We start from the raw sequence: 143219 nt of genomic DNA, 5'->3' as shown, positions 1-143219 counted from the left end.
ACAGATATTTTCATGTATTCTTAGCAAAAAGAAAAGTACAAGGTTTAGCTGTTCTTTTTCTTGTTACCTTCATGTTTATTGACTTTGCATAATCAGTGGGAACCAAACATCTTAGACAGTGTCCAATCCCACTGAAAACGAGCTATGCTTTGTAAATGATACCAGCTGACACCACAAAAGACATCATCAGATATCACTATGAAACAACCATACTGCCTGTGTTTTACTGTGACACTACAAGGCTCCTCCATCCTTTTTTTAATCTCACTTTTTTGAGCAACAAATGTTTTGTACACAGTTAGTTGAGCATCTTAAGTCTAGAAACAGTTCCAGACAGAAATCTCCTATCTAACTATTCCCAGACTGGAATCATCTCAGGTTCAGGAAACATTTTTCAAGGCTCCTTAAATTACTAGACAGCTGGGCAACAATCCTAGAAACTGTTTTTTGCAAATGTAGTGTGAGATGATGATTACTAACACAGAGGTCAGCATTCATCATGCCAATCAACATTCAGGAAAAATACACAAAATGGGTTAACATCGAGGAGGCATTGCTACAAACCTTAGCACATGCCTATGCAAGCCTTGATTTCTTCAGCAGCATTTTTAGGAAAGGATCTCAGGCGAAAGAATCACTTGACAAGTAGAATGCTTTCCAATGAACAGTTTTCCTTTGCAGTGAAAAGCAAAACATTTCAATTTGAAACCAAAGGAGCTGATCTTGAAACCATGACTCACCAGAAGCACAGCCTTATGTCTCTTGATCCTGCTATCTCCAGGCCAGATTCCCTAATGCCTCATATCACCCATAACAGGCTGTGACCTCGCTGCAAGAAATCTGGAAGGTCTTAGCTTAGTAGATCAGGGCAGCTGGCTTACTGAAACACAGAGGTATGACGTTATCTGATTTTTTACGCCAAATCAAAATATTTTGAGGGCTAGTCAGTACTTTTTTCTCCTAACTTTGTTGAAAAATCAGTGTTTTCTCTGGAGAAAACTGTTCTGATGGAACACTTTCCATAAACCTCTTTTGAGAATAAAATTTCTTTTAAGACATCTAATTCTAAATTCCAACTAAAAAAAACCTAATGCCCCAGCTGAAGAACATAGTTTGCAGGACTCAAAAATCCTGCATAGCCCTAACAAGGTTCAGAAAAACTTTCCTGTCTCCTTCACACCGAGAAAATACAAAACTACTGAAAACAGCAAGCCACAGGCACACAGCAATCTTGACCCCATCTTAGTGGATATTGTGCAAACAAATGTCAAGGAAAAACAAGTCTCCCAGGCAGGAATAACACTGCTGAAGGAACACATCTTCTAGGCACTAGAAAGCAGTGGTTTCCAAGAATTTCAGATTTTGCAATTGTGCTTTTTCTCTTCTAGCACACATTCACCTGCTTGAGGGTCCTTCCCCTTCCTCCTAAATAGACACATTATTTGAAAATAGGTATTTTTTATAAATTTGGGGGGCTTAAATTTGATTTATTCAGGCTTTTCTAGTAATGCCCTTGTAAAAGACCCAGATCACCTTGGTTTGCAGAAAGTCCACAAGGAACCACATTCTCATCCTTCCATCATCTTCATTCCCAGAGGAAGATGGACAGGTCAGAGCATTGGCTTCAGGGCTTTCACTTCACAGTAATATCCTTCAGGCTCTATAATCGCATGGAGAGATGCAAACCCATTTCCCAATTAAGTCAGCTAGGTATGCCTGACATTAAAACACTAAGGAATAAAACACAGGGTAAAGAGCAGTAAGTTTTTAGAAAGCTGAAAAAAAAACATCAGAGCATCCTGGTTGACAGATCACTGGGTTTATTAGACCATAAAAATATGCAATATGTGACACAGCAATTAATTAAATAGTGTGTTCAAGCTTTATTGAACTCTCCACACCTGTACTAGGTGTCCTTCTTCCAGGAAACCAGCCTCATCTGAGGGCTTAATAAAGTATTGTGCTAAAATGAATCCAGCTGTGTCATATTAAGAATGAACCAACACTGTAAAAGAAAAATCAAATGCTTAATATTCCAAATTTGTGCACTATACACAACCTAGCTGTAACAGAAGTACAACAGAGCTAAGGCTATGACCTGGCTGTATGTGACTACTTGGCTTGTACAGATCATTTTTCCCTGGGCAGGATGTACAACCAAGGTACATCAATATGCTCAAATGAACGGATAAGATTTTCTGTTACAAAAAGCACTTGCTAATTACTGCCAAAATTTTGCCACCCAGCTTTATAAACTTGTCCTTCTGCCTCGCTGTCTGCAAGGTGCAGCACAGCCTGCTTGCACAGGAAGGACATACAGCTCTTGAAAACCCTCTGCCAGATTTGATGGGTAGAAAGTTTTGCCCTGAACAAGGGCACTCTAAATCAAGGATGCCTGGGTTTCTGATGCAGTGAAGGCAGGTGAGCATCCGGATCATTTTTGGCTAAGGAATTTGAGTAAGGCAGCAGGCACCTCATGTGTCTAAAAAAATTACATGTTTTGGACCCCACTTTGCCTGTTAAACCTTAGAAATAAAAAGCTGGCTGGCAAGGCTGAGTGTGCAAGCACATGCTGCCTCTGGGTCTGTGGTGGTCACTTATTTTTTCAGGTGTATAAGCTAAGACAGGAAGATGTGCTTCCTGTAGACCAGACTTTTAAGCACCCTTAATAACCAGTCAAAAAAATGCAACTGTTTGAAGCAACATTTCAGTTTTACACTGTGAAAGGGCTAGCTGGAAATAAATAACTAAACAAACAAACAAATAAATAAAATCTTTACAAGATGACCAGCTTTTTCACCATGTTTAGCTCACCAACTGTATACATGTTAGTCACCTTAGAAATGACAGGACAGGGCCGAACCTGCAGAACATCCCCAGAGATGGTTCATAGAAGTTGATTAGTTAAAGGAAGACTTTCAGCTGCTGTTCTAATCTTGCCCTTTCTTTCTAGCACATATTAAACCCCAGTGCCTAATGAATTACTTGGAGAAAAAGCAAGAGAGAAAGATGAGGAGGAAACCCCAGATAATTATATTTTCTTCAAAGACACCATGGTCCCTGCGTGGGGGAGTAGAAGTCCCCCGGGGCAGGTCTCAGATATTCCTCTGCCCTCCAGACCCAGGTCCTTCAGCTATGGCAGGTAGGACTAACACTGGTGATCTTTCTTCAGAGATTTTAGATGAAAAATAAGCCTACCAGAAGTCTTTCAAAGACGTATGTTACACTAAAAAGAGGAGCATAAAGACAAGTGGTTTTAACCCTTTCACTCACAAGCCACTTTTGGAAGACAAAATTCTGATTTGTACCTGGAAAAAAGAAATTTTGGCAGACCAGCCTTCCAGATCTGGTCTGCTCTGGGAGAAAGCTGCACAGTTTAAGGCACTGGCACAGGCAACAGATAATGTCTCCAGAAGCTGCCCAAGGTCTCCCAAAGTGAAAGAATACAGTGTTCCTTTGGTCACCCTCCCTGAGCTGGCAGGTTTCAACACTGAGATAAGGAGGCTTCACCACTCACACGCATATGCCCTGGGGCTGAGGACTCCTCAGCTTGCCTTTAAGAAGAGCCACCCTCAGTCCTGCTGCAACCCCACAAAGAAACCAGGGTTTCTCTCAGGCTCTGGAACTATCAGTACCACTCCACTGGCTATCCTTCTCCCGGCATGGTCACGCATAAAATAAATACACAATCTTTCAAAAGATTCAGCATAAGTGTTTATATTTGTGTTCTGCTAAGAAGCATAAAGGACACAATAAATCAACAAAAAAAATCTTGGTAATATAGAACAAACTCTTCTGTGCAGCCAGCAATTTGTACTTTATTTTTTTTAATTTTTACTTCTATTTTTATTTACTTTTAAGCTTTTCTTGATGGCTGACAACACTACTTTTGTTATCAAAAATGTAATAACATTTATTATGTTGTTTGTTATGTTTCTGTATTTATAAAGCTATAATCTCACAGGATGCCTCTCAGGCTCTGGAACTATCAGTACCACTCCACTGGCTATCCTTCTCCCGGCATGGTCACGCATAAAATAAATACACAATCTTTCAAAAGATTCAGCATAAGTGTTTATATTTGTGTTCTGCTAAGAAGCATAAAGGACACAATAAATCAACAAAAAAAATAAGCTAAAACCTTCTAGATTAGGCTACAGAGCCATCTCAGTTTGTCGGGCTCCCCCCTCCCATTCTGGGTGGATGGGAAGAGGGCACAGACTCTCATGGCTCTGCTTTTACAGTCCACGTTTACTGTATTGTCGATCCTCTTCCCAACATCTCCCTGTCTCTGCTCCTCCTATGGGGATGAGTCACCTGCAGCTACTGAAGTCATGCAAATTACAGCCTACCCTAAAAACAATTAACACATTAGTCTGAAAACTACAGCAGCTCAGGGGCTGCTCTCTGCTGCTGAATGCTGAAATGTTTTTGAAGCAAAATAAACGGTATTACATTTTTAAAACTATTCTTGACAACACCCTAAATTTCTAGTTTAAAAGGATCTTAACAACATCAAGAGGTTCATTTTGAAGTCTGTGGCATCCCTCAGGGCTGGTGACTTAGGAAAAATTCTGACTCAAGGATTAAAAAATATAAAAAAAACAAAAATACAAAGCTGCTAAACCAACTCCCCAGCAACCGAGTGGGAGCCACTTAAGTTACCTTAAAGGAAGGTGCCCCCACCTGTGAGTGTCGGGGGGGGGGGAAGTGAAAAAAGTATTTGTGTTTTTCAGTATAAAGCAAAAAGAAAAATAATACAGCTTTATTTGGTTTCTTGTCTTAATACAGGGAATTATGAAGGCAGCAACGTCACTGCACGGTGATCCATGCAAGTTGGCACAAGACAAATGATCACACGACAACAAAGCAACAACTGGATGAATATTAAACATGAACCAAACATATGACCTTTCAATTAGCCAGATGAAATTGTGCTAATTGAAGTCCTATGCACTGTAATGCCTTCCCATTTACTTCTACCGCACAAACTGTCCCTAATCCTTTATTTAGAATGTCCTGTAAGGTTCTGGTAATCCACTGACGTTAGTGGGGAATTCCACCTCCATCACCGCATCGATGGTGCCACAGACAGGTAAGCAGGCTGAGTGCTGCTTGTTAATCCTTGATCCTGGCTGCTGTAAATTCTCAGGCTGGTATTTGGCAGTGATCAAACAGCATCTATCTGCTATATTTTTTCAGCTGGCAAGCCAGCACAGAGAACTGTCACTGGTTCAAGATGAGTCCCACATTCCACTTGACACAATCAGCAGGAAGCCTGGCTTTGGTCTTCATGGTGCGTTGTTCTGCTGGACAATGGGATACAGCCTAACAGCACAATTTGTCTGAAAAATCAAAATTCTCCTTGAATACCTTACTTTGTATTTGGAAAGTAAACATGAATTCTCCTAGCAACTTCTGCCAGTTTCAGCAATGCTGTGAAAAAATAAAATGGGGTGTAAATTAATATAATTTACATATAAACAGGTTAGTTCATTTGCATAGAGTATGTAGAATAGCAACTTTTTTTTTTCTCTTTCTGATTGCTATTTCTTTCTCTTCTCAGATGCACATCATTATTGACAATTACTGCTTTCATTCCATCACTTTTCCCCAGAGCTGCTCCTCTACCCTCACAAACAAGACCGTGGAAGGATGGAGTGGGATGCGTTCTTCCAATGCAAAATGAAAAGTCTTGCAACTCTTAAAAGCTTTCAAAAGAGATGTAAAGAATGGCAGCACCAGGCAGAGCTCTCTGTGAGTCTTTGCTTTGCTCTGCCTCATCCTGTTTGCTCTCCCCAGCCCGGGGGGAGCGGGACCACTGTGGCCATGCCTACCCCCCGTTTTCAACATGAAGGATCGTTTTTGGAGAAGCAGCCCTGACACTCTTCCCTGTGCTGCAGGCATCCAGCTCACACACAGCCCAGTCACAAATCACTGCTTAGGTGTGTAAAGGTCCTGGCAAAAGCTAACATAATACAAACATCCTTCCAGCAAACCCATCACCATTTTTCCTGCTGAAAGGAATAAAGATACAAATAATATTGCTTAATCTTATATTTAGCAATTATTTTTTCCAGTGTGCTGCTGTCCAGTTTTTCACCAGACTGCAGTACAGCTGCTACTTTTTTCCTGTGCATGTTGTGACACAAACTGAATGAGGATTTCTGAAGCTGCTACACATACTGCAAGCCAAACCCTCATGAGCAGCTGGAATAAATTCCTTTACACAGAATGTTTTTAAAAGATGATGTGTGAAACGGTTTAAAGCAACAGGAGCCTTTAAAAAGCTAATCAAAACTTTAACATAGCAAGGTGGCTACCTAAATTAATATTTTACGCTTCTTCCAAATGAACCGTAAATCATATCTACCATCAGGGACCATACCAGCACAATGCCAATACTTGAAAAAGCCACAGTACATCATTAAAAGCATAACCAGCAGAGAAGTCAGTTTTTTCTTTATTCTTTTTTCCTTTTTTCTTTCTTTTTTTCAATAAGAGGCTGAAATTCCCTCCTTAGCTCTGTGTCTCTAATTGCTGCAGCATGAAGTACGTGGTATGTGAGATGTCCTGCTGTTTGGAGACTACTGAAATCTCCAGCCCAAACAAAATGAGTTAATTTTAACTCTGGCTCCTTTACTGTTCTAGATTAAGCCAATGAAGTTGTTTAGCAAATTTTTTGCATACATTTTCTTTGTTATTTTTCAATTTTTGTTTTAAAAATCCATTCTAAACAGATATAGCTGATAGATGAGATCTAATGTGCTCTGTTTAGCTCTGACATACAGTTTTCATGTATCTGTAACTCTTCTATACCCCAAAATATGTCAGTTAAACTTTTACTCGTTTCCCATGCTACCTGCTCTTCCACATACTGCATCTACTCTTAGCTGGCTAGTTTGTCCTGCATGTGCTGATACAGACCCCACTCCTTGCACAGCTCACAGTTTGTGATGTGCAAAGGAATTGCAGCTGGTACACACAGCTTAGAAACCGACTTGTCAATCAGTGAAGTTATGGGACTTGACGTGTGTATGTACTTATGTACGGTACACCCAGCCACTTGCCTTGGTATTTCAAGCAAATGGGAGGGAATGGCGGTGGAAAAACATGGAGGTTTTTACCAAAGTTATGAGCATGTGAGGAGGCACGTGCCCAACGAGGGCAGGGGAGCAGCAGGGAGTTGGGGATGTTCTACCCTGCATCCCACCCACTTGCCAGGAGCAGTGGTCCACAGCACATCCCCATGCCCACTCCAGGGTTGCTCCTGCTGACAGTCACCTGCCTGGGCTGCTGGGCATCCACCAGCCACTCTTCCACTGCCTTTCCTTGCCAAGACAGATGCTTCTCTGATACCTACCCTGCACCATGAACCAGGGAGGGCCATGTGGACAGCCCTGTGCCCATCCCCCCGCAGCCCTCCTGTGCCTCCAAGTGCCCCAAAGCTGCAGCACTGGGGCTGGGGAGATGTCCACACCAACGGCATCCTCCCCATCTGCAAAAAGCCCTTCACTCTTGGATGGGGGATTTTTCGCCATAGGCACAATCTAACTGCAGAGTGGCAAGTATCCCAGAATGAGGGACAGCAACAGACACTCTGGCAATGTGCAGATTGTCAACATGGAAATGTTTCCAAGATTAATAAAGAGTAATAATACAGTATCAGTATAATAGTAACCCTTGGGAGACAGACAGGGTGCTTAGAATTTATTCCTATATGGTTATGCTGCTGGGTAATTTAAAAAGTAACTACTTTTTCTGTTATAAACAACAGATTTGCTTACTTGATATCCGTAACAGTTTTGAATCGCCAGTTAGCTGGCGAGGCGTCACCTTTACACATGACCGAAACAACCCTCAGTCACACTGATCTCTGTCATTCAGCACAGAAAGAAAGAGATGTGTGTACGGAGTGAAGTTACACCCCTGGACTGGGTCCCATGATGTCATCCTGCATGAGAAATCTGGGGAGGGCTGCGGGGAGCTGGCTGGGGAGCAGCCCATGGCTGGGTAAAGAGGTGAAGAACTTACTATTTTCTAACCAGAGCTTACTTCATGGGAGAGGTAGCAGCATGTCTGCAAAATAATCCACCATCCCTCCCATTAAAAAACCAATATTAATATTAATAATATTTTATAATATTATTTATTTATAATTATTATATTATAATTATTTATAATATAATAATATTAATATTAATATTAATAATAATAATAATAATAATAATAATAATAATAATAATAACTCCTCATTGTGTCTTGTGTTTAGAGCACAAAAACCATGGGCTATGGTCCATTACCTGTTCGCACAGTGCTAGTTCAATAATCCCTCAGCACAGAGCTGCTAATACAATAGCCCTCAGCAATCCCCAGTGGCAAGCCATAAAAATTCTCCCATACCTCAAACCAAGCCGTAATAATGTGACACATTACTGGACCAGCTGCTGGGAAAACGGCCTTTATCTGGCAGCTCCGCCACAGATATTTGGGCAACTTCCCTCTGGAAGCCCTTTGCCTCCAGCACCAGAGCCCGTCCCTGATGGCAATGCAGATTGAAGCACTGTTGTCTTTTCATCTGGCAATCCAGCCGATTGAAACAACAGCAGCAAATTGTGTGGATTGCTCCCATACGTGGGATCTCAGCTCTGAAGTCTAATCATGACAGCTTAATTGGCAATAACGTTAACTGTTTCACAGCTCAACTCTGTTCCAGAACCAGTGTGCATTTGTTAGGGCTGGAGACACCTAAATCAGTTGTGGTGGTCCTTTCATTTGAAAAGGTACCAATATGTGGATTTTAGTACAGGTCACAGGGAAAACAAAGATGAAAGGTCATAAACTGAGGTATATGCTACTCACCCCTGCACAGAGATTGGAGGATTCAGGATTCAAGACATGTGGGCATCGTGGGAGGTGGTGGGCTTGTGCACATGTGGGTTAGCAGGGCAGGGGAGGTTCCTCTTCTCCTGCTCAGAGCAAATGAGCAGAGGAGCTGTGCTCTAACTCATGTAAGGAGATATGACACTCCCTAAGACGTGCATTTTTTCAGAGGTGTCTCACTTGTCAACTTGTTGCACTGTCCAATTCCACCTCTGTTACCTGATGTGTTATTCAAGTTTATTTGAAACATCAAGAAATTGATGCCTTAACTTTCAGCCTACTAACTGGAACATCATTAACTGGTTTATAATTTGCTGTCAAAGTGACCTGTAATCTCGAGGCCAAAATTAGAAGACAGATTTGGTCTAACACTCAAGATGTTTTCATACTCGGCCAAAGGCTCAGCCTACAAACTGTCATGCAGGAATTTGATTGCAATAAAGCTATTGTAAGTTCCACTGAGGAGCATCCACAAAGGAACATGGAACCTAGTGCAGATTTCCAAGCAACAGCTATTTTGACATCACTCAGCTATGGTTATGCACCAGATCCCAAAATGAGGACATTATAGCTGAAAGGTTTATAATCATGTATTTTCTGTACTTGCAAACAATGGCCATCTTTTTAAACTGATATTTATTATTATCATGCAATCACAATGTGTAGAATGCTCTCTATAGCTAATGGAAGGAAGGCTTCCTAACACAAAAAGGACTTGGTTGTTAAAAATGCTAATACCTAGCTGGCAGTTGTGAGTGTCTGAGCACCCAGGTGACTGAATTTTCTAGAGAAAGAACACTGTCCTTATTAAAAATATTGCCAAGTTTTGCTGAATTACTCTGACACATCAGCCCTCTCCTGACAGAATTTCACTGCAATTAATCTTACAAAGCCTAAGCCAAAAGACAGACATCGCCTACAGCTGCAAACACCTGAAACTATTGCAATTAATCAAATGGTGGTGGACTAGCAAGAGTCTGACTTCATTGTCACCATAACTGCATTCAGGTTGGTATTCTCTGGAAAAAGTGCAGAGGAGTTTGTCTAGGAACTTAGATGCTGACCTAGAGACTTTATATAATATATACATAAAAATATACAGTTTGGTGCACTGGCAGGTTTCTGAGCTTTATGGAGCTCATTAGTAGTTCAGATGGTGTCATGGCACGAGATCACTGGGGACTCTTGGATACAGCACACCCCAGCTCGGGGAGGAAGCTCCTTTCAGCATCAACAGCTTACCCAGGAGCACAGCCAGCACAGTCCCTTCCCACCATGGAGTAGGAACCAATTTTGTCTCCTTCTGAGCTGTTCCCAAAGTGGCTCTTATGCACCTTGTGGTCTCAACCCTATGCAAAGACCCTAGGAAACCCTTAAGGATGCCATTCCAAAGCAATGGTCACTCTGACTACAGCAAGCCACCTGCCAGAGTATCTCATACAACCTCCAAAACTGGTTGCACCAGATGTTTTACAGGGGGTCTTGCACAAGTAATCAGCTGAAAAGATAACAAGTGTCTTACCAGCTCTCTGCCAAATACATATTTCTGGGCAGCAATAGTAATTTTTGAGGTGTTCTCTTAACCTAGTCCCTATTGATGCAATTGCCAGTGATTAGCTAGATGCAAGCTTGCCAGAGCATCAGAAAAAACTTTGGCTTACAAACCACTCTGGTTTGGCAAGCGTATTGCACCCAGACTTGGCACTCACTACAAGCAATGTAGGACTTACACTTTATCTCTACCAATTCTCTTGCCGTGACTCCCCAAAAATTTGTGTGTCTACTCACACCACTCTATAACTTAGACTTATTATTCTCCCACAGACATTCACCTTAGTTCTTTCATATAAAAAGATCCAGAGGGCTCTGCAAAAGCTCTTTTGTAAGTCTGGAAGCTCATTTTTTGTATAGAGTAGCAACACAAGGAAAAGAAAGTGAAGTGACATCATGGGAGAAAGTACAAAAGCTCAATCTCATTTACTTGAGACCTACTTTCATGTTAAGTGTTGTAGTTATCATTTCTACCTGCTTCTTCTTGTGGCTGAGGTTTGTCCACTACCTCAACCTAAACCAAATAAGGACTTTTAGAAAAGGTCTGGATGCGTTTTTCTGCTCAGTCTCCAGCTGTAAATTGCAGCTCTTTTGCCTGGTATTGCATTAGCAATCATTTACTGTCACAGTGACACAGCTCAGCTTCCTGACTGAGGTGGAAACTAGAACTTTTGGAAAGGCAAGTTTTCAGTGGGGTTGGTGAACTGATCTGGATAATCACGCAGTCACACACACCATTACTGAGGCACAAGCAATGTGCTGTTCAAAGGAGTGGAGGAGGATCAATGTGTCTAAACCAACCCTGAGAACATGTGTTTGCATTTCCCTTGGAGGCACCAGATGTAAGTGGCTAGAGAACAGCTGGTGACTAGTAATTCATGTTTCCTCCACGTTTTTCAGGTAAAAGTTAATTAGGTGTCTGTATATGTGTGTGTGTGTATATATCTATATATCTATATCTATATCTGTTCTTGTCATATACAGCATCACTAACATGAGGTTGTACTTTGCAGCTTCACATACTCCATCGCTCTGGCTGGGCAGGTGGCAGAGCCAATGCTAGCAACCATCAGAGTCAGGACAGGAAAAATGCATCTCTCCTGAGAGAATACATGAACGTTGGCTCACACCGCCATGCTCTGCAACACCCAGACTCACATGGAAAGTCACAACAGTGTTTGTGCATCTGCTGTGCACCCAGCAGAAATGCACGGCTAGGCATGGATCATTGCAAGCATGCCTGTGCCATTGCAGCAGCTGTTGTTGCATCCTACCACCATGCAAAAATCAAATCTCAGGTGCTGGCAAGAGGTCATAGCATTCAGTCAACAACAGGTGACTTTTCTCTGACAATGTGGGCATCACCAAACTGTTTCATAACAGTCCAGGTCAGGACAAATCCTGGCAGCTGCACATCCTAGCAGGGCTGGCCCCATGGCAGCCTTTCTAGGAGTAGCTGAACAGTATCCAGAAAGAAAACTTTTATTATAAGAAGGTTATAGAATCATTTAGGTTGGTAAAGACTTGTAAGTCCAACCGTTAACCCAGCACTCCCAAGTCCATCACTAAACCCTGTCCCTAAGCACATCTATGCATTTTTTTTAAACTCCCCCATGGATGGTGACTCCATCACCACCCCAGGCAGCCTGTGCTGAAGCCTGACCACCCTTTCCATGAAGAATTTTTTCCTAATACCCAACCTAAACCTCCCCTGGAGCAACTTGAGGCCATTTCCTCTTGTCCTGTTGCTTGTTACTTGGGAGAAGAGACCAACCCCCAGCTGCCTACAGCTCCTGTGAGGTAGTCAAAGAGAATGAGAAGGTGCCCCCTGAGCCTTATGTAGTGCTAGGAGCAATAAAATGCTGCTCAGAAAGAAAAAGAAAATGTCACCAAACCACCCCAAACTTTAAAAAAGGAACCCTTTCTGGCGTTTGAACCCCTGCTTCCTCTGAGGAATGAGCTGGGAGATTTGTTGCATGCCTGCTCACATGGGTGGGATGGCTGAGCGACCCTTAAAGGGACTGGAGACTCTGCTCCACACAGAAAAGCTTCAGACTGAGAAATCAGGCCATGTGTGCCTGGAACAGGCATTGAGAGCGATGGGAGGATCCCGCTAGGAATTGGGGCTCCCTGCAAGGATCCCTTCAGAACAGTGCCTGGCAGCATTTGCATCCCCCGCATGCCAGGTGCCCTTGAAAGGTGAGGACATTAATTTTATCTTGTCAGTGAAGTCTTTGGTCCAGAGAAAGAGCTACACAGCCCTTCTGGTTAACACCAAGGAGCTAATTAGATTTGCTCCTAACTTAATGAAATCCTGAGCAAAGTCATTAAGGGTTTTGATGACAGTAAGTGACTCAGAAAGATGCTAATGAGATGCCACAGGGACCTACTATGCAACCAAAGCTGTGAGATTTATTTCTGGGTTGTCCAGGAAATAGACAGCATATATGTGTGCATGTGTGCGTGCGTGTGTGTGTTGGCTTTTAAATGAGAGCCTGCACGCTTGATATTTCTATACATAGATATATCCAAGGAAGCGGTCCAACAGACTTCTGGGGACTGTATCAGTCTAATAGTCTGATGGAGAATTTGCCTCAGGATACTAAAGAAGCGCTAGCTGACAGGATGACTTAGTGGCAGCCGCTTATTAATTTTTCTACTCTATTCATTTTGGAAGCTCCCCAAGAAGCTGCTTTTTAGTTCCTGCAGCGCTGTAGCAATGACATCCAGCAGTGTAAGCTGCGGAGTGGCCTAAAAGGGATGTCTTATAACAGGAAAGGGCTTGTGCATTTTTCTTTCTTGGAATTATTTGCAAAATAAAACCTCAGGCCACTTGTGAACATTTCAGTCTTCCCTGGTGAAACAGCCCTCCTTCTGCCCCAGCATACACACCACCTGGGCAACACGCATCACTCATGAACAATATCATTGCGAGAAATTCCCCTTCTGAGGACTGGTCGTTTCTTCATGATCATCTCACACTGTCTGGAGAAATAATTACTAATTAATCCCAGTGCGGTCTTCAATTTGGTGGCTTTCCAGCAAGAAAACTACTCCCAGAAAAGATAAATCATGTGTGAAAAAGTTTTCAGGATTAAGGCTAAATTAATTATTGCCAGGCACAAGAATACTGTTAATCCTAACTTCTTGTTCTCCAGTTTTGCTTCATAGTAAGAGAGACATTGTATAGTAGTTGCATTTTTGCATTTACAGAGTAACTTCCATTATAGGAATTCAAGACACTGCAAAGGTAGCTAAATCAGTATTACGCGCCAAAAAATTATGTTTCTTTCAAGTTACTGCCAGGAGCAGGAACAAAGCCCCGATCTTTTTGCTATTATATACTTGTATTATTGTAGCATCTACCAGCTCCTAGTCATAAGCCAGTTTTCCCTCACACTGAACATCACTGAACCCCTAGTCCCAAATTTGGCATTTTGTTTCTTTTTGCCATGAAACTGAATTGCCTTTGCCTCTGCTTCAGTCTGAGCCAAAAAGCATTTTTTTCAGTGGGTCAGGGGGTGGCAGGAAAAAAGATCACAGTGAAATGAGCTGGTTTTGTTTTCTTTTGCAATGTCCTTAGGGTCCCTAGGGTGATATCTGTTCCTATGCAGTCAACAGCAGCTTTCACAACAGTTTAAGTGGAATCATTAATTCCAGCCAACAGCAAATAATAGCGATACTGGTATATGGCACTTTTCCCCTTCCTTTCTTGTTTTTGAGTGTGGACATTAATTTATTTTTTATTTATACAGTATAGTGTAATCCACTGTCTAATGCAGTGGATCACATGGAGTACCTGATTTCTCCACCAAAACTCATGTCTTCATTTCAAATGCATGACAGAAATTTAAAGACTGGAAACTAATGTGGAAGGCAAACATTCCAAGTCATACTTAACTGTTCTGAATGAATGAATAAGCTTTACAGAGCAAATGTAAAACAAAACTAACTGAACATAAATAAGCTGCTTCCAGCAGTTCCAGCCTACATCTAAATTTAAACTTCTCTTCAATGAAGTAGAAAAAACTCCAAGCTTGCAATTAAAAGACAAAAAAAAAACCCAAACCAAACCAAACAAAAAAGGGGGGGGGGGGGGGGGGGGGGGGAGGGGGGCCAAGTTTAAAATACAAGAAAGGAAAAAAACATTTTAAACTGTGCAATGTAAAATTGGAAGGGGTGACTAGCTAACAATTACTTGATAGTATAAACAATAGCAAAGTGGGATGCACAACGCTAATTGTCAAAATTACAGTAACTGTGGTATTTTGACAGAGCTGAAGGTGTCTGAATGGTGACTGTGACTATTTCTAGCAAATAGGGTAAACAAATCTTATTACTACAGCATTTAACAGTGCTATTTGTAAAGAAAGCCAGTGCTGCATGCATGTACCTATTCCAAGAGCTGTATCTAAACATCCGGGACAATTATGCTTTTAAGAATGGTGCAGTGATAAAGAAGGTAAAAAAAACCCCTAAACATCTTGCTACATACTATGTTACATATAAATTTATGGTTGCAAGTCTCAAAGAAATTATAGTCAGCAAAAACATGGCTCTAATTGGTTTAATGATTCTCTGTCATAACAGAGGCATATAAGACATGTATTATATTGGAAAGAGGCTGTATTTCTATTTATAGAATAAAATTACAATAAGGGCTAAAACTACAATAAGGGCTCAATCATATGCTTTAATAAGGAGTTTAGCAGCTGAACTCTTCCATAAGAAAGCACATCAAGGCTGGTGTCTGTCAAACTATGCAAAAGTAGTGCAGAGTAAAAAATCCTTCACATTCATAATTCTCTATATTTTACTCAAGCAATGAAACAAAAGATACCTGATATGAAGTATGATAAAAAATGACATAAAAAGAAATGTCATGAAATCTGAAAGCTTTTAATCGTTTTATAACCTCAAAATAAAGAGGAAAATTTGGAAAGCAGGTGTCGTTCTCATGAGTAACAAAGTTTTACTTCTTACAGTTTGCTTTCTCAGTCCTGTTTTCCCCATTTTGGGAAAAGTACACAATTACAGTCTCTTTTCATCTCTAAAGACAAAAGCAAGTAGAGAAAGCAAAAGTTGTGTTTATTTTCTTCTAAGAACATTTGCCTTGTACTTAGCTATTTACAGAAAGTATAATCACCAAGAGTTCATTCATGAGAGAAACCAAGCATATTACGGATTATTACTCACACTTTTAAAGGGAATGGAAACCAAAGTTTAGGTCCATTCTTTCTACTGCTTTTCATGAATCAACAAGACAGCTTCTGATTTAATTTTATGCTTACTTTTAAGTCTGGAAATACTAGACAGGATCCAGGGATGCTGGGAAGATGATCAGAGCTGTTTGAAGGACTGAGGATGTGAAGAGACTCTTAGGGTGAGCTCTCTTCCACTCAGTGGGAAAATCTGCAGCAGGTAGCATGGCCCGTGCTTCTGCACTCCCATGTAGTCACACTGGTGCATTCGTGGACAAGCTGACCCTTTAAACTTGGTCTGGGTTAAGCAGAAGTATAGCCAAGAAAACACAAAAAGGAATGTTTGTAGTAGTCTCACTGCTCAGCCTGGAGCAATGCTGTCCCAGCGCTATCCCTTCTATCTAATATTAAGCAATAACTTAGTTAAAAATCACTAGGTAATTTCAGAGCACAGGCCAGCTTGTATTCAGCAGTTTGTATTGTTCACTTTTCCTCCCCATGCAAGTGCCAGGGTGCTGGCACCACCATACGGACACACAGCCAGCAGACACCGCGCTGTGCTGGCACTGGCTCTGCGCTGGCTGCTGGACTCCCCAGCTGGCTGTCCTACAGAAAGAAAACACCTCTTTCCTACATTGTTTCCAGATTTTATTTCCCTCAAATCATCACAGTGATTTAATGTTTGGGTTTAGTGTATTTCACCAGGGAGGCAAAGTGGTTTTGGTCCAGTGGATGTAGTATTGCGCAGAGCCATGGAGTAATTCAGCTGAACTGCTGTAAACCTCTAGGACTGGGACACGCTTGTTTTAATTATATTTATTTCGACAGCAATTAATGTACCAAATGAGATGAATTTTCATTGCAAATGCACAAGGTTTCTAAACCACAGAGTGTGGCACATGAGCTCTTCTTCCTATTGCAGCTGCACAGAGGGAGAGCCACCTCCTAGATGGCTGGCTGCTCTGAAGTGATGCTCCTCCAACAGCACCGCGCCTGGAAAGCAGGGAGGGACACCCAACCTCCTTCTCTTTGAGAAACAGGAAAATGACCTCAGTCCAGGCAGGACCATTAAAAAAACTTAATTTTGGGCAAACACATCAATAACTGTCCCTACTGCCAGATTTTGTTCAAAGAAGGAAAGAGGGAAGGGAGCAGGAAAGAGACAGGTAGCCAGACAAACCCCACAATGTTGGAGGGACTTTAGATGGTGCTTTTTGTTTTTGCATTTTAACCCTTTGCAACAGTGAGTGAGGCAGGCAGAGTTCAGGTGTGGGAAAACCACCTGTTATCAGCTTCAGTTTCAGGTGCTGATGTGGCGCGCAGAGCCCCTCATGTCACAGGCAGGTCCCCCCACAATGCCTGCCCGCTTCAGGACTGGGAGCTGAGGCTGGGGCTCCCACGTGGGCCCTGCACAGGGACGAGACACTCAGACAACAGCCTGAAGAGCAGAGGACCCCTCTGATGGCACCCAAAGCATCTGCCATCCAAAGCATTTGCCATTCAAAGCATCCACCATGGCTCTGGACCATTTTGTTGACTATGAAAAAAGCCCGTGCATCATTTTACCCAGTAAAAACACCTTAACCAGCCAGGGAAACAGATTTCATGCCTTGATGACTGACCAAGAAAATGAATGAGATTTGGAAACAGCATGTTAAAATTACCAACGCCGGACTAATTAAACTAAGTTTTCACAGCAGAGAGCAAGCACTTGATAGTGATTCTGCTTTAGACATACATGACTTTGGTTTACCTTTCATCCCACAAACCCTTACATGCATATTGAACTATCAGCAGAAATGGTCTTTTGGAGTCATGGACTAAAACACACAAACATATATAAAACAGAGCAGCAACAACAACAAAAAATCTTACAGACCTTTCTGTGTACTACTCTGTCACTCTATTCACCTCCTTCAAACATTAATCATAAAGTCAACAAAGTTGCAAAGTCAATTTTTTTAATATTGATATTAAGTCAAATCATAGTTTCTTCCTATCTTGGCTGTATACAGAATAATTATGCTAGCGTCATCCCTTCTATCTCATAATAAGCAGTAATTTGGTTTAAAATCACTAGAAAATTTCAGAGAAGCATACACATTCATCCTTTTGCATCTGAAGCTATGCCTTAACAGAAGTACAGCATTTGCTTCAGAAATGTCAGACTGTCATGACATGATTACATTTCTGTATAATTGATTACAGAAGTGGATAATGTCCTTCAGCCAAATAAATTACTAACTAGTTCTCCTACATCTTCATCCAAATCTCAGTTACCTTAGCAACTTCATGTTATCCAGGGGAATTTAAAACACATCACAGCCATGCAACTTCTGATAAAACAAAGGCAGCATGCTGTGCTGTATGCGGTGGGTGCTTCCATGCCTGCATGGCATGTTGCCAATACATGGACAGTGTCTATCCAACTAGTTCTTTGCCTACAATATGTTTTTTTCTTTAAGCAGGATAAAGAAAGGATTGTGTTTACAGGCAGGGAAGACTGCAGGAGTCAAGAATAACTACAGCATACATTGTGCAGGTATATCTCTGTTTCACAATTCTGCTGAATTTCAGGGGGAAAAGTAACAGTGATGATTAGTAGATTTAAGTTATCACAAAACATTTTTACATGCTTCTATATTTTCAACAGCATTTTGAAAACAGAAATCTTGCCTATGCTTTGATACATATGCCACAGAAATAAATACCATATATATATTTACATGCATATATAAAATAAAGACCATACATGTGTGTGTATGTATATGTGTGTGTGTATATATATATATTTAATACTTTTTTTTTTTTTTTTTTTTTTTTACTGTGAGGGCGGCAAGGCGCTGGCCCAGGCTGCCCAGAGCAGCTGTGGGTGCCCCATCCCTGGCAGGGCTCAAGGCCAGGCTGGACGGGGCTGGGAGTGACCTGAGGTAGTGGAAAGTGTCCCTGCCCATAGCAAGGGGGTGGGACTGGGTGGTCTTTAAGGTTGTTTTCAACCCAAACCATTCTATGATTATACATACATACATACACATATACATACATACATATATATGCGCACACATACACACAGGCAAAAGCATAGCTTTAGGACCAACAGAAAACAGCCATTAGCTCAAGACTGCATAGAGGTTACACAAAATAATTCTACTTTCTAAACACTTCCTGATCTTTCCTGTGCCTCACATAGACCAATAATATACCTAAATAATTTGTTTGGGCAATTTGAAAATGGTACACCTCTCAGTCTCACACAGGCAGTGAGTAATAGTAAAAAATAAAAATTTGCCAACTCAACCTTGGCACTAGGCAGATGCAGAAGGCTGCTGTACAAAGGACTAGGATTGCACAGGAATTATGCACTGGACCCTATATGATACCTGTTGTGGGGTTCATGAGAAGGGATGAGGTTTCACTTTTTGACACAGTGATCCTGTGTAGAACAGGGGTAAGGGATACAGCTATAAAAACATGCATGTTTTTATACACACATACATATATAACGTGTAATTTGACATAGCCTGTATGACAGACAGTATTTCACTAATTGACACTAATGTTTTATGAATGTAGGGAAAGAACCACTTAAGTGGTTAAGCAGATTAATAACTCAACACTGCACTGAATCTGAAAGCAACCTTTTGACGTTCTTGTAACTAATTTACTGTTGAAGACTACTGAAAATTAACTACAACCATTTCTCAGGTACACTTAAAGATTTTGTTCCCACTATCTCTGGAAGTATATTTTTAGCCTTCATAATGAGGAAATGGTGATTTTTCTTGGCAGACCACAAAATGGGCCTAAAACATTCACCTCTCTTCCAGCAGCATCAAGTGCCACTGTAGCCTCCATTGCCCCATAAACTACAAAGAGCTCACTACGCATTAAAGAAAGAACAAATAACGTGAACGGCTGCTTCGCAGCAGTAATTGGATGTTTTTCCCCAAATGCTGGCTACTTTATGTGTTTTTAAGTACAATTGTTAGAGGAAGTGCTAGATGTTAAGACCTTGAGGAGTCCTGTTTATCCAAGTGAGCCACGTGTTTCAGTAGGTTCAATTTTACAGCAGGAGTGTGCAGGACTGAAGCCATCTAAACTCTGGTTATAGTAACATCAGTTACCAAGCATAAACAAAGAAAACCCCCAAAACCCACAAGCTGGGTCATGGCAACCACCTGGGAGACCCAGTCTTACTGAACAGGAGCATGGGGATGTCCTACCAGTGACATTAGCAAGAGGAAGTTCATGTCAAAAACTTGTAGTTGTGAAAGTCCTTTGCAGTTAGTTGCCTTCCTCAGGCTCCAAGCAGCCTGCCCTGCCTAGTGCTCCACAGTGGCACTTCAGGTGTGCTGAGCCACCGTCTGCTCATCCGCACAGGGGTCCGGAGGAACCCTTGTCAGAAATGGAAGGGTTTCCAAAGCATCGCTATCTCCTTCCTCCCTTCCTGAACAGAGAGCAAAGCACTGCTGATTTTCAGCAACAGCATCACAGGAGCAACAGCCCAATTCCTACTACTGGTCAGCTAAACCATGTGTCACAGTAGCGTGCAAGCTAACGCACCATATACCTTAATAACATTGGTAATGAGTGTTCTCCAATTTTGTGCATGTGTGCATGCATGTAACTGCACTACAGCACTAAGAAACCGCAAAGCATTTGTGCTCATTTCAGTATGGAATGAAATGTAGGCAAAGCAGTAGAAGGAAAGAAAATGGTCTGCTTTTATGTCACTTCCCTTTGGTTGTTGTGTTTTCTATAAGCATAATGGTGCACCTCTGAATCACATCAGTTTTTTTCCATATGCAACCCTGACTCCTTTCGGCACATAGGCTGCTCTGTCACACCTCACTAGGCAAGGGATGAATAACACTGTTGCCCAGCTACCAAGCTTCTTATTTTACAGCTCCTTTCTCCAAGCAGCTCTTCTACGGCAGACTATGGAAGAGGAAACAGCATACAAAACTACCAGTATAGTCAGCTCCTCTCCTTCACACACTCTCCAGTTCAAACAGTAACAAAAATACCTCCCAAACTTCACATACATGTACTAGCCTCTGCCTATAGAAAGCCGCTGTCAGGAAGAAGCAATAGTTTCAGCATTTTAAGATGAAATTATATTTCTCACCTTGACAATTGCAGAATCTGTATGAAAAAAAATCTAATCATCAGAAGATCTAGAAACTGCACAAATGTTAAAGCTCATCCATGCATGGAATTTGCATTTAAAACAAGGAAGAGAAAGAAAAAAAGCCTTCTTCCATATCTACCTGCGCTGGTGGAAGAAATTATATCACTTGTTACTTGCCACCAAAGCAGGTTGTGTCAACATTTCTTAATTCACTTCTGCAAGATAAGCTTAAAACGATTTACTGTGAAAGAAGCCTCTCTCATTAGCCCAAAGGTGTCCACTTACAAAGCTGCACTGGTTTAAGTAGCTCAGCATGCAATCACACCTTTAATTAAAAAGGTTCAACTCCATACATTGGCAAGACCACAGGTTCTTCCCTACACAGGCAAGCCCTAAAGAGCAAAAAATACTGCAGTGTGGGGAATGCAAGGCTTCTGACTCCTGTGGAATGCACGCAGGGTTTTCTTCTGGGGGCTGTTTTCAGGAGCAGGGCCTGTGAACTCATTTTGTGAAACCAAGGAGTGAGCTGCGGCACCATTATCAACCTGGTAAGCTGTCCATTATTTTTTTGCGAGTCTCGTATTGTATCCTTGTTCACTTCGATCCTGATAACAGGAGCTGGACTAGATCCTAAATTAACTGAATAACCAGAAATGTTTCATTTCCTACCAAAGATTATTTACATTCTCCATATTGTAACACATGAAAACTAACAGCAGAAAGAAAATCTGCAAGCAGGCAAAATGAGCATAAATTAAGCTTTGTTTCTGCAGTTGCTGAAAGGTGTTTATTTTTTCCACTGTAAAGCTTTGGCTTGCTTTACTAAAGCTCCTGGCTGTGTGTCTTACAGCTGAGGTTCTCTCTGCTTTTCCTGGGGCTGTTGGCAGGGCGAAGAAGATCTGCTGCCTTCTTCCTGCAGTGATGTTTGGGAGCTTAATGTAGGGGAAATGGATGGGAAAGTCTCAAAGTCAGGAGCTGAAGCAGACAGTTCTATTCTCAGTTTTTAATTCACCTGGTATCTAGAAATACAGAGAAAATTATTATACACCTCACACACACACCCCAAACAAAAAAAAACCCAACCAACCAAACAGAAGGAAAGCAAAAAGCAGAAAACTCTCTAAAGGGCTGAGCAATGGCAGAACATATTACAGGAACTGCAAGCTCAGAGGAGGATGAGAATGAAGGTACTGCCTCACTAATACCATGAGCTCTCTTCAAGGTGCTCACACAAACATTTTGCCTTCTACTTTGTTTTTGTACAGACTCTGTGTTACGACTTTGCTGTACATATTATGACCTGGTGAGAACTTCAGGACATTTTGAAGAAATCACTGATGTCTACTCTCCATACCCTATTGGTCCCTGAGATGTTATTATTTATATAATAAAGTAGTTGTGTTAAGAAAGATTCACATTCCAGAGAACCAGTCTTGCAAAGAAACTTATACAGGCAACCTTGATTGCAACAGAACACTGCATAGACACACCTATTACAGTTATAGGACTTAATTAAGCCTTCCCTAAACACGAAATGATACAATATAGATAGAATTATGCATTATATGGTCAAGAGATTACCATTTAGTTCTCTTATTATTACGCATTTTGTTTACTTAGTTTGGCCAGGAAATAACAACCATAAAAAGGTGAAGCCAAACAGGTAAGAAATGACCTGAAGAAAGGGGTTTCTATGAGGGTATGTGTGTGTATATCTATTTGTATATGCATGTATATATGTGTGTATATATACATATACATGCATATAGGGGTGTGTGTGTATATATATATGTGTATATACATATATCAGAAAGTTGTTTTGGTCCAGGGCAGTACAGAACAAAGAGCAACTACTAGTGGAAGAAAAGAACAATATTGGTGGAGAAGAAAACCAAAACAGCAAATTACAATCTCAGCATGGCAGTCAGAAGACCAGATCAGGGCAGATACGGACATGCTCTTGAAGGTAAAGACAAGATTTTAATTTGTGACGTTAAGAATGTGCTTTGGAAGATAACAGTCAATGCATTTTAACTAGTTTGCTTTTAAACCTTCACTCTGTAAAGAATGGACAAGGTTTTGGGTCACGGGGGTTTTTTGTGTGCTGGCTGACTGAGATGAATTGTGGAGCCAGGAGTAAGATTGGGTATGGGGAAAATGAAAGCACAACGATTTTAAGCTGCCTATAAAGTATTTCGCACGCATGTAAGTAACTTAAATGGCAACCTGCAGTCAGCAGAACTATCAGCCTGTAATTTTGGCCAGCGCAAAACTGATCACCCTTGCACGTCAGCGCGGAGCACACGGGAGCCCCTGGATGCTGTCGGCTCGCCTCTTTTTAGGGAGCCGTGGGGTGCCGGAAGGCCCGGGGGCTCCTCGGACAGTTCCCGCACAGCCGCGGCCCCGCAGCACCCTTGCGGGCTGAGCGCCCGGCGCCGGGCCAGCCGTGCCAGGGGCAGCGCGCCGCGGCCGCGCCCGGCGTTGCAGCTGCTCCGCCACCGGTGAGGCAGCGAAGGCGGGCAGCTGTCTGCGGCAGCACCCGGTGAGCCCTGGTTCGCGCTGCACCGCTGCTTCCGCAGCTCCAACGGCCAGCGCCCTCCTTTTTTGTTTTTTAAAAAAACACTACTTAGCGGTGGCGGTGCGGCAGGTGAACCGGCCAACCGGCCTGCGGGACCAGCACCGCCCGGGGCACGGTGACGCGTGCGGAGCGCGCAGGGCACCGCGCCTCCCGGTGTCCGCACCTGCGCCGCCTCACTTTCCCCGCCCGAGGCCGGCTCCTCCCGGCACAGGGCGCGGCGGCGCTCCCCGTGCTCCCCCTCAGGCCCGGCGGGAGGCGCAGCCTCGGCGGGACGCGGCCAGCCGGGCCCTCACCCCGCTCTCTGCGCTAAGACGACGGCCCGGCGCGGCCCGGCCCAACGGCCGTTTACCGAGACTGGCGCCCAGCGCGCGCCGGCCCCGCGGCCCCGCCCCGCCCCTCAGCGGGGGGCTCCGCCCGGCCCGGCCAATGGGCGCGGCGCGGCTGCGCGGGCATGGCTGTAGCGCGCGAGTGGCCGGAGCGGCCGGCGGCGGCGGCAGTTGAGGGGCGTGTAAGATGGCGGGACTGAGGGACGGGGCGAGGCACGGCGTGTCCTGCGGGACGGGGAGACCGAATGTCAAGGTGCCGCACGTCAAGCTGACCGAGACGGCCCAGCGAGCGCTGGAGAGCTGCCCGGGTGGCAAGGTGAGCGCGGCGGCTGCCGAGCCCCGCGGGTTCGCGTCGTTACACCGCCCGTGCTCGGTGCGCATCCCGGCGCTCCTGCCTCCCGCCGGCGGTGGCGGCGGGCAGGTGCCGTGGGGACCGATCCCCGCGCGTCGTGCTCCGTGGGCGCCCCGGGACGCAGCCGCCGCCGGCGGGGAACGGGTGCGGAGCGCCCGGTGGAAGTTGGAGGTCGTCGCACCTTCTCCGCGCTGCGTGACACTTGGTAAACTTTCCGCAGCCCTTTGGCGTGCCGCCCGGCGAGCATCAGCTGCTTTGTCGTTATACCTGACGGACCCGAGCCCGCGTCCCCGCGCCGCGGGGCTGTCCCGGCGGGTGCAGCATCCCCACGGCGGGGACGGGTGCCCGTTGGGCTGCCCCGCCTTGGAGCCGCGTGCGCCAGGTGCCGTCCTTTGGAAGTGACTCGGGCGATTTGGCGTTTGCTCGTGGTGCCGGCGTCCGCGCAGAGAGCCTGGAAGTCACTAGGACAGGCGAGCTCCGTGCTCCCGGGAGGGGATGCTCTCCCGCCGGCAGCGGGGTGCAGGTGCGACCGGCGCGCCCGGGACCGGAGCGCATCCCTCGCGCTCCGCCGGTGGCAGCGGAGAGCAGGTGCCACACGCGAGGCTGCGGTTTGACGTCCCAACACTTCTGCGCCTTTCAGCACTTGACGAGTTGGAAATTGTGCTACCTGTAGTAAAAGTATTTTCTTTACTTGCAGGTATATGTGTCTCGGAAGAGGTTTAATTATTTCTGATTTATGAAACAACTTAATTATTGCCCTGTGTTTTTCTCTTTCCAAACCAGGATAAATTTCCAAGTTAATGTAATTTTGCATGAAAAATGAGCAATACATGCCTAATCATCAGGATATTGCAAACTAAATAAAGAGCTATTGGTGGTCATTATGATAAAAGAAAACAACTAAAATTCTTTTCCCTATTTGACTATTTCTTCATCTCCCTGACGGTCAATGACGCTGTGATTCTTCCTGCAGGTCTGCTTTCCGTAATCTCGCCCTGCTGGAGTTTGAATGTGCCATTTGAGCAGCGACAAGTGGAAGAATAATGGGACATAAAAACTTCGAGCTTTCTTACTCTAGCTTCTGGAATTTCTGGGTTTAGAAAGGGTCGTCTTTTAAACTCTTCAACCAAATCACACATTGCTAACTTTTGCACTGACAGAAAAACCTCCCGCAGAACTATTCAGGATGTGATCCTCAGTCACCTCATTGCAGATGCTTTTTTGGTTTGTTTTATTAATAGTTGACGAGAACGTTGGCATCAGGGGGAGGAAGGAGAAGAAATTGTCTCTTTCTGTTGTCTCCATTTTAGGTAGGTCTGGGTGTGATCTGCTAGCTCACCGTGTTTGTGCGGTGCCAGATGCCGGAGGAGGACAGGATTGATGGTCCGTATCTGGTGATACCTTCCCTCTCACTACCTTAATGTTCAGCTACCTTGCAGACCCATTTCAGTTCTGATGGTGCAACTGAAAAATTTGCAATGAAGACTTAAAATCAGCAATTAGTGATAATGGTGGACGCAGTGAAGGGAATGCAAGGAAGGTAACATACAGCTCCACTGCTGCCTCTGTTCTGTGCTGGGTGATCTTATCTGTGTAACACAAGTAATATCGCAAAAAGTGTGTGTCAGGATAACCCTCTGATGACCTGCTTACCCCATAACCTGTAGAACCTAGGGAGCATGTAATCAGGGTCTGTATACTTAATCACTTAAGGCTCAAATTTAAACAGTCTGCATAAAAAACTAAGTGCTTGCTTCTTGTTGTTAACTCTGCTAAGAATTTTCTTGGCTTGTGTGTCAGTTAAAACTTGAGAGGCAATTAAATTCTTACATTGAAAACATCTAACTTCACCTCCACCTTCAGAAACACAGGATAGAAATTTTATCTCTTTGGCAGACCTGATCTCTGCAGCTTAGTGTAGGTGAGAACAAACCCTGATCTCCTGCTCATTTTATGTGCTCCATCATCTTGGTCTGGGGTTGACCACATTCAGGTGACAGGACATTCTTGACTAGATTTCCTTCAACCATAGTGACCAGCATGCTTCAAGATCCCAGAGCATCATCTGTGGCACTATTAATTTTGATTAAGGTATACAAGTATGGGCTTTGGCACCTGTGGTGGGGTGATTGATGATGGGCAGCTGGGAAGTTCATGATGTGAGACTTGGCTGGAGAAGATGGGAAGATAAGCCCTAGGGAAACAGAAGAGCAGACTGGAGTTAACTGGGAGTGATGGAGAAGACTGGGAGAGAGAATGAGTGAGCAGTCAACTGCATTACCTTCCTGCGGAATTCCAACCTCCTCTAGGGCACAGGACTGCCCTGGACAAGTCAGAGGTCTGGTATGAAGTGACTAAGATGTGTATCCTGTTTCAGATGTCAGGGGGTCATGGCTAACAAGACACCAGACTGCAGGAAAAACTTAGGGCAGCTAAATTCTGTCATAGCAAATATGATGGCCTGATCATAGTGCTTCACCTGCACCCTGCACAGGTGATCAGCAGAGACACAACTGAGCTGTGAAAGTCCAGAGTGGGATTTTGAGATGGCTTGGACAGGTTTGAGGTTTCCTGACTCCTGAAAGGGGAAAGTCCTATTCCACTTCTTTCCACTGGAGCAAAATACCCATTTAACTATTTTTTGGGGAACATCATCTTCTAGGTTAGCAAGCTGAATGAGGGTCCGGAAGAGACACACAAGTGCTGGAGGAAATGGGTAGAGAAAGGAGCTTGACCTTGCTTTTTCAGACACGTGAGCTGTTTAGCAGCTGGTGGCCATGTGACAAGAGTACAACTTTGTTATCCAATACAGCTAAGTAAATCTATTTGTCAGCTTCCCTACGAGAGGCAATCCTGCCTTCGGAGCCAGCATCTCCAAGCAATTTCCCTCTCCCAAAGCTGCACCTGTTGAGCCCCAGGGCTGCAACATCAGAGCTGTGGCTCCAGGAGATGGGGTGAACTGATGAGGTGCGCCAGGGAGTCACGTTCCCGTCTGCCTCTGCACGCTGCTTCTGGTCACCTGGTGCTGCTGCTGGTGCTGGCAGTCTGATTTTGGCACCAGGCGATCGAGTGCTCCCTTTGGCAGCATCCCTCATGCAAACTGCTGCTGCTGCGCACTGGTTGTGGGTAAAGTGGAGGGAACCAGGAGCTACAGGTGAGAATATCAAGTGCCAGTGAGTCTCAGTGAAGATCAGAACTTTTGACTTTTCGCAGTTGACCCCCAAAACTGGCAGGTACCACAGATCATAATCCTGTCTCTCTTTTACTGCTTGTTAGATGGTCGTAATGCCTGCTTATGGTGAATAGAGGATAAATGCACTGGTATTTGTGAAGCACTCTCTGTGTAATGATGAGCGCTGTGTCTCTAGGGTTTATACAATAACCAAGTTGCACAGCCGTGTGCTAAGTTTTTTACAGTGTTTTGGGTTTTCCTGCTCACTTAATACTGTCTAGATTGTATGAAGACATGGTGTATTAAAAAAAACCCCAAAAACCTACACAACAAAAAACCACACCAACAAAACAAAACTTCAAAACTAATTGGGAGGATTAGGAGCCACCTAAGGAGATGAATCAAAACTAATCAAGAGCCACCAAAGCAGGCTAAATTCCCATTACATATCCATATCCATGTATCAGAATGACTGTGCCACCCCACAGCATGGTTGTTTCAATATACTATGCATTTGGAGGTCAGAGCTGGTGATCTGAACTTCATTAAGTGCAGCCTTGCTGGCTGCTTTGGCTCCTTGGTCCTTGCAGCTGTTGGCAGGCCTGATGTGACCGATGTGCTCGCTGCAGTGTTTACGTAAGGAGGGATCCTCTGTGGCAGTGATAACACTGTCTGTAGTAATTCAGTGGACTTTTCAGTGCAGGTAGTCTTTCTTCCCTATTTTTTCTTCTGCTTGTGAGGAGTTCCTCAGCTTAAGTTGCGCTCGTTGACACAACAGTGCTCCAAACTGACAGATAACTTTTTTGGGCTCAGAGGGTGGCTGTAAACGCCGAGGCTGAAAAGAGGAGGAGGGGAGCAGGAAAATCCTTAGGATGGCATTGCCAGGGAGCACCAGTACCTTGTTCTCGCCTCCTCCTATGTAATACATAGCTCTTTAAAAATTATCGAAGCATATGAAAAGTTTTATTATACATCACAGTGTCTAATGTGCTGATATGAAGGCATCTTCTGCTCACTCGGAGTCAGCATGCCTGAAAAGCAGTATATAGTTAGCTTTATATGCAAGAGTGATGCCTTACAAATATTGAAGTTATTTGCCGTGTGCGGTGTGTGCGTGCAGATCTTGAGTCTTGTGAGCAGATGCAGTCCCTGCCCAAAGACTATTAAGCAAAATAGTGGATTTGGATAAGAAAGCTGGCTAGGTCTTGAGTTCTTGCCCTCCACAATTTGAGATTCAAGACCTGACTGTCGCAGCTCCTCTTGTAATGTGGTTTTTTTTTTTAACCAGTCTTGTGTAGGAGAACATTTGTTATCTTAAATAAAATCTTCAGAGGCAAATAAAGAGTAGTTACTTAAGTGAAGTGTGCCTGGAGCTGTTTGTAACTTGGTTTTCAGCTGAGTTGATACCTGATTATTGCTACTCCTTAGCCCTCCAATGTGGATGTTGCTCCAGCTGTTAAGGGGGCGAACAGTTTTTTCCATGATCACTTCCTTGGGCTAACTGGGTGGGACTCTGGAGTTTATGCCCCAGGTGTGGGATCACAGGGTTTTCAAGTTCGCAGTGTTTCAGAAGTGTTGGGCTCACCTGGCCAAACTGGTGAGAGTGGATTGGGAAAAGGTGTCAGCTGACATGTTAGGTGAGAGGAATGATGTGCAGAAAGGGGTCTGGCTTAGCAGTGGTGGAAGTGAGCCCACCTCTGATTTCCCCGGTTGAGTCAGTTCTGGAGCCAGTTTCACCTAAAGTTTCAGGTGTGGCTTGGAGAAGGTACTGAGATGTCACAGCTTGGAGGTGATACTTGGATTTTTCAGGTGATCAGAAAGTGATACTGAGGAGCTCCAGAAAGACCTTGCCAATCTGGATCAGTGGCAAAAAAGGTGGCATATGGTTTTCACCTTAGGTAAAGTAACATGCAGGGGGAAAATAAGCTCTGTATAACATGAAACTTGGAATGGGCAGTTGCAATTACAGGCTGAGAGATCCTGGAGTTGCTGTTTCCAGTCCTTGGAACTTGTTTGTTCGGTGTGCATCACTAGCCAGAAAAGCTAGCAGAGAGCCAGGCACCATCTGGGAGGGTGCTGAGTGATGGAGAGGGTCGCTTTGGTGCTGTGTAAAGCTCTTGGGCCCCCACGTTTTGAGTCCCCTGTACAGTCCTGGTTTGTGAGGGATGCAAGGGAAGAGAGCTGTTTTCTGCTTACCTGCCAGCGGGTAGGTGAGACCTTTCTGCCTGATGCCCTGCTAAATTGAGATTATTTTTTTAAAAGGCATTTTCTCACACTGAAGCAGGGGAGACAGCTGGTTACACCAGCACAGTTTCTCCAGGTCAAAAACCAGCTTGTGTCAAATTCTGTGAGCTGCTGTAAGAAGGTGATGGCTGCTGTGTGGTCCTATGCAACCGCTGCATCACCTGTCTGCCTCAGTGTTTTGTGAAGTGCCTTCATATGTTCATTTCTGTGTGGAACATTAAACTTTGTTCTGGAAAACCTCAGACAATGTTTAGGACTTGTAACTGTGTGCCAGACTTTGCACGTGTAACCCATGGCATTTGTAAAGGGAGTTTACTTGTATGTGCTAGTTAAGCAGACAGGTCAAATTCTGCTCACTTCTAAAACTTCCTGGCTTTAAGTCAGGAGGTATTGCGGAGCAGACAAATTTGCAGCAAGCCGTTTCAGGGCTTAAGGTTGTCTGTGTTATCAGCTGCTGCATAGCTTGAGATAGCGTGTAAGCCTCCAATCACTGCAAGTCATGCATAGGGATTTTTGAAGACCCCACTGCCAACTCGTGTGGGGACTGCAGCTCTCCAGTGGTATTATTTCTGCCTGAGCCCCGCTCTGGGGTTTTGCAGCATTGGGTGATGCTCGCAGGTGACATGGAGCACCGGTGAGGCTCCACTTCGTTGTGCGCTCCTGCTGCCCCCTCTCTGCAGGCTCCAGCGCTTGCTGGCACCCGTGTGAGCGCCATCAACTTGTCGCGCAGCCCAGCGGGGGCAGTTTTCTGCTGGACGAGTGAGAGGTATTACTGCAAAAGGGCGAGGCAAGTGCAAGTCAAGGAGGAGGAACCTGTGGCTGGAGGGAGGGGACAACAGGGGCTGGATCTAGCTCACCTTTCCAGTGATGCTGAGTCCTGAATAGCACCTAAATGTTAATCCATAAGCACTTCTTTTGCTGGAATAAAGTCTGTATTCATTAGGATTTAATCTTTTGGTGCAGCTTGTTTAGTGTAAGTGTTTGCAGAGGGTTGGCAAACTCCCTGTAACACTCTGTGGACAAAGCCGCGCAAATTGAGCTAGTCAGCATAGCTGCCCTACGTTTTTGTGTCCAGCAGCATAATTTCAGGATTCAGTAAAGCTGAGCAAAGTCAGCATTGCTGCTAAAATGGGATATTCTTATCAGTGAGCTCCTGCTGGCACTGGTGGTGTTGCTGTTTGGGCTGTGCCAAGGAGCAGATGTGACCAGGAGCCAGCTTGTGAGAGAGAAAAGTAGTTTCCAACTGGCAAGCTCCTTGATTTTTACTTTTTATGTCTTCATGGGCTGTGGTGTCAGCACAGCAGCAGTGCAGGTCACTTCCAGCCTTGCAGGTCAGGAACAGGCTGCACTTGGTGCTGTGCAATTATAGAGACAGGGTGCAGGTGGCTTTCATTATTTTCAGCCATGCTTCCCATGGCAGGTAAGTAGCTGAAGAGGTGAGGATTGTTTGGGTGAGATCTGAAGTTTTTTAGGGCCAGTTTGATTGTACTGAATCTCTTTTTCACCAGTAAGACACTTAGTAGCTGAGGTTAATTAGCTTAAGAGTGTAGAAGAAGAAGAGAGGTGTTATCCCCTGCCTTCCTGAGGTCAGCAGGGCTGTCGGCGCTGCGGGGAGCACACACTGGTGCCGTGGTGGGAAGCCTGGTTTCCACTGGCAGGACTGGTGCGTGCATGGGGGGCCAGGCAGAGAGCAGTCATCTGAGAGAGTGGGAAGCGATGGAGGCCTGAGCATTGTCCTAATGAGGAAAGCCGTTGTTACCAAGACCTTTCAAGTAGGCTGGTTGCCTGTGTTAATCACTTAATTCGTTCCTGAGTTGTGTCTCCAGAAACAAAGCCAACCCCAATCCGTAACTGAGACAAGGGGGCAGGTGGGGAAGCACACTGCTTGGGACTCCCATGTTTCAGTGATACTTTGGGCAGAGAAGGGGTTGTTTTTCCTTTCAGTGCCAGCAGATACTGTGCACTCTGTGGCATTTTCTCAGACTCCCATGGTCCCCCAGTGTCCTTGCTGGCCAGGATAAAACACAGGCTCTTGGGCTTCTCACCTAGAAGAGAAGAAATCGCAGGTGCTGCGAGGAGCCCTGACCTGATGGGTCTGCACCATGGTACAACTGGGAGGAGCCCTCCGACTTGCTGTGGGCACATCACCTTCTCTTTCTGCAGCCAAAAAACTTCTGCACAAGTGTGGAGGTTTGTCATTTTACTTATACTTATTTTCCTTCTTTTGTAGGACCGTACTTCTTCTCAACCTTCAGTTTGTTTCCAAGGATCTCAAGGAGTGAGTATTTTGTAGTCTTATATAGGAAAATAAATGCAGTGTAGATTAACCACTTCTTTAAAAAAAAAAATCCTATTAAAAAAAATCCTACAGATGTTCTTAAGATCTGCTTAATGCTGGATATGTTTTGGTCTATATTTACTTAAGAGCTGTAGCTGAAAGTTGAAGAGAGTCATGCTTTAGGTATGCTTTGTTATCTTTTGTCATCATTTAGCTTAAATGTGAAAGCTGTGGGAATAACTTGTAAGTCATCAACTGAGCGGTGCAGATTTAATATTTTAAAATGGACTTCAGGTGGTTGGTTTCGAGGTATGAGGTAGGACTGCAGTTCTGGTGGGGCAGGGTTTTGTATACCACAGACTACTGATGGTTCTTGACCCTTTTCTGAAACTCTAATAAAACAGAATATTTCAAGCCTATTGAAGGAAGATACAAGGAAATGTGGCTTCCTAAAGGCCACAGGTCCTGTTAAGCAATCAGGAGTGCAGACTGCAGAACTAAAGCTGAAGGTAAAATTTGATACAGGCTGTGGGGTCTCTATAAATCAAATGATTTTGGGTTTAATATTTGGATTTTAAAAGATGGCTAAAGACTCATTTTTAAACGCTAAGGTATGGATTGTGCCTTTTGTGCTTAATTCAGATCCATTAACTGATCCAGTTTTCCATGCAGCTGCATGGTGATTGTGTAGAGATGGCCAGGAACGGATGAGAGAAGGATAGGTAAATCTGTGAGGAGGTACTCCTGCCCACAGGTGTGAAACTACAGCCCTGGTCCAGCATCCAGTTTGGCTGAAGGGTGCTCAGATGCTGGGAGAGTCATATCTATAACAAAGCTACGTGTGTAGACAAAAGTCTCTTTAACACTGCACTTGTTAGAAAAACCTTTCTCCTTATAGCTTATTCATAGTTTAAACTATACTGGCAAATATTTCAACTATAGGGGCAAAAGGATTTCCTTGCTAGAATGAATAACCATCTTAGCTAAGAGAGTCAGCCAAAATAGCTGTACGAGAAAAGAGTGGCTGGGAGCACAGATAAGTTTGAATCCCTGCTGCCATCAAGAGGGAAGTCATACTTGCCAATTTGTCTGGGAAGTGGTCCAGTAAAATGGCCTGTGCAGCCCTTCTGGCCAGCTTCCTGACCCACCAGCCATGGGAGCAGGTGTGCGAGCACTGCAAGGGATGGATCCGGAGCCCACTCCAAAATAAGCTCTGGGAGTATAAGTAATTAACCTAGCTGTTAATGTGAAGTTCTGCAAGTAGTATGCTGTGAAAGAATAATTACCAGCATACTTTATCTACTCTGAACCCTCTCTCTGCAAAAATTCATGTGCTGCTTTCCCCCGTGTCTCTAGTAGCAGCTTTAAAGCAGTGGTGTATGAGGCTTGAGGTGTTACTAGGCTGGGAGAGACCTTCTTTTTCTGATTTAAAAAGTCGGGATTTTATCAAAAGGTGTCACAATCTGGGGGGCACAAGACTGCTGAAGAGCCAAATGTTAACTCACAATGGTGTCGCCCTTGTTTTTGTTAAACAGTTAATTCAGGTCTGTGCTTTTTCACGATGAAACTCAACAGTAAAATCTGTTCCCATGCTCTATAAGATGGAAACATCTGCAGGGACTTTGCTGCTTGCTGCAGAAGCAATAACCTCTTACGGTACTTTTCCAGTCTGTCCATAATTAAGGAAATGCAAACCAAGGAATTTATTGCAGGAGGTTCCTATATCCCAAGTCTCTGCAATAGGGAGAAGAATTTAAGGTCATTAACATAGATGTTAAATTAAAACAGGGCACGTACTACTGTACATAGAGCAGGAGGGAAATGGTTAACTTGTTATTTCTGTATATTGTGCACCATGTTCTGAGTATTCCCATAGTACACAAACTGCATGGTGGAGGACTGACCTGGCCCTTTGAAAGGCCTTCCTTCCTCTTCTGGACTGGTTTCCATTTGGTGCTTTCCAGAGTGAAGAGCTTTCAAGGTGTGTTTGTCAGTGCCAAGGCTTTGCAGGTTACCTCTGACTGCAAGACATTTCCTTAAATGCTGCTGAAAATAAATAGTGATTTTATTTGTCTCTTGAGAGTACTTCCTCTGCAATTCAGGCAGCTATCTAACTCCCAGGTGAGGATAAAACAGTAGCGGGGGGGGGGGGAAGGCTGCTTTTTTTTTGTTGTTTTTTTTTTTTTTTAAAAAAAGATATTCCATCTCTACACATTCTAGTCGCAGTCGTCTGTGGATGTTGGGAAGAGCTGGAGTGGAGAAATAGAGGTAGCTTTCCAGTTTTCTGGCTTGGAGTGGTCTAGAGTTTTGCGTTAGATGTGGGAATTGAGAAAAGAGCCTTACACTAGCAGAGGCAAGGGAGGAGCTTTTATTTCATGTGTGTGTTTTAACAAGAAGCCGAGATTGGTGTCAAAGGGGCTCAACAGTCACTTTGCACAAAAAAAAAAAAAAAAAAAAAAAAAAAAAAAGGCAAGCCAAATTTATTTCTGTTGTACAGTAATGCTGTTCTGAAGAGATCTAAAAGTGTTGGAAGTATATAGATGGTCTCAGGAGGGCACAATAGCAAATCGAATGTGGTGGTAAGATGGTTTGCATTTGGTATGATAATAAATTATCTCTGCGTGCTGCATAGTTATCCTTTAGATGGTCTTCAGTACAAGAACCACTGAAACCGTGCTGGAACAGTTTGCACAAAACATGGCTAAGAACTCCGTGATTTGTGTATTTATAAAATATCAGTGATTGTTGAAAAAAACATTTGCACCAGAGCACAAGTCAGACCCTGAGAAGGAGAACTTTTCCTCCTGGAACATCTTACTGTATGCACAGTAATGTCTGCAGATAGCCAGGATAGCTGGAGGATACCGAGGGACTGCAAGAAACGGACCGTTACGGTGATACAGATTAATTTTTAAGAAATACCTTGAAATTAAACATTTTGGAGTACATCTAGGCATCCTGCAGAACATAGCAGCTGTGTTGCTAGATACAATAGCCCTGAGGAACCTGAATATTAGCAATTGAATTGTCATGCAGTAGGCATATACGTACAGAAAAGAAAAAGAAAAAAAAAGGCTACTTATACTCCAGTGTACTTCTGCAGTGATACTTCAAACAACTGCACTTTCCCTGCTATGGCTTGTGACCTGTATTTTTAACGTTGCCATGTCCTGCAGATTGCAAATACATTTCTGATATAGAGACAAGCTTTGTGAAGCATGTACCATACTCACAGCTGGTAACATCCTCGATCTGCTCCTGCGATGTACAGGTATCCAGGCTGCTGTGGGGCAGCCGCCGCAATCTCTCCTTCCAACAGTGAGTGTACAAAACCGGTCGCCCAGTTAGGGAAATTCAGCAGCCTGCTGAATCCTCCAGCTCCAGTTTAGGGACAGTTGTTGCAAACCTTTGGTCCCTGCCCTGGAGGAGGGTGCAGCAGCATGGGTGTCAGCGATAGCTGTTGCAGCCCCCGCTTTTCTGCAGCAGGGTGGTGACAGATTCCTGCTGGTTGGCAATGAAACCACCAGGGTGGCCAGCACGTGGGTTCACACTGGTAAACTGATGCATAAAGGCGAACTGCATGGATTTGGGGGAGCAAATGTTAATTTCTTGGGAAAAAAGGCCAGCAGAAAAATAGGAAGGAGAGAGGCAGAAGAACTGAAACTAAAAGAAAGTCCTTCCCCTGAAGGTTGTCCAGTTGACTACAGGTCAGCATAATAGGTAAAACATATACAATTGCAGTGGTTTTTTATGTAGCAAAATATTTCTTTTTGCAAGGCAGCCATGTGTAGTCACATTTTTTCTGTAAAAAGGCATCTTTATTTCCTTTTTGAAAGGCATATTGGCCGTTTATGTCCTGTAGTGTGGATTTAACAGAGGAGGAGGACGTTTAGTACTTGAAGGAAACAGCATTTTGCAAAAAGATTGTCACTTATTGAAATGAACACACAAGAAATCAGCACTGAGATTTTTCTCATGTTTAAGAGCAGTTTGTCAGAGTTTCAAATTGGTCAAATAAGTTTCTGGAGCACTTTTGTCTCCTTGAAGGTGCAGGCTGGACCCTTCTGCTGTAACGCAGAGGAGCAAGGTTTAGGGTCAGGAGCAAGCTTAACTGGGCAGAAGACACTGCAGCAAAGATCCAAATGATGCTATGGCAAAAATCGTTCCTTTGGGGATTTGTAAAAGTGGAAGTTAGATGAAACATGGCAGAGTGTCCGGGCTGAGCAGAAGAGTGCCTTTCGCCAGTAGCAGGGGTTTGCCTTTTGGCATTGCTCCAAAGAAACTGTGAACAAACTTCAGCTTAGAAATGGATTAATTGGAAATGTCTCTCAAAAAAGTAGTCGGAGCCTGACTTGGAGGGCCCTGCAAATTTTATTTTTAAAAAATCCTTTAGTCCTGTTTTAGAGGCTTGTGGCGTGAGCTGGGTGCTGGCATGGCTGCCCATATAGGGCTGGAAGCAGATTCCAGCTCAGGCTTGGGAGCAGCCAAATCTTATCCTTAAAGGAAAGGCTGTGGGGGAAAACCACTTGTGCGATGGCAAGATTGAAATGATTCTGAGAAGAGGCAAAGGAGAAAGAGGGTTTAACACAGCTGCTGAGCAGGCACCTAAGAAACCAGTGCTCATATTAGCCTGATGATGTGATGCTGTACAGTGGAAGAACAAGAGGAGTGGGTAGATGTGTTTAGAAAGAGAAGAGATTAAGTGACTCGGACTTGGAGAGCGAAATACGTCAAGCCTGAATTGAGGGGTATTCTTAACAGCACACAGTATCAGTGAGAATGATGGAAAAGAGGAGGATAGAAGTGGCAAAAACTACAAGCCAGAAAAATTGCAGTGAGTCCACACAAGAGCTTCAGGAGAGAATTATGAGAACTACTTCTGCGTTGGAGAGGCAGTGAGGATGATATGTCAGAGTGAGAGAGGGTAATGATAGATCCGGAAATCAGTCACTGAGAGGAAGGGATTGAAGTCAAGAGTCTGAGTTGTTCTAGTATGTATTCTCTATTACTAAGTGCTTTAGTAAGAAATGGCAAGCCAGTTTGAGGGTGTAGAATTTAAATTAAAATTAGGAAGAAATTCTCCCTGTGAGGGCGGCGAGGCGCTGGCCCAGGCTGCCCAGAGCAGCTGTGGGTGCCCCATCCCTGGCAGGGCTCAAGGCCAGGCTGGACGGGGCTGGGAGCAGCCTGGGCTGGGGGGAGGGGGGTGGGACTGGGGGGAGTTTTTCATCCCCCCCCCCCCCCCCCCCCCCCCCAGCGCAAACCATTCTGTGATTCTGTGATTTTGAAGTAGGCTGCAGAGGGTCAAGAGGACTTCATACTTGTCCTGAAGTGCTCCAGCTGGGGCAGTAGCAACACTGGGACCAGGTCAAAGCACAGAACCCTGCTCTGTGTATGTGTTGGTCCAGTGTGCTGGTGCATGCGTAAGGGTCTGCAGCTGTGGGCTTTGCTGGGGAACCTCCTCCAGTAAAGGAGTGAAAGGCAGGAGGCAGGAACAGGGTACCCCTTTGTGCCACAAAGCACACTTCTGTTGGTACCCTCACCTCCTGGCTCTCCCCAGGTTGCACACATGCTTGACTGGAGCTTGCCAGAGTTCATCTGAGTTTGTTTTAAGTCTTGAAGGTTTTTTTCTTCCTTTTTTTTTTTCCTTCTTTTCAGTTAAAAGTAGAAGCTTGTTTTCATTTGAGAAGATTTGAAGTCTTCTCTGCATTCTTTTGTTTCCAGGCAGCTTGCATAAGAAAACTTTACAATTTTATCCTAAAGTCTCAAATTTCAAAAGCATAAAAATTAGAAGACTCAATCTCTACAGAACATCTGTTCTTCCACTTTTGTTTTCTATATCCTGTGCTAAGACTTGTTATTTTTAATTGAAGAGGACCCTGTACCAACTCAGTCCTTCCTTCCTGAGATTTCCTTTAGCATATACAAGCTGGCATCTTTACAAATTTCACTGTGTTTACCTATAGATAAACAGATTTGGTGTCCTTACTGTCCTGTGCACTGCTATACTTACCAACACTCTCTGCCCCCTGGTGCTCAATCTAACTGCAACAAAGCGGTTGTCGGTTCATGTTTCAGGTAGTGATGCTCTAGGAAAGGAGGACCCTGCTGTGAATGCTGTCACTGTGCATTTGCTGCAGCAGTGATGTTCATGAAGATGGCCTAGAAGAAAACTTTTTTTAAAATTTCTTCTGTAGTTTTCTGCAAGGATAGCTCTCTGCACCCCTGTGGGACTGACACAGTCAAATGCCCTGGCTGGCCTGGGGAAAGCAGTAGGAGCATGCTCATGGAGCCAGACTTCTTGGTGGCAGCTGCCTGTTAGGTTGGCTTCGCTGTGTTTTAAGAGCACGCCATATCACATGAAACCAACACTAGCGTTGTTAAAGTCTCTGCTAATATTTGTGTCCTAAAGTCACCTCAGTACTGGAGATTTGGATGCTTGAAAGCAGGACATCTGTTATCCCATCATCCACTACATAATTCAGGCAAAAAATGTGCCAGTGAGGGAAGATTCTGAGGGTTGATGAAATTTTTCTTTGAATTGTATGCAAACATAGACAAAGTTATTTTCTTTATGGACCCTTAGAGCAGAGGCAGTAGGAGCAAATTTCCTGCAGCTGCTGTCAATTAAGGATGATCAGCCACTCCTGTCTTTTCAGAGTGGATCTAGAATATAGGTTTTCTGCATCTCCATTAGCCTAGGGGGAAGCTTTTGACATTAATGGCAAGAATTCCTGCATGCTTCTGTTAAAATAACGCAAATTCTGTAGCCTAAACAAGCAATTACTCAATTTCCAGAACTGGAAAATAACTCTCCTGAAGTGGCTTCTGACACTACCTTTTTCATGTCACCTTTGACAAAGTATTAATCAGTGGATTCATCAAAGATAGAGGGTTTTTTTAAATATATTTTTTTTAAAAAAAAGGAAAGAAGAAGGATGATGGCACAGATGGTAAAGTGGTGTGAGAAGGCAGCTGTGAAGTAAAGCAGAGAGGGAATGCAGAAGGGAAGGGATTGAAACAAACAGCTGGTCACTACAGAGCAGAAAATGTGGTCAAACCTGGCGGGGAAAACAGAGTGTTTACCTGTCTGTGCCTTAGGTGCATCTTGGCTTGTGTCTTTTTTTCCACACTTCAGTGCCTGCATTGTTGTGATTGTTTCCTGGCCATGCAGGAGAAACACCTGCTGGTGGTACTGATAGCATCCCAGGGATGCTAAGGCTTTTAAGCATGAATGGATGTAGTTTACTGCTTTGTAAATCCTCATCCATCGCAAACTAATTGGGTTATCATATGAAACAGACTGGTGATATTCTTCAGGTGTTTATCAGTTGTGGGCTTAGCTAGAAGCTAGTGGCTAAGAGGGGTATTAAGGGCTGACCTGGGTGTTAGCTGAAACTGGGTCACTTGCCTGAAGGCTGCCAAGCAGTGGGAAGAGCAGTGAGGGCTGTGCGTGTTGGGTAGGATGTACAGGGGAGCTGGCGCAAGGCGTAGTGCAGCTGCTTGCATGGATGCATCTTCTGGCTTCAGGGAGAGTCTTTCATGTGACAGCCTTCTTGCTTAAGTGGGGAAGGAAGCATGTGCAAGGATAAATGTGCTTGGGCATGTGAAAAGAAAAATGATGCCTTGCCTTTCTATGCTAGTACCTCTTCTGGGAAGTATATAGGCAGTGGACTTGCCAACTCAGACCCCTTAGTTAAGGTGTTTGAAGTCAGGCAGTGTTAGGGGAAGGCTGCAGGGTTCATTGTATAAGGATGGTGCCTAGAACAGGGGGAAAGGTTGTTGTGAAAGGTGTTGTGTTCATATACATCCATTTTCAAGGTGGCATCTTCCCTTGTCTGAACACGACTGGGGCAGCTCTTCAGGTAAGATGTGCAAACGTGGAGCTTCTCTTCAGGGCGCTCTCATCTCCTCTCATTGCCTGATTTGGTTGGCTGCTGGTAAGGATCTGGTAGATCTAACAAAGGATTATGGCAAGGACCTTGCTGTTTCTGGAAGAACCATGTGTATCAGCTACAAACGATGGTCAGTTTGCTGTTGAGAAATCCCCCTTTTTGCTGTAAAAGAATATAACAAATTTCTTGTCAGTGTATTACATGCTATGTACCAGCCAGGATGCTCTTTATGTTTAGAAGGTTGAATACAGATCAAAAGCAGCTTGTCCGAAATGAACATGCTCACAGTGGCCTCACAGTGCTACTTTCTGATGCAAGCAGAAGTTTATTTTCTATTATGGATTAATGTAGTTGCAATGTGTATTCTTAGTAAGGGCTCCCTCGACCTTCTCCAAGTATCACTCAAATAGGAAAACCAAACTTTTTGTCACTATGCTTGTCTCAAACTGAATGCAGTATCTTAATTCCGTTGATTAATTAAGTCAAAAATTCTTGAACTGCCTATTGAGCTTTTCAGAACTGTGCAATATAAGTATACAGTGTAAAACCAGGACTGTTTATTCGAAACAGAAGGCTTATTTTCAGAAGTTTCTGAGTCTGTAAACTACTTCAAAGTGTTATTTTTTCTTTCAAGGTAAAGAAAGAAATGGCAGATATGTCAACAGCAGTAAAACTTGTTCTTAAGGGTTGGGGGTGACAGTAGCCTTTTGCAAACGTAGGTATTGTCAGCACGTTTATCCAGATGAAGTACTGCTTTCTCTAGGTTACTGGAAATGTATTAATATCTGAGAAACAGTTTCTACACTGCGTATTGCCTAGCAAAAACCCTGTGCTATACAAGTGTGCGCCTGCAAGATGTTTACTTGATTTATCAAGGGATGAGATCATTTTTGCAAAGAAGCAGGGGGGAAGCCTTGAAATCTCTTCAGGCCGAAGCTGGTGGGTGGCATTTGGTAGAGGACAGTGCACCAGGGTGGGGTTTGCTCTGCATGGCAGGCTGCTGAAGCATTGTCCTTCTCTGGAGCAGTAGTGGGAGGGGGCAAACGTGGTAGAAACCTCTGGTGAGCTGGCAAGTGGATCAAGAGTGGCAGCTCCCAGTTGCAAGTCTTGCATCATCATCCTGGTGTTTAACCTGCTCTTTCTTGTTGCTGTAGTCACCTTGGTGCATGCCAGTACTGCAAAAGCATGATATGGTACACTTGTGTTGGTGGGACATTTGACTGTAATCCGCAGGTAATTTTCTGTACACCTGCTGCCCCATGTTTGGTTTACTTCAGATAAGGTACCTTGCAAAGCCTCTGTCAAAGGGTATTATACACCTGTTTCCAGACTCCATTCCAGTTTTTCAAGGCTGCTGTGAATTTTACTCCATCCTCATGCATTTTGTCCCTGACAGCTTCGTATTAACCCACAGATTCAATAATTGTACTCCATTCCATTTCATAAGTGTTTAGGCTTTCAGTTTTGATCCATAATATGGGAAATGGGCTTATCTGATTTAATTACATTTGATACAACTTTAAAAGACTTGTTTTTTTCCGTTGGACCTTGTCCCAAGTTTTTTAGACTGGATTATCTGAATTACTACAGACAAGTACATTTGCTTGTTTGAGGGACACAGCTTTTGGTTGTGTGGATACTCTGAATGGGTTCCCCAAAAAAGTTGACAAAAATCAAAGGCTTGTGTCTGCTGCATTACAAATTGCATAATAAAACTTTGGAACCAGGGATGAAAGAGTTAAATTCTATCCTCAGGTTAGTTGCACTGCCACTTTTGACTAGCAGAGCAATATTCCCCCACCATTCCTGCATTCTCTTAATCTAAATTAATGAATACCCAAGGAACAGTCATCTAGTTCTTCTGAAGTGTGTGAAAAATGTACCTGAAAATTTCCATTAAAAAATTTGAGAATGCAAGTACATTTCTAGACCTCAGGTCTCTTTCTTGCCAAGTTTGTTGGGTGGAGGAATGGAGCTGTAAAACATTTTTGTTTTTTCCATTTGAGACTGATCCTTGGAAATCATTGTTGATATTAAACTTCACAGGCATTTGCCTGTGGAGGCAGTCTTGTCTTTCCCCATACTTTCATCAGTGTCTTTTTTAGTATTTGTGGTAAATGGGACCTTGTTGATGAGAGTGGAACAGCAACAAACATATTTTTAAATGTGCTCTGACGCCAGCTTCTGCCTTCATGTTACTGTGTGAAAATGCATCGAGCCACTCCATGGTTTAATAACCACAGCAATTCTACCAGAATTTGAATTATAAATATTAGGTTATAGAAATTCCTGATGTGTAAGGTGACTTTATGCACGTACATTCTGTAGACTGATTAATGGAAAATGAAGACTTTCTCAAAATAAGCCTAGAGAATGAAGCAACAGTCACCTGCTTCCCTCTGCTCTGCTGTTATTTCTTGAGAGCCAGCCTTAGATTGATCATAGTGTATATTTGTTGGCTTTCCAAAAAGTCTGTCAGACTGAAAAGCATTACCTCTTCTACAGTGAGTTGAATTCAAATTGTCAAATACATACACACCTGCTGTATTTACAGTAAAATCAGTATGCTGAAACATTCAGTCAGTGGTACTTAATTTGTTACAGAGTGTAGATGAATTTTAGTGTCATTTGGGCCCCTATGGTCTTCGTAGGTTGATGGCTTCTCTGTAGTAACCTTCATAATAATTAAAAGGTGAGTATATAATCCAAGTTCACGTGTTTGGTAACTTAAACAATTTATTTCCATTCTTATACAAAATGCACAGATTGCTCTTTTAAGCATACTAGTGGCTTAAAGTAAGTAAAAGAATATGGTGTTAAGATGACTTGTCTTTCTCCTTCAGACAGACAAGCCACTGTCCCAAGCTGCTGGGAAGCTCTGCCAGGTACTGATGATTAAAATATAAATCGTAATGCAATGGCGTTGTAGTATCACTTTGTGCAAATGACATTGGGATTTATGAAGACTGGCCAATCTCACAAGCGAAATATTGAGAGAAAGATTTCTAAGAGGCAGTTGGATATTGCTTTTACATATCTTTGTCAGTTGTGTTTAATACTCCATTAAAAATTCAAGCAAATCTCAGAAGAATAGCTTTTTAGATTTACTGCAAGCTAGTTTCACCTTCGGAATAAAGTAGTTGGCTGGCAGTAGTTTTGTTGTGCTTCAGTATTGTTTTGTGTAGCAGCACACTGAAATATGTCCTTGTGCCAATACACATTGGAATGATTTCTCATATTTACATTTTTAAGCTCTAGCAGAATGCAGCACGTTCTGTACTAAACTATTAGTTCGGCCAAGGAAATCAAGTTTTGTTTTTTGTAAGTTTAGTCAGATGTAACTATTTACATTTCACATTTATGCAAATAGTCACATCTAGAGCTGAGTAAAAGATGAAGGCTTTTAGTGCCTGCTGGAGTTGAAATTAATCTTTTACAGTTTAGGAAGTTTTACTCTTGTAATTTAGGGGTTGCTGGTTTTTTCCTTCTTGGAGCCGACTCCTGTATGTGCTTCATTAGGACCAAATAAATGACAAAATTTGGGGCAGTGTCCGCTGTGGTCTGTGTGAAATGCTATCATCTGTTTTGTTAGATGGGCTTTGGTCCTTTTTATTGTACTCAGGTGCTTGCATTTAAAGTCAAGCACATTATGCTGATTCCGCCAAATGGGACGAGATTACTTGCTACTTGAAGGCTTTGCTGAATTGGAGGCTGAGGGACTGTAGCTTTTCCAGTGCAGGTACTGCTGTGGCAGACCTGTAGCCAGAGCTGCTTTCAGCAGGAGAATTGTGCCAAAGGAGCCTTTTTTTGTGATATGACTAAAATCATATCAAAACTTGTGAAAATAGTTTCTCATTTAACATCTTGGACCTAGTTAATTGCAAGCAAAAGAATGTAGATTGAAGTTTTTATGTAAACTTTTTCTTTCCTTTTAGCATGTTAAAATTCCCAAAGTTGATTCCTCAAATGAAGTGAAGACATTTAGCTTCAGCTCGTCAAATGTTGGCAAAGATAATCCTCAGGGAAGCTTAGACTGTGTCCAGCAAATGAACTCAAGGTAAGTTTTGCTTGACATTTTCTTTAACGGCAAATTTTAGAGTCTGTGGCTTTGAGCATATAGCAAAAACTTGTAACAGAAGCGTGCTCCTAGTGATGAGTTGCAGTAGAAAATTTCTAGCAATAGTGTGGTTTCTTGCTAATTGTAAATACTGACTTTTACATAGAATTCTTTTGGGTTTTGCTCTTTAAAGAGTAACCTTTTGAGTACTTTCTTACCTCTTGGTGCTATTTTTAAAAGCATTCTGAGCTCAGCATCACCTGAGCTAGACCACATCCATTCTGCAACAATATGTAAATATGATTATGGCTTGCAGCATGCAAGCATGCTGGTCATGATGGATTTGTCTTACTTCAAGAGCCACATAAATCAGTGACCTTATTCATAATTGCATGACTGTGCTGTTTCAGAACCCAGAAGTAATACAGCAGCACCTTGTTCTGGTCCTTTAAGTCAGTGGACAGTGTTAATGTCTGCGGAAGTTGGGAAGGTTCTGTGTTTTGCATTGTTTGCTTCAGGTTCTAGACTCTTCCTTCTGCATAGTAACCGTGGTGCTGGGTAACTGCGCCGTTACTATGACGTCACAGGCAGAGCTTGTGTGTTGATATGGGAAGCTGGTAGTGGGCAGGCACACCAACAGACGTCTCCAAAAGGCGCTGCTCAGGTTCTAGGTTACAGGAGAGCTGCTGCTCTCAATTTCAAAACAGAGATGTGTCTAGATAGCGGGCTTTTGGAGCAATAAGAAAACTGCTAATATAATAGCTTTTTGCCTAACAGGAGATCTCTCATCATCCTCCTCTTTCTCCCTCCTGGGGGAGCCTGAGGCAGTGTGGCTTTGGGGTTTTCTTGGTTTTGTTTGGCCTTTTTTTTTTTTTTTTTTATTATTACTAAAATATGTCTGAAAGGGGCCGGGCAGCTGCCATGGCTGGCAGAAAGCAAGCGACAGGAGTGCAAGCTGGGGTAAGAGGTTCTGCCTCCGCTCCTGACTTGTCTCTCCCAAGCACCTCTAAGAACTCTTCTATTCGGTAAGGAGCACCTTCAGTTGAATTAAACAGTATTTTTAAAGTAAGATTAAATTTATGCAGCTTTAACTGTGAATAATTCCAAATAACATGCCTAGGTAGTTTTAATGTGATTTTACCAACCTTCTTCAAAATCTAATCCAGACTAGCTAGCCAGCTTTGTTTGTGCTAAATTAATTAACTGGCAAAGTTAATGCAAAATTTGTGACATGTTACAGACAGTTAATTAAAAAAATAAACAAAAAACAAAAAACAACACCAGAAAGGACCTCCTCAGAGCCTCTACCTGTAATTTTGTGCTTAAGGCAGGTCTGTCTTCAAAACTGGCTCGGATTTTGAAAATGCCTAGCCAGAGGATGGGATAACAGTGTTTCGGTCAGTCCTTGGCTCTTCTCATGGTGACAAAACACATAAAGGCAGTGATGTTCAAGAAAATGGGCAATGGGTAAAAGCTGTGCTTTAGATGGCAGTAAGGACCTTTTTGTCCTGTTGTAAATGTGGTGATTTCGGAAAGGAATCAATATGTAGCTCTAGGCTATGGGCAAAACTGTAGCTGTATCATCTTGCAGTATTTGGTCAGTGGCTTGGTCCAGCTTTGACTTCGGAAACAATGCAATAAATTGGGAATGTGGGATTCTTGACCCTTCTTGGAGCATTGATGGGGAGTTTTAGAGCACTTAAGGCATTTCGGGTTAGCTGGAGCCAGTGTCCTTTCTTTGGTGGAGCTGTTGCCATGGCGGGTGCCATGCAGGGTACTTGTTAAGGGTGATGATAGGACAGCTTAAACAAAGCCGCTGTTAGTTGGGGTGCACTGCTGGCAAAACTGATGCAATTTGGACGTGTAGAGACAATTTGAAATATATGTGTGCCCTAGCTAGCTGTCAGAACCTGAAAATGTTTTTCTTCACCTATAAAGACAGGTTTTAAAGTTCCTGATACAACCATATTTATAAACCTGAACTAGTGCTTGGGCTTAACCTTTTTCAATGTTTTTATAGTTCCGGAGACTCAAAACTCACTAGCCTGGGAGTTATACAGAATAAAATCGCCGTACGTGCAACTAGTGATTCCTGTCAGACGACTAAAGCACGCTTGACCCAGGTAGAAGAGGAGTCATGCAATAGAAATCTAAAGGTCATTAAAGCTGGTGGACCATTTCTAGGTATGGTTGTATTTCATTTTCTACTAGATGTCTGTAAGATTTTTAAATGCAGTAGTTTGTCTTTTCAGCATATTCTTGGGTAAAGTGGTTGTTACCTTGGGTAAGGTCTTGGTTGTACGTAGCTTGCCTCTCATGTGACAGGTTTGCAGTCTCCTGTTGCTGCGTTCAGACATTCTTTTTCACTCCCAGAAACCTGCCAGTCCTTCCTTGTTCCATATTGCTTGACTGGTTGAAATTTTGGCCATTGAGCTAAGGGGTTTTACCACCCCACGCACCTAAATTCTCTGGTTTACTAGCTAATGCTATGTTTGTGTAACAGCAGTTTTGAGTCCCTGAATACTGTGCTAAACTATTAACCTTAATTTGTAATCTAAAAAATTTAACATTGAGAAGGTCTTATATGCAAATTCATAGCTTAATGTGAAAGACTTTGCTTTTCACACTTGCTAATGCTGATTTAAATGCTTACAGTATCATCTGTGGAGGAGGGGTGTGTATCTACATTGAATTTACCTTGTCAGAAAGTTTGTAATGTGTTTAATAGACTGGCAAGTTCATACTGTTGTAAAAAAAATTTGTGTGTGTTTGCATGATTGGATTTGTTCTTGGAAACCAGAAGGACAGACTCTGGGGGAGCAGTTGAGGTGGGAAAGATTTGGCCTCCACTGCAAGATGGAAACAAATTTTTGCTATTCCGGAGGACAAGCAGTACGTAAGCACAGCTCAGTCTCTGTGTTTTTGATAGAAGAGAGCAAGCTCCAGATTGTGTCATCAGTACTCATTAAGGCTCCCTCATGTACCAAACATGAGCTGTTGATTTCAGAAAAATGCCTGGTTTCTGTCACATCCTCTGTTGGACTGCTAACAGTATTTACTAGAATAATGTTCTGTAGTATTCTGATTTTTTTTATTTTTTTTTTCTGTCCAACAGCAAATGCTGACTAAAAATACAGAGGAGTTTAAAAACAAGGGAGTTGAAAACAAAAGTTTCCAGTTTAAAAACACTGGAAAACTGAGATTCAGGTTGGGTGGAATTACTGTAAAATTCTGAACGCATCACTGGCAAACACTTGCATTGTTCCTCCAGCTGAGAAAGATGGGTTGTGTATTTTTTGTAGAGTATGATCCAAAGTGCTGTGCAGGCTGTGTTTTAAAACTTCTCTGGCCTGGCTCCCAAGAACTGTTGAATTCTTGGTGTATTGTTTCTGACAAACCTGGGCTTATTAATTAAGTGGGGAACATTTCAGCTTAAAATGTGGGGTAACTTATGGTAAGTCAAGTGATTAACACCAAGTGTTGGTAGTTTCTTTAAGCAGTGATGCAGGTAAAGGTTTAGACTTGGTCTCCCTAGACATCAGTGGGGAATCTTTTAATGATATGGAAGACTTTTGCATCACACTTTAGAGTGCACGTCTAAAAAAATGCCAGATTTTCGGTATCAGTGCTTGAGCTTATAAACTGGAAAAATAATAACAGCACCATCTATATAAATAATCAATAAAGTCTTCTTACTAGTATCCCTCATTTACTAGCATTTTTTAATATTGGATATTTGTTAATGTCTATCTTGATGTATCTTTACTACCTGTATTCTTATAGATCTTGAAATGCTATCTAAATAGTTTTTAGAGTTTATCTAGTTTCGTAAATTCTTTTAAATCAACTTTCTTGTCTTCTCCTAACCTCCCATGTCACCCTGTTTTTTTCTTTCTTTTTTTTTTTTTTCTTAACCCTTACTTTAGGCAGAAGAGTACCGATCAAAAAACTAATACGGTGTGGTTCAAGTCCTGTGCTAGTGCGGAATAAAGTGACATCCACAAACTGCGGCAAAACATCACGGAGGTCTCAAAAACACAGTAGTGTTTCCCACAGACCATACAAGGACAGGGTGGTTCACTTACTGGCACTGAAGAATTACAAGAAACCAGAGCTACTTGCTCGCTTGCAGCGAGATGGTGTCAACCAAAAGGACAGGAATTCCCTTGGAATTATCCTCAAGCAGGTGAGGTCACAGAGTTTGTGCCAGCAGTTTTTCCCTCCTGCTGTTCTTTTAATTGTAGTTTCGAGCTGTGTTACTCCAGTGTTTAAATTAGAAAATAATAAACAACTTGGGTAATGGTCCCTGTTTTTAAGTTTTTCAGTAACCTTTACACAGATGCCCCAGACTGCAAGTCAGCATGATGAGGGGAAGGGCAAATTAAAAAAATTTTGTGGAGTGGTTTTGTTTTGCTAGAATGGCAGGCAATAATTAACTATTTCTAGCTCTGTTTGTCCTGATGTCTTAGTTTTTCCTCGCTCTTACTTGGACTGTTCAGTTGCTCAATTGAGAGAAACTGACCACATGTACTCTCAATTCTGTGAAGTAGTTTGTCATAGTATTTAGTATTTCTTGTGACAAGTTTATGAGGAGAGAAGTTTGGTAATTGCATAGGTTAGAATTTCAATTGAATGTAGCTGGTGACCTGTAAAGGTACTTGGCTTCTCTTGGGAACTGTTAGAATTGTGATGCAGGGAAGGGTGTTACAGCCAAATCATAAATGAAATAGGTGGTGGTGGTCCAATTTTGAGCATAGCCTTTCTTTGGTGTCATGTGGATTTTGTCTTTATCTTACTTTAAACCTTTTTTTATATTCAGTGACTTTTCCAGTGCTCCATTAAGTTCCACTTGTATTTCTTTATCACATCCATCAAAATTATTGGTAAGCTTATAATGTGGTATTGGTAAGCCTATAATGTGGTACAGGTGAAAGTTTTAAGCTGTGTGTTTGAGAGCATCACTTAGTAATTTTCTACAACAACCGTTCAGAAAAGGCTTTTTGATGTATAAGATGGCAGTGGCTTCTCCCTTACTTTTTAAATATTTGCTGTATCAGTAGACTGTGGCTGAATTGTGCATGAATTAATATATAAAGAAGGAATATTTCTCATTTATCAAGGGAAAGAAGTGTTTTAGAACCTATTAAAGTGAGTAAAATTCTACATTTATGCAGCTTTGATCCTACACTGAATTTTAAAAACTCATTCCTTGAATATGTCAAGTGTTGTTGCTTTGTTTACACGGTGCAATAGTGGTTTTTTTACCCTGAAGACATACACAATTGAACGAGATCCGTGTTCTTACATACAGATTGAAGCAGTCAATTTATTAAGTCAATTATAAAATTCCAAAAGATCAGTTCTCAAGAGGGTAAAAGGTGCAAAAACTTTGTGTCCTGTTTCTCTTGGCAATGTTTAAGGACACTTTCTTGGAGTCTGTTCCCTTTATGTGGAGTAGACTACCCCAGGCTGTTGGTTTGCACTCAGAAATGGTTGTGTTAGCAGCACTAAACCCTGAAAAGCCTTGCTGACTCTTTTTTCCAGCTTCGTAATAAGGGGTTTTAGGGGGTTTGGGGCTTTTTTTTTTTTTTTTGGGGGGGGGGGGGGGAGGCGGGGGGGGAAGCTGTGTGTGTGTTTTTTTGTACAGATCTAAAAGCAGCAGCCAGAACTTGGTAAGATCTAATACACACAGATTTGCTTCTCTTAGAATCTAGCCTTCGTTCTCTTTTTAATGAGTGAATTACTGTTTCAGGGTATCTTGGTTACTTTGGGTTGGTTTGTTTGTTAGTTTTAAGCTGGGAACAGACAGACACACAGACAGACATGAATTAGTATTTATCACTTTTCATGTTTTGGAGGAAAAAATAGGCAAAGCTGTGAAAAGGCGAGTTATTCGGCATTTTGTATTGATGGAGAGCTTTTCTTTGAGGTTTTCTCTGAAACTCTGAACAGGTGTCAAGTGATGAAGTCTAAACCACCACTTTAGTGGTCAGCAGTCTCAGGGTTTTACTAACTCATTTTAACTTTTTGATTATGAGGAAGATATAAACCCATTTTATTTTCAAAAGTGTACAGCAAGGCATGCACGCAGCCTTCTCGCGACAATACTTTGCTGTAACGAATCCTCTGTCTGCAAAATTAAGAGTGCTTCTCCTTAATTTTTAGCACTCCTTAAATGTTTTAGCACTAAACCTTGTTTTCAAAAAGTAACTTGCTAGATGTGAGTAGAGTTACTTTTTTTCCCCAATTGGCAAAACATTGATATGGCTTAAAACTAATGGCATAGATTAAATAATTAATCTTTGTACTTGAAGTAGTTCAGGGCTAGTTGGGTTATCGCAAAACACTGTGCAGTAGAAAGCTTTTGTGTGGCTTTTAAACAGAATTGCTTTTCTTTCTCAAGCCAAATGATGACATACTGTGGTCATTAATTGGATGATGGAAAAAATGCATTGTTCCATGGATAGTCTGCTCTGCCATCCCAGTATAGCTGTGTAAAACGAAAGAACAGCAGGTTTCCTCCTGCAGTTGAACAAATCTGAATTTGTATGTGGAGATAGCATTCTTCAGTTGTTAAAAAAAGAAACATAAATAAACAACTAGGCCTTATAATGTAAAGTTTTGGCGTAGTATTGGCTGTATTAAAGACAATATGGTGAGGAGAGAGGTTTTCATGGAGTATGTTTCATACAGCAGCAGTGTGGGATTTTCTTACATCCAAATTCCTACCTCTCAAATGGGTCGCATTTTTTTTAAATTGGTGCTCATTACGTGAGAGCCACTTTTGATCTTCACATCTGACAAACCTGGAAAACTGGTGTATGATTGCCTTTTCAGCTTTGATTTAGCTTTGCAGTACCAGTCTTATTTCTGTAGTTCGCATTTAGGTATAATGAGTGTTTATTTTCTTAAATGTCTGCCTGTAGGTAGCCAGCTTGAATCCAAAGGATAACTGCTACGTTCTGAGGGATTACTTATTTAAAGACATTCAGAAAGATTGGCCTGGATACACTGAAGAAGAAAGACAGTCATTGGAGTTAATACTTTCAAAGTAAGCTCAGTTTCCAGGGGAAGGAAAATAGCCTTCTAAAAAACTTTCTCTGGGAGATGAATGTCTGTCTTCCCTATAATGAAATAACTATGACATAGACATTTCTGCTTGTAACCTGATGTTGGGTCATCCTTACAGGAAGTTAAATCCACCTCAGAGTGCCGCCACTGCCACCACTACCAGCAGCGATTCGGTCTCTGCTGCAACTTCTAAGAACAATGATAAATCAACTACTCAGGTATGTTTTTGGGGTGTGTGTGTGTGTTTAACATTATTTACAATGTATTAAGATTTAGCACACTTTATATAAAGATTCATCACACTTTATAGAACACTATATAAAGTTGTGAAGCACTAACAGACTTTTTAACACATGAAAAACTGAAACTTTTATTTCTAATTGGTTTATTTTTTTATAGAGGGAGGTTTGCACTGTCAGAGAGATTTGACAAAATGTCAAAACCCTTACAGTCACGTAGCTTAAGGGCCGCTATATTTATCATTCTGTATTTCAGAATGTTTATTAAAATATTTGGGAAAATAAACAATTGCTCTCTACACAGTATTTTGTAAACACACCTAGGTCTCTGACAAAGATGAGCCTTGTCATGTTTGAACAGCCAACACCTTGGCCTAAATCACAACTGACCATGCATCGCATGTTGACCTTGCAGAAGCCTTGTAGAGTTTCAACTCACCTGCTGAACTTCTTGGTTACCGTTACTGTTACACAACCCTGTACTATGGTTAAATACTTAAAACTGTTTTGTATTGCCACATAACTTGTTTATCTTGATGTGCCTGAAGGTCTTCTAAAGACAAGACATGTATGTTTTTGTTACATGGCTGTATGTGTTCAAGGTTTTTGTGGTATGGTAGTTAATAATACACAAAATATGCACAAACATCCTTGTGCTACTGTTTAAAGCTTAGGAAGGTCTAGAATAAAGACAAATTACAGTGGTGATCCACTTGGAGGAATATGTTTTTAATTATTTTTCCATATAGGCATCATTTAAGCACCTGTTTTGATTTAGGGTAGCCCAGGTATGAAAAGGCAGATCTGAATCAGCAGGTACATCTGCCTCCCCACAGCCTTTTCAGACTTAAAATGCACGTGTCCTGTTTTCCTATCAATACAAGAGGATTGTATTGATAGCATATCAATATGCAAACACTTTTAGAAGAAGTTTGGAAGATTTTGCTTAAAAGGCATCACTTTAAGGAGAAATTTGATACCTTCTATGACTAAAACTGCACACTTCAGTGCACACAGTGTACAGGGGTAAACTGGGAGGTACAGAAAGTCCTTTATCACCGAGATAACCACATTTAAATGGAGGAGGGAGGGCACACCTCTGTTTTTTCCCCCCTGATTTTCTTCCAGTCAGAGCATGAAATGCTACAGGTCCCAGCGACCTCTGTGCGCTTGCCTCTGTACACACGGAGTCTGGATTTATTTCAGCAGGGTGGCACAGAGCTGTGTCTGGCACTCCTGGTCCAAGCTGTCGCTTATACATCAACCTGAGCAGCATATGTTTGCTAGGCAAGGTGATGTGAGCCAGCGTTGCACCTGGAGAACAGCTGGGATGACAGCTTAGGGGAACCAGGGGCTTTACCTGTTCTTATCAGCTTTGCACTTCACACACCCTGGTAAGCTCACTGCCGTATGCTTCTTGGGGCTGCTGTAGTCAGCTGTGTGGCTGTGTGACAGCAAAGGCTGGCTCTTGACCTGGTGTTTCCAAACAGGGATTGGTACCTGAGCAATAACCACCTGACCTCATTTCGGTGACGCCTTTGGTAGTAGAGCTGCTGTAGAGAGCATCTTTCTCCCAAAGACTTTTAGCTGTAGATTTGAAGAGCAACTTGCAAAGTCATAAGATTAGAAACCTGGGATGTAATACAGCATGTATTTAGCTGTAGTACTTCTTTGTTTGACAGCTCTTGTTAGGGAAGGTGTGTTTTCAACAATTGCCTGTTAAGAAATGCTCCTTTTGCAGAACGGCAGCAAAACTTAATTCTGATCTTGTTTTTTTGGTTGGTTTGTTGGTGTTTTTTTAATTATTACAGAAACGGCATTCGAGTCCCATTTCTGTCCGTCACATGGGCAAAAAGCAGAGGATAGCTCATCAGAGCAATCGAATGTACCCCTTGCTCAGCAGCCACCTGCCAGCCCTCAGTGCAAAAGCCACCACTGCCCCTCTGCTGTCCACCACCACCACCACAACCATCTTGACTCCCTCTTCTGCGTTGCTACCTTCCACATGCCTCATTTCCAGCACTCCTCAAGTTGCCTTGTACAAATCCCCCAGCACCCCTAAGGGGCAGGGGTCACAAAAGCTGCCGGTGGCCACCTTCAGTCAAAATGGAAGTATCGCCTGTGAAGTGCAGCAGGAAAAACATACCTCTCTGACTCCTTGTGGAACCCCAGTGGCTCCCGCCGTGCAGGTGAAGCCTCCTGTGTCTGCCGGCAAGAAGCCTGTGGTGTTGCACAAAAAGTCCTGTAATGTGAAAGAGCATGAGAAGAACAAAAGCAATACACAGGATGTTAGGGCAAGTGAGGAGAAGAAAAACGCTAGTGAAGAAGAAACTAGCAACTGGAAAAAATCCTCCGATCTGGATTCAGGTGATGGTATTAACACACTGCTTTTCCTAACTGCTGTATGGGTAATCCTGGTGAAAAGGGACCGCCAAGAAAATGGTCTGTTTTTTCATTTGCTGTATGTTAAGTGCTTTGCCATTATCCCTACTTTATGGTCATGAAGAATCATTTTTTTGTTTTTGCCATTGCATTACCTTGTAAATGTTAGTTTGAAAAAAAGAAGGAAAAAAAACCCCAAACAACAAAAACCACAACAAAACCCAGAAGCTGTCCTCCTGGAACTTCATCTAAATTTAGGTTCATTTTAAAGAATTCTCACTGTGTAGTACAAAAATAATTAGAAACATTAAATGGATTGCTGTTGGGCAGAAACTGGTGAAGAGGAAGAGCTAGGTGCTAGAACAACACAAGGAATGGATTTTTTTTTGTTTAGCTTGATTTCCAGTAAACTGACAGTTTACTGAAGCTTAATCCACTTTTTCCCATCAGCCAATTGTAAAGTCTGTATGCTGAAAATAAAAACCTGTGATGCATATTTATAGCATACTAGTTTACTTAAACACACAGATGTAAATGTATTTCATTGTGTATCACAACACAAGGTTCATCAAACTCTCAGAGTCTAAAACCTACATAAACTGATGTGGTTTACTAGAGTTCTGATTTGAACTGGGCTGTGGGCTCCTCTCCATCTTAGCTGCAGAATTTATTACTTCAAAAGATGTAGAAATGGTACACGCTTAAAATGGCATTGAAAAGCTTAACAGAAGTGCACAAAGAGTACTTGATTTCTTAACATGCACACACACACAAAATAGGGCAGAGTTCAGCTCCTGTGTTAAATCTGCGTGTTAACTAATTTCAGTGGTTTGACTCGCAGATTAGAAGTCAGGTTTAGCTCTCTGCTGTCACAGCTTGGGAGGCATCTTTAGAGTATGCAAGGTGCCTCTTTGAACTGATGGTGTGCTTTGGGATGGTCTTTCCACATTAGCCTGGACATACCTCAAGTGCCTGCATGGTTTGGGATTGCTTTGAATTCGTAAACATCTGACCCGTCTTTCTCCAGAAGCTGGTAACAAAATTTTGAACAGCTAGGGAAGGAAAAAATCTGTACAGCGTTTCAAGTTAGTGCTTACCCTGAAGGTTTCAAATGGTCCAAGCCAGAATGAACTTGAATTTTTGGAAATCAAATGCTTGCAGGAAAACTGTTCACATAAGTTGGTTTTACATACTGTGACTATTAGTATTACTGTTTGCTTTTTTCTCAAATTTTGTTCCCACTTCTGCACTTCTCTTTATACTCTGCTGTGCCATGTAATAATCGTAATATTAAAAGCAGAAAAATTGAGTAGAACATCACATGATAGCTCTTTTCTCCCCCCATGGCTTAAAGCTGAGATAGCTTAGAGATTGGCAAGAATGTTGAGTGTTAGCAGAAATACTGTGTTTACACAGTGGCCATGTAAGTTAATAGTGAACATAAAGGATTGTGTGTTTTTTCAGCTCGCCGCAAAACCCCAAATGAAAAGCAGAGATTACCAGGACACTTGAGTGTTCCTCCTTGTCCCAGCGAACTTTTTCTTACAGCAGCTAATGTTCTTATTTATCAGAAAGATAGGAGGCTCCTGAAATATTCCTTTAAAAACAGGGATTAGAGATTAAGCATACTGTGCTTTCTAAATGCCATTTAAAAGAGCTAAAGAGCAATTTACAAGTGCAAATAACTTTCAAACCCAGTATTGCCATGTTAATGAGGAGCAAGTCTTTGTTGCAGGTTATTGAAGCCTGAGTGCCAGTAACCCATATACAATAGTATTGACTTTCCCACTTCGAAGAGTGCTGAAGTTAAATCTAACTTTGGATATCTGTAATTGGCAAGGAAGGAGGAATAAAAAACATGGCATGAAAAGAACTTAAGCTTTCTACTCTATTTCTCACTGGAACTCGCATGTTGGAATAGATACATATCTGTCTACCTCTGTGTCAAGCTGTTGTCTTTTGTGCAGCTACATTTGTTGCTGCATAATTTGAATTGCTGTGCAGATGCCACATCACGTCTTCAAATAAGAAAAACTGACCTTGGATGAATACTGTGGTAGCACAGAACCTGTAGAATAAAGTAGCCGTGCCCTCTTTCTAAACCCCGGGACTGCCTACTGTGGAGAAGGTCATGTGAGCCCTATTATTAACTTACAGTGCTTATTCAGAGTAATTTACTGTGAGAATAAAACTCTAAAGGATTATGTTTTCAAGCCTGTCAGGTTAGTATTGTTCAGCTATATTAAAAATCTGTTTTATCACAAGTATCAAAATTCTGTTTTTCTGTAGGACTTAAAGAAACTTGCACTGCCTCTGTAGAATCTCCTTCCTCAACATCTGAACAACCAGACTACATCCTGTGAGTAAAATGATGAAAACTCTCTTGCCACTGATGGAAGTAGTTGAAAAATCACATATAAAAACTCTCATTTAGCTGCAAAATCAAAAATTTACCAAAATGTAAATTTAGAAGAATGACATGTAATTTTAGAATAATGACAAGTTTCTTTAAGTCACTCAGCTGCCTTATTCAAGTACTGGTGAGTTTTAAACACTGAGATTGTCCCTTAATTATTGCAGGGGAAAAGAAGTGTAAAAAGAATTTTTGATATACTGTAGAAGAAGATTTGAAATGCTTGATTACATTCTTCTATAAGAACACAATTAAAAAAAACAACGAACCTGTGCTGTTTTCTTTGTAGAGGTCAGGCAATACAGGAGGAAAGCTGAATGCAAAATACTGAATATGTAAATTTGAACATCTTTCCTGTGTTTTCACTGCTTAGTGTTTCTAAGCTGGAAAGCTGGGGAGGGAAGATGGCAGACATTGAAGTCCAGCATTACAAAGCCTTTATATGAGCTAACAGGAGTTAACTATCAAAGTTATTTCTAAAACTTTGGTGTAGAATGGCCACTGACTAACTTGAAGTTACAGGAAAATTGTCCAATTACACCATAGAATTGCAGACTGAAGAGCTAGAGCAAACAGAAAAATCTCAAATTCAGATTTTAAATTTTAGCTGCTTAATTTTGACTACAAAGCAAGATAAAAATGCATTATTTGACTTGCACATCAAATGTTACATATCTACAATGACTGGCATTTTGCAGCCTATGGAATTACAGAAGGGCTTCCTGGTGAGTTTAATTTTAACTCCTTAACAAGCTGGCACACATTAGATTAAAATTCCCAAAAGATAAAATTTTCCTTCTATATAAAAAAGTTTTTAATCTATATCAAGTATTAAAGAACTTTAAAATTAAATAGCTCTAATAACAGAATCATTTGGTTGCCTAAATCCTTTTTTAGAATATTTAAACTTTTCTACCAGGAAGAGTTTTCATTACTGTTGTAAAAAGAGAAATAGCTTCCGCAAATGCCCAGTGTCTGGGCTTTTCCCTCACTGTTTTATCAGTGGGCTTTTTTGAAAATGTGAATGTTGAAAGAGGCTGCAGTAGAATAACTGGAATAACTTGGTCAGTGCAACCTGAATTTCTAGTAAAATGCTCTCCTCGTGGGAGGATAGGCACAGTGGGGAGCAATCTCACCTCTTTCCTTTGCTGGAAGTATGAGATTGAGAAGGTTTTGATGGGCCTTCAGTGCTCAGAGCTGAAACGAGCACCATGATAGGTAAAGCCAGGATGAGCCTGACGCTTGCGGGCAGTGCAGTTGTGTGGCACCAGCTGCAGAAGCAGCGTTGTTGAGTCCCCTCGTTGTATTTGCAGTGAAGGAGTGGAGGGAGAAGCGTGTCTATCTGTTAAAATGCTACACATTGCCAGGTTCCCCAGCTTCTGCCCAAGGAGTAAGGTCAGCAAGGGTGGTCAGACCTCCCCATAGCGCCTGGGTGCATCTTCCATCTGCATTAGAGCAGATGGGGTGGTAGCACCCTGCGTCATATTTAATGCTGTGAGTGATGCTTTGTGAAAAGACTGAGAGTTAGTCTGGTCCTGCAGGGAAGCAGTCTAGTCCTTCGTGCATTAGCTAAGAACTCAAACCTGTGTTTAATTCCCAGCCTCTGCTGGGTGAAAATGAGCAGATTCAGCTCTTTGCTGTCCGCTTCTCAATCAGCTGAGGGCGGTGACACTGAGGAGTAAGGTATGTGGGTTTTGGTAATCTACTATTAAAGTTGCATGTCAATAGCCATTGCTACAAGCTTAAAAAAAAAAAAAAAAAGAAACGAAAAGAAAAAAGCCTTCATGCAAGTTTTCATGAAGTTGGTTTAGTTCTGATTGAATCCCTGTGAAAGGGGCAACATCTGGAGCAATCTCAGAGATAATCAGCTGGCTGTAGTGTCCTGGAAAAAAATGAGGTCGAGCTGTTTCAGACATCTGCCTGATCACTACAGAAAGATTGAAACCTGAGAGCAGCTGACTTGCAATTTGATCCAGTTTAAAGGACTTTGGTAGTTTATTCCAGCTTCTCTTCCTGTCTTTCAAATGCTGCATAATTCATGAGTGAAGGTACTTTCCATCTTAATATAAAGATTATGAGAGTAAAGGAACTCAAGCTTTCTTTTTGCTTAAACTTTGCTTAGAAGAAAACAAAAATGGATTCCTGTTTCTTTCCATTTCTACTCATTTCTTCCCTCTCCACACACTTCGATTGCAAGTGCTTTGCTGGGCTCTTGCCCTATGCTAGGACTCTTGCTGTGGGCTGTAGCCGGTAGTCCGCCTGTCACTTTACAGGTACCTCCCAAAATGTTGAAGGGCACCTGCAGTTTTCCTTTAAAAACCCTCTAGTGCTCTAATCAGGTTCATCTGACCTGGGACACATCACTGACAAAAAACGTTGTCTGCATTGGTACAGACTTTCAACTTGTTAATTTTTTATTGCTTATGAAAATCAACCTAAGGGTCGTTTGAAGGATTTGTCCCTGTGTGGAGGTGCCTGTGTTATCCAAAGAGAACCAGGTCTTCTGGCTAGGGGAACCAGAAGTATTGGTGTGATGGCGGTGCAAAGTGGTATCTGTTACTCACATTGCCACTTTGTGCTGGATTTGTCTAATGAGCTTGTTAAATTCACTCATGTTGACCTGAGGGAGAGGGGAATGAAGCAAGTTTCAATCACATCAGTCATGGGATTTGCCCTCCTTAGGAGGTGAGGTGATGAGATTTTTTTTTTCTTTTGTTCCCAACTTGTCTGCAGTTTGTTTCTGTTGCTGTTTTGCAAATGCCTTAGTTGAGTGGACAGCAATGGAACTGGTTTTCATGAAAATAATTAATTTTATCCTTAACTAGGCTTTGCTGTTAGGCACTAATGTAGCCAAAAACCTAGCTGCATCCAACTCCATAATTGGAGTCACTTATAAAAATATAATGAAAATGAATTTTCAAAAGTAAATGTTACTTAACTGACCTGTCCTTTCATGGAGTTTATAATCTAGCAGTTTCTCTCCCTCAGTGAAGCTGATGTGTTTATTGGTCCTTCTATATTTGTATGATTGCTAATGTTTTCTAAGTATGCCACATATATTTTTCTTTGCCAGCTTCTGAATAAAAACTCTAAAAAGTACAATATTGGCAACTGTCATAAAAGTATGGTAGATTTCTGTAATTACATAAATGTGTTCTCTTGGAGCACATGTGCTTATCTGTGGAAGCAGTCAGTCGCATAGTTAACTGACTTAATGCTTGGGTATCTACACTTGATATTCACTGACCGTGATGTAAAATTTCACATGTACTTATTTTTCCATTAGAAAATACACAGCTATAGGCTCATACAATCAACGCCAGAGTTACGAGGATGACTTCAATGCGGAGTTTGATGAATACAGGACTTTGCATGCTCGAATAGACAGTGTCATCAAGAGATTCACGCAGCTTGATGAACTGCGGAAGAGTCTTTCTCCAGGGTCCAAAGAATATGAGGTAAAGAAGGATAAAACTGTGAAGATTGTGTTTCATCGCTCTCTTAGCCCTTCCAAAAGCCCACATTTTCAGCAGGGCAGACTCTTCAGTATATTAATCTATTAAATTAGATTAATATCATTTTAAAAGACTTGTCAGGTTCAATGTCTGAGACTGAGTAATAGGTCACGTAGCTGGAATTACCAGAGTGGCTCAGACTTTGCTGACTGCCTTAGCATCCTTCCAAGGTGGTTGCTGTTACACAGAGTAGGGAGAGGATTGGAAGCACATGGAAACCAGCGTCCATAATACCAAAGCTTTCCTGCCCCTCTGTTTCCCATGATTTTATACACTTAACTAAACCTACTGCCACAACTTACTCATCTCCCAGGTGGCTGATCCTAGCTACAGTTTTCACAAAGAGAGTTAAACACCTGATATTCTGGTTTTCCAACCTGGACTTCTCTGTGTTGGACATACAAATTTCAGATATTTGGTATTAGGGTTCTTTAATTCTCTGTGCACGCTGAGGATTTTGGGTTGGCTTTTATTGCATTTTTGGCCAGATTGCAGATGTGTTTGTGAGCAGAGGGAGTATTTTAAAATCCCTGGTACTGCTCGATCAGACAAAGGGAAGTCTTGTAGACCCTGCTCAGACCCAGACCATGCTCGGGCCCTGCGTGGGCTAGCTCTGATTTTTGAAGTTTGAGGAAACCCTGCAAAAAGTTGTTCAGCCCTGAAACTCTACCTATTTGAGCTGTCTGTGAATGCACAGCAGCTTAAGTGACTGCTCAAAGGGAATCTTCAAACACATGCTCCCTTTGTTGTCTATTTAGAGGTTTAATTGCAGATTTTGCGTGATATGGGGAGTTGAGGGTTTATTTTTGCAGTGCCAGGAGAGTGGTGGCTCATGGATAGCGAAATATCTAGAGGAAAACTGAGTATATTTTTAGCATTTTACATAAATTTGCATTTTCTGACAGTGGTGAAATGTTCCTCATATTGTCTTCATGTACTTTTTTTTCCTTGAAGGTCTTTTGTGAGGAAGTCTTAGAAGAGTATCAAAAGGTAAAAGAGGTATGTGTAACACCAGATTTGTGGAAGGTAGCAGTCACCAAGACTGGCTCAAGGCTATTTTTAAGCAAAGAAGATGAAATACTAAACTCTGCAGAAATGTTTTCATGCCCAGATTTTCATTTTACCTCATCTTTACAGTCTTATCCCAGCTACTATGAAGAGAAACACAGATGTGAGTACCTCCACAAGAAGCTGTCTCACATCAAGAGAATGGTAGTGGAATTCGACAGACAGCAGGCAGAGACGTGGCACTACGCCTTATTTGGCCAGCACAGTTGAATGAAGCCTGTTTATTTAAAACTTAGTTGCTCAAAGATTCTCCAAGTTAGTATCAAACCTCTGCATTACATAAATTTCAGTATTAGTAGACTTAAGTTAACTACTTGTGGTGTTGGTGGTGTTTTTTTGTTTGTTTGTTTGTTGGTTTTTTTTTCATATTTGAAGCTGCTTTTTCTGGTCCCTTTTCTTCAAGAGTTACGTTTGTCCATTGAAGTAATTCTGTCAGTAGATGCTGGGGACCCAGTGCCTTTACTATGAAATTGTGACACTTTAAGAAAATATTGTCTTAAACTGAAATGTGTTTGGGTAGGTATAAGCCTGTTTTCTGCCCTTCCTTGTTAATGCAAACTCTTTGCCTTAAATGGTAGAAACTTCAGAAATTTGCACAAAGTTAAAAAAAAAATTTTTTTTGGAGGGTTAAAGAGGCATGTATATGTATGTGCTGTATACAGCCCATTTTGTTACAACAGAAACTCACCACTGCAACTTCAACCATCCATTGCAGTGGTTGCCTTAAGGTGTTTGTTTGTGTGTATTTAATGCATTAAATTATCAGCTACACTGCTTCCCACTTTGCACCTGGGAAGCACTGTGTGGCCTACCAGTGTCTGGAAGTGTGTGCGTTTACTGTGTGTGTGTAAGAATGTGTGGGTGTGAGCATGTGTGATGGGGAAAATAAAAGAAACACACAAAAAAAGCTGCTACTTTACGTAGGCGCTTAGGTTAAAACAACTGATCAGTGTTGCTATAGGTTTTTCCTATAAAAATGCTCCTTCTATTGTGGAAGATGAGAGCATTTCATTTCAATAGTTTGTCAGCTTTAATAATATTGGGGAGATTATTAAAATAAAATACAGTTTTGGGGCAAGATTATAAAATTAAACATGTAGGTTACCTATTTATATACTACTACAAAGTATTTTTTGAAGAGAGATATGCAAAGAAGCTACTGCCTACATGAAAGATATATATTTAAAGATTTTTGTCCTGGATACCAGGAATATAACAAAGAACAGATGTATTTAACTTTAAAATACTGTGATCATCAAACAGCACAAACTTCCATTTCATGCAGTTTTTAGGTTTATTTTGATGTAAACCACTGCTTACTTTATCATGTGAAAACACAGGTTATTTGGTCAAAACTGAGGAAAACCTTTGTGTGTCTTAATGTGTTTCTCTTTTCAAAATGCTGCCAATTGAAAAGGGAAGCATTATGTTTACAAATCTGGAGGTTTTGCCAAAATTTTGGTAGCATTGCTAATACGTTTTATATCCAGCATCCAAAAAATGTTGTGTATCACTGTAAACCAGAAAATGTGCAATTGCCAGAAAACATGCATTCAGGTAAACGGGAGCAATGGAGTATTTGCCTTAAATTTCTTGGTTCAAAGACATCACATTCATGATGATGGAACGACAAGCAAGGTGCCTCCCTTTCTGTTACATGTCCAATACTTGTGTTACCTCCTTGAGACCAGGTTGGCTTTGGGTCTCTCAAATTAGCACAGTAGTTTTCAACTCCACATTTCAAACAGCAATATGAAGAGAAGGTTTCTTGCTTCCCGTTCTGCATTCATCTGGGTTGAATGCTGGAATTCAGTGCTGAGCGTACACCCACAGTAGTGCCCAGGTGTCAGCATGGGGGCATTCAAATCGTTGCAGGTCTGGATGCAGCTGCGCTGGGTTGTTAGCCTTCAACCCAGAAATAAAGTGGCTGTTCAGATTAAAACGGTGTGAAGTTCCCCATTATTGGGACCCATTTTGGCAGTTCTGTGCTCTTTATCTGAACTCTGTGCCTGGATCTGACATCAACTGCCATCATGGGACACACAGTGCTGCTACAGCTGTCTCAATGTGTTGCAATAACTGAGACTCAGTGCAGTTAATTGACTTTTCTTTTTTACCTTTACACCTTTTACCATTGGCCTGTATTTGCATGCATCATCTGGCTTACAGGCTGTGTATGTGTTGCAGCTGGATGTTAGTTTAGAGGTCCAGAACTGCATATCATCATCAGACCTGGCAAGCTACTGTAAAGGCCTTAATTGAAAGTTTTGCCCATTTGCCTTGAGCATTTCTGAAGCCTTGCAAGTATACCTGAAAGCCTGTGTATTGCAAAATTGTGCAGTAAATCTACACTTCTCTTGTTTCCTTGGCATTGACATTCCTGTTCAGCAAATGCTGAAGCTGGAGTAAGGCCTCTGACAGTGTGTTTGCCTTTCCTGTAGAACTGGCCTGCTCACTCAGAGAAACAAACATTGCCTGTGGTGGCATTTGGGCTGGGGTTATACTACTACAGATCTGAAGCAAATGATTGATGTAGAGAAGGGGCAACTGCATGTCTCCTTCGTGGAAATTGTGAATGTCACTACAGTTTATAAAAATAAAAGCACTTGATTGAAAGGGAGGTGATAGCCCTTCCCAGTTGGCTGGAAAAACTTGGGGATATTTGAGGGAGAAAAACTGCAGCCTAAGTAAATTATTTTTTTGTAATTGTAGATATTCTCTAAACTGTCGCTTGAAACAGCTGACTTGCCTGCTTTTAAGTTTTCAGTTCACCTTGTCAGTTATATTAAAAACAAAAACAAAAACAAAACACAACAAAAAAAACAACAGTAATCTTCAAATCTTTTGGAAGTGTTTTGTAGAACATGTAGAGAAGTTTTGATGTAGCTTTTCTTCAACAGATTTTAAACAGAAATTGGCTTACAGTGTTGATAATTGTAACTCTGCTCACTTGTTAGCCTTTTTTTAAATAGTAATGTGACAACCAGTCTTTCTAGATGCATAAATGTTGATTCATGCGAAGACCTATGGCTCCTTTGAAGTATAGTTCTTTTCATAAATTGACTATCATTTGTTTCTGTAGCTGATGGGGGACGGACATGGCCAGCAGTTCCATAACCTCCTTTTGGGGAAGGATATGGAACAGATTGAGAAAAGACAATATTTGTGAACATGAAAGATTAAAATGGGGCTGTGGATCCCCCTTTCTGACTTTGAGAGTATTTTACATCTTTTTAAAATTGTTTCTTTTCAAACTGTATTAAGACTGTATGTGAAACGTCCTAAGGCATTTTCTTAATGAACACTTAGGCCATTGTTGCCTTTCTGTTCTACATAAATTTAAGATCAATAAAATGTTAAGTTTGCAATCCTGAGACTTTGGTCTTTCCTTGTCTGGGGCTGAGGGTGTCCTTCTGCATCTCCGCAACCAAGCAGTGACATAAATGCTGCCTTTACCGTGGGGCTGCAGGGAAAATCCTGCTGATGCGGTGAGGGGCCGTGCATCCTGCCACTAGCTTATGAAGCCTGCGGGGGTGCTGCTGCCAAGTATATATAGAGAAATGAAAAAGATGTGCATTGCAATACTGCTGGTGAACAGGAGATGATGGGCTCTGGCCCGTTTGAGTGAGTGTGTGGCTTCGGTTAGAGCCGAGAGCAAATGTGTGTAGGTGTTTTCCTGCAGGTTTGTCCTCTGTTTCTTACTGCTTTCTTTCTTTGGGCCTCAAGTTTAATATCCTGTCTCTTCCACTTCCCTTTCCTACGCTGGCAGATGAGCCCTGTTCCTTATTGTCTGATGCTGGGACCAATTTCTAACCTAAAAGAAAAATGTTCACATGCTAAAATGGCATTTCTTATTTTTCCTCTCTTTTCCAACTTTCAGGCTCCTGTCTGTGCTTCTTGCACCACAAAGCACAGGACATAGACCTGGCAAAACACTTCTATATCCATCAAATTCAAGCATCTGGGAAATTTGCAGGCCAGGGTTTTTTTTTTCCTCTGCCAACACGAACGGCACCATGCAGGGAAGGAAGCAAGCAGTGCGACCTCGGGTCAGGCTGTTGTCTGAATCTTCAGGGCTTTCTCTTCAACAGAAATCACTGATCTGTTGCTCACTGAGTGTTGGTTTGAGATGGTTGCATCACTCTCAGCAGTTAATTGTTAGTTATAAATATGAAACTGGTGGATGGATGAAGGTTTAACAAGCAGATATCCTTACTCTGCTTCATGTTTCACCATGCCTGTAAACTGCCCTTAGGATATGTGGTTCCCACACACTTAATATGCCTGTGTGATTTCTGGCTGTCGTTTCAATCCAGATCCCCAAAACACAAACCAGAAAGAAAACAACACCCACCCACCCACCCACCCCCCAAACAGGGAAAACAAAAATCACCACTCTTTCAAACCCTAAACCAGAAAACTCTTCCAAATTTTTCAGTGAAGAAGTCATGAATCCAGCACGTTCAGAGTCACCTGAAGGGTGGAAAGCTGCTGTGCATCCCTGTTAAAAATAATTCTATAATCTCAGTAGGCTCAGAATGGCTTGTACCTAACTCTTCCAGATTCTGAACTCCAGGTACTCCTGTATACAGTTTTCTATTTGAGCCCTAATCCTGGAGCAAGTTTACATTTTCCTGAAAGCTATATGCAAAAGTTTGATATTGAACTGATACAGAAATATTCCTGTTTTCATTTAGACAAACTGTATGCAGAAAGATTAGCATCCCAGCAGAAAACAGAGGGCTGGGAGCACTATGAGTGTTGTACCTTGGCCGTGTCTGGCCGCCCAGCTCCGTGCTGGTCATATATTCTGGAGCAGAGATCCCTGCCTCTGGTTTTTCACTGACTTGATGGCCAGCTGGGCGCTTCCAATGAGATGCATGGGTGGGCTTGCATCAGCTCCTACAGTGCCAAAGGCATTTCCATGAGTACTTCCTCTAAAGCCTGGTTGAAAATATGATGTTAAGTAAATGTGAAATTATTCTCTGGGAATCATGCTGCAAGATACAACTGTGATCAAGAGTTTAGTGGGATCTTTATAATGACTTAACTTTTCAAACTCTCAGACTCTGCTGATGCATGGTAGTAGCAGGGGAACAAACCAGGAACATCCCTGAAGGCCAGGAGGCTGCTGGAGATCCTTGGGACTGGGGCAGGGCATGGTGTCCCTGGCGGTGATGGCAGGCTGGCAGCCCCGCTGGCATCACCAGAAGGCTTCTACAATTTTATGTTTCTCTTATCAATAACTCACGTGTCTCCTTTATTTTTGTACCATTAAAATTCCCACAGTCCTTCAGGTCTGGCCTCTGGAATGGATGCTGAACATCCTTTTGGGTGACCTGTGACTGCATGATACGTGGCCTCATCCTTCTGTTTTTGCAAACTTTAAAGAATTTTGTAACTCCAACAGGAGTGTGGCTATGGCCACAGCTAAGTTACTACTATGAGCAAATGAGCAGGTCATGTACAATGAGAGCAACTGCATGCAATTTACTGTGGGAAGGGATGGATGGATGGATGGATGGATGGATGGATGGATGGATGGATGGATGGATGGATGGATGGATGGATGGATGGATGGATGGGTGGATGGATGGATGGGTGGATGGATGGATGGATGGATGGGTGGATGGATGGGTGGATGGATGGGTGGATGGATGGATGGATGGATGGGTGGGTGGATGGATGGATGGGTGGATGGATGGGTGGATGGATGGATGGATGGGTGGATGGATGGTTAGAAAGCGCAGTGGATTGGCATTAGGTTTGCTGCAGATCACAGTGACAACAGCTGGCACCTTGTTTCTGTTGTTGTGACATGGTATTCAGCCATCAAGGGTTACCTGGTGGTAGTTTGTGCCCATTTCACTACAGCAGCAGCAGCAAGCAAAGCTCCACTAGTGGCCAGCAAGTAAAAGAGTAGTTGTTGTCCTTAGCAGTCTTATCTAGAAGACTGCAGTCTCTTTTAGAAAATGCTGCAGAAAGTGGTGTCAGCATGAAGGCAGACAGATCAACCAGTCCTGATCTGTTCCATAAGCCTCTGACTGCAAGACAGGGAAGACAAACCCCCAAGGCAGTGACATTTGACCCAAGTACAGTGGGTTGTCTGGGGTGACGGGCTGAGTTCTGGTTCAGGCTTTCTTTTTAAAAGGCTTGCAGTTATTCCTCCTCTCCAGGTCAGTATTTTTGGCTTTCCAGTGAAGAAATGTCCTTGTAGAGTTTTTTACTGTGTGTGTTTAGTATTCCATGTTATTACTAGAAAAATGGCTATTTTGAAAGCATGGATTTTGTTGGGTCTCAAAGCTGTTCACAGTGTGTCCATATGGCTGTCATATTCAGAAAGAAGGAGGAGGTTCAGGCTTAGTGATGGAGAGGGAAAAAAAACCATCCTCCAGTACTGAGACCCTTCGCTTTCCCCAGTTCTGCTCTGCTCCCAGCTGCTTGTCTAAGCACAGCTACCCAAGGAGAGTGGAGAGGGTCTATTTATCTCACCCCATCCCTGCTGAGCACCTGGAACGCTGAGAGCTGGGTGCACCCAGAGCATCAGCCAGGGCTGGGACCAAGCATGGCATGCAGCTTTCTACAGAGAGTAACTGCTTGTCTGAGGTGGAGCATTTTCAATCATCTTTGTCAGACCAGCACAGCAGATAGCTTGCAGGATTGCACGTCTCCATCTCTGCACAGGCTGAGGAAGTGCGTTACGTGCAAGTGAGTTTTGATGCTTTTCTTCTCTACTCAAAGCTGAAGCTGTGTACTCACAAGGATGCTTGGAGATGGACAGAGCCTTCAACAGGGAGGGGGAGCAGTGGAGCTGTGGTCTGCAAGACACCCGACCAGCAGAGCTAAAAATGATGGCTGAACCTAACACAGGCATCCCTCCATCCATCTTCTGCAGGCTGCTGGCTGAGTCCCTGTGGAGGTAGATGAGGCTGGAGGAAAGGCAGCCCTGATTCTGACTTCTGTGGCTGGCAGGGAGAAAGCTGAATGTTCCGTAACCTAAAAAGATTTTTCATGTGATCTGGAAATTTACCTGGGAGCTCCAAGATGAAGATGAACGCATGAAGTTCTCACTGTTCTTTGCTCAGAATAAAGTCTTGGGGGGTTGCTATGGGCAGTAAGTGCACAATCAACAGCTACGGAAATTCTTTTAAAGGTCTGGCCTTGCTCTGTTAACATCAACAAATAGCTGGACAAGCCTGGACCACAACAGCACCATCATCTGTGAAAGACAGAGAAGTTCCAGTTCACACACGAGAAATTTCTAAAGAACATGTTATCTTTTTATTGGCAAATGTGCTGCTATCTTCTTTTTCCTATATAAAACTTCTTGTCAGTGTCTTGACATCTAGCTGTTTCCATGACATGGTAATTATTTTTTGAGCAGTAAGCTGAGGCAGTCAGAGCAGAACTAGAGCTGGCAGAGGCTGTGTTTTATCAACCTGCCCAAAACCCCACTGTTTTACTGCCAGCTGTGTGTGCAACACACACGACCAGACAGCAACCCCATGGTAAAGCTGAGGAGGGTCCTGCAACCTGCCTGTGGCTCCAAAACCAACCTGGAACAAGTAAGAGGCCAGCATGTTATTCGAGGAACTCCAGAGAAGAGGCCAGCATGTTATTCGAGGAACTCCAGAGTGCTTCTCTTTGCTGACCTTCTTCAGCAGCTGTGCTCAGTCCCACCTCCCTGGCAAGGGGAGCAAGAGCTGTTACAGCAGTGGTCGGCTGTGAGGCTGCTGGTCACCCACAGCAGCAGGTAGGGACCCTCCTGCTCACAGGAACAGCATCACCACCAGCACTGTGAGCTGTGATGCTCAGTTCTGTTTTGCACCACAGATGATTCCAGCTGTGGGCTGCTGGAGGACGGAGGATGGGTTATCCCCTTCTTCTAGCTATCTGGGAGCAGCGCCCGACCCCCGCTGCCCGCAGCCCCTGCCAGGCAGCTGTAGGGAGCGACCAGGCCCCCCCTGAGCCCCCTCCTGCCCAGGCTGCCCCCCCCAGCCCCCCAGCCGCCCCCCCAGGCCTGGTGCCCCAGCCCCTGCCCCAGCCCCCTGCCCGTCCCTGGACACGCTCCAGCCCCTCTGCGTCCCTCCTGCAGCGAGGGGCCCAGCCCTGAGCCCAGGGCCCGAGGGGCGGCCGCACCAGTGCCCCGCGCAGGGGGACGGGCACTGCCTGGCCCTGCTGGCCACGCTGCTGCTGACACCGGCCGGGGCGCTGCTGGCCGCCTTGGCCACCTGGGCACGCCGGGGGCTCACGCCCAGCCGGCTGCTGCCCAGCCCCCCCAGGCCCTTTTCCCCCGGCCCTTCCCAGCCCCCTGGCCCAGGCCTGCAGCGCTGCCTGGGGCTGCTGTGACCCAGGGGCAGGGCCCGGCACTCGGCCTCCTCGGGCCTCCTACCGGGGGCCTCGGCCCCTGGGCCCGGCCTGCCCAGCCCCCCCTGCAGAGCCCCCTGCCCCCCGCAGGGCAGCACTGCCCCCAGCCCGGTGCCACCCGCACACCGACCGGGGGGCGCTCGGTCCCCTCGCCCAGCCTGTCGGCACAGACATTACCCAGGGCTGGAGATTTCCATGCACTAGCTACCTATGAGCGGGATATTGGCAGTGCCTTTCATTTTATCTCCAGTTTCTGCCAATTACTGTTCCTGAAAAGCAGTTTTCACTCACATCTCATTGTACCAGTTCACATTTTAAATAACCAACTTTTGCTATGAATAACAGAATCTACACTGTACCTCTGTTCTGATGCTCTGCTCAACCCCTTCCTACAACAGCGACCTGTCACCCAAGGTACATTTACAGTCCATATTTTTGTTACTAGCTTTTTTGCTGGTTAGTGGTATTTCCCCCTCTTTTTTCCTTCCATCCTAGTCCCATTGCAAATCCACAAATTATGCTAGCAACATTAAAAAAAAAAAAAAAAAAAAAGAAATACCATGTCCTTGCCTTTTGTTTTAGTCCAGATGTTGCTAAGAGAAATGTTAAAATAGCAGGATAATGATTCCCATAAAAAATACTAAAATTTTATATAATTATATAATTCAGAGAGGGCCTATGTTGATTGTCCTTTGCTGCCACCAGCAACTTGTGATTTCTTTGTGACCACACTAATTAAGAGATTTAGCTGAGGGCTTGAGTTAAAAGCTATGGTGACGATGAAGCACACAGAGCCATGTTCTCACCCACCGTGTTTGACTGACAAGACAGCAGACCTCAGTTTCTGAGTGTTTCTGCTATTGTGGAATTTTGAGATAAAACGCTCAGGAAGGAAAAGCAAACCAAAACTGCCTGCCCTTTTTGATCAGCCTTCTGAAATTTCTCAAGGCTGTTTGCCTTGTGGAAATGCACATGGTTAGAATTAAGGGATAGCTGGAACAATCATGTCCCAACATAAAAATACATGTTAACTAAATTAGCTAATAAAAGCTAAAAGCCTATCGTCACACGGGGCCTGTCATGGAGGATGCTAAGACCTGACCCTACCTGGCTGAGCTGCAAATACCAGCTAGAAGTGGTGACTTTGCACTGTAGTGGTCCCCTTCTCCAGACACGGATCTTTGTGCCTGTAGGCTGAAGAAAGTCTATTTGGGTTTTCTATTATTATTATTATTATTATTTATTATTATTATTATAATCTACATTGTTATTATACTCTCAGAGGGGCTTCAGGTTGCACCTGACACCCAGCATCTGTCTTGGTGTTAAGTTTTTCTAAGCAAATGCAGACATTAGTTTTTTCTGCCATCCTCATGAATTTGGCAGTTCAGTGAAGTACTTGAGCAGGTTATATTCACACCTTTTCCAATAGTGGCCACTGCTGTAATTCCCTCCTGGTCGTATACAGGACATTGCTATGAGAAATAGCCTCATGAACAACTGCAAGAGTCACAAATGTTTACATTCCATGGAAAGCAAATGGGGTAAAGAGTCAGAACTCAGTAGGGAAGTGATTTTATTTAAATTTAATTCCCCTCAACCCCCAACTAGTTATGGAAAATCCAAAATGGGTTTGCTTCCTAAAAAGAACCTCTCCATATCTTTCAGGCTTTTTTCTGATAGGACTTCTTGATTAGTTCTGTCAATCCCTGCCACAGTGTGAAGAGCAAAGAGTTATCAATGAAGTTTTAGCTGTATTAGAGCAGGGACCTTGTGTGAGTGCATAACCAAGGGAAGGAAGGGATCACTCTGAAATAACAGAAAGTGGAAGTGTTTGATAAGCGAATATCGACCACCATGGAGGTTCATTGATGCAAAACAAACACCAACACAGCAGAGGCCAATGCCTCGACTAGAAGCAGAGTAATAATCTCACCTCTCCCCAGTATCTTTGCCCCTGCAAGAGTGGTGTGCAAGCTGATGAGCAGTAAAAACCCTTTCCAAAGACCAGCTTTGTCATCTCTTCATTCCAGGCTGTCCCAGAATGGCTCCAACACTGCTGCATGCAAGGGGCCCCTCTTTCATGCAAACTGATGCCCACCTCCCTGAATACGTGCCTGCAGCACCTTCTGTGTCCCCCCGCCCAGAGCTGATCCTGCACTGTAACTGTGCCTTTTGAGTGGTTTTAATGCTTTAATTTTTGTAAAAAGTTAACATATTTTAACAACATTTACAGTGGTATCTCCCTTTCTTCTGCTGTTTTTTGAGAGGGGGAGAAGGGGCAATAATCCATAGACCTTCCAAGCACCTTTATGCAGGAAGACTCTTCCAGATCTCTTTTCTTCCCCTTGTTTTCAGGCCGATGCTTTCCCTACAAGAGTGATTGCTTATATGGGGACACCCTCCCCTGTTGTAGGCAACCATTTCAGAAATTATTTTCTTCCTACAGATCACCAGAGACAATCACAGAGCCTCTGTCACCTGTGGGCTGACTTCCCCACTACTTTTGAGAGGGAAAACCTGGGAGGAAAAATCCATATAATTTCCCTTAGCCACAGGAAAAAATTAACTGGAGCTTTCATACGCCTTAGGTGCTCCAATGATAACCAGCCACAACGAGACAAATCAGTGGGAAGTCAGATTTCATTAATTCTGATACTCACAAACCTCACTTTCTTCAACTCAGATTACTTCCTATGTCAGAAGTGGCTGACAGCATTCCTTTCCTGCTTCAGCTATGGAAGGCTAATAAGAACAATTTAAAAAAATATTACCAGGAGGCACTTTTGGTGGCACACCACTGAACACCTAGGCATCCACGTACAGCATGCAGGAGGGTGCAGAGGAGACAAGCTCTATCAAGGGGCTTATGCCACTGCAAGGGTCCCTTCTCTCCTGTAACACCCACCCCCCCCCGCTCATTGTACCATTCAACTAGATGTCCAATTCACTTTGCTTTGAGAAGTGCATAGCAAGAAGCAAAAATACCAGAGGAAAAAGGAAACTGGAGCAATGAAATTAAGATAGTCACAAGAAGAGTTCAAGAAAGATGCACAGCAGTAATCCCCCTGCTTTCCATGAGTGACACTAGTGTAGCTTGTTTGCCTGAATGTCTCCACAAAGAACTGACACACTCCCCGCTAGAATCCAGCCTTTTTGTGAGTTTTTCAGGGTAGCCATGTGCAGGCTTCCATGTTTTTCCAGGGCAGGGTGGCAAGCTGCTGTAACAGCATTTATCATTGCTCTTCATCAGGAATTAGTTGAGCGTTGATTATCAGAAGGCTCAATTTTCCCCAGGTGTCCCAAAGTTCAGCCTGTTCCTACCCGAAGATCTTCTGGCGAGATCAGTTTTGTGGAAAGACCTTGCAGGAGGTTCAGTCTGCAGCTGAGCCAGGAGTGTTACAAAATCAGCTTTGATCTCTGCCGGACCCCCAAAGCACCAATGTGTGTGAGAACATCTGCACTGCAAAATTTGGCATGTTTTCCAAGTCTTAGAAAAACACCTCATTACATTGCATAGCCAAGTCAGTGCCCTCACCCTTACTCCTGTTGTGTCTGGCACAGTAATAGCATGCACGTGTACTGGGAGTGATGCTTATCAGCCTGCACCTTTTTTCTGGACAATACTCTGTTATTTCTTAGGGGGCAGTTACTTTTGCACAGCCCCTGATTGCTTTGGGCAGAGAGAGCAGGAGTCTGCAGCTATTTAGTGAGGCTGGGCCTGCCTTTTTCCATAGCTGGGGCAAAATATCTCCAGTTCAAAACAGTGTTGGATCCAGAGCATCAGGATCTCAATGTTTCTGTAAAAGATGCCTAACATCTTACCCATAGAAACTTTCCTCTAAGACCAACAATGTTTGAATCACTGACCCAGTGCCTGCAAAAAAGGTCTGCCAGAGCTTATCAAAAAGCCGTAATATAAAAAGAAAATAGGTCAGACTCTTCTGGAGAAGCACAGCATGGTTTGTTGAGTAGAGGTCAGGCTGCATCTCACTGTATCTCCCTGAACTCCCTGTGCTCAGGTTTCAAAACTGAATGGCTGCTTGCACCCATAACACACAGATCTGCAGTTGCCCATTGACATCCAGTTTAACGGCAGCTGGGCTACATAAAAGCCCTTTACATCAAAGGTCCTGTTGTAAATGCTGGAACTGACAAGGCAACTGTGTGTATAGAGAATTAAACTGCTGTCTCCTCAGGAATAGCAACTACAGCTTTCTTGCATGTAAATCTTGGGCCTTAGAAAATCTTGGGGGAAAAAAATCCACATATTGTGGTGCACAACATGGAAGGAGGTCAGCCCACCACATGGGGATGGCTGGAGAGGGGTGGGCAGAAAAAGGACCATTCCTGGGCTGTCATGCCTTGCCCTGCCTTAGCTGCATCATGACCTACAGCACTTTATGACATGGTGTAGCTCTATCGTGGACAGCAGGGAAGATCTGAACCACCTAATTTATTAATTGTGCTTGGTTCTTCTGATCAAAAACCTTTTTTGTTTATGCATGGACACATCAGACAGCTATGCTGTTGGTAACAGAAACACTTCAGATTGCTGCAGCATCACATGCCACCCTCACCTGGGGTACTTCAGCCCTAATGATGCAGTGCTAATAGAATTCACACAAGCACTTTTGCCCTCATGTTGTGCTCTTTGTATACTTACAGCATGCACACTGCCTGAGAAAAAATATCAAATGACCAAGGTACTCTGTACACTCCCAAGAGCAACAGCGTTGCCTTTTTTCTTTATAGATAATGAGCCTTGCAGAAATACTGCATGGTTAAAATCAAAACAACTTTTGCTTCTCAGCGGCTTGGCATGGCTTGAAATAGGAAGCAAACTTTGATAAGGAGTATATCCCCTCTCATGGCACCCAGGGTATAAACCTCAGAGTAGCCACTGGATTATGTAGCATAAAAGTGGAACTTCAGAGGCAGTGTGCTCTCCTTTCTGAGCCGTCTGCCATGCTGTACCTTAAATTAATGCTGCAGCTTGGTGTTCTTTTCCTTCAGCTTTTACAAAATACATAGTGCTCAACCCTTAGCTTCTCTTTGCCTCAGACCTCAGCCCTGATTTTGTGTGTCCAGAAAAAATCATATTGGGCACATGTAGCAGAGTATAAACTTGTAGGAAAAGTAACTTTAAAGATTCCTGCAGAATTTCCATGGCAATTTTAGGCAGAAGTTTATTCTGAGAATCAGAAATAAACCAGGAATTTACTGCTTTTGCCTCTCACAAAGAGCAAGGCAGGATCTCTGAGCTGTGCCTCATTCTTCCAGCTTCCTAATACTCCAGAACTAAATCACAGTTTGGGGACTGACTCAGAGGGAACTGTGTTGCCTGCTGAGTCACTGCACCTGCCAGGTCCGTAGTAGCTGCTGGCACCGAAGGCTTCAGGCAGCGATGCCATGCCACTGCTAGCTGTGCTGAGACTGTGCCTGGCCGGTTGCATACAGCATGGGGGCATGACCCCAAGGCAGCGAGATACAGAAGCACAGAGGACTGGGAAAAGCAAGGATGCTGGTGGGATGTCAGTGTCACAGCTCTAGCAGGAGCAGTGGCTCAGCTTCCCAGCCAAAAGGAAGTCTGAAATCATTGAAATTTTCTTGCACTGCAGCTTGCTTTCTTCATGATTGAGGATTCCCAGCAGGAATTGAGGAAGTAAATGTCAATGCAAGCTGTGACAACTGCCAGCAGTGCCCGGCCCCAGGACGCCTGCAAACCGGGAAACATCATGGGAGAGAGCATGGGAGTTTGGAAAGCCCATCGGTAATTAATTGCTGGGTTACTGCTTGCACTATCTCTTGTGCATCGGCAGGTACCCTGTTGTTCAAGAGTAATTGCAGATCGAGTTTGACATCTAGATCTCACTATTTACATAAACATCTGCTATACAAAGTTGAGGCCAACCTGAAGTGCTGCACATGGGCTGCTGGAGGGATATCCTCTATCGTGACAGGTCATGGAGACACGTCATGATAAAGAAGCAAAGAGAAATGTAATTAAACCCTTCCAACCTTGGCCACATACTGTGCCAAGCATATTTCTTCCTGCTGATTCCAGCTAAAAGTGAAAGGTAGACACAGCCACTGCTTGTACCCCTTAATTTTCTCCACGTTAAAGATGTTTATCACTGCGGTGTTGAGTGACACACCATCTCTTTCTACAGAAATTCCAGGCTTTAAGCAACAGCACACTCTGAATTGCTTCTAATTTCTGTACGTACAAAGTGCTTATGACCTTGGCAAGGCACAACTTCCCTTTTCATTCAGAAATACTTAAAAATAAGTAATTTTCTCAGTAACACTAAATCAGCTGTAATTAAAAAAATATCTATAATACTAAAAAAAAGGAGCTGAATTAAATCCTCAGTGTGAACATCGTCTCTCTAGAACAGATATAGCATGGCTTCTTATTTCCTTTTGACTATGCTTTATCACTTTAAAACAGCTTTCAGGGCCACCCTTTGCCTCAGCTCTGGGAAGGATTATTGTGCCTGAAAGCAGAGACAACCAAAAGCCTCTGTGTTGCTCGAAGGTCAAAAAGCAGAACTGCATCTGACCACAGCAGAAAATGTTTCCTAGGTGTGACCACAGGTGGACCAACTGCTTCTCTGCAGGCTCTGCAACTCCCTTCAGGCATTCCGGAGGACTGCACACCCATCGTGTGCTGGGGCAAAGGAACCTGGCAGGGACCAAGGGGAGCAGGATGCATTTGTGAGGATGCTGGAGTGCCTTGCACAAACATCACACGCTAACATCAACAGGAGAATGAAAGCAACCTGAAGTCTTCAGTTTTGCTTACTTTTAGGAAACTCCACCTCTGAAGCCAGTTTGGGGAATTTTTGCTTCCAAGGGCCAAAACAAGCCGATGGAGGCAGGAAGGGCTGAGCTGGGCTCTGACTAATGAAGGCTTTGCAGCAGGAGTGGGTGCAAGTCCCTGTTGCGCAATGGCAGGTTGCCTCTCCGTGGGCACCTTCCCCAAAACCCTGGTTTGCTTCCTTCTCTTACCACTAATAAAGTCTCAGGCACAGGTCATTACCCAGACTAAATTTAAAAAAAACAAAAACAAAAACAAAACACCAAACAAAAAAACCCACCTCTTATGCATACAGACAGCCTGTTGTGAGCCACACAGCAGCAATGCAATGGGATTTCTCTGACACATCAGGCAGATTTTGCTAGTCTCAGCTATTTTCCTGATGCCCCACTGAGCTCTGCGCTTCCTTCAAGATACACAGCAGTGGAAAACAGAGGGAATGACCAAAGCAAGGGGCAAGCACAGATTCAGCATAGCTGGGAGCCAATGATACCTGAGGGGTGCTGAACCACAAGACACTGGGCTCTTCTTTGCCTGGCCACCCATCAGAATGGTCTGGGAGCAGTAACCTCAGGACATGGCTACAGTTTTCTCACTGTAGACAGGGCAGTGCATTAAAATCCTGCAAAAGCTCAAACTATCTGAGGACATGAGTATGTTATGAGGAAATTGGCATCTATACCCACTGAGTTTTCAAGGATGTTACTCAGCCTCCCCATTCCCTTTCAGAAAGAGGGAGTAGTCACTTCACAGGCAAATGTCCTGTTTTACATCCCAACAAGGCACCTGAAACAGCTGCAAGTGCCCCTCTGCATCACCGCCTTCTGCTTGGATGCTTTAGCATCCAGGAGGTGGACTCTCTTAAATCATTCTGCAGGTCATTCAGTAATTAAGGACCAACAACTCCCCCCGACCCAATAAATGCAGTAAGGGAAATGGTATTTCATATCCAGTTATTTGATGCTGGGTTTTACTTCCACCTCTTTTTTAGAAATTTGGTCAGGCTGGCAACAAAAGCATGGTGGCATTACACTGCCAGCAGAGCCTGAGGCTGGGAGGCTTTCTAACACATCCTTGGCACTGCCTGGGATTCATGGATGTACCTGACAAGAGTGGAGCCTGCCTAAAAATTCAATAGGGGGGAGGAAAAAAATCCCCAACTGCTTTTTTTTTTTCTTGTTTCAAAAGCTTTTAAAGCAGTTTGCAAATTCCTTGCATATTCTGTAAGCACCTACTCATTGATGTCCCTGCCCCAGCACCAGTGACAGCAGTATTACCTGGACACCTGCCTGGGAAATGCACATCCCACAGCCACCATGCAGAGCAAACATCCAGCTCTATCATCCAATGGGAGGTACTTCACAGCAGCTGCTGGGCTGCTGCTCCTTACCTGCCCTGGGCAGGGCTGCTTCTGCTGTCTGCCTGCACCCTCTTCTGCAGCAGGCACCACACTGCACTACCTCGGGTCTGGATTTGGCCTTTCCTCACGCCGCAAAGGGACCCGACTGCAGAAAGGAGGTCCTTTGGAAACATTTGAGCAAGCCAGCACTTGCTGAGATGCATGCAGCTGGTGGTGCGATGCCTAGTATTAGCCGGAAAGCAAGTCCTTGGTAAAACTGGGTCTGCTTTTAACAGGCTAGCACCAGTGGGATGAAGTTTGGAAGCAAGCATTATTCAAAGCCCAGACAGTCAGATCTGACACATGCAAACCTTTTTCCTACTAATTTGTATCCACTTTTTTTCCAGTTGAAAAGATAAGCACAGATTTGGGGGTACATCAATAGGATGCCCCAACACCAGATCAATTTACAAACACTGAAGGTGATCTTGTAAACGTTTCAGGTCTGCTCTGTGAGGATTTTCAAGTCTTCTCTACTTGGGTAACGTAAGTGAGAGTGCATTTGAAAGTAAGGATTATATTTAACTTCTATCTCCCAGCTCTGTATACTGATTTGCAAATAACTCTTCTATGCTCCAAAGCAAAGGTTCAGAGGCCTGTGACACCTTGTTTCTCTGCAGAATGATGTCTGTGTTAACACCAGGGCAACACAGCTTCTCATAACAGAAAAAAAAAAAAAAAGTTTTACAATAATTCTCAGAAATGTACACTTTGTAACAGTATTATGTACAATTATTGCTGCCCTCAGAAATACACATAAATACAAAGATTTATTTGCACAGAAGTCAAAAGAAATACTAGTTTGGTATATGTGTTGTTTATTTTTCTCACAACAATTTCCTTCCTCTCACTGTGCTCGGTTTAGTTTACCTATTATAACTCTTGTGGTCCCAGTTCTTCTTTTACACTGTAACAGCCTGTCTGAATTCATGTCTGATGTGTATCACAGGAGTGAAAGGAAAAACTGTGGATGCAAAAAGCCTGCAAGATAATGTAGCAACAGAGGCTCACACACGCTCCCAACACACTGCTTAGCAGCAGCATTGTCACGCGGAAATTGCTTTGACATTTCTATAGAATTACCAAAGCAAGAGGAAATATACAGAATTCCAGCCCTCCAGCAGTCCAGTGCGATAAATGACTCCAAGCACCTCTCAGCTGCAATATTTTTCAATTAAACAAATACTCCATCACCCAGTGAACATTATTACACTTAGGGAAACAGAAAGACAGGAAACCTACTCCACAAGCAAACACAGACCGGGAACAGAGGACAGGAAATCACTAACCAAAGAAGCCAGGCCAAGGGGGAGATGCCCGACCGAAGTGGTTCCCCGCACCCCTGCACCAAAATCCATGTAGAGACACAAAAGGTTAATTTTTTAACGGGTGTGCCCAGCGCGGCCACATAAAAACACTGGCGTTTTCCCAGTGAGCAAACACAAGAAAGGTGAAGGGTTTTTTACATGTGTAAAACAAATGTGAGGATCATTTGTTCTGTTGAGCAAACATGGAGCTGGCTTCACACAAATTTTGAAACTACTGTGTGAAAAAAATAGCAAAAGATTATGTTCACTGGAAGGAAGGATTGAGACTGGTGTTAGCACAGTGTCAGGAGGGTAGACTCTGAGGGTCTCCAGCTGATTTCTTGTGTCACATGTAGTAAACTCCCTCAACCTCTCTGCATCTCAGTTTAGGGTTTTCTAAAACAGAGTAACAAAACTGTTCCTAGTGCTACAAAATAAATCTACAAAAACGTAGTGCCTAAATTAGACCAGTGCCCCGGGATTTAGTGTTCATAACTAATAGACTTAAGACTGTTGAATATGTATGCTATTATTACTAAAAAGACCTTGTTTCTTTAAAAAGGAAAAGTTTTAAACACCCTAAACCCGGGTTTGTTGAATTCCTTCAGATAATTCTTCAAAAAGACAGGATGAAACCAGTATGTCTTTTGCCTCATGTACCAGCCATGTTACTCAGCACTTAACAGCTGCTACACAGGAGAATAAGAACAAGTTGGGCTTGTGCCCTTTTTGGCTTACTTTTTTCACAGTCTTATTTGTTTTCACCTAGTTCTTTAATTCCTAGTTCGTTTGACATATCCTGCAGGAGACTCAGAGAATATAAATGTTTTTAATTACCTCAAAGTTAATAAAACAAGGCTTCAAAACAGTGCCAGAGCATAAATTATGTCCTCCAACAAACCAGACTTTAGCTTGTGTGGCATCTGAAATGACCAGCTGATGAAAACCCATTTTTCAGGTGGTGTTTCCTATGCCTGTGTGAAACCTGCTCAAGTCAACCCATGAAAACACTTGGCTCAAGGTGTGCCAGACACGGAAAATTAAAGCAGAAAAGAATTTCCAAGGGATTTTTTTTTTACCTTTTGTTCTTTAGAAAAGTATAGTACAGAGTACAAGTTCTTCTCAAGGCCACACATGGTGAATTATGTCTGCAAACATATTGGTTAGAAAAAGGCCAATTTGCAGCCAGCTTGCCCAGGTGAGTTCACTGCAAACCATGAGACACCGGTAAGCCTTGACCTCTCCCTGCACCGGCTGCCACGAACCAGTCTCTTTCCACCCAAGTCTGCCTCCAAAAGACTCCAGCCTTCGCACCTGCTTTTTATCAGCCTTCTTTATTCTAGTATTTTCCCACAGTCTGCACCAAGATGCTCTGTCCTCCCACAACCTCAGTAAGCTTTACCTTCCCTCTTCTCTAAAACTGTAATGTTCAAAACCAGCTTTCTGCTGTCAGTGAGGCTGATGAAAAGAGCAAACACATTTTTTTCCACATATTGAAGGGCACAAGACAGAGGCTGGTGGTGACATCCCACCCCCTGCATCAGCACTGGGTTGTGCCCACACCACAGCGATGGGCATTTCAGGAAACTCTAGTTTCCCCCCTGCACCCAATCCAGACCGTCTGTCCCTTTATAACCCAGAAACGGCGACCATGCGTGGTTCTGGCCACCGGAACCATTCACCCCGTGGCTGCGGGGAGGGGGAGCAGGGGGTGATGCGCAGGGCGGTGCGCGGGGCGATGCGGGCGGTGATGCGCAGGGCGGTGCGTGGGGCGAGGTGCCCGGAGCGATGCACAGGGCGGTGCCCGGGGTGGTGCTGCCGCCCTGCGGAGGTTTAGCGCCGCGCAGCAGCCGGAGCCCTCCTCCTCCCCGCACCCCCCCCCTACCCGCCCCCCCCCCCCGGCGCTGTCCAGCCGTTTTGGAGGAGAAGGCGGCGGGTGACGTTTTGCCGCAGGCTGAGGCGGAGGAGCGGGGGCCGTGGTACCCGGGTCACCGTGCGAGTGGCACTGACAGAGACCTAAGCGACGGGACACGCATGTATTTGAAAAGAAGAAGCAGGGAAAAAGTCGTGCAGGCTTTGCCTCTGCTCTGACTGCTCGGAGGGACACGGGGACAGGAGAGGGCGCTGCACCGTCCTGAGCCAGAGGTTTCCTTCGCCGCCGGTGCGGAGCCCCGCCGAGCCCCGCAGCACCGCCGCCCCGCAGCCCCGCCGAGCCCCGCAGCCCCGCCGAGCCCCGCAGCCCCGCCGTGCCCCGCAGCCCCGCCGCCCCGCAGCCCCACCGTGCCCCGCAGCCCCGCCGAGCCCCGCAGCCCCGCCGTGCCCCGCAGCCCCGCCGTGCCCCGCAGCCCCGCCGTGCCCCGCAGCCCCGCCGCCCCGCAGCCCCGCCGAGCCCCGCCGAGCCCCGCAGCCCCGCCGAGCCCCGCAGCCCCGCCGAGCCCCGCAGCCCCGCCGCCCCGCCGTGCCCCGCCGTTCCCCGCAGCCCCGCAGCCCCGCAGCCCCGCCGTGCCCCGCAGCCCCGCCGAGCCCCGCAGCCCCGCCGCCCCGCCGTGCCCCGCCGTTCCCCGCAGCCCCGCAGACCCGCCGCCCCGCCGTGCCCCGCCGTTCCCCGCAGCCCCGCAGCCCCGCCGCCCCGCCGTGCCCCGCAGCCCCGCCGAGCCCCGCAGCCCCGCGCAGCCCCGCCGCCCCGCCGTGCCCCGCAGCCCCGCCGTGCCCCGCAGCCCCGCCGCTCCCGCCGAGCCCCGCCGCCCCGTCCAGCGCACAGCCCCTGGCGGCTGCAGGCTCGATTACCACCCCACCATCACCTGCGCCAGGCTGTATCCACATTCATCTCTACCAGCAGGAGTTAAGCCAGCCATCCTGACCAGGTGATCACTAATACTCATGATGAACAGATATGAAGAATGGCACAAAGGGCAAGATGGTCAACAAGTGCTTTGAGAAGCCCGTGGCCTCCCTGAGGTCCCCATGCCCTTTTCCCTTGGTCACCCCTGCCACAGTGGCCTAACAGTACCACTGACCACACAAGAGGGCAAGCAGAAAGCCTGCCTAATCCTGGTAAAAACACAAAAATTACTGGTTATTTCCCAAGTCCAGACAATTGCCACACTATATGTCTGGAAAAATAATTTTTTAAAAGCCTGGTTGTGATTATAGGAAGAGAGAGCACATGAGAACATGGCTGGTCCACACTACCTGTGTGTAATCTGGCAGTAATGCTACATTCCCATCTGAAAGGAATGTTTTCACTGACATACACTACGAGGTACTCCTGCCATATCACTGGGATGTCCAAAGAGTGTTAATTTTCCTGTTTATTAAAGCACAGGGAGGGAAGCTTCAAAGCACAGAGCCTGGCTGGCTTTCTAAATGCTTCACTGAACTAGACAGGACTTCTCAGGTGCTTGACACCCATCTACTGCCAATCACAAGCCACATCTCACTCAAAATCCTGGGAAGCACAACCTTTTATTCTGAAAATAAAATGATTCAGCATAACAAGGAGTTGCATCTTCTCCTAAGCTCATAAACCAATCCTGATGACTGCACATCACCCTTAAAGAATTCCTACCTTCAAGGCCTGTTTTCAGCTGGCATCCCAAGCATTCTCTCCTCCATGGTGCAAAGCCAAAATTATGGGAAACAATTGCAAAACCATGGCAGTGTTACTGTTTTTTCAACAGGATTTTCATTGAACCCTAATCAACTGCTACAAGTAGCTTCAGTTGTACATGTGGCTGGATCATGTGTTGGAGTTGGATGAGTTTTGCTGACTTCAAAAAACCTAAATTTGCTCTCAGCTATTTCTCCACCATTTTTGCCCAGCTCTGGACTGCGACTCTGCTTTTGCTGGGAAGAAAACGAAAGAAAACAATGGTTTACTCTTATCATGAGTTCTGTCCCTTCCCATGGGCAGACAGGGCTTAGAAAGCTACGCTCGCAGATCAGATTTTTCAAGGTATTAGGGCCTTGCGTTTCTTCACAGTGCAAGTTGGAGCCACCTGGACCCATTTTTTGGGAGCGACCCGAGATCTAGACTGGAGTCACACCAGGTCAGCACTGCAGGATTCACAAGGTACCTTATGGACCTTGCAGCCTGCCATTAGACAGTCACTGGACCCCATTTCTATTCCTGTTTCAAGGCTGTTTACGTGGAAGTGTGGCTGTCTGTCTAGTTGTACTGGGGGACTAGCATGGCTTGAGATGGTGTTTGGTAATGGATGGGCAAGTGTACATGCATGCATGCTTTCCAAGTCAGGCATTACTCAAAGTTTAAAAATGCTTGATGTACAGAAAGCACTACCAGCTAGACTCGGCATCATCTCTAACGAAGCCGCACACAGAGCAAAATGAAATCCCTGGAATGTTCAACAATATTCAAGAAAACTCTCTTGTTTTTCTGAGTTAGGGAAGATAAAGCATACAATTCAGGTTCTGATGACTTGCCTTCATTTTTATTTTCCTTATATTAACAGCATGTAAGACAACATTTATTTTTACTCACAGTTTTCTTTGTGTCGTGTAAGGCTCTGGCTGCTAACCCTCACACTTGGCTTCAAAAGAGCCAAAATATCATCCATTTCATTGAAATGATCATTCAAAGAAGTTAAAGATTAAGCATTTGTGTAAACACAGATGTTGGAGGAGGCTTTTACAAAACCTGACAGAAGTATTTAGCTGTTAGGTTTCCAGAGTTAGTTTCACTTTTCTAAATTTAGCATGCACATATGCAATTCAGATGTTCCACATCTGCAGAAAACTTGGGCATACTTCATTTACAAATGGTTGGCAAAAAGGCTTGCCTGATTCAGGAGGAAAAGTTCATTCAAGTTCAAAGTCTGTGGGTTTGTTCTTCCAAGCCATTTATTTTGTACATACATTCCTGGCTCTCAGGAGTTTAGCCAGCCTAGCATGCTTAAGGCAGTGCAACCCCCAGAGCAGTTTAAAAGCGTGTGTGTCGTAAAGTCACAGGTAACAGGGCTGTACAGGGCCATCCGCCTCTTGCTGCCGGGGCTGTTACAGCCAGGCACGGGCCCTGTCTTTATTGTGCTGTTTCGCACCCATTTCAGTGCTCTTGGGAGCTTGTCTCATCTTCCCTCAGTTGTCAGTGGGGTTCTGGTGGGTTTTCTTACACCAAATAAGCCAAATCTTTCACGGTTTCACTCTATTTCTGGTGACTGGGATCATTCCTTCTGCCAGTCTCAGCACTTCAGCTGACACTGCCTCCCCCTGAAATACAGTCTTTAAAACTGGGAAAAGTAGAGGAATCGAGACTTTACCATCCCTTTAGGAAAAGAAAAATCAAATTAACATTTTGATGAAATTTCTAGGGCTGAAATCAGTAAACGTAAAGAATGTATTTGAAACCAGCCTGCTGAGCTGTTTCACCAGTGAGATGCCGGGGTTGCCACGGGTGGGTTTTGAAATGGTCCTGCAGGGCTGAGAGTGTTCACCAAGATGGGGGTGCAGATTCAATCCTCTCTCTTAAATCTGCATCCTTTGGGCTTTTGGGAAAGTATTTAACCATTGTGCTACAGGCAATGCTTGGGCTGCAAAGATGCTTCTTCACTAAGGACTCCAATAACATCACGCACACTTTTCATGCTTGTATAAGATCAAACCCTGTACACATAGATACTAAACACTGTCGATGTTTTTATACGCATTTTAGCACAGAGATAGCACTACACTTCTTGTTCCCTTTTTCCTTAAATCAATGATGCATTTTAAGTCATTCTCGTAGCAGTGGTTTCCCCTGGGGGAGTACACCTTCCCACTGTTGCAAGAGGTCTAGCATGCCCGGGAAATATCTAAAAGTAGTGTCGGCAGCCCTGGTAGGATTTCACAAAAGGTCAGTTCCTTCGTGGCAATTACAGCCAGGAAAAGTAACTAATGTAGAGTTGGGGCATCACTGGAGAGGTGAGGGATGAGCCTTGCGCAACCCCATCGCTTAGAGACCCTTGAGATGCATACAGATAAAGCCTGTGCTTGTCATAGATCGAGTAACTCTAGGGCACCAGTCACCAAATACTTGGCCCTGCAAGCCCAGTGGGATGGCTTATCCCCATGGTAACGCCACTGGAGCATTTTAAACCAAAAGCCCTATTTCTTTTTCAGTTACAGTGTGCAGCTGTCCCATGGAGCACGCAGGAAAGTGCACCCTTGCAGACTCACACCACACATTTAGAGTGTCACAGCCATTGCCTCATGCAGGGGGAGCTCTCCTGCACCCTGACCTTCTTCACTGTGCCTGCAGGCTCTAGATGTAAGTATCTGGTGATACTTCTGCAGGGTAGGTGCCAGATCATTGCCTACTAATAGCCCAGTCAGGGCTCCCCACCTCCATGCCCAGCTGATGCTCTCTGCCTGTCATCACAGCAGGCATAGGTCGGCAGACTATTTGGTCAGGGGTGGATGGGTGGAGTGGGAGGGCTGTTTAACCCTGATGATGCCTGACCTGACCACTGGCCCATCTTGCATGAGCAGCTGTGAGTAAAGCCTTCTGAGGCTCTCCACAGACAGCAGGCTGCCAGCCTGCCCTCTGAAAACACACCCTGCAATTTCAATATGCGTGTGGGCTCCAACACTGCAGCAAGAACAAATTTACCACTGGAGTATAATTCTTATTTTCCCATCTTAAGTCATAGCAGCATTTATACGTGGATTTAAACGTATTTAAACGTATCTAACGTGGTTAGAGCTCCAGTGAACTCCATGCCAAGAGCTGGTTCTACAGACCATGACATGTTGCTCACTGAGACTTAGTAGCATCCCTCTTCTTCGACTAATTTTCACCAGACATTGTCAAGTGTCCAGCAGGATCCATGTGCTTTATTATGTAAGAAAGTTAAGCAAACAATGCAATACTAATAAATCCAGTATGGAACCCAGACAAGAAAAAAAGCCTGCAAATCTAAGTATCTCTACCAGCTCCCACTCCCATCCTGCTCCTTTCCACCTCTCCAAGAAAAGGGGTTCTGGAATTTCTCTGCCCATACACCTACACCAGGGGATGCAGACAGGGGCTGTGCCCCAAAGGCACTGGCAGCAATGGGCGGCACAGAACATCTGGGCAGCCCAGCCAAGCTTTCAGCTTTTGCCGGCTTTTCTTTCAGGATGTTTTAAAAGGGTGATTAAAAACAAAAGCCGACAACTGTTTTACTCCAGAAAAAGAAATGCTTCTACCCAAAACCGGACAAATTACAGGAAATAAGGGACAAGAGGAAATGGCCCCAAGTTGCATCAGGGCAGGTTTAGATTGGACATTAGGAACAATTTCTTCCCCAAAAGGGTGGTCAGGCATCGGAACAGGCTGCCCAGGGAGTCACCATCCTTGGAGGTGTTTAAAAAACACCTTGGTGACATGGCTTAGTGATGGGCTTGGCAGCGCTGTGTTAACCATTGGACTCTATGATCTCAAAGGTCTTTTCCAAGCCAAATGAGTCTATGGTTCTATGGGATAATCCTTCAACGTTCTTATCATTGCATGCAGGATTACTTAGTGAACTTCACCCATTGTGCTTTCAGCAAAGCAGTCGCCTTTTAAATCTGTTAATTTAACGTACTCAGACTGTAAAGGCACCCTCAGGCAGTGCAAAATCTTTGCGGTGGTTTCTTGGTGGGAACTTGGTACTTCAACTAGATGACACCTAATCTGCAGGTCAACACACCCCAGCTGAAACAGACTAGCAGAGAAATTTACCTGGGAAAAGTATCTGGTGACTGGACTCTTCTATTTCCTAGAAACCAGAGGATGCAAAGTAATACTGAAAGTTGAAAGTGAGGAGAAGTTACACTGCCCAGGACTTTCCGTGGTGCAGCAAGCTCTTGGCCGGACCCGGCAAGCAGCTGCAGGCTGGTGGTGCACAAAGAGCTGACTAACCCCACCACTGAAATTTTAATTTCTAAGGACTGAAAAGGAGTGGATTAAGCCCAAAATGCACACTTTATTGTGCCTAATGGAGCCAGTTTCCTTCTGTAATGTGAATGCTGCAGAAAACAGAATTTGGAAAGCCCTGCCTGGGGTAGGGCAGAGCCATTGCCTGCCTGTCATATGCAGTGCCAATTAACTGAAACAAAAAGTTAGCGTGGGGTCTGGTGCTGGTTTTCCCCTTCCAGACTGATGGCAATAACAAGCTGAATGTCTTTATTCACCTTCTGTGTTAATCCTTGTTATTTTAAATAGCTAAAATATGAGTGGGTAGTGCAGTTTTGGCAAGTGGCCCAAGACACTTGCGGAGATTTCTCACCTGTGCAGCCCAGTCCTGGCCTCCAAGCAGGAGGGAGATGTGGACACAAGCAGAGTGATGCCAGCAAAGGGCCACAAAGACTATGAAGGGATGGGAGCATCTGTTATGTGAGGGGAGGATAAGTGAGCTGGGGGCTCCACCTAGAAAAGAGGATGCTTGGTGGGTAGGTTTTGCCCCTGTGCATGAGCATCTGGTGGAGGAATGAAGATGGCAGAGCCAAAGGCTTCCCAGTGGTGCCTGGTGCCAGGACCAGAGGAAATGGGCAGAAATGGAATGGCAGAAGGCTCTGTCTAAAATTAAGGAAAAAACCATCACATTCACATCCCAGGTGCCCACCAGGCGCACTGCCCAGCTGCTGGGGGGAGCACCCCATGCCCAAGCACCCTGAGGCTCAGCTGGAGCTGCCGGAGCACCCCCAGACCCTTTCTCCGCACCAGCTGCCAATAAACACCTTGTACGATTCTTCCCACGGCCCCTGCGGCTGCAGCCCTTTGGGAAGCGTTGGTCACCCAGTGACGCCTTCCCCAGCCCCGACCCGCCGTGCCACCTCTGAGCTCTGCCAGGTGCTGCGGGGGGCTGGGGCCGTCCCTGCGGGGCTCGGGGAGCCGCAGAGCCCCACAGCTGAGCGTCCGTGGGACCAGGCAGAGGTGCTGAGAACTGCAAGCAGCATCCCGGCAGCACAAGGCTTTACCCGGCAGTGGGGGGATTTGGGAGGGAGGGAGGGGGCGGCCAGCTTTGTCAGTGCAGCAGCACAGGGAAAGCAGAACCGCGTTTCCCAGCAGGAGGGAACTGGTTGGATTAGTGGGAAGGGAAAGTGGAAGCCCATGTCTAGGCTGAAGAGGAGCGGCGTGAGGTTTGCCAGCGAGAGAGGTCACTTAGGGAGAGGAGAAGGCAATTCCCAGCACTGGAGGGATGGAAGAGGGCATGACTGTTTCCTTTTGGGTTTTATTTTTAAATTTCGGTCTGCACTTTTCCCCTTCTGGCACCATTTGCTGTACTGTTGCAGGGTCTGAACCTGCCATTGCAGAGAGAGGAATTCAGTCAATGCCCAATGGGGGAAGTGAAAGAAAGGGCTAGACATGTGGAAAGGAAGCTTCCTAGCAGGAAAACACCCGTTGGTCAGGGCTGTGGGGCAGGAGGAGGTCAAAAGGCCAGAGAAAGGGCTACATGGAGAAGGGCTTGGCCAGAAATGTGCATGTCCTGTGCCAAGGGACTCTGACAACAGCGGTGGCTACCAGGTGGCCGGCAGCACATCCCACCCAGCAGCACATCCCACTCAGTAGCATATCCACCCAGCAAAGCATCCCACCCAGCAGTGCATCCCACCCAGCAGCACATCCCACCCGGCAGTGCATCCCACCAGGCAGCACATCCCAGCCAGCAGAGCATCCCACCTAGCAAAGCATCCCACCCAGCAGCGCATCCCACCCAGCAGCACATCCCACCCGGCAGCGCATCCCACCCAGCAGCGCGTCCCACCCGGCAGTGCATCCCACCCAGCAGCACATCCCACCCAGCAGCGCATCCCAACCGGCAGCGCATCCCACCCAGCATCGCGTCCCACCCAGCAGCACAGCCCACCCAGCAGCGCATCCCAACCGGCAGCGCATCCCACCCAGCATCGCGTCCCACCCAGCAGCACAGCCCACCCAGCAGCGCGTCCCAACCGGCAGCGCGTCCCACCCAGCATCGCGTCCCACCCAGCAGCACAGCCCACCCAGCAGCGCATCCCACCCAGCAGCACAGCCCACCAGCAGCACATCCCACCCAGCAGCACAGCCCACCCAGCAGCCCCACGTGCCTGGGGGGTGCTCTGGAGGGCGGTGGGACTCCTCGGCACTTGCAGAACCTGCCGTGGGCACAGGCACGGCCAGTACCCGCCGCAGGTCTCGGCACTCGGGGCTGCTCGCTCGCTGCTCTGGGATTGTGTGTTTGGAGCACACCCTGCGCTATCCTGGAGCGAGGATTTTTCCTCCTGCAGCTCTCTCAGGTGCACGTGTGCCCCCACCCTGCCTTCCTAGCAGCAGATCTTCAGGCAGACGGGGCGCTGGGGGTGAGAAGAGGAGCGTGCGAGTCGCGGTCCCCCCGGTGCAAAGCCTGCTCGCCGCACAAGCCCCCTGCCCCCCCTTTGCCTCCAGCGCCCCAGCCCCGCTGATCAGCCCGCGGCTTGTTCTCTGCCAGGGCCCTCACGTGTTCCTCGGGAGACTCTCTATTGGGGTACATTAACCCAAATTAGCTCAAAAGAATGTGGAGCAGGGCTGAGCGGTTTAGCAAAAGCTGAGCAAATATTAGACTGCACCTGCCCAGCGGTGCACGATGGGCTGCGCAGGGCTCTTTACCACCCCTGTCCTCAAGCAGTGCTGTGACCAAGCCCTGCAGGCTGGCTACCCATCTGTGTCTTGTACAGCGGTAAACCTATAAAGGACCACAGTCTTAAGGTTTTTCCCTCTGCCAAGGTGACAAAATTGTACTTAGTTGCCTCATACAATATGTGTGTTGGATCTTCTTGATTCCATTAATGTTTTCCCTAAACAGATTTTCAGCAGAGGTCTGATAAAGTGACAGATCTGGACTTGTTTTCAGTTGCAGAACTGGTTCTTTGAACGCTTTTAGTTCCTTGTTCATGTCTGGGGTAAAACACAGACCATTTGGGAACCAAAGCAGGGCTGACAAGCCCTGTAGGCACTTTTGGAGCCTGTAGGCAGGGAATCCCACCCATTACAGAAGGTCTGCAGGTAGCAATACGTACACACAAACCGGTATTTTTTCCCCCTCACTTCTCGGGTGGGAAGACTGTACGGTGAAAGGATGGATGCAGGTTTCCTGATGCGGGTGCTGTCCCCCCCAAGCGGGTTTAGCATCCTGCAGCAGGTGAGGTGAGCGGCAGAGCAGGCATAACCAAACCTGCGTGAGGGGGGAGAGGCAGCAGCAGGAATTCAGCCTCAACCAGAGCATCAGGTCACGAGCAGCTCCCGCAGCCCTTGTACCACAGCGTGTGCATTGAAATAACACCCAACAGCTGCGTGTCCTCCGGCTGTTCTACTGTTCAGCAGTCGGGATTTTCTGTGAAAACGGGCAGAAAGTGGAAGTATTGCTGCTTTAAAAAGCTGGGACGGGTGAAGAGATTACATCGTCCTGGGGAGGAGTTTCCAGGGAGGAAGGCACTGTGCAGCTCATAAATGGCTTGGACTGAGATTGCCGCTGTCCCATGTGCCTGTGAACTCACTGGGGAGGGGCAGCACTCCCGCTCGTCTTGAAACAACGTCATGGATAGGTTTGTGAACAGCAAACTCAAGGATAACAGTGTGACTCTGTTCACCAAGGCAGGCTGCCCTTACTGCAGAAATGCCATTGAGATGTTGAAGAAATACAACATCGCTCCTGGAGGCCTGCAAGAGTTTGATATCACCGGGTTGACAGATGTCCAGGACTACTTGCAGAAAATAACGGGACAAAGAAACGTAAGTGCTCGCAGTTGTGTTTCAGAATGTGCCGATCCGTTGCCCCAGCTGCCCCATAACCTGGCCAGCTGTTGCAGCGGCCAAAGCGAGGTCTCTTTCCCTGCTCCTTTCTGTGCCAGATCTCTGGGAGAAGCACACCCCTTTCTCATTTGTAAAAACTCTCCTTGTTTTGGTGACTCCGCTTTTCCCATGGTCGCAGCCACCACAGGGACCTGGCTGCGCCCTGAGGCATGCAGGCTGCTTCCCATCGTGGGGACGTGGGGTACAGAGCTTTGCTCACTGCCAGCTGCTCCTGGGGCTGCAGCACTTCCCGGGACACGGTACATCTCCTCCCAGCCCCTTTGGGGTTGTAGTGCATGGCAGCATGGGAGAAGCCTGATGCTAAGGCTTGGCCTGTGGTCCTGAAGGCGAAAGAAGGGCTGGTGGAGAGGGGTACTTGCTTGTTGCCAGGTGTCTGCTCTGAGGGTCCTTCAAAGATCTTGCTGTGACGCTGCCTGAGGCAGCATGGATTTGCAGAGGACCATGAACACAGAGCTGTGAGTTGCCTGAATTTGGACTTTGCCCTCTGGCACGAGGCAGAAAAAGCATTTCAAACTGCATCCTGGCAGCCAGCTGTAAAGCAGGTGCCACGCTTACAAAATCTAGCAGCTGTTCCTTTTGAATCTTAATGAAATAATTTGGTCTGTCTTGGGGAGGGAGGTTTTGTGCCTGACCTTCAGGAGGTAACTTCTTTGGCAGGCAGTTCACCCTTCAGCCCTCCTTACAGGTAAGGAATGTGCTTTTTGTTTTCCCTCCCCGCTCTACCTTCGTGATACCAAAGTCCAGCTCCAGCAGGTTCCCTGCAGGGAGGCAGAGGGCAGACGCAGAGGACCCGCTCTTCTTGCCGCCCAGGTTTCGGGGGGATTTCTCCTGTGCTGGCTGCACGCTCAGATGTGTTGCTGGGCTCGGCCCAGGGAAAATCCAGGCAGTTGCTTCTGCTTTCAGCACAGCAGGGGGCTGCTGACTGGCCCTGATAGACAGTGTCCCTGTGCTTGGCCCGTGCAGGTGGTGGCAAAGTGATGCTGCTGCACGCATCTCCTCTAAAGCCCTTGCTCTGAGCGCCAAGCACTTGCCTGGCTGGTGGCTGACCCTGCTGGCTCCATTTCAGCCTCCGAGGGTGGCAGCGAGGACCTTATTCCCCTCGGTGTGGGAACACGGGGAGGGCAGCACCTGGCATGCATGGATCCATCCCCGCTGCGAAGAGACAGCCCAGAACAGATCCTGCACGGCCAGAGGGGAGGCAACGAGGAGCCTTTGCTGGTCCACCATGGGCCAGGCCCTCTGAAGGGGGCTGCACCCAGCCCCACAGCCCAGTTGTGGCTGGTGCAGGGGAGGTGGGCAAGGTCATTATGGCTTCTGGCGTGGTGACTACAGGATCACCAGATGGTTTGGGTTCCCGCGGCTGACCAGCTTGACCCCCTGCACTGAGCAGGGACACCTGAGCAAGGTCAGGTTGCTTAGACGCCCGTCCAGCCTGAACTTGGTGATCCCATTCACATCCCAGGCTGCTCCTCACACATCCCACGTGCCACCAGAGAAAGGGGGAGGGTAACGCAAGTGCTGCTGGTGTGCCCTGGGCTGCCATCGCCAGCCCGCCCGCGGGCAGGGTACGTGTCGTGCCAGTGACGGGAGCCCATGACGGGCACTGCTGCGCGCTCGCAGGGCTCCAGGGAGGGCAGTGGGCAGCTCCTGGGGCAGGGGTCCCTACTCAGGTCTGGCTGCCGTGCTCCCAGAGCCCGACCTGACCGTGGCTGCGCAGGAGCAGGGCAGAGGGCTGGCCCAGCTGCCGTCTTCACGCTGCTCGCTTTTCCCCTTAGTATTTTAGGCCTGTTCTTCCCACGGCCTCAGCCTTAACTCCTTGAGCTGAAACCATCTCAGTAATTTCACTTCTGCCTCTGCTGCATTCATTTTATCTTCCCTGGCTTTAGCTTGGGCTGCTTGCTCCCAGCTCGACAGTGATTCTCACTTCCCCCTGCGGAGAGTGGCACAGGCCTGTCTTGAGGAAGCCTCAAATGCTGAGGGTCAGAAGTTGCTCCTGGTCTTTGGGAGAGGGTTTTTTTCTCCTGTGTTTTGGCGTTTTTTAAATGGCTCTCAGCACTGATTGCCGCTCATCTTGCACCCAGGCGACGATGTGAGATGGGCAGGAAAAGGGACCATCGTAGGCAGGAAAACACATGTCAGTCAGGGCTGTGGAGCAGGAGGGAGACAGAAGGCCAGAGAAAGGGCTACGTGGAGAAAAGCTTGTGCTGGAAAGGCACATGTGCTGTGCCCACTGACTTTGACAGCAATGGTGGCCATCAGACAGCCAGCAGCAAATCTACCCAGCAGAACATCCCACTCAGTAGTGCATCCCACCCAGCAGAGCATCCCAACCGGCAGCGCATCCCACCCAGCATCGCGTCCCACCCAGCAGCACAGCCCACCCGGCAGCGCGTCCCACCCGGCAGCACATCCCACCAGCAGCCCCACGTGCCTGGGGGGTGCTCTGGAGGGCGGTGGGACTCCTCGGCACTTGCAGAACCTGCCGTGGGCACAGGCACGGCCAGTACCCGCCGCAGGTCTCGGCACTCGGGGCTGCTCGCTCGCTGCTCTGGGATTGTGTGTTTGGAGCACACCCTGCGCTATCCTGGAGCGAGGATTTTTCCTCCTGCAGCTCTCTCAGGTGCACGTGTGCCCCCACCCTGCCTTCCTAGCAGCAGATCTTCAGGCAGACGGGGCGCTGGGGGTGAGAAGAGGAGCGTGCGAGTCGCGGTCCCCCCGGTGCAAAGCCTGCTCGCCGCACAAGCCCCCTGCCCCCCCTTTGCCTCCAGCACCCCAGCCCCGCTGATCAGCCCGCGGCTTGTTCTCTGCCAGGGCCCTCACGTGTTCCTCGGGAGACACTGCCTCGGAGGGCTGAGCGACCTGCAGAACATGGAGTGCCAGCTCCCCACCGCGCTGCAGCAGATGGGCATCCTGATGTAGCTGGAGGGTAAGTCCGGGGAGGTCTCTGGCCAGCAGCAATGATTTTTCACTCCTATAGAGAAATTGGAGTATTTCTAAGAGTGAAGCATGACTTGACGGAGGGGTGTTGTGTGCCAGTAGGAGTAATTTGCAAACCTGCCATGAAAAAATTCATTGTGAAGCCATTCCGGCCGTTGACTAATGGCTCAAGCGAGCCCCGACAGACACACGTGACCTTGGCTCTGTGAGCTCCTGCCGGTGAGGGGAGGAGACCTCGCACCATCTGAACCACACGATATCCAGAAGTGCCGGTGTCTCGTCACAGGTCTGCTCCTTTCACGTGTTTGACAGGCATTGCGGAACGTGAGGACCCCTAAGAGTTTAATCTGAAATCTCTCCTCGCCCTGTACCAGAAAGCCCCAGGAATGAGCTTGCCAGGCCCAAAGCAGAGGTCTGCCCTCTTGCCTGGCAGAAGAAGGGCAACAAGCCTCGGGCACATCATGGCACCACCATAGTGAGCCCTGCAGAAAGGAGGTGGACGGTGGGTCCTAATACAGCCAGTGGTTTAGGGACACTCAGCTGTTTGTGATGCGTGCCACCGCTGTGCTTGTGCGGGGCACGGGTGGGAGTGGGCTGCCAGTGAGCTTTTAGGAACATGGCAAAGGAAACGGCTCGTGCTCAGGGTGACAGCCAAGTACCTGTAAATGCGCAGGCTGCGTTACTCCCTGTGCAGGAAGAGAATTCCTGGGTGCTCCTCTACAGCACGCAGAGAGAGACAGATACACACTGGGGTCCCTTGCTTTCACTCACCAAATGTGCCTTCAGCAACCCACTGTAGCACGGAGAACATTGCTGTAAGCTTATATTCCACTTCCTCAGAAGCTCAGGTGCAGCTAAGCGTACACACAGACACGGGTGTGTTTGTGGGTGTGAGCACGCAGAGGGAACCGCTGTGGGTGCTACGCAGTAAGGAGCTTGGAACTGAGACAGCAGCTCGAGTCAAACACACAAGCACTCAGGTGGCTCAATATGTTTTCCACACTGCATCAAACTTACTAGTTTGGTAAGATGATGTTAGCAAAGACGGCTGGACTTACAAGGTGTGTAATATATATAATGTGTGTGTACATGAACAAAACCTGCGTGCATGTGTACAGGCACACATGGCTATCTGTATGCAGGTGAAACATAGAAGTATGGATACCGATGTTAAAGCACCATTTAAAAGGTCTCCCAAGCCTGTTCTGGAATGGTATGGTATTAATTGAATAGTTCCTATGAGCGCTGGTCTCTACTCTTCACGTCTGCTGTTTTTGCTTCCAGGAGAAAGATAGCCACGAGCTGCGGCCTCCTCATGTCAACATGCACGCCTCTCGCTGCAAATTCTTGCCAACTTCCTTCTGCGGGACCAAACGCACCTTTCTGGTGAATGCAGCTCCATTTCCTTTCATCAGTCAGTGCTTCAACACGTTAAAATCCCTTCAACCTTTCTGTAGCTCTGGAACATAGTCGAGAACATGATCTGATTCAGCCCAATAAAATAGGCTTGCTCTAAGCGACTGCACTCACTGTTGTGTTTCTTTTTCGTACAGACCCATTCATGCACTCATCCTGAATGTCTCTTTTCTCCCCATGGTCTTTTTCCTCACTGTCTCTCCCAAGTGACCATCTGAAAGTTCTTGATGTTTTCCATGTCCTGTAACTAATGTAATTCCAATGGTCTGAGTCTGTGGCACGCACAGACTGCTGTAACGCCCGTCTGCTGCAGTGCAGCTCCCGCAGCCTGTGCACGCATCCGCTGCTCTCATGACCCACAAGCTTTTGGCTGATGTCTCATGGCCAGGTCATGATGCTTTGCCCTGGCAGCACTTTTTCAGCAAAGATTTCATTACAAGGCAGCTGCTGCCAGGAAACAATACAGGTTTTTCATTTTCCCCTGTAATCACACTGAGGGAAGAGCTGTTGGGGACAGAAAATGCTGGAGCCAAGCAGCCAGCTGAAGAGGTTGCTGGCTGCAGAACCCCTCCGAGGCAGCACAGGCAGGGTTCAGACCTAAAGTAAATAGTGCTGTGTCAGGAAATGGATTTACGGGAAAGGCACAGCACAGCTGCTCCCAAGGCAAACGGCGTGAAGAGCTGCTCTAAATACTTGACAATAAAATAACACTAAAAAAGTTTAAAGACTGTGTCAACTGGATGAGAAAGCAAAAAAACCCAAGGATAACCACCACCACACACACCCCCACACACACCCCACACACACCCCCGGTATTATTCTTACTTCTAGTTCTCTCATACTTTATTTCCCCCCATTTTTTTTTAACAGAAAAATATTCTTTCCCTTTCTTTCTTGGGTTTCTGGTTTTTTGGTTGGTTGTTTTTTTTTTTTATTTTGGTGGTTCTTTTTTTTTTAAGTTCAATTACAACCTGATTCCACAGGTTGTTGTTTTTTTAAAGCCTGAAACTTCTTTGATTTTTAATAAACCGTTTAACATCTAGGCTTTGCTGGGCAGACAAAGCCTAAGGGGAAGAGCCCAGCCCAGCTTTGGGGTTACCATGCCGGCACAGCCCCTTGACACCCCATCCTTGACAAAACCACCCTCGAGCAGGGTCCCCCTCTCCCACAGTGCAGCTGGGGTGAGCAGCATGAGCTGCCCCACCACCACCAGCCTGGAAAGGAGCTGTGCAACCTCCTCCTGCCATACAACTCCCCAGCGACGCAGTGACGCTGGCTGGGGTTGCTGGTCTCCCTTACCCTCATCAGGAGGGAAAGAGAGCAAGCACAGGCTTTCTCCCTTGCTTGGAAAGGAATGGGAAAGCTAAAAGCTTACTTCATGGCACATTTAAAGTGCCATGAATATATATATAATATAATATATATAATACAATATATATAATGTGTGTGTACATGAACAAAACCTGCGTGCATGTGTACAGGCACACATTTGCCAGCCTCACCTGCTACTCAAACCATCAACTCACTGGGAAAACAGCAGTCAATGAGATGAACAGAAGGGGGATGCCAACTTCCTGAAGCTGTACTGTTAGTCAGAAAGATGCGCAGCAATGTACCCCAACATGGCAGGTTAACCTAAACATAGATCTGCACTTGCCATGATCTTCACCTTCTTTCCAGGAAGATGAAAAACTAATTATAACATTTGCTAGGTCTTGAAATTCATTTTGTGATGTGGATTTTGTGCTTGGATTAGATGGCATTTGGACATACTCATATTTAACAACTTCTTGCTTTAATTTTTAGGCAAAACTAATATAAGAAAGAAAGTAGAGAAGGAAAGCTGTATGGTGACTTTGAAAGAAATTCTTAAAACACTGAGGAGTTTGCAGTCAACACACAGGGCTGAAACACCACTTCAAATCACAAATATAAGTGGAGAATGTAGCCCATGGAAGGAGACTATCATGATATGAACTATAGAAGTGTGGATAATCATGTGTTCACCCTATTGAAGGGGCATGTTCAAACACACTGTTCTTGGAACTAGCCAGTCTTTCACATTTGCCAGGCTAATTAATGTTGACTTTAAAACAAACTATACAAAGTTAATTACAGTTAATCTTGTTGCAGGGCAAAGCAATCTGTATGAAGATTACAGAGGGATTTTTTGCCTTTTCCCCTTCAGGATTCACCACCCAGAGCATCGTGTTCTGTGACACTAATACCAAACTGCAGCTACCAGAAGCAATGGTTTCTGGGCAAATTCAGCACTGTACACACCTTGCAATTTAATACTGAATAAAAAGATGAGATGAAGTATCAGTAAAGTGACTCTTGCTTTTCTTAATTTGAGGGACACAAATGCTGTGCGATAACTACACTCAGCAGGCACTCTGGGATGTGTTCTGTTTTTTTCCATAACACTAAATCAAAACCTGTCCACCTAAAGGAAGAGGATTCATTTTCTATCTCTTTACCTCTAGCTGAACTTCCCTGAAATTGCCCTTCCTACCACTAAAACTTCAGATCAGAGACACTGTGAGTCTCTGTTGCTTCTCATTCCCTGCTCTGCTTCTTCGCCCTCTCCTTCAGCCCTTATAGACACCAAACACTATATGCCATTCCTTCCTTTTTCTCAGTCTGCTGGAGGCTTTTTGCATTCTTCCTCTATTTTTCCTTCTGTATTTTCTCTCCATGCTGCCTCTTTTTTTCTGGTGAGCCACATCAATTCCCAGTTTCCTTTCAAACCTCTCTTCTAGCAGCAGAGGGTAACACTCAGTAAATACACCCCACACACCTTTTCACCTTGCTTCTCATTTCATTTGGCATCTGTCCATGTCCAGCCCTGTCACCAACACCCTTTTGTCCATCACCAAAGGGCGCCCCTGCCCCACTGCCCAGCCTGCAGAGAGCAGCCCCTGGACCTGCCCTCAAACCTCCCCAGCAGCCTGGCCGGCCCCGGCTGCGGGAGCACCAGTCACTGCCGAGGGAGCTAAGGGTGATGCAGCAAGGTAAGCCTGAGAGAATTTGGGTTATTTTAAATTAAGAGAGTGGTGCAGGTGAAAGTAATTGCTCTAGAAGTTGCACACTGTACACATCTGGTCTAGGGAGTTTTCCTGCCACAAGCTTCCAAATATTCGGATTTTTCTGGAGTTACTTTCAGCATGACGCACATCTCCCTCCTACATCACCCAGAGCTAAATTCCCAGGCTTTTTTACGGACCTAAAGTAGCGAGGGCACCCTGCTACTTCTCCAAAGGCATTGGACATAGCTGCCCTGTGTAATTGCTCAGGCTCAACTCACCTTGTTCTTGCTGAGCAGTAAGGACTATCAAGAGCTGAGGGGACACAGATTAGCTGCTCTTTGCTGCTTCACTAACAACAGAAGTTATGCAAAGCACTACCTAAGAAAATTTCAACAGCAGCCTGACCTATCATTGTTTCTGGAGAGTAATAGGTTTAATCTTTGTGATTAGGTTTTATACTCTTCACCCAGTGGCAATTTCAGTTTCATAAATGCACTGGAAGCAATGAGTTCTGCTTGAGAACAGCTACAAAACAGTGTGCCATGCAATCTAGCAAATGTCTGCGTTGAACTTCTCATATTTACGTACTGCTCTTTGCCTGGGAGAGGGCTAAGAGAGGCTGTAAAAACAGGAATCTGCAGAAATTTGTGCAAGTCAGCTGAAGATATCTTGGACTTGCTGAAGTACAAGATTGCTGTTCTGCCAAGAGGGATAGGACTTTAAATGTGCCATGAAGTAAGCTTTTAGCTTTCCCATTCCTTTCCAAGCAAGGGAGAAAGCCTGTGCTTGCTCTCTTTCCCTCCTGATGAGGGTAAGGGAGACCAGCAACCCCAGCCAGCGTCACTGCGTCGCTGGGGAGTTGTATGGCAGGAGGAGGTTGCACAGCTCCTTTCCAGGCTGGTGGTGGTGGGGCAGCTCGTGCTGCTCACCCCAGCTGCACTGTGGGAGAGGGGGACCCTGCTCGAGGGTGGTTTTGTCAAGGATGGGGTGTCAAGGGGCTGTGCCGGCATGGTAACCCCAAAGCTGGGCTGGGCTCTTCCCCTTAGGCTTTGTCTGCCCAGCAAAGCCTAGATGTTAAACGGTTTATTAAAAATCAAAGAAGTTTCAGGCTTTAAAAAAACAACAACCTGTGGAATCAGGTTGTAATTGAACTTAAAAAAAAAAGAACCACCAAAATAAAAAAAAAAACAACCAACCAAAAAAACAGAAACCCAAGAAAGAAAGGGAAAGAATATTTTTCTGTTAAAAAAAAATGGGGGGAAATAAAGTATGAGAGAACTAGAAGTAAGAATAATACCGGGGGTGTGTGTGGGGTGTGTGTGGGGGGGGTGTGTGGTGGTGGTTATCCTTGGGTTTTTTTGCTTTCTCATCCAGTTGACACAGTCTTTAAACTTTTGTAGTGTTATTTTATTGTCAAGTATTTAGAGCAGCTCTTCACGCCGTTTGCCTTGGGAGCAGCTGTGCTGTGCCTTTCCCGTAAATCCATTTCCTGACACAGCACTATTTACTTTAGGTCTGAACCCTGCCTGTGCTGCCTCGGAGGGGTTCTGCAGCCAGCAACCTCTTCAGCTGGCTGCTTGGCTCCAGCATTTTCTGTCCCCAACAGCTCTTCCCTCAGTGTGATTACAGGGGAAAATGAAAAACCTGTATTGTTTCCTGGCAGCAGCTGCCTTGTAATGAAATCTTTGCTGAAAAAGTGCTGCCAGGGCAAAGCATCATGACCTGGCCATGAGACATCAGCCAAAAGCTTGTGGGTCATGAGAGCAGCGGATGCGTGCACGGGCTGCGGGAGCTGCACTGCAGCAGACGGGCGTTACAGCAGTCTGTGCGTGCCACAGACTCAGACCATCGGAATTACATTAGTTACAGGACATGGAAAACATCAAGAACTTTCAGATGGTCGCTTGGGAGAGACAGTGAGGAAAAAGACCATGGGGAGAAAAGAGACATTCAGGATGAGTGCATGAATGGGTCTGTACGAAAAAGAAACACAACAGTGAGTGCAGTCGCTTAGAGCAAGCCTATTTTATTGGGCTGAATCAGATCATGTTCTCGACTATGTTCCAGAGCTACAGAAAGGTTGAAGGGATTTTAACGTGTTGAAGCACTGACTGATGAAAGGAAATGGAGCTGCATTCACCAGAAAGGTGCGTTTGGTCCCGCAGAAGGAAGTTGGCAAGAATTTGCAGCGAGAGGCGTGCATGTTGACATGAGGAGGCCGCAGCTCGTGGCTATCTTTCTCCTGGAAGCAAAAACAGCAGACGTGAAGAGTAGAGACCAGCGCTCATAGGAACTATTCAATTAATACCATACCATTCCAGAACAGGCTTGGGAGACCTTTTAAATGGTGCTTTAACATCGGTATCCATACTTCTATGTTTCACCTGCATACAGATAGCCATGTGTGCCTGTACACATGCACGCAGGTTTTGTTCATGTACACACACATTATATATATTACACACCTTGTAAGTCCAGCCGTCTTTGCTAACATCATCTTACCAAACTAGTAAGTTTGATGCAGTGTGGAAAACATATTGAGCCACCTGAGTGCTTGTGTGTTTGACTCGAGCTGCTGTCTCAGTTCCAAGCTCCTTACTGCGTAGCACCCACAGCGGTTCCCTCTGCGTGCTCACACCCACAAACACACCCGTGTCTGTGTGTACGCTTAGCTGCACCTGAGCTTCTGAGGAAGTGGAATATAAGCTTACAGCAATGTTCTCCGTGCTACAGTGGGTTGCTGAAGGCACATTTGGTGAGTGAAAGCAAGGGACCCCAGTGTGTATCTGTCTCTCTCTGCGTGCTGTAGAGGAGCACCCAGGAATTCTCTTCCTGCACAGGGAGTAACGCAGCCTGCGCATTTACAGGTACTTGGCTGTCACCCTGAGCACGAGCCGTTTCCTTTGCCATGTTCCTAAAAGCTCACTGGCAGCCCACTCCCACCCGTGCCCCGCACAAGCACAGCGGTGGCACGCATCACAAACAGCTGAGTGTCCCTAAACCACTGGCTGTATTAGGACCCACCGTCCACCTCCTTTCTGCAGGGCTCACTATGGTGGTGCCATGATGTGCCCGAGGCTTGTTGCCCTTCTTCTGCCAGGCAAGAGGGCAGACCTCTGCTTTGGGCCTGGCAAGCTCATTCCTGGGGCTTTCTGGTACAGGGCGAGGAGAGATTTCAGATTAAACTCTTAGGGGTCCTCACGTTCCGCAATGCCTGTCAAACACGTGAAAGGAGCAGACCTGTGACGAGACACCGGCACTTCTGGATATCGTGTGGTTCAGATGGTGCGAGGTCTCCTCCCCTCACCGGCAGGAGCTCACAGAGCCAAGGTCACGTGTGTCTGTCGGGGCTCGCTTGAGCCATTAGTCAACGGCCGGAATGGCTTCACAATGAATTTTTTCATGGCAGGTTTGCAAATTACTCCTACTGGCACACAACACCCCTCCGTCAAGTCATGCTTCACTCTTAGAAATACTCCAATTTCTCTATAGGAGTGAAAAATCATTGCTGCTGGCCAGAGACCTCCCCGGACTTACCCTCCAGCTACATCAGGATGCCCATCTGCTGCAGCGCGGTGGGGAGCTGGCACTCCATGTTCTGCAGGTCGCTCAGCCCTCCGAGGCAGTGTCTCCCGAGGAACACGTGAGGGCCCTGGCAGAGAACAAGCCGCGGGCTGATCAGCGGGGCTGGGGCGCTGGAGGCAAAGGGGGGGCAGGGGGCTTGTGCGGCGAGCAGGCTTTGCACCGGGGGGACCGCGACTCGCACGCTCCTCTTCTCACCCCCAGCGCCCCGTCTGCCTGAAGATCTGCTGCTAGGAAGGCAGGGTGGGGGCACACGTGCACCTGAGAGAGCTGCAGGAGGAAAAATCCTCGCTCCAGGATAGCGCAGGGTGTGCTCCAAACACACAATCCCAGAGCAGCGAGCGAGCAGCCCCGAGTGCCGAGACCTGCGGCGGGTACTGGCCGTGCCTGTGCCCACGGCAGGATCTGCAAGTGCCGAGGAGTCCCACCGCCCTCCAGAGCACCCCCCAGGCACGTGGGGCTGCTGGTGGGATGTGCTGCTGGGTGGGATGTGCTGCTGGGTGGGCTGTGCTGCTGGGTGGGACGCGATGCTGGGTGGGATGCGCTGCCGGTTGGGATGTGCTGCTGGGTGGGATGTGCTGCTGGGTGGGATGCACTGCCGGGTGGGATGCGCTGCTGGGTGGGATATGCTGCCGGGTGGGATGCGCTGCCGGGTGGGATGCGCTGCCGGGTGGGATGTGCTGCCGGGTGGGATGTGCTGCCGGGTGGGACGCGCTGCTGGGTGGGACGCGCTGCCGGGTGGGACGTGCTGCCGGCTGGGATGTGCTGCCGGCTGGGATGTGCTGCCGGGTGGGATGTGCTGCCGGGTGGGATGTGCTGCTGGGTGGGATGCGCTGCCGGGTGGGATGCTTTGATGGGTGGGATGCGCTGCCGGGTGGGATGCTTTGCTGGGTGGGATGCTCTGCTGGGTGGGATGCTCTGCTGGGTGGGATGCACTGCTGGGTGGGATGCACTACTGAGTGGGATGTTCTGCTGGGTAGATTTGCTGCTGGCTGTCTGATGGCCACCATTGCTGTCAAAGTCAGTGGGCACAGCACATGTGCCTTTCCAGCACAAGCTTTTCTCCACGTAGCCCTTTCTCTGGCCTTCTGTCTCCCTCCTGCTCCACAGCCCTGACTGACATGTGTTTTCCTGCCTACGATGGTCCCTTTTCCTGCCCATCTCACATCGTCGCCTGGGTGCAAGATGAGCGGCAATCAGTGCTGAGAGCCATTTAAAAAACGCCAAAACACAGGAGAAAAAAACCCTCTCCCAAAGACCAGGAGCAACTTCTGACCCTCAGCATTTGAGGCTTCCTCAAGACAGGCCTGTGCCACTCTCCGCAGGGGGAAGTGAGAATCACTGTCGAGCTGGGAGCAAGCAGCCCAAGCTAAAGCCAGGGAAGATAAAATGAATGCAGCAGAGGCAGAAGTGAAATTACTGAGATGGTTTCAGCTCAAGGAGTTAAGGCTGAGGCCGTGGGAAGAACAGGCCTAAAATACTAAGGGGAAAAGCGAGCAGCGTGAAGACGGCAGCTGGGCCAGCCCTCTGCCCTGCTCCTGCGCAGCCACGGTCAGGTCGGGCTCTGGGAGCACGGCAGCCAGACCTGAGTAGGGACCCCTGCCCCAGGAGCTGCCCACTGCCCTCCCTGGAGCCCTGCGAGCGCGCAGCAGTGCCCGTCATGGGCTCCCGTCACTGGCACGACACGTACCCTGCCCGCGGGCGGGCTGGCGATGGCAGCCCAGGGCACACCAGCAGCACTTGCGTTACCCTCCCCCTTTCTCTGGTGGCACGTGGGATGTGTGAGGAGCAGCCTGGGATGTGAATGGGATCACCAAGTTCAGGCTGGACGGGTGTCTAAGCAACCTGACCTTGCTCAGGTGTCCCTGCTCAGTGCAGGGGGTCAAGCTGGTCAGCCGCGGGAACCCAAACCATCTGGTGATCCTGTAGTCACCACGCCAGAAGCCATAATGACCTTGCCCACCTCCCCTGCACCAGCCACAACTGGGCTGTGGGGCTGGGTGCAGCCCCCTTCAGAGGGCCTGGCCCATGGTGGACCAGCAAAGGCTCCTCGTTGCCTCCCCTCTGGCCGTGCAGGATCTGTTCTGGGCTGTCTCTTCGCAGCGGGGATGGATCCATGCATGCCAGGTGCTGCCCTCCCCGTGTTCCCACACCGAGGGGAATAAGGTCCTCGCTGCCACCCTCGGAGGCTGAAATGGAGCCAGCAGGGTCAGCCACCAGCCAGGCAAGTGCTTGGCGCTCAGAGCAAGGGCTTTAGAGGAGATGCGTGCAGCAGCATCACTTTGCCACCACCTGCACGGGCCAAGCACAGGGACACTGTCTATCAGGGCCAGTCAGCAGCCCCCTGCTGTGCTGAAAGCAGAAGCAACTGCCTGGATTTTCCCTGGGCCGAGCCCAGCAACACATCTGAGCGTGCAGCCAGCACAGGAGAAATCCCCCCGAAACCCGGGCGGCAAGAAGAGCGGGTCCTCTGCGTCTGCCCTCTGCCTCCCTGCAGGGAACCTGCTGGAGCTGGACTTTGGTATCACGAAGGTAGAGCGGGGAGGGAAAACAAAAAGCACATTCCTTACCTGTAAGGAGGGCTGAAGGGTGAACTGCCTGCCAAAGAAGTTACCTCCTGAAGGTCAGGCACAAAACCTCCCTCCCCAAGACAGACCAAATTATTTCATTAAGATTCAAAAGGAACAGCTGCTAGATTTTGTAAGCGTGGCACCTGCTTTACAGCTGGCTGCCAGGATGCAGTTTGAAATGCTTTTTCTGCCTCGTGCCAGAGGGCAAAGTCCAAATTCAGGCAACTCACAGCTCTGTGTTCATGGTCCTCTGCAAATCCATGCTGCCTCAGGCAGCGTCACAGCAAGATCTTTGAAGGACCCTCAGAGCAGACACCTGGCAACAAGCAAGTACCCCTCTCCACCAGCCCTTCTTTCGCCTTCAGGACCACAGGCCAAGCCTTAGCATCAGGCTTCTCCCATGCTGCCATGCACTACAACCCCAAAGGGGCTGGGAGGAGATGTACCGTGTCCCGGGAAGTGCTGCAGCCCCAGGAGCAGCTGGCAGTGAGCAAAGCTCTGTACCCCACGTCCCCACGATGGGAAGCAGCCTGCATGCCTCAGGGCGCAGCCAGGTCCCTGTGGTGGCTGCGACCATGGGAAAAGCGGAGTCACCAAAACAAGGAGAGTTTTTACAAATGAGAAAGGGGTGTGCTTCTCCCAGAGATCTGGCACAGAAAGGAGCAGGGAAAGAGACCTCGCTTTGGCCGCTGCAACAGCTGGCCAGGTTATGGGGCAGCTGGGGCAACGGATCGGCACATTCTGAAACACAACTGCGAGCACTTACGTTTCTTTGTCCCGTTATTTTCTGCAAGTAGTCCTGGACATCTGTCAACCCGGTGATATCAAACTCTTGCAGGCCTCCAGGAGCGATGTTGTATTTCTTCAACATCTCAATGGCATTTCTGCAGTAAGGGCAGCCTGCCTTGGTGAACAGAGTCACACTGTTATCCTTGAGTTTGCTGTTCACAAACCTATCCATGACGTTGTTTCAAGACGAGCGGGAGTGCTGCCCCTCCCCAGTGAGTTCACAGGCACATGGGACAGCGGCAATCTCAGTCCAAGCCATTTATGAGCTGCACAGTGCCTTCCTCCCTGGAAACTCCTCCCCAGGACGATGTAATCTCTCCACCCGTCCCAGCTTTTTAAAGCAGCAATACTTCCACTTTCTGCCCGTTTTCACAGAAAATCCCGACTGCTGAACAGTAGAACAGCCGGAGGACACGCAGCTGTTGGGTGTTATTTCAATGCACACGCTGTGGTACAAGGGCTGCGGGAGCTGCTCGTGACCTGATGCTCTGGTTGAGGCTGAATTCCTGCTGCTGCCTCTCCCCCCTCACGCAGGTTTGGTTATGCCTGCTCTGCCGCTCACCTCACCTGCTGCAGGATGCTAAACCCGCTTGGGGGGGACAGCACCCGCATCAGGAAACCTGCATCCATCCTTTCACCGTACAGTCTTCCCACCCGAGAAGTGAGGGGGAAAAAATACCGGTTTGTGTGTACGTATTGCTACCTGCAGACCTTCTGTAATGGGTGGGATTCCCTGCCTACAGGCTCCAAAAGTGCCTACAGGGCTTGTCAGCCCTGCTTTGGTTCCCAAATGGTCTGTGTTTTACCCCAGACATGAACAAGGAACTAAAAGCGTTCAAAGAACCAGTTCTGCAACTGAAAACAAGTCCAGATCTGTCACTTTATCAGACCTCTGCTGAAAATCTGTTTAGGGAAAACATTAATGGAATCAAGAAGATCCAACACACATATTGTATGAGGCAACTAAGTACAATTTTGTCACCTTGGCAGAGGGAAAAACCTTAAGACTGTGGTCCTTTATAGGTTTACCGCTGTACAAGACACAGATGGGTAGCCAGCCTGCAGGGCTTGGTCACAGCACTGCTTGAGGACAGGGGTGGTAAAGAGCCCTGCGCAGCCCATCGTGCACCGCTGGGCAGGTGCAGTCTAATATTTGCTCAGCTTTTGCTAAACCGCTCAGCCCTGCTCCACATTCTTTTGAGCTAATTTGGGTTAATGTACCCCAATAGAGAGTCTCCCGAGGAACACGTGAGGGCCCTGGCAGAGAACAAGCCGCGGGCTGATCAGCGGGGCTGGGGCGCTGGAGGCAAAGGGGGGGCAGGGGGCTTGTGCGGCGAGCAGGCTTTGCACCGGGGGGACCGCGACTCGCACGCTCCTCTTCTCACCCCCAGCGCCCCGTCTGCCTGAAGATCTGCTGCTAGGAAGGCAGGGTGGGGGCACACGTGCACCTGAGAGAGCTACAGGAGGAAAAATCCTCGCTCCAGGATAGCGCAGGGTGTGCTCCAAACACACAATCCCAGAGCAGCGAGCGAGCAGCCCCGAGTGCCGAGACCTGCGGCGGGTACTGGCCGTGCCTGTGCCCACGGCAGGTTCTGCAAGTGCCGAGGAGTCCCACCGCCCTCCAGAGCACCCCCCAGGCACGTGGGGCTGCTGGGTGGGCTGTGCTGCTGGGTGGGATGTGCTGCTGGTGGGCTGTGCTGCTGGGTGGGACGCGCTGCTGGGTGGGCTGTGCTGCTGGGTGGGACGCGATGCTGGGTGGGACGCGCTGCCGGTTGGGACGCGCTGCTGGGTGGGCTGTGCTGCTGGGTGGGACGCGATGCTGGGTGGGATGCGCTGCCGGTTGGGATGCGCTGCTGGGTGGGCTGTGCTGCTGGGTGGGACGCGATGCTGGGTGGGATGCGCTGCCGGTTGGGATGCGCTGCTGGGTGGGATGTGCTGCTGGGTGGGATGCACTGCCGGGTGGGATGCGCTGCTGGGTGGGATGTGCTGCTGGTGGGATGTGCTGCTGGGTGGGACGCGATGCTGGGTGGGATGCGCTGCCGGGTGGGATGTGCTGCTGGGTGGGATGCGCTGCTGGGTGGGATGCTTTGCTAGGTGGGATGCTCTGCTGGCTGGGATGTGCTGCCTGGTGGGATGCACTGCCGGGTGGGATGCTTTGCTGGGTGGGATGCACTGCTGGGTGGGATGCTTTGCTGGGTGGATATGCTACTGAGTGGGATGTGCTGCTGGGTGGGATGTGCTGCCGGCCACCTGGTAGCCACCGCTGTTGTCAGAGTCCCTTGGCACAGGACATGCACATTTCTGGCCAAGCCCTTCTCCATGTAGCCCTTTCTCTGGCCTTTTGACCTCCTCCTGCCCCACAGCCCTGACCAACGGGTGTTTTCCTGCTAGGAAGCTTCCTTTCCACATGTCTAGCCCTTTCTTTCACTTCCCCCATTGGGCATTGACTGAATTCCTCTCTCTGCAATGGCAGGTTCAGACCCTGCAATAGTACAGCAAATGGTGCCAGAAGGGGAAAAGTGCAGACCGAAATTTAAAAATAAAACCCAAAAGGAAACAGTCATGCCCTCTTCCATCCCTCCAGTGCTGGGAATTGCCTTCTCCTCTCCCTAAGTGACCTCTCTCGCTGGCAAACCTCACGCCGCTCCTCTTCAGCCTAGACATGGGCTTCCACTTTCCCTTCCCACTAATCCAACCAGTTCCCTCCTGCTGGGAAACGCGGTTCTGCTTTCCCTGTGCTGCTGCACTGACAAAGCTGGCCGCCCCCTCCCTCCCTCCCAAATCCCCCCACTGCCGGGTAAAGCCTTGTGCTGCCGGGATGCTGCTTGCAGTTCTCAGCACCTCTGCCTGGTCCCACGGACGCTCAGCTGTGGGGCTCTGCGGCTCCCCGAGCCCCGCAGGGACGGCCCCAGCCCCCCGCAGCACCTGGCAGAGCTCAGAGGTGGCACGGCGGGTCGGGGCTGGGGAAGGCGTCACTGGGTGACCAACGCTTCCCAAAGGGCTGCAGCCGCAGGGGCCGTGGGAAGAATCGTACAAGGTGTTTATTGGCAGCTGGTGCGGAGAAAGGGTCTGGGGGTGCTCCGGCAGCTCCGGCTGAGCCTCAGGGTGCTTGGGCATGGGGTGCTCCCCCCAGGAGCTGGGCAGTGTGCCTGGTGGGCACCTGGGATGTGCAAGGAGCAACCTGGGATGTGAATGGGATCACCAAGATGACCTTTATAAAGCTCTCTTCCAACTAAAAATATGATTTTATAATTCTAATAAATTGCCAAAAATAATTTCAGCCTGATTCTCCAATCCTCTAATGCCCATACGTAAATAATCACATGAGTGATTAGAGAAAATTTTTTATTTTGTAACAAAATTTTACATGTTCAATCACAAAAAGTTATAGATTTATTCAGGGTGTATTAAAGAAAAATACACAGGAGGTTCAGCACATGCCTTGTAAAATCACTTTTCTTCCTTCTAAGATTTTCATTTTAAATCAAATACTCAAGACCTAAAGGATGATAGCAGATTTTTTTTAACTATGGTATGGAAAGCATTATTAGTCCAGAAAGCTTTCTTTATTAGTCTCTATATAATAGTTGGTTCTAGCTTGGGAGAAGCATACACATATATCAGTACAGACAGAATTATACAGTGCAATCCATTATTCATATAATTGTCTACTAAAAGTGGATTTTGAGAGTTAGCTCTAATGAAGCACTTGGGAGTCAAAACCCCACTTAAACCAAGGTCTGAAACTGAAATCCCAAAAGGCACTGACCTGACTAAGGGCACTCAAATTCACCACCAGCTTCCTTCTTTGATCTCAATGCTGCTGATGCCTTGGGAGATCAGGAGATGCTGGGACCAGTGTAAGCCTTCCTCCTCAGACATTTTACTTTTCTCAAAATCTCTTGCTTAAATAACTTTTTTTCTCCAGCTGTTCTTGATTTCAACTTTATACCACAGTATAAAGTTCAGCAGTGGGTGGGGTGGGGTGGGGGTGGGTGGCATAGCATAGAAATTTTACTTTATACCACACAAAGATATTCATGAATACCAAACTCAGTACTGCCCAAATTCTTGACTATCCATGATGGATATGATCCCAAAGCCTCCACTAAAAAACATTACCAAAAGCAACCCACCAAGCATCGTGACCTACTTTCATTCACGTTTCTGAATGCTGAAGTATCAATTTTTTAAAATAGCTTTAAGATAAAGACATTTCTACAGAAAATCATCATACAAAATAAAAATAAGAATTTATAATAAGGATTCTTCAAAGAATTTGAATTTATCAGATGGTCTTTGTCTGCAAGGACAGCACATCTGCACCTGATCCAGGCAGCACTATGGGGATACTCAGTGAAATGGAAAGATGCTTTAATGTCTGAATAGTAGTATGGATTAATCTGTGGACAAACAATCAATGTTTTTACACTGCCTGGCTTCTTGGTATAAAACCTGTGGTTACCACTAACTAAAATACGTAATAGCAAAATATTTCTCTTAGTTGGATACAAAGTGTTTCTATTTTCATTAAGCCTATTTTTAAATGCCTATAAAAGACCTGCAGAAAGTTAAAAATAGCATTTTGTTATTGGTTATCTATACTTTAATTATTGGCAACAGACTAAATTCTAGCAAAAAAACTGAGAAAGCTTTCAAAGTTTTAAAATTTCAGGACTACATGCAATGCAGACAAACATTCACACAAGTTTGTAATTCATACTTTTGATAACTGAGCTGGCTGCTGGTAGAAGCACATGCTGCGACCGAGGATGCTGTCAGATGTCCAGGCAAGCTGTACTTCAGCTGTATGCTCATTTTTGTTCATGACTTTATGCCTCAAAAAACTGTAAGATTTATTTGTATCTAACCAGTTAACTTATAGTTAAAATTTTTAATTTCTACTATAAAGATAGGAAATTACCTTTTTTCACCTTTAATTTCCATACACATTACTTTCCTATTCATTTTTTTCTTTAACATTTTCAGTTTTCTTTAGTGATCTTGAAAAAGCAACATAATGTTCTATATGTCAGACTCCTTATATACGAGATGCAGGTAAGTATATCTCTTCTTTTAAAGAACTTTAGGAACTTCAGGTGAAAAGTAAAAAAAAAAAAAAAAAGAATCATCATTCTCACATAAAACAAACCTTCAAAATTTTGAGCCTGCAGCAGCCAGCTGAGTCACACGCTGGTTTGGTTGCTGTGGTTTTTTGGTTGTTTTGTGTGTGTGTGTGTGTGTCCCTGTCCAAAAACAGGAAAGGAAATACACTCTCAACCTCTGCAAAATACCACCAGAAAAAAAAAAAATCCCTATGACTCTAGTATTGAATTTGAAAATAGCAATTTGCCTATAAAGCTGTACTGAAATATAAAAGCCATTATTCTAAGCAAAAAACTATTCTGCTCCAGCAATTTGCTGTTCCACCTTGATCTCACAGCTGCAGTTTTCAGGTACATTTGAGATGGTCTGCTGTGGAGACTGGGGAAACACTACATCTTTTTCACTGCCTTTTCTTTGTCCTTTTAGGCTCAGACTACGTACAATAATTAAAGGCAGCTGGCAAAGCACAATCGAAAGTACAAGAATGATAATGAAGCATTTAGTTCCTTGACAAGATACCACTTGCAGAAAAGTACCTGTGCTCAGACAGATATCCTTACGTAAAGGTTGGGTTCATTTTGTCATTAATGTTACTACATACATGTAAATGCATAAATCAACATGAGTGATTTAGGTCAAGAAAATTCTCAATAGCATCTGCAAGGGTCATCCTAGTCATAGTATTTGGGATTTCTCTGTTATATCTGGGAAATAACCCACACAGCCAGGAGAGATGATCAGGTTTGTCTCACATGGTGTAGGTTATGAGCACATGATGATAACTGAGTTTAAACTGAGTCCCCACCGGGGAGGGTCGAGCTCAGAGGCCCGCCACAAAACCTGCCATTTGTCATATGGCTGGCTCAAGGGTCACCCCCACACACAACCAGCACATCTAACATGTCAGCTACCAGTGGAGACCCAGGATTATAAAGCCCACTTTTCACAGAAAAGTCACTAGTGCCAGCCACCTTTCTCCCACAAAACTGATGAAAAGCTGTCAGCCCTCTTCCCTTTCCTTCCAGCCCCTAGTAGTACCATATGGATATGCTTCCAGTGGACTTAGTTCTCCCTGACATTTTTTCTCATGGGGAAAAATTCAATATGATCACACTAGCAAAGGTGTTCTACAGATTATTAAAACAGACTTTCATCTCCTATATATACTGGGAGGAAAAATTATTTCCATTTTTAAATATTTGGTAGGCACTAGAGAATACAGTGATGCACAGGCATTCCTCTGGAATTAGAGTATCTACTCATATGACTCTAAGAGTCTCAATAAAAGGAACTACAGACCCACCTTAAAGTGGAAAATGAATAGTAACTAAAATCCTTAGTAAGCCTACCCTTTATTTTGCAAACCAACAGATGCTGCAGTGAACGTTTGCATTCTAAACTATTTGAAGAACTTAGAGGTTGGCTTCTCAGCTTCCCTGTACTGCCACTGTGCTCCTATCGTACACAGATCTACAAAAAAAATCTGTTTTCAACAGATGCCATTTTAACAGCCAAAAATAACCGTGAAAAGCAATAAAATAACCAATAAAGAAATCAGAAGCAGGAACAGATGACAGTCATGACACTGTCCTGTACTACATTTAATCCCCATCAGTGTGAAGTCCTTGTGCTTGAAATAAATCTTCATTATATATTTCTCAATGCTTTAAGGAAAAAAGTAGAGTCATTTATTATTAAAGCAAGGAACATTACTAAGTGCACTACAGTATGGCATACAGTGTTCCAGAGATCAGTGTCTGGTTTTGCTCTTGACATGATTTTTATACTCTGTGTAATTCCCAGTCTGAGACTTGGCAGTCGAGATGCGCTTCGTGTATGTCCAGTCTTCTCACATTACTGTGCAATGGCATTTCTGAGAGTGGACATAGTTCCTATAATCAGCCAGCTGCTTCAGATACAAATTGGAAGGCCATCTGTGCATCTCTACAAAATCGCGTTCCTCCACTAAAAAAAGCAGCAAAGGAATTAGATGTAATATCCAAACATAGAGCACAAGTGCACAGCCTGCAAAAACTCTTTTAGGATAGGTTAAGAAACATTAAAGATATAAACACAACTAGTAAAATGAAGACAAGTACTGTCCATTTTGCCTAGATCTTATTACAGCACAGACATAAATTACCACGACGCTCCCAGGCTATTAAATTAGCAGTAAGTTACATAATAAAATAAATAGTCATTAAAGAGAGCAGAGAGATTACCCTAAAGATGAATATTCTTTATCCTTAGAAGATAACCAGATGTGGTAATCAGCCATGAGGATTTTTCTATGCTGCAACACTATGAAGGAGGGTATCTCAATCCCTATGCCAGTAGTTTGTTCAAGATCATTACAAAAAGCAAGGTAAGGAAAGCAACTAAGAAATCAGCAAGATTTTATCTTTTATTGTATTTGGGTTTTGTCACTGGCAAAATCACGTAACAGGGGTTTTCTGCCGTATTATTCAGATGAATTCCCACTGCCTTTGCAGAAATATGCATTTTCAGTCCCCTCCCCCAGATTTTCCCAGGGCAGCCTGCAGCAGTGATTGCCCTTTAGGGCTCATCCAAGCCAGACAGAGACCAATGCACAGCAGAGAGACCAGCAGCGTGGGGACAGCTGAGGTCAGGGCGATTGCATTGATGATGGGCAGCAGGCAGTGCCTTCCTCCTTGCCCTGTGCAAAACACAGGGCTGCTTCTGAAGATTTCAGCTGTTGGAAAGCCTAGGCTGCCTCTGCTTCCCACTGCATGGCTCTCCCTGAGCCTGGAGGTGATGCTGTGACATGGTGTCCTGAGTAAATAGTTTCAACTACAGGTAACTGCTGCTGTCTGGGAAGTGTCATCCCATCCGCACGTGCCCAGAATGCCTGCACCCCATCCGCCCGTAGTTACTTATGCACTCCTGTTTCTTTCCTCCAGCTGTCTCTGTGCAAGTTTGATGCAGCAGAGCATGTCAACCCCTCCGTGAACCTTGTGGAAGGGACTCAGAGGAAGGAGAAAAGCAAAGGACAGGCTGCTGTGCGTGTGGACACCAAATCTCAAAGGCTACCACTCAATTGGCGTAGTACCCTTTTCCTCTGAGTCAACCCACATCTGCCTGGCTTCAAAACGTCCTGCCCGGTATCAGCCACCCACTGGAGACTTCAGAAATCTCATCCCACAGCCAACAACAGTATTGGTCTGCATCAGCCCTGGCTGCTCCACGAAAGGTGGAAGCATGCAGGAAAAGCCCAGGTGATGGCAGAGCAAACATTTGGTGTGGTGACACTGTACAGCTCATCCCTGAGGTACTCGGGCTCTGGCAGAGCACATGCTAACAGTTGCTGATGAGTGATGCTTATTAGAAGCATCACCTTCACCAGGTGATGCTTACCAGAAGCATCACTGCGTAAGTTTCACGACAGGCTCATACACAGCCTGATATCCATCAGGATAACTGCAACATGAGGACAGAAGCGCTATCACTGGTACGTTCCGCAGCAGAAAAAAAGATACTAATAAGCGATATTGGCAAATTGATATCCCACCAGTGAACTGGAAAATGGGTAAGTAAATGTGCCTAGATTGAGCCCTGCAGTGACCCTAAGTCAGAAGGGTCCCTGTGCTCTTCTGCATCACCCAGGGGAAGCCAGAGGCAGCTCCCACCTTCACCAAACACAGAGGACAACCTGATTCCTTCAGGTTCAGGGTGGTTAAAACTGAAGCCCTGTAGTGAGGAAGACACCACGCCCTGTCACCTGAACCAGCAGGAAGGGAAGCCAAGCAAGCCCACTGTGGACCAAACCCACCAGTGGGTGACACCTGTCAGTACAGATATGCATAGCAGATCTGGCTACACAACATGGACATTCAGAAGATGCGCAGATGCACCACTGGAAGACAAATTCCAGGTCCCAACAAAGCCGGGACGACCTAGCTCTCCTTCCTTTGTTCATAATGATTACAAAGTCTTCCACCATCACACATCCATACAGGCACCTTGCAAATGAGGAAAGCAGTCGTTTAATGTGCTTTGGACCAAACATCTCACTGATGAGAAAAATCCCCTTCTGGAATACACTGGCCCCATACCAATGATCTGAATACAAACCACAGGTCAAAGAGATGCACCCACCAAGATCATATCACAGAACCACAGAATCACAGGATGGTTTGGGTTGGAAGGAACCTTAAAGGGCACCTAGTTCCCACCTCCCCCTGCCATGGGTAGGGACACCTTCCGCTAGCCCAGGTCGCTCCAAGCCCCATCCAGCCTGGCCTTGAGCACTGCTGGAGCAGAGGCACCTTCATCAGGGTGATGAAAAATCCTGTAGGCAATGAGCAAAACTTTTTAGGGTTACATATCAGGAAACCAAATACCAGTTCCCTGGAAGAACCTGGTTTTATTTATTTGAGTGGACATTAGTTACTTGATTTCATGAGACCTGCTGGAGAAAACTGTAAGAATCCTATTTTCTTCAAAGAAAATCCCAACCCTTAACATGCAGGTATTGAAAGTGACTTATCACTTTGATTCAAATGTACGAACTACACAAAATTACGTACATAAGGTAGAGGGGTTGACATATGATGACCAGTCCCAGTTGATGCAGTTATCGGTGGGAACCTGGACATCAGTTCAGAAACCAAAAGACAGGGGGATGTGGTTGCTGGCTGTGCTGCTCTTCACGTGTCACAGGGTCCCACGGCAGAGCGGTGAGCCATCCAGCTCCAACAGACTCCCAACTGGACCAGACTGCATCTCCTAAAAGTCCTAATCACCTTCTCATGTTGAAGTACTTTTGTCCCGTACATTGCTTCTGATCTAAGCAAAACTGGAAAACATCTCTTGTTTTAAAATTAATTGATAAATTACCTGAGAGATCTTGAAATTCAGGCTTCTGACTGAAGATGAGGTAGTTAGTGGCAATAAAATGAAGAAGCCAAGTTGAAAGGCAATCAGAATTGTGAAACTGCAAGAAGAAAGGAAACACAAGCAACACTTAATGCCACAATGTCTAAAACACAACCATGCTTCGCTTGTCAAAATATGTCAGATTTCCACTGTCAACACAGCAGTTTAATAAATTAAGTTTTGACTGTAGGAGATAACAAAGGAAGAGTCATTGATGGAAATAAGCAAACAGATGGAGACCCAGTAACAAATGGTACAGCTCCCTCCCCCAGAGGTGTGACATGACCCCTAACTCCTTTGTTCATGAATCTTGGAAATTTTTGTCTTCTGCACAGAAACAGAACTTCAGAAAAAGGAAGGCAGGGAGTGCATCATGTTGGTTTTGTGGTCTCCTCTTTCTCCACAAAATCGTGTTTGTTTAAGACAATATCCTGCCTGAGACTTGTAAAAATTCAGGTTTTATTCTTCTCTTCTGTTTTTCCAAATCAGCCTTTACTGTCTCTCTTTCTTTAGCCCCTACACTTCTCTTTTTATGCTTTTCATGCATTTCACTCAACATTCCATCAGGTTAGATCGCCTTTGCGACTTGCTTATCATGCAGGTCTCTTTCTGATTAAAAGAGGAAGTAATGTACCTTCACTTGCCCCAAACACATCTTTTCTGGTTGAAGCTGCAGTTAAGCTGAATTACTGCAATGTGTCTTCAATGAAGGAAATGGTATAGAATATGGTACAACTGCACATTCTGCAATAAAAGGCTGAAGGCCTTTTTTTGGCCAGCCTTGTGCCACCAGCTATCCAACAGATTGTACATCAATGTTTCTCATTGGGAATGGAAAATATTGAGATCTTACAAATCTTAACAATTAAACAACCATCACTAACTAAAGTCAACATGTATATTCTTTGATATGCACAACACATACCTTAGCTTTTTTGAGCAAGCTGACAATACTGAGACTCGTGGATGCCAGTTCCCTGCTAGGCATGCTCTGAAGCTGTGTGATAATGTAAAGCTCACAGATGTGCTGGAGTCTCACCACTTGGTACATCTCTGCACAGATCAGGAGAGACATTGCTTGGAGAATGCTGGCTGAAAAGCAAGAAAACATAAGTTACATGTATTTTACCTTTTTGACAAGATGATCAAAGCCACTTTTCACCAAGTCTTCTTTTACACACCCAACAATGAGCACAAAATTAAAAAGAAGTTGATCACCTTCTTTTATTTTTCATTATTATTAATATGTTTGCTGTATCACTCTCTTTTTCCAGATAAAGTATTTAATTAGCAGGAAAAGGGTAGTTAGTACTTTCTAGAAGGTAGATGTAATAAACTGTTGTCAACATCCTGTATCCTGAAGACGCTGAGTCAAGTGCTGCTGGTCTATTTAGAGTAAGTGATGATTAATAAGAGGATTTAGCTTTCTAACTTCTCCTTCAAAAAAGAAATTCTGTGATACATGTACAAGAAAATACAGTTAAAAGGCCAAAAACAAAACAGAGCAACTGTATGTTTAAAAAAACGTAGTACGGTGGTTGCATATTTAAACTGATGGACAAGGAAATGTTAGATGGGCTGAAAAGAGAAACACGCAGAAAATCTAGGAATAAGGTAGAATTATTTGAAAAGAAAACAAAAGCAAAAATGCGTATCACTTAATTCATTTATTATATCAAGGAAAATTGCCTCTATGTAAATTGTATTTCATATTTAGTATGTAGGTTTTCTTCTCATTAAAAAAGACAAAGGTTAAGACACAAAGAATACTTTAGCTCAATTTTTCTTGACAAATGCTCTGATGTCGACTTTTTTCCTGGTTTTACATATAAATAAGATATCCTTGTGTATAAATATAATATTCTCACAATTTAACCTTGTTTATATGAAACTTAACAAAATACATGTTAAAAAAAATGACAATTTTGAAATAAAACCCAGAATTAAGATTAGAAAGGCATATTATTGTGATGTATAAAGAAAACTCCAAATATTGTAAAGGACCAGAAATGAAATTTCATTTTTTTGAGTCTTGCTGCATAGGTATGAAAAAAAAATACAGCATTTTATTGGTGACATTTGTTCTGTATGCAGTTGATTTTAATTGAATAAGAGTGATTTTTTTTATTGCACAATATGAACAAGTTCTCTTTCTTGAGACATTATACACTGCAGTATTGGCATTTTTCAAAAAATGAATTCTGCTGCACTACTCTCTGTCAGTACCCCACTGAAAAAAAACAAGGAAGAGATATACATGTTTTTTAACATTTTCTTACCTGGGCAGCAGGAGTCAGTATAAAGATACTCCAGAAAGGAGAGGAAAGTGTCTTTGGAAACTCCATACACTGGAACAAGAACACTATTTGCTTCTAGATAATTACCATTAAACATAGCTGCCATTACCTCACAGCGAGCTACCAGAACTGCTCTGTGGGCTGGTACAGTTGCACCTGCAGGATGAGAGATAAAAATCTGTGATGATTGTATACAGACAGAAAGATCTTGATTTTAAAGCTCACATTTTCTTAGAAGGCCTTCACTTCACTTAAAGTGAACATTAAAGTATTTTAAATTAACAATATCATATAGAGGACTAATAACACACTCACTTTATACCTGTCCAGATGTTTGCATCTGCCTAGCAGCCAGCAGCAAATAGAAAAAAAATCCAAATTTATTATGACAACCTGATCCCAATACCAGGTGCTGCAAATCGGGCAAACCTTTATCTGTCAGAAACAGGCTTTCAATGAGCAAAAAATCTGACACCACTGGTTACACCATTTACACTAACTGAACCTCTGGCCATCACACAAACATGCAGTGCTGTGAATTATTAAGCAAGTGAGAAATCTGTGTTCATCAGTAATCCCATCGGTAATGAATGTGTGTTCTAGAAGTCAAATTTTCACATAACCACACAAAGCAGAGAAAGGCAAATTATCCCGGATGAAATGTCATTAAATCCATTAAGTACGAATTTAACCAGATTAAGTATTTTGCCTAAGTGAATTTCCTGATGGTTGTCTTACAAAAAAAAATGCCGACAAATTTTTCAAAAAAAATTCCCATTCTGTAATATTTACAAGTGAAGTTACTTTACTACAGCATTTGGAAGACCTACAAAGGTTAAGAGCCAGGGTGGTAGAGGTCTTATGGTCTCTTAACAAAAATGTTGGCAGCCTGAGCTGCCAGCCATGACACCCAGACAGCTGCAAAACCCAGCTGAACTCGACAGTCCTGCCGGCGAGAAAGTGCCAAACAAGTGCCGGGCAGGACAGCCACCAAAACCAGAATAAGAGGTTACAGTCAGGTGCAAATGTTTCAATGAAAAGTATAATAAACAGATCAACAACACATGCCAGATAAATACACTGGAAATACCTACACAGAAGTCACTGCGATCCTGAACTGTTAATTTCCTCCTTAACCACAAGCCCTGCCACCTAGCTAATTCCTTGAAGGCGTCTGGCACTCTTTCATTTTTGTTCTATTTCTATGCACCTGTGCTTCCACTTGCAAAATGACAAAGCTACATGCAAAATGTGTGTATTTCTGTGTAAGGAGAACACGTGACAATGGTATTAATATTCATGCATGCGACATGAGCAATACAGTACGCAGACATATGTAAGATACGCATGTGGTTTTGTACACACATGCAACTGGATATTTACCAGCAGATTAGGAGGCTCAGTCACGCTATGAGCCTTTACACATGCATAATGGGGTCCCAATTTCAATGGCTCCCAAGTACTTTTGTAAGCTAGAAAGCTCAAGCAAACCCTAATATTCAAGGGATTAGTTGAAGACTTAAAAATGCATTTGCCTGATCAAGACTAAAGCCTTCAGTTTCTTTTAGTAATTATTCAATTTTAATAAATTATTCTGGTCCATGAATTAGAGAAAAAGGCTTGGAAGATTTACCAAGCATTAAAGTGTTAGGAAAAACAGTTCACATTTTAGTACTGAATAAGCACACTTTTAAAAAGTACTTGTCAACCCATTGGGCAGTATTTTTTCTTCTGTAAATTATATAGTGGTGGTGTAGTTTCACCAGCTTCCCAAAAAGCCTCTCTCAGGGGTGGCACACTGAGACGAATTGTTCATGTCACTAAACTCAACATCAGTATTTTACTCTCATTTTCAAAGGTCTTTTTGTTTTTTTCTGCATATTAAACAGAACATCTAGAAAGAATCTGCTTGTCCTCATGTGCTTATGTTTGAGGGAGTAATCCTTCATATTTGGCTCTGAGATTTAAAGCTGAAAATAATTAAACAATTGTCTAATCCTAAAAGACTATTTCTGCATGAAGGGTGGGTGTGAACAAATCAAGAAAATCATTAGCATTTAAAAACCATCTCATTCTTATTCTCACAAAAGCATGCAACATTTTCCCCCCCCCCTTTATTTTTAAGGGCGAATGCCTTTAATTTCCAGAAAAAAATCAATCATGATGCTGCAGCATATCGGTGCACCCAAGCATATTCTTTGCAGACAAAATGGGACCAGAAGATGGTTTCAGCGGCGCGGCTCCTGCCCACACCTTTGCTGAGGCACCTCTGTGAGCAGACCTGTGTAATGCCACCAACCGCCCTCCTACCTCCACATCCTGCTACAGACAACTCAGCACAGACAGCCGGTCTCTGCTCCCAACCAACTTCTTAATCCTGGCCACAAAGAGGACTAGGTAACTGCCACCATCTCAAGAGGCTTTTCTTTTAAGTGTTTCTTCTCACCCTCATAGGGTGAGAACCGGCAGGTCCACGCTAGGCACCTGCAAGGCTGGAGGTTGCTTTTGTAAGGAATCACCTATCATACCGAAGTCGCAGAGACCTGCGATACAGGAACCTGAAGAAGGAGCATCTGGAAGGGCGGTGGCACACAGCTGGTGGTGGTGGCACCTAGATTAGCAAGTCATCAGAACCCCAGCACACCCACGTGCATTTCTAGGGGTGCCCACACTGGGGGAAGAAGGGCAGTGAATAAAGCCTAAGGAGGCACAAGAGTGGGACATAAATCCCTGTCAGCTTCTGGAGGGTAAAGAAAGGCACATCCACAGCCAGCGTCAGCCTGAGAGGGACAAAGGGGAGGTGGTCAGGCGTCAGTAACCAGTATCTCTTGAGCTTTCACTGAGGGCAATGAGTATAAACGTGGTCACTGCAGTCCATGCCTGGCCAAGGTTTGATGCTGGGCAGAGCCCTCTGGTATGTCCTGATGCTTGTGCAAGTGGGAACGTAAGCGAGATAGATCAGTTTTAAAATAGAGTAACTGCCCCCTGTGATGCAACCCCTGGTTTAGCCTTGCTACCTTGGTGCTATGCCATCGCAGAAGCCTTTCCAGCAGCACATCCCTCATTTTGCTAAGCCTCCGAGGGGTGCGTGTAAATCAGAGAGGCACAAAGCCTGCCCTGACAGGGGAGGGGGATTCACACAGGCTCAGCCCCAACAAACCACGTTGAGACTGGACACTTGCTGTAAAGCATCCATACGGACAAAGGTCAGTTCTAAGCAAAAACTGCTTTCCATAGTGATAGCAAAGCATATATGTGTTTTCTTAGCATTGATGCAACAGAAACACAGTCACCTCCATTTCCCACTCTCCTGCAGAGAGGATAAATGCTGGAGGTGCAGCAGTGCCCATGTCAACAGCAGCAGAGGCACCATACCTTGTATTTTGAAGATTACATCAGCTAGGACAGGCGTGTTAAAGAACAGCCTGAGAGAAGTATTATACAGCCGTTTTATCTGTTGAGATCTGCAGTCCTTTACAGTGTTTAGCTGCAAAATAAATTATTAATAAAACACTGTCACATAGAGCTGCCCACAGAATAAAAGATGACAAGATATCATTTATATGGGGAAACTAAACAACAGCCTTTTGCTTTCTGCCTTATGTCCTTCTGCTAATGCTGCTCAGCCTGCCTCCTACAGTCAGACCCCAGCTCTTGCCTCTGTACCCTCTTGTACCCTCTGCCCTGTGACAAAGTTCCCCCATCCAGAACCTCCTGGTAGGTTTGACTGCATCACAAATTTTCTGGATTCCAAACTTCTTCATAGGTGCCCTGCTCAGACCCAAGGCTGCAGTAACACAAGGTCTGAGGGCCCTGGGAGGAGCACTGATGGGACACACATCCACCTGCCGGTGCAACACTGCACAGAGAGGGTTAAAATTTGCATGTTTCTTGATATTGCGCCTGATATTGCCTCCACAGAGGCAGAGGAAGCTCACAGGCTGAAGCACAGACTTCTTTTACAATAATCTGGACACGTTGTACTTCCACCTAGTTTTCAATTTTGTTTTTCTTACTTAAGAAATGTAATCTAAAGCTACCAAAAGGAAAAACATCAAAATCACATCACTAGATTGTGCTACATGAAATTCAGATGCAGTTGAATTTATGGTTTAAAATCTTACCTAAGCCATTAATTAAGACTTAATTTTATCATGAAAAATCGCAATTAATTTCTATGCCTTTAAAGAAAAAATTTTAAATGTGAGAGTACCACAAAGGCATAAAACAAACCTAAAACCAACAACAGCAACAACAATTGAGGCTTATTATCTTAAAAGTTTTCAGGACTTTCTAAGTCCAACCTTATGAATGTTTTAGCTGTGGACCCTTAGGGCTGGCAAACCTGCAATCAAATGATCAGAAGCTTAAAATAGCTAAGTAACTTTTTTTTATTTATATTATGTTATCTCAAGACAGCCTGAGATGATTTCCATTTAAACTGACATAGATACTTTGTGCAAGTTCTATAGCATCAGGGAATGTATAAGCCCTACCTCCAAATGGCTGTTAAAACTAATTCTATATTGTAACTTTTTATTAACATAATAATGTGACATACATTTTTATTAACAACATAATGTGACATTTTACTGCAAAGTCATCGGCTGAATTAAATATATTAAATTAAACACAGCTCTCCACAGTATGGCTTTTATGACAGAAACTACCTCTCCTCATCTACTGCAGAAGCATAACTTTTGGCACACCTTGAGGAAATCAAAGCTTTCCTGGGAAGCCTCTATTACATGAGAATTAGCAACATGTAATCATATTGCTAATGCAACGTGAAACGCTGTGGAGTAATCCTTTTAGGGTATCTACTCATGTAGCTTTTTACCGGTTACATTAATTCTGCAGAGGAATCAGCACTTGTACACACCTGTGAACAACCCACCGATAAAGCAGTAAAAGCTGTGTAAGCCAAGGTGAGTTACATTAAAGTTTAAATCAAAGACTGACAGGGAAACTTCGCCTACAAAACCATTTCCCAAGAACTCGAGTAACTAACACTAACAGTTACCCCAAAAGAGTTAGATGTACCTTCCCTGGAATTTTCAGGATACATTTAACTTTCTCAAGCACATGTTCAGTTTTTTCCAGATCCTTCAGCTTCTTTTTTATATCCTCTTCCAATCGGTCCCACTGGAAAGCACCTGTCATGAGACCAGGTAAAGTCAGATTACAAACCCACAAGCCACAGGCCTTAGCAAGCAGAGAAAAGATGACATCCATGGCAAAGAGGTCCTGAAGAAACTATTTTTTTCACATATATCATGCAGAACTTTGTGCTTCAGAAGGGCAAAGTGCAATTCTTCCAGAGTAAAATGCACATGGTAGTTTCACAAGATGGCAATCAAGTACAGAAAAACTAGGGCATCTCCCTTGCTTTCAACACCAATTTCTGAGTTCCTCCCGGTTCAATCACTACATATTGCAACTGAACATTCAGGAAAAAAAAACATCATCCTGTTTCAATATTTATGGGAGTAGTTTAGCTTCTGCTCACATTGCTGGTTGGCTTGCTTCGTAGCTGTCTGAACCAGAAAAGGTTCACACACAGTTACGTTCTGAGTATTGGTAGCTAAAAAAATCAGAAAGTTTGCAGTGGGATTTCTTTTTTTTCTTGTTTTCAGAGTGAAAGACATGATATTCTCACAGGTCTCTCAATAACTCCCTTGGAAAAATGAAAAATGTTGACTGGTGTTAAAACAAAAGACAGTTTATCTTTATACACTTTGCTGGAGTAAGTCTCAAAGACAACATGGGGCTTTTTGGTAATTTCCAGCTCCGATCCCCATGGCCACGCAGCACGGGAGAGGCAGAGACGGATAAAGCTCAGGGTAAAGCACAAGTCAGCATGGCACTGAAGGCACTCTGCCTTTTCAGAAACCTAAAGCTAAAGCATCTTTAGCTTTATCAACTCCTGTATAGATATCATATAGGCTGTACATGTTTATATTCTCATGGGCATGATGTCATGGTGCTGAAAAGCTGAACACAATGACAATCACAATCCGATCTCTTCTCAGCCCATGCCTCAAGTGTCTGAAAGACCTGGTCACCTCTGAAAGGCACCAAACGCTGCAATGGGTTTTTGCAGTGCCCTCCATGTCGGGAGCTGTGACTTACTGCAGGGTTTTGCCCACAGCTGTACACCACCTCTTCGGCTGACATAAACAAAAGTAAAAAGTAAAATCAGTGCACAAAAGGCAGCTGACCAAAGCTGTAATTGGTAACAGATGAAGATACTGCACTTACCTATCACCTGCTGACACTCCAGGTTCAATCCCCTATTCATGTCACCAATTGGAAAAAAAACAAACCCATTCACACTGAAAAACTTCTGCATCTGTTCTTTGTGCTTGACACTGGTTTGGAAAGAACAGGAAGGATTGTTTTCAATGCACAGACTCTAAAAGCTGAAAGAGTGTCCCTTGTGTCTTCACAAGCCAGTGTTCATGTCTCAGCTACTGAGGCAGAAATCCTTTTTCACATGTCAGGCAGGTATCAGTATACAGACATTGACTAAGCTTCTTTATAGATGTAGCTCTAACATTATAATGATTTGGGGCTTTTTAATTTATTACAGTGAAAATCAGAATACATCATTAAAACCCTACTAATTATTTCAACAAATAAAAAAATACATATTCTTACATACTGTGAGCTTGCAAAGTATTTTATAAAGAACAAATGGGTATCACCTGATACCAGTTCAAGACAAAAAAAATCTCTTTCACCTGAGGATTCCTAAGCAGCATTTGAAAAGTTGGAAAAATAAAAGTGCCATTTTAATAGACAACTGTCGTTAGGTGGGTGAGGTCCCTGCCTGCACTGAACTGACAGCAAAACTCATGCAGCATATCAGAGCCCCCTGCACTTCAACCAGGTACCGCCGTTTTCTCTTCAGCAGCACCATACCCAGAAGAGGAATCACCTGAGCTTTCTTAAGTAACCCTGCACGCTCATCAATGTGTTTAGAACTGTTTTAAATATTTTAAAAGCCTGGTATCTGAAACTGTCTCAAACTCTAGGGGTTTTTTGGCAAAGATTTTGAATGTTACTGATGTTAGCTTACTGGCTTTGTTCAGTAAAATGTTGGGATTAATTCATGTTTATTAGATCTGGAACGACAACTAGTTTATTTTTTACTAAATCTAGGTGAAGGGCTTTCTTCATATTTGTTTGTAATTAATGACAAGGGGTAAAATACACATAGCGACATGGCAGAATGTCATCTCCCAACAGCAAAGGCACAGTCCTTAGGGTGATGCATGTACTCCTTCACGAGACATCAGCAGCACGAGAAATGAGTAGCCAGACCCATTCCCGGCGGGTACCTGAATAAATGAAGTGGAGGACGTCTGGGAGACACGAGCAGAAGACAGGGTCCTTCACCACCACCCTGACGGGTGGGACGCAGGGTGGGACACCATGGGGGGCTGGGGGGGGGGCAGCCCCCACCTCCACCGCGAAGAGGCTCTGTGCCATCTGCACGATGGAGGTGTCGCAGATGTCGGCGGGGGTTTTCACCTCGAAAAGCAGCATGAAGAGGTGGCTGACGGAGCAGAGGATGATCTTGTGAGCCTCCACCACCGTGCTGAGATCCTCAGGGTAAAACGCCACGTCCGCGCACTGGCAGCAGCACAGCAGGTTGTGCAGGTCTGCGTTGTAGTGCGAGGCTTCGCCCTTTAAGATTGGCATTTTTTCTGCAAAAGACAGTGAGTAAATAACTGTAAAGTTGAAGCGAGTGTTAACCACTGGACAACTCTATCCCCAGAAGGACAATTTTTGAAAGGACTTGACAAGAAAATTTCTTGTATGCCATTTGAATATGTTAAGCAAGATATGCTAAAAATGGAAATACTTAGTACTGTGAAATAAGAAATATAAGAAATGCTTAGTTGAGTAAAGAGTGTCTACCCTTCTAGGGTAGACCTCATTAGGCATTATGTTTGAAAGAAACCTTGTCTGTGATTCCCAAACCTGAGGGATCTGGGTGAATTTCTAAAACACGTGAGAAGAGACAGCTACGTATTGAGAGGCAGTTACTTGTCAATAATTATTTCTCTGACTGAATGCATCAGATGCTCAGAAATCATGTGCAGGGGCATACATGTCTCCCATGTATGTCACTGCAAACAAAAATATTGCTTGATGATATTGCAGAATAATAAAGCATAGTGTAGTTACTTTCTTTTATAATTTGTCTGTAAAGATTTTCCGTAAAGCTTTTATTAATTCACATTTGCATTATTTTATCAAGTGCATCAGAAACCCACTCCTACTATTTTTGCCTAAAATAAATTAGAAGTCCATTGCAATGTTACATATTACTATACATTTCTCCCCAAATTAATTAAACCATCCTTTAAAGACAACGCAACTAAAGCAACACAACCAGAATAGCTGATGATAGCTAGCACAGCTCACAGTAATGATCACAAAATGTTAATTGTGCAAACAACATGACACACATAATGAACGATACTAGAAACCGGACATCAGCAAGCACCTGGCTGTTCAAGCTGAGGTGGTTGAACTCGCTGGCACTTCTGCGCCTTTTTCCTTTTCTTCATTTTTGCAGATGACTTCTGATTCAAACTTTGGATCATAAAATATTCCAGCTAAAATAGGAAATGCATTTTTTAAAAATCCTAGTTATTTAAGAACAACCTAGACATCAGACTAAGGAGAATCGATGGGTACTGCAAATAGGACCGAAGCTACTGCCACTGTGAACAAGACAGACCCAGCGCTCCTTTACCAGGAGAAGGTACCACATTTCGGTGGAATTAACACAATTTAAAAGACTATTTATTCAAAAGATGGTAATTAATTCTCCATCTGTGTAATCTTCCAAGAAATGACATTCAATCTACAATTTCCATAGATGCTAATTACAAATTACAGAGTAGAATAAGGCTTAGTGGATAATGATCAGGTGCAGGTGATGGAAATAACAAAGCCTTATACCAGCTGTTCAGCTTGCAGCTAACCGCCACCATCATGCAGTGCTGCCTTGTCCCCTGAAAAAGCCACATTGCCATGTGACCTTTGTGGGCAAGGTTTGCTTCACCGGGACAGACTACAAGGATCATCACTGCAACAAAAAAAGTCTCTGAGGGGAAATGACCTCTTTTACAGGAACAAAGAGGCATAAAGGATGGTTCAGTTTCAGTTCATGCGTGTCTTTAAATGCTTTTATCACCCGAGTTAATGTAGCACGTATAGTGCTTGCTAAAAACTAGAAAAACACTCTGGCTAGACCACGTGTTGAGTTGGTTCCTTGCTTTTCATTGGGAATGAAAGGATCTGATAAAAACAGGCTAACTGTTGTGCCAGAGATTCCAAGTTACTACCAATTCCCACGGAAAATACACCATATGGATACACCACTATACTGTCTGGTCTTTACTGCTGTAAAGACCGTGTGAAACTATTGTGCCAAAAGAACTGCATTTTTTTGTTCAAACCCAAATGCCACTGGGAAAGTAACCATAAGTTTCAAAAAAAAAAAAAAAAAAATAGTCTGAGCTTAAAATACCTTATAAAACTGAAAATTAAATAACCCTGTGAAACAATTTTGTGGAGAAGACAAATAAATCTGGAAGACTGTATGGAGAAACTGCTCAGTGTACTTCCTTCTCTTCAGAGGAGTGGGAAAAGAGCAAGCTCATTAGCAGTGGGATATTTTAACAAGACTCTTAGCTTCTGCCTTGTTCAGCTTCACTGCTGCTGACCCCAGGCTCAGCTCACGATTGCACACTGTGTCATGACTGTGTACTGAACAACCACATAACTATGCTAAAAAAATAAGGCAATTCAATTGTCTCACTTTACAAGTAGAGCAGTTGTGAGTGTTTGAGCAATCAGAATTTAAAATAACACCATATTATGGAATAATTCAGGTTGGAAGGGGCATGTGTAAGTCACCCACTCAGGGCACCTCCTCAAAACAGGACTTGCCTTCAATGTGGGATGGGGCTGCCGAATGCCTTGTCCAACTGGGTTTTGATTACCCTACCCTAGCAAGATAGAAGGACAGGAACAGGAGGGGCAAAATTATTGCAGTGTGTGGTATGGCTTTCCTACACTGGTTAAAATCAGAGCAACCTTGGTACTGCCAATTCAGCTAGCATCATGGAATCATGGAATCACAGACTGGTTTGGCTTGGAAGGGGCCTCAAAGACCATCTAGTTCCTCCCTACCCGGCCATAGGCACGGCCCCCTCCCCCCAGCCCAGGCTGCTCCCAGCCCCGTCCAGCCTGGCCTTGAGCCCTGCCAGGGATGGGGCACCCACAGCTGCTCTGGGCAGCCTGGGCCAGCGCCTCGCCGCCCTCATTGGAAATAATTTCTTCCTTGTATCTAACCTAAGTTTCGCATCGGTGGGATTTTGCCCTCGGTGGGAGGGTTCGTGATGTGCCTCCACTCACTCTCCAAAGCCCTGACATCAGTTGTGCACCTCCCGTGCGTGCCACCCTGCTTTCAGCCCAGTGGTTTCTCACTCACCACTCCTCCAAAGTACTTCTGTATGTAGAAGTCATTAAGGGTGTGCAGCTCGAGGTAAGTGGCTCCCAGTTCCTTGGCAAGCTGAACTCCCTCGGAGGTGGTGACACAGCTCCTCCTGTCCAACGTGCACAGGGGGCAGGTGCAAGGTACTCCTGGGATAAAAAGTGATGCAAAAAAGGCCATTTCTGTCAAATAATCCAGAAAGATTAGCTTCTGAAATAATTCTAAACATGCATTATTTAGAAAAGTACTAAGAGGGAAATGGAAACATAGCAATTTTCTATTAAGATATCTCTATAATTACTGCAAAAAAACTCCCAACTTCTTAGTAATGAATTCAAAATATTAGCTACTATACAAAGCTCAGCATATATGACATCAGCGTCATTTACATTTGGTATTCCCAAGGTGGGAAAGTCAAGCAGGACTTCCAGAAGCCAGGTTTGGCTTGGGGCCTCCATATCCTTGTATGCACAGGTGTTGTGCTAGCCTGCAGGTGTTACCATTCATTAATGTCACCCTTAAAGATTTAATTCTTGTGGCCTATCCATGCAGGAAGCATGCACAGTAACTAACACAAGGGAAAAAACTCCACTGTAGTCCCGGCTGTTATGAGCATGTACATGCCTCAGAATTATGACTCAATTACACATATTTTACATGATTTTTTTTCAGCCAAAATAGGTATTTTTATGACTATGCCAGTTAACTGACAAAAATCTCTTAGCCACCCTGGCTCAACTTTGCTTAATGCCAGTAAGAACCTGCTGGCTATGGATGTGCTTTCAAATGTGCCATGCATGCACTACATTAATTTCCTCTGTTCAGACCTATGGATAACATGTAATAACACCCTTTTTTTTATTATTTCTTTTGGCAGCACCATTTGCTACTACAGAGGATTAAGATCTTAGTAATTTCTATGAGCAAACTGCTGTGTTCACAAATACCTCCTAGAAACAAAAGGGTTCTGTGTGTGCACAGCAGTTTGCTCCAGCAGGTCCCAAAGCGAAACCGCAGCTGGAGAGCCTGACTTCTCCCACGGTCCAGGGAGAAAGACAGAAAAAAAAAAAAGAAAAAAAAAAAGGAAAAGAAAAATGTCAGTAGTGGAGTCACTCGGATTGGTGGTATCCTCTGCTTAAATAAAAAAACTAAGAAAAGGCACTGGGAAGACAAACATGACTTTAGCAAGACTGTGCCTTCAGAATGGCACATTTCTTACCCCTGTAAATCATAGCATAAAAACACTTGATCATTATCAGTGAATTACTAAAGGGAAGAAAATAAAGATTTAATTGTTATAGAGTTCTTCAACAGTCCTTTTTAATCACTGAGCAGAAAGATATATAAGCTGGCAAAACTGAACATTACGTCCACAGAAGACACACTTCATATAGCTGAATATTTCTTGGTACATTATAAAATAAATGTCTACATCTGCATCCATCACATCCCTTACTCATAGCAGGAGCGGTACTCAGGAACACTTCTCTTAGCCAAACTCATGAAGCAAAAGATAACTTACAGGCTCAAATTTTGCATTCATTGCTTTACTGAAAAAAAATCAGGCCTCACAACTAAAAAGACCACAGGAAAATCAACAAAAGCACAACACAAAACATTTGGAAACACAGAGTGAATTTTGTATGTTTGTTATACTGTTATCTGTGGTATTCTTTCTGAACTTTATTTCCCTGATATAAACAGAGAGTAGTTACCAACGTGTACCCAAACCATCTCAGCAGTGCTGCCCTGGTCGGCTGCCGGGCACTTCCATCCACTCGGTTCTTCCTCAGTTGTGCAACAGTGATTTTCATATCAATTAAACAGCAACAACAACAAGAACTTTAAATATTCAGTGTAACATCAATTTGCATTGTTCTTACAGCAGACTACTGAGCAGCCTAACAGGGCACTGCGTGGGCACATACGCTATACCATATCTATACCATAGCTACTCTTGCCATGACCGGTCAACCTCGTTGATGCAGTAGGATGTGGCACTTTATGGTACCCGAAGAGCTGGTATGTCTGTTCATCCAAAGACATCCCAGAGATGTCCCAGACTTTTCCACCACCCTCCAGTGGCTGCAAGCTGACCGGCTCAGTTTTAGTCTCATACACTAGAGGTATTTTACACCTGAGACATGACCAGAAAGAACTCATAACCACAGGGTTCGTTTCATACACTCAGATGTACGCTGCTTAATCCAAAGCACTACATCTAATCCCCATGTGTGATGGCTCCACAAGAAGACTCATTGCAGAGGTCAAAGCAGGATAGGATGCCTTTCATCACTAGCGTTAGTTAATTAAGCATAATATTCTTGCCAATACACCAGTCTACAGAACCATAATACATGCACATATTACTGTCATCCTGACAGACTAATTGTTTCTGTTAGCAACTTGGAAAAACAATGAGCTTCTGCTGAAATTACAGCATATCTAACTCCCAAGTGAGATTATAATTATTACTACAGGCGACTGGATACATACCGTTTTTTCTTGCACCAATAGCAGAAATTATTACTGGAACTGAGCAGTGGTTCAATGCTTTTTTTATCATTGGGACATAACTGTCCTTTAGTTCTTGAAATGAAGTCTTGTCATTGACAGAGTATTTAATCACAATAATATCAGCTCCTCCAATGAGGCTGCGTGAGGTGTACCAGTCACTGTCAAATATATCCTAAACAGAAAAAACACTGATCAAAAATCTCCCGTCTATAAAGGAAAAGGTGAACTGTTCAATACTCTTAAAGCAAAACCGTACAGCTGAGCAATAAAGAGCAGAATTCATGCTTTGTAATTGCCTTCTTTGGAGAACAAGTCATTCGTTATAATAAATATATTTATTTTATGAATTCAGAAATTCTTCAGGAAGAAGAAAAAGCAGGGTTCACCTAGGAATATACTTTTTAGGAAGAAACATTACTGATTTAATTACTTCAAGGTGTTTTCATTAAGAAAAAAAGCAGCTGCAGCAGTAGAGGTTTGCAGCAATTCATACAAAACCTTTATTTATCACAACATTTTGGGGGAAGGGTTACACAGAACTATGTTATGTGCCTATGAACCTTTAAATACAAGTTTCATCACTTGAGTACAATTTTTATCTGCTTCTCAAGAGATTCCATGTAGCTTTAGCAAGTGTTAATGTCTTTAGGCTAAGGACTTTCATCACATACCTAAAATTAACTTTTCCAACTTCACACTCTTTTTGTCACTGTTCTGTGCCGTAAGTGTAAAACTTCCACTGTAAAATTATCTGGTATCCTGTTAATTTACAACTCTGCTGTATCTACATGTAATATACAGTTATTATTTCAGAATATAATGTATATTGTGTATATAATGTATGTAATTTCACAATTTCTGCTTTACCTAAAGGTAGCTCACAAATACCAATGAAAGCTATGGCTTTGTACACGTGCTTAACTGAAAACTCCCGACAGAAATCTGGAACTGGTCCAAAGAACTGGAAATCAACTCAAAAAACTAAATAGTATGACCTCTTGGAACAGAGACACCTTTTTACCAGGGCCTGTAGTGATGGGACAAGGGGCAACAGTTCTAAACTAAAAGAGGGCAGATTTTCGTTGGACTTAAGGAAGCATTTTTTACGATGAGGGCGGCGAGGCGCTGGCCCAGGCTGCCCAGAGCAGCTGTGGGTGCCCCATCCCTGGCAGGGCTCAAGGCCAGGCTGGATGGGGCTGGGAGCAGCCTGGGCTGGTGAGGGGTGTCCCTGCCTGTGGGTGGTCTTTGAGGTCCCTTCCAGCCCAAAACATCCTGTCATTCTAGATTCCATAACAGTCCTGTACAGCACAAGGTAAAGCTAGAAGAACTTGGGATCTTGAGAAAAAAAAAAAAAAAGGAAATTAGAAATGATGAAATAAAGATGTAGAAAAGAGGAGTAAATGAACACAGAAGTGATAAAAGGGCAGAACTCAAAGTTTGGGTTGGGGAGGACCAATGTGATTTTTGAAGAACAGATCACAAAAATAAAAGCATTACAGATGGCAGCCAGAGTAATATATAAAAGGTTATTAGTATCAACAAGTGAACTGGATTGCACTGTCGATGTAATTATTTTTGACCACTTCAAAATAGTCATTATTTGAAATCTGGGGTGAGGTACCTGCAATGCTCTTCAGTACAGGAGGTAGCATGAACTTGACAGAAGTGCATCAGTCCACAAATATTTGCCTGGACTGTCAGTGCACAACACACCCATAAGTCAGAAAATAATCTAAAGAGCATAACAGGCATTCCCATTAATTCCTTTAATAGCTCTTCTGGTTCTAGAATAAGAAAACCAGAGGCAATTAAGAAATTATCAAGAATAGCTATTCTTTGATTCACCATGTTGACAAAGAGTTTTAAAAGCACTGCTCTGGGTATGTTTTTTCAGTCAACTCTGTTAGAGGCTGTTATAACCCCAGGCTAAGGAAAATCTCCACCAGCATTTAACAGAATCATCTAGGCTGTGTTAAGAATATCAAGTTAACACATAAACACATGTTTAGCACCTCTAGCAGTAAGACTACCAGCTACAGTGCTTTGAGACATCCAGCCAGCTGGGCATTTGCAGAGCCTGATCACACAGGCAGGCAAAACCCGAGAATTTTCAAGGGACAGCTTTACTATGTTTTAGCTGATGAAGATCTCAACAGAGAATTTTTAGTAGGCTTGTATATATTTAACATGACAAAGCTTTAAGGGAAAAATATAATACAACCCAAAAAATAATATAGAATATTTAGCTGTTCTATGCTGCTGGCAGCCAGAACGCATGCCTGTTCCCTTGGAGTCTCCTTCTATCTGCCTGTCTTCAAGCTCAGCCCAGGTTTGCATAGGCACATCTCCATGAGCTGGGTGACAAACAGCAGTATCACCAGCGAGGTTAGAGCACAGGTGCAGAAATACACAATAAATCTGCCACAGCTTGAAGTGTTAAGGATAAATAATGTTTATGGAAACTTCTTATGGAATGTAACATATTTTTTACAGGTAGTGATGTGTTTGTTTATGGAGCTAAGTCTCCAGTACATTATGACACCATTACATGTTATTTCTGTTTTGACATTTCTAAGTTTTTGGTCAGTATGAACACAGCCATGCCCAAGGACCAGCTCTGACTCTCATGCTTAGCTTCAGCATAAACCTAGTCCTGACCTACAGCAGATGACAGGTCTTCTACATATCAATGTCCTGACACCAGGCCCACCAGCCGCAGAGGACAGGACACCAGGTATCTGACACACACTCAGACACGCACTCTCCTCTGGGCCCAGCTCTCATCTTGGCTCTCCAAGGAGAGCATCATCCAGTAGAATGCCAGCTGGAAGACCCTCCATGCACTAACCTCAAGCAGTGGCAGCTCTAGTGCTCTTCTTGCTGCTGGGACTCCCAACAGAGTATGCTGAAGCAGGCTTGTGTTTGTCTGCATGCGCCTGCTTATGCATTTAAGAAAACAGTGGCTTAAGAGGTCAATATCATATAGCAAAAAAACCCTCTAGGTGGTTTCCTTTTTTTCCCCAGTGAAAACAATACTAATAAAAAAAGCAATTATATTTTGGAAAACAAAACAACAACGAAAAGAAAATGTGGCAATCACCTCGTAGGATTCCCCTGCTCTTCTTGTACTTAGCACAACTTGCCGTTATTTCCGTCTCAGCAGGTGTGAGGAACACTGGCAAAATCCTTACTGAGAACAGATGCAGAGGTGTGCGAACACACCTCTTTAACTACCAGGGGAAAGAAACACTATGGAAATGTGGTGCAGGCTGTCACAGCTTCCCAGGTTGCATGTGGCTGCACGTTGCAGCAGGTCTGGGGAGGTCTGTGCCTTCTGCCACTGCCCCGTGTCACCGCCGCGTGTCTCTATTAATCCTATCAGGAAGGATTTTTACTAAAGTTAATGACGTTCTGGTGGGGATGGACCCTACTTTCACAGGGTAAGGGCCAGCGCTGGGTACATCAAAAGTGGAAAATGCAGAATATGCCAACCCAGCATCTCACAGCGGCCAGCTCTGTTGCTGTCGTGCAGGTTCCCTATGCCCTCACATATTTAACAACCCTGAAAGCCCATTCCGGAAGATGGATGTTATGTTTAAAAACACAGAGGAGAAAAGTGTGTTTCCAGAGGTCTTGTTACAGTTACTTTCCATTCGCGTCAAGCGTAGCACAGAGTGCCGGGATTGGTGCCCTCTGCTGGGAAAATCCTCCAAAAAGACTCTGACAACAAAGGGTTACCGGCGCAAGGCATCGCTGAGACAGCGCTGGGAGCCTCCTTGGTCATCACTTTTACAAAAGCTTTCATGCAAAAACGACAGCGGGAATTTCTTCAGATGACAAATAACAGTTCAGATTCAGGAATAAACCTAATTCCAGACTCCATCTATGAAACCGATGCAGCAGCTACTCCTCTTGCCATGCTTCCTGCTGCTGGCACAGTCCATTTCCCAAGACAGCCATTGACAACAGGAAAAAGTAACTGCACAGCTAAGGTTATTATACTACGACCTTATTAATTATAATTATACTTCTGTTGCTATCCCTCTCAGGACTCATTAGAAAAAAAGCTTCATTCTTTCCTTGCTTGCCTCCATTATGTAAGTCTGATAATATATTCTTGCCATTACTAAATCATACTTCTCAAGCGTTAACATTGAGAAAAAAGCCTTCAGCGGCAATGAAGACGCGATTTTCCTACAAAATCACATGGCCCCTCACAAGGACAATACTTGCTTTGTTAAAAATAATTTATGAATGCCTTTATGGAACGGCAGTGAAATCCCTTGCACAAGTGCCCTTGCAATGCCCACACTCTCTCTAAAAGCTGCCCGTAAATGTCGCCATACCCACCTAGCCCAGCCCTTGATCTGGGGCAGCAGCGACAGTAAACATGCTTTGGGGGGACAAGGGAGCCTGGCCACCCCTGTGGACCGCTCCCCTGGGATCTCCCCAGGATCCAAGAGAGCTGCATCGGGAATATTGGAAAGTTCATCTCCCATTTACAGGACCCATTTACAGACCCGTTCTCCATCAGCAGATCCTTCTTTGCAGTGATGCTTTCCAGACCACGTACCAGACCCTTCCCTGTTTTTTCAGGGTTTCTCTGCAATTTCTGCAGGTCCACTGCAGACAAATTTTCTGGGTGTACTCTTCAAAACTTACTAGTCCCCTGAACTTAGCATAGTAACCTGCAGCACAGAAGGAAGTGTTTTCCTCAGAAAGTAAGGGAATGCAGACCACAACCCTGGAATGCCACTTTTGTTTTTCACTCCAGGCTTTCCAAAAAAGCTTTAACTGCTTGCACTGATGCCCCAACACCCCGAAAAAAAAATATATATATAATTAAAAATTCTAGCATTGTCTTGTGTTGTCCTCTCATAAAGTAATTTAGTAATTAAAAAGCAAAAATAAAGATCATAGCAGGGAAAATAATTTACCAGGTTACAATCATCTGTAGTAAACTGCCATCTTCAGACAGCCAAGCTTAGAAATGAGTAAAGAAGGAAAAGCTGCCAGCTGTGGTTTTATACTGAAGCAGTAATTTGATTTGATTTCTAAAAATAATAAATAAAAGTAAAAAATGGATCAGATCCCTTTACCTTCAGACATGTTAAGGGAAGGCAAGCCTAGCTAGGATAAGGAGCACAAGGACACTGATGTCAGTGCACCTCTAGATAAAATGGGCAGTTTTTATAAACTAGGGGACAGCACAAAACTTCTGGAGGGATGGTTCCCTGGGGGAAAAAATACAAAAAACCAAACAAACAAAGAAAAACCCACCCAAAACACACACGAGCACACAAAACCCAACCCAAACAAACAAAAAAATACACACACACACACACACACACAAAACCCCCAAGCAAATAACAACAGAAAAAAAAAAAAAAAAAAAAAAAAAAAAAACCAAACCAGGTAGCTCACAGAGCAAAAAAATTAAAAAAGGACAGCAAGACCCCCAGCTCAGGACCAAAACACTCTCACATCCTTATCGTACTGCTCCAAGGGAGGAAAGAACACAAGAGGTAATGCAGCTAGGGGACACTCAAAGTGAAGTTTTCATTCTGTCATTTATTTTCCAGCATTATAATCAAATTAATCAAAATATGCATTATAGCTCCCATGCTATGCTTCATTCTGAAGCTGAGGATGACTCACTTGCCATCAGGTACTACAAATTTTGCCTGCACTTTTTCTGCAGTTTTTACTTGTACATATGCAAAAGCATAACAAAATTCAGTGTAAAGTAGCTGAAGCTGAAAACTATACAGAAGCCGATAAAATGACAACTTAGTCCCAAAGACTGTCAAAATTGATATAGAGTGCTAAATAAAGCAACCTTTTCCAAACCGAATCTTAAAATTCATCTTGCAAATTTCTTCTTGTAAGTTACCAGCTCCCAGACTGAGGTTTACCCTGAAAAAAATTAGAAAAACTGGGACATGCTAGTTCAACATGCTTTATGAGCGCACAACTCGAGCATGCATCATCAACTGATCACCTATTAAAATCACAATATTCAGTACGGATGTTAGCACACAGGTATGTTTTCCCCAGTTCCTTATATCTCCTCTCATCCTAGGTCTTAATTTTTTGTCAAAACATTTTCCAGCCACATGAATCACAAGGATGTTGGTCCACTTTGGTATCTGTCCCCTGCACATGGGAGATACCAGCATGCAGCTTTGCAAAAGCAGCACAGGACACAGTGGGCCATAGTGATATCCCCAGTGATTGACACGTGGAGACCAACATGGTTTTGGAAACGGTGACATTTTGACCCCAGATTTTGAAAAGAATGGTCCACCACTATCTCTACAACCCCATGTCATCTGCATGAATGATAACACCCCTCCCAAAGCTGGCACTTCCACCCTGCATCCTGCAACTGCCACGGGAAAGAGAGCTTCTCACAACACAGTGCTGCTGTTCTACGTGTTGGCAAACATGAATTTATCCTTGCAATTTTTTAAGCCATACAACATCAAAGAGTATAGTACCTGCACTGGAGATTAAAAGATTTACAGAGCTGCTGCGTGAAAACAGCAGTCCCAATGCAGGTTGGAAACACCATTCCCCCATGTCTGTCTGTAACATCTGATGGGCATTGCCTTGGGTGATCGTGACCAAGAAGCTTTCCTACCTACTCTGCAGTCTGGCCTTTGGTCACCTTCAGCTTATAGAACAGAACTCCCTCAGAGCAGCACAGTGCCCACCAGGCCAATGCCACCATGGTAGTGTTCACCACATGGTCCAGACCTTTCATGTTTCTCCAACCCACCAGTGCATGAGCACTTTGGCAGCTGCTGTAAAACCTTGCTGCAGCCCTTTCAAAGACAGACACAATACACAGTAAGGTGCCTTGTATCATAATATCATCAGGAAGGGTGCCACCACCGTGAAGAGTTCAACCAAAGACACTTGAGCTGTTGACCCTTCCTGCAGAACTCAAAAAGTTGAGCAGCATCCTAGGCTAACAGACAGGTGCAGCAGCACACCAGCAAACTCACCCTGTGCCACAATCTACCTCACAAAAGGATCCCCGCCATGTTCTGCTTGGCAGAACCTGTATCCACGTTGCTTTTCCAGGCAGACAGCTGCAGAAGGCAAAAAGCACTTGGGCACCCTTGAGTTTGGAGACTCACAGCTATCAGCATACTCAGTTGCCAAGTTTATGTCTAGGACTGGCTTGCCTTAATCATACAGATTTAATCTAGATGAGATACAAATCACAGGTAAAATGCAGATCTGCCTTTATATTATGCTCAGATGACAGAGGTGGAAATAACACAAGGCCCACCATACCACCCTCTCTATGTTTCAGTTACGTGCAACAAGAACCCTTTTCCATGGAGAATATGACCTGCAGTGTGAGTCAATGTTTTGAATTGTCCTGTACCATTTCCCCAGGCTACCACAGGAATAGTCCTGAAAGGATCACTGTGATGCAGCAAACTTCAAGCATCCAGACTATGGGAAAACTCCTGTTCTGCCTCACCCTAACAAGGAAGTAGCTTCACTCAGAACAAATAACCCCTTGCAGAGTCCAAAGAGTACTAAGTGAAAAACGCCAATTGTTCCTCATCATTCCCAGCAATAAATCTCCTGCCTCCTTTAGCTGAGAAAGGAAGAAACAAGAGGCCTCCGAAATGTAATGTCCCAGACAATAGCAAGCCAGTTTTTCAAGGGCAAACATTATAAGGTCTCCAGAGTTGAAGAACCTTGTTTTGTAGAAAAGCAAATGCAAATAAAACAACCTAAAACCACACAAACTGCACCTCCCATCCAGGTCCTTTCTTCACCCTTCCCCAGCTATCCTTGCTTGCCTTCCCACCTGCCCTACCAACCTCCAGTTCTCTGAAATACCCTTTGAAGTCCTACAGCCTTAATTTATATTCAGGAGCTTTTACTCATTGATGTGCTCCAATGACTCCAGAAAAATGCATGTGCAGGTTACATGCAGCTTCAAAGAGTAAGAACAGGATCCCCCCATCCACCTGGACTGGTGTCTGTAAGCGTCCCTGACAAAAAAAGCATGAGAAATAAGAGAACAGAAGGACACCTAAACTGGAACACTTGGTTTCAAGACTGCAAACTTCTGATCATGTATTTCTGGAACTGTTAGGATTCCTGCAGATGCCCCCAAAAGTTTCCCTTGCAGGACTGCAAAATCAACCTAAGGATAGAATTATGGAGCTGAAACTGATTATTGTTTTAATTTCTAAAAGCTGCTAAGCTTAATTTTTTTTTAAGGCTACTAAGTAGTCATTAATTATGTTTTAATTTAGATTATTAGCATCACTTCTTACATAATCATTGATCTGCTCGTACTCATAACTAAGTTATCTCACTTACTAACAAAAGTGCTGACAACTTGGAACAGTGCCAAACCCCTTTGTATTTACCTTCAGATAAAGGAAATAATGGTTTGATGTGATTATTCATTACAACAGCACTAGAAATTACTCCATATACTGTATTCTGCAAAGTACAAAATCTTATAATCTGACATTTTTCAAAGCTGGAAAACTGACTCCCTTTTCATTTTTACAGAAAAGATACATACAACTTGGTTTACTGTTGATTAATATTTGGAGAGAGTGTTTATGATGCAGTGTCACAGAAAAGGTATTCTTGTTTACGTTTGGGCTACCTTCAGTAAGATTTTCACTAAACAGTTGAAAATACCACCTTCCTACAGAGCAAGTGGGCAGCAGCTTGTTCATAAGAAACTTTCCATAGCACCTTGGAGATTTTGCAGCATTTGCCTGGTTACATTTTGTATGCTTTTAATATTAGCAATAATGAAAATATAAGTAAAACCCCATAATAAAGAAAATAATTTTAAATTAGTATATATTTTCATTTTATTAAAGCAGTTTACGCTGTTATGTGTGGTTAAAAAGATTGTGACTGATCTCTTACCCAGACAGGACAGTCGTGTACCACCAGTCTGACATTTCCAAACGCGCAGGCTTGGTACTCAGTACAAACTGGGCTCCCAATGTGGCTCGCAGACAAGCTGCTGTCGATCTGGGAAATGAGAGCGCTTCTCACCAGATAGCTCCAGATCAGGCTCAGCTGCTGACTGTCCTCAGAAAACCCATCTCTTTCATTCCCAAAGGCTACAATATTAACCGACCTAAAATAAAAATAATAAAGATAAAGCTGTGTTAGCAAAGATGAAGGGCTGGGATAAGTGGCATAAGAGGAAGAAAAAAACCCAACAAAACACAAAGAACACAACAATCCCCTTAAATCAAAACTAACATATTAATCCTTCCAAATACTGTTCCCACCCCAGATTTTTAACACCACCACCACCACCACCCCCCCGGTAACCAACAGCAGAACACATACATGATCTCAAATGCAGCAGCAGGATGAGAGCAAAGCAGGAGAGAAACCTGAGCACGCTGCTTGCATGACAACCCCCGTTGGCTGGGCTCTGTGTTTGCTGGTGCCCACTCAGCGTCGCCGCGGAGACCCCCGGGGCTCTGGGCACATCCCCTCGCCCGCAGCCGGGCTGGCAGGCTTGGTGCCGGCGGCGCCGGGCGATGGGCTGCGGCCGCGCACCGGGGCGGCGGCGGCGGCGGCGGCGGCAGCGGCGGCGGCGGCGGCAGCCCGCGCAGTGGCGGCGGCGGCGGCGGCGGCAGCAGCCCGCGCAGTGGCGGCGGCGGCGGCAGCCCGCGCAGTGGCGGCGGCGGCGGCAGCCCGCGCAGTGGCGGCGGCGGCGGCAGCCCGCGCAGTGGCGGCGGCGGCGGCAGCCCGCGCAGTGGCGGCGGCGGCGGCAGCCCGCGCAGTGGCGGCGGCGGCGGCAGCCCGCGCAGTGGCGGCTGCGCTCCTCAGCGGCGGCAGGTGAGGCCGGGCGCGCGGCGGGTGCCGGGCCGGGGGGTCACGGCCATCGCATCCTGACGTCACCCGGCACGAGCGGAGCGCGGCGGGCAGCGCGCGCTGACGTTGCGGCGGGGCCGGGAGCGCAGCCCGGGCAGGGGCGGCGGAGCGGAGCGGAGCGAAGCGGCCGGGACACGCTGCCGCCGCCGCCCTGCGGAGCGGGGACCGGCACAGCCCGGCGGCACCCGGGGAAACCAGCCCCCGGAGACCGACACTGCTGAAGGAGAGCGCGATGTGCAGATCCTCCGCTCAAGTGTTCCAGCCCCTTTTTGTTAGTTTCTTGGTTGTTTGGGGTTTTTTTTAATCAATCTGTCTTTTCAGTATCAGGCTGATAATTTCTTAGATGCCATGTAGATCTTTTATCATTCGTGCGACATTTAAAGCACTGTTTTCAAAAAGGACAATCTCTAATTATAATAAAATGAACACAAATTTCTGGAAACAAATCCATTCTAGAATGTCATGTTCTCTGTCAGATACCGCTACACACATTAGGGTAAAAAAAAACAGAGTAAAAACATTTTAGGCACACTAAATGATAAATAAACACTCTTTATATGTGAACACATGCTGCTGTTAATCCCACAGGCAGGAACTCATTCAACACAGGTCTTGATACGATTATCAACAGAATAATTAACAGACCTTGGCCTGCAACACCCTATACTCTGAGAAAGGTACTCTTCCACTACTGGCAAATGTGGGAGATGACAACTGATGTCACTGCCGAAGTTTTATACAGTATTGTATTTGCTGGCCAGGCCACTTTTACAAATCATAAGCATTAATACTGTTGTATGCTAATGAAGTCAAATATTATTTATATTTTTATTAGCAGTTCTTACAAGGCCTACTGAAAAAAAAAATAAACCAGAACAAGAAGATATAATTGACCAACATTCTTGTTTCTCCACGTTTTATCACATTTGAGCTTCTTCTGCTTTTCAGTCTAGCTTTACTTATAAAACTAAAAGAAAAATGACAGGTGGAGGTTTTGGTTTTGTTTGCCCACCCCCCACCCGCCCCCCCCCCAAAAAAAGAAAAAAAAAAGAAAAAAGCTTGAACCCATGTTTTTTAGCTGAGTTAAAAAACACAGGCAAAGGAAGCCACTTTTTCTTCCTCCAGATGATCCTTCAGCTGTGATGTATCACCTTCCAGATCCAAGCCCTCAGCAGTGTCCAAACGCTGGGTGTAAGAAGTTCGTTTTGTGAGAGCCAACATACTCAGTGCCTTCACACTATTGCAACCTTGTCTATTAGTGTACTTCTTAAAGGGCACTGAATATCCTTGGAATGCTTACATTTGAACTTGCAGTGGTCTAGCTGCTATAAATAAGGAAAACATTGAGAGAAAATCTCTTTACAACACCAGTGAGCACTACTCGTGTGGCTAAATAAATATGCACACACACATACAGACACAAATATGTATATATGCACACAAAAGCATGCACGCACATAGAGAGTTGTAACACCAAGAAAAACTGGGCTGGTGAATAAGGCAGCCCTAGTCAGAAGTGACCCAATTAACCAAACTCCAATTAGCATAGCTTAGCACTGCTGCAGTGCTAGCCCTGGCTAAGGATGTGATGGGCAGGGGTACCAACAGAGATGGAAGGCCACAGAAAACACTGCTTTTACTCTCAGTCCTTCCTTGAACAACCTGGGAAACTAATTAGGACTGTCAGAGCTATCAATTCTGGCAAATTATGCAGATGGTGGATATGGGATCTGTCTTGCTTGATGAACACCACTTAAAGCCTACAGACTACAATATTGTACTGTTTTAGTAACACTTCAGCAGTCAGAAGATTTAAAACAACATTTAAAGAGCAAGCACTAAACCTGGATGAAAATGCTGTCTGTTCTTCTGTGAAAGTAGGTCTGTAACCCCGTTTTTTCCTGCATTGCTGAGGGACTGCGTAATACATTTCAAACAAAAAAAACAGAAAAGGAAATTAGTTCACTTTTGCAGGGTAATAAACATCACAAAAGGAGCAGTTGCTTGGCACCCCTACCTCAGATGCATTCTGTGAGCTGTGTGGGCATTGCAAGGGTAAGCCATAAAAGATGGTTTAACAGAGAGGATGATAGAGGATTGCTTGACTGTTCCCTGTCTGGCAATCTGTAAGTTGAATATCCTATGATCAGCAAACGTTGCAGCCAGCAGGCGTTTGCCTTTGCTGCTAACATACAAAAGCAAAACTGCAGAGAAGGGAGTCTTTGACAGGGTTCAGAAAACAATGGCTTATTTGGTCTTGTGTGTTTTACGCTGGAACGTGATCATTTTTGCTTCAAATTATTCCTGTTGAAGCTTTCCAGCGAGTGTTTCAGACAAAGCAATGAAAACAAATACACAGTTTTGGCTGACAGAAGGGTAATGATATTTTCTACGGCAAGGAGGTAACTGCAGCCAAGTCAAGGAGGAGGATTTTTTTCCCTTGTGGAAGCTGTAGGCTTGCTTGCACTGATCCACATATGGCTAACTGGCCCATACTTTCAGGACAGTGAGGGGATTTAATGCACTTGGATTCAAAGTTGTTGCCAAGCCCACTTGCTAGCTGAGCCTGCGTGCTGCACCAAGCTGCTGCTGCTGCTGGTACAAGCAGCTCTAGGTGCACTTCCTCTAGCAGATGTAACATTCCAGTTTGGGGGGTTGGTTGTTTTTTTTTTCCAAAGGTAGAAGATGACTCCAGATAATAGTAATGTACTTAGCTGAATAAAGGTATTCCCTCCTAATGGTGCTAAAGACACCTTGTGATAAGCTTGACTTTATTGGTGCCTGTCCACACCAGAGAAAGCAGCTGCAAGATCTGCCAGCTGAGACCTCCTGCACACACAAAGCACCAGCAAACAAAAGGAGTTTTTCTGTTGTTGTAGCTCATCTGCCACATCCAAACCAACAAAAGCTGCCTGTGTGTGGGAAAGCAAGGAATGAATGGCAGGACACTGTTAAGGACGGCTAATATTTTTCATTACAACAATGCCAGGAAAATGGTGTAAGGTTGAATGGGCTTGGAAGCACATTTATTCCCCCCTACCCACCCTGAATACACAAGCCAATTTCAGAGACAGCACAGGCACTCTTGGCCAGAGGTTGCTGTCCCTCCAGCTGGACAGATCTCACTGTTGACTGCTTTCTAGAGGTTACCGGTAGAGACATCAAGAAAAAAACAGCACAAATCCCAAGGCTTTTGTACCAAGTTGTGCATCAAGAATGCATCCTTGGAGGCATTCAAGGTTTCACCGGAAAAGTCCTTGCACAATCTGAGCTCATTAGACATGCTTGAAGTGGAGGCTGGGTTAGATGACCTCCAGAGGTCCCTTCTGACCTCAATTATTCCCTGACTCCATGAATCCCCTCCCTCCTGGAGAGTGACCACTAAGCCCTGTCCTTCACTTCCTCTTCTTACACCAGCTTTCAGACCAAAAACCAACCTCTCGTCCAATCTTGTGGCAACTTAGTTTATTTACAAAGTGTAATAAGCTTTGCAAAAAGCTTCTCAAAGGCTTTTCGAAAATGCAAGAGGGTTATTATGCCCACACGACCCCTGTTATCGGCATACTTACCACCCTTCCTCCAAATGCCAGTGATGCTGGACTTCACTGGACTCTCTCCAACACCTTTGCA

General features: G+C 44.9%; 4 protein-coding genes and 2 long non-coding RNA genes across 6 annotated transcripts; 4 read left to right on the top strand and 2 right to left on the bottom strand.

The window, feature by feature from the left end:
- The first annotated feature begins 23857 nt into the window (after positions 1 to 23857).
- Positions 23858 to 60563, top strand: ELL2 (elongation factor for RNA polymerase II 2). Its single transcript, XM_056325004.1, has 12 exons — positions 23858 to 23986; positions 31669 to 31716; positions 43544 to 43665; positions 45686 to 45849; positions 47592 to 47851; positions 50592 to 50716; positions 50855 to 50954; positions 52787 to 53348; positions 55647 to 55716; positions 59057 to 59228; positions 60240 to 60284; positions 60423 to 60563. The coding sequence occupies exons 1-12, from the start codon at positions 23858 to 23860 to the stop codon at positions 60561 to 60563; spliced, it is 1938 nt and encodes a 645-aa protein (XP_056180979.1).
- Positions 60564 to 81196: 20633 nt separating this feature from the next.
- LOC130142622 (uncharacterized) lies at positions 81197 to 82676 on the top strand. Its single transcript, XR_008819472.1, has 2 exons — positions 81197 to 81303; positions 81403 to 82676. It is a non-coding gene; the product is annotated as an uncharacterized LOC130142622 (long non-coding RNA).
- Positions 82677 to 89694: 7018 nt separating this feature from the next.
- Positions 89695 to 92964, top strand: LOC130142956 (glutaredoxin-1-like). The gene is made up of 2 exons (XM_056325460.1): positions 89695 to 89956; positions 92849 to 92964. The coding sequence occupies exons 1-2, from the start codon at positions 89762 to 89764 to the stop codon at positions 92954 to 92956; spliced, it is 303 nt and encodes a 100-aa protein (XP_056181435.1). The 5' UTR covers positions 89695 to 89761; the 3' UTR covers positions 92957 to 92964.
- A 7991-nt stretch (positions 92965 to 100955) lies between these two features.
- Positions 100956 to 104601, bottom strand: LOC130142966 (glutaredoxin-1-like). Its single transcript, XM_056325477.1, has 2 exons — positions 104338 to 104601; positions 100956 to 101071 (listed from the first exon to the last, which is right to left on the bottom strand). Exons 1-2 carry the CDS (start codon positions 104530 to 104532, stop codon positions 100964 to 100966), a joined length of 303 nt encoding a protein of 100 aa, XP_056181452.1. The 5' UTR covers positions 104533 to 104601; the 3' UTR covers positions 100956 to 100963.
- A 5293-nt stretch (positions 104602 to 109894) lies between these two features.
- On the top strand, positions 109895 to 114219 carry LOC130143007 (uncharacterized). The gene is made up of 3 exons (XR_008819608.1): positions 109895 to 110032; positions 111717 to 111831; positions 112388 to 114219. It is a non-coding gene; the product is annotated as an uncharacterized LOC130143007 (long non-coding RNA).
- Positions 110026 to 139277, bottom strand: RHOBTB3 (Rho related BTB domain containing 3). Its single transcript, XM_056325538.1, has 12 exons — positions 139056 to 139277; positions 138621 to 138837; positions 129675 to 129867; positions 127176 to 127327; positions 125178 to 125289; positions 124003 to 124371; positions 121703 to 121815; positions 120035 to 120146; positions 116642 to 116815; positions 115288 to 115454; positions 114324 to 114420; positions 110026 to 111431 (listed from the first exon to the last, which is right to left on the bottom strand). Coding segments are annotated over exons 1-12 (1824 nt in total). The 5' UTR covers positions 139058 to 139277; the 3' UTR covers positions 110026 to 111315.
- Positions 139278 to 143219: the final 3942 nt, after the last annotated feature.

Source organism: Falco biarmicus, chromosome Z (genome assembly GCF_023638135.1).
Source record: "Falco biarmicus isolate bFalBia1 chromosome Z, bFalBia1.pri, whole genome shotgun sequence".
In the NCBI taxonomy this organism is placed as follows: Eukaryota; Metazoa; Chordata; class Aves; order Falconiformes; family Falconidae; genus Falco; species Falco biarmicus.
This window is presented reverse-complemented; position numbering and strand designations above follow the sequence as displayed.

What these genes read in the sequence shown, in the direction of transcription:
- LOC130142966 (XM_056325477.1), bottom strand. Translation starts at nt 104,532, where the DNA reads ATGGATAGGTTTGTGAACAGCAAACTCAAGGATAACAGTGTGACTCTG. An exon ending in AAATAACGGGACAAAGAAAC is followed by an intron (nt 101,072 to 104,337) that starts GTAAGTGCTCGC and finishes GTTCTCTGCCAG; the next exon opens with GGCCCTCACGTGTTCCTCGG.
- ELL2 (XM_056325004.1), top strand. Translation starts at nt 23,858, where the DNA reads ATGGCGGGACTGAGGGACGGGGCGAGGCACGGCGTGTCCTGCGGGACG. An exon ending in GTCCAGCAAATGAACTCAAG is followed by an intron (nt 43,666 to 45,685) that starts GTAAGTTTTGCT and finishes ATGTTTTTATAG; the next exon opens with TTCCGGAGACTCAAAACTCA. An exon ending in GAACAACCAGACTACATCCT is followed by an intron (nt 55,717 to 59,056) that starts GTGAGTAAAATG and finishes TTTTTCCATTAG; the next exon opens with AAAATACACAGCTATAGGCT.
- LOC130142956 (XM_056325460.1), top strand. Translation starts at nt 89,762, where the DNA reads ATGGATAGGTTTGTGAACAGCAAACTCAAGGATAACAGTGTGACTCTG. An exon ending in AAATAACGGGACAAAGAAAC is followed by an intron (nt 89,957 to 92,848) that starts GTAAGTGCTCGC and finishes GTTCTCTGCCAG; the next exon opens with GGCCCTCACGTGTTCCTCGG.
- RHOBTB3 (XM_056325538.1), bottom strand. An exon ending in TATTGGTGCAAGAAAAAACG is followed by an intron (nt 127,328 to 129,674) that starts GTATGTATCCAG and finishes TTTTTATCCCAG; the next exon opens with GAGTACCTTGCACCTGCCCC. An exon ending in TGTAATCTTCAAAATACAAG is followed by an intron (nt 116,816 to 120,034) that starts GTATGGTGCCTC and finishes CTCATCCTGCAG; the next exon opens with GTGCAACTGTACCAGCCCAC.